This window comes from Balaenoptera physalus (assembly GCF_965194825.1).
Source record: "Balaenoptera physalus genome assembly, chromosome: 13".
Classification (NCBI taxonomy): domain Eukaryota; kingdom Metazoa; phylum Chordata; class Mammalia; order Artiodactyla; family Balaenopteridae; genus Balaenoptera; species Balaenoptera physalus.
The window spans coordinates 3,958,235-4,077,053 of record NC_138892.1 but is presented as its reverse complement, the minus strand read 5'-3'; the positions used below and the strand labels follow the sequence as shown (position 1 = coordinate 4,077,053).

General features: G+C 60.0%; 1 protein-coding gene and 1 long non-coding RNA gene across 10 annotated transcripts in view; one reads left to right on the top strand and one right to left on the bottom strand.

Annotated features, from left to right (window-relative positions):
• Positions 1-6,803: 6,803 nt before the first annotated feature.
• WNT7B (Wnt family member 7B) lies at positions 6,804-100,890 on the bottom strand. 9 transcript variants are annotated; one of them, XM_082422440.1, is made up of 5 exons: positions 100,305-100,890; positions 73,848-74,070; positions 57,181-57,452; positions 51,214-51,689; positions 6,846-7,418 (listed from the first exon to the last, which is right to left on the bottom strand). In XM_082422440.1, the coding sequence occupies exons 1-5, from the start codon at positions 100,398-100,400 to the stop codon at positions 6,869-6,871; spliced, it is 1,617 nt and encodes a 538-aa protein (XP_082278566.1). In that variant the 5' UTR covers positions 100,401-100,890; the 3' UTR covers positions 6,846-6,868. The 9 variants fall into 9 exon arrangements, with proteins under 9 accessions (XP_082278573.1, XP_082278566.1, XP_082278567.1 ...); XM_082422441.1 differs by having other exon boundaries at positions 6,854-7,418; positions 73,844-74,070; positions 100,305-100,888; XM_082422444.1 differs by lacking the exons at positions 6,846-7,418; positions 100,305-100,890 and adding exons at positions 23,111-23,188; positions 74,257-74,451.
• Positions 100,891-115,148: 14,258 nt separating this feature from the next.
• LOC309641858 overlaps positions 115,149-118,819 on the top strand; it is a 6,322-nt gene continuing 2,651 nt past the window's right edge. The window contains exon 1 of the long non-coding RNA XR_014252795.1: positions 115,149-116,008. This is a non-coding gene — a long non-coding RNA (uncharacterized lncRNA). The remainder of the gene's footprint in view (positions 116,009-118,819) is intronic.

Sequence of the window (118,819 nt, the reverse complement as noted above, 5' to 3'; positions counted from 1 at the left end):
TTGTTGGACTGCCTGCATCCCCACTGGGCTAGCAGGCCCGTCAGAGCGGGGCCAGTGTCTGATGTTCCTTGCATATCGAGCACCGTTAGGGGCTGAATCACACCACCACCCCCGTATTCATGTGTTGAAACCCTAACCTCTGCACCTCAGAATATGGCTGTATTTGGAGACAGGCCTTTAAAGAGGTGATTTCATTAAAATGTCAGGGTGGGCCCTAGTCCAGTCCAACTGGTGTCTCCATGTAAGAAGAGGAAATTTGGACACACGGACCCCAGGGCCCTGCATGCCCAGAGGGCCAATCACATACAGAGGCAGCAAGAGGGCGGGCGTCTGCAAGCCCAGGAGAGAGGCCTCAAAGGGAGCCAACCCTGCCGACACCTTGATTTCAGACTCTGGCCTCCAGACAGAGAGAAAGGGTTTCTGCGGTGTAAGTCACCAGTTCTGTCATCTTGTAGCGGCAGCCCTAGGAAATGAACACAAGTGCACAGGGCTCGGCATTTGCTGAAGGTTGAAGCAATAAGACGCTTTTACCCTTGTCCTCCACGAGCCCCCTTTGCAACGTCGGGAGACAGACGTGTAAACAAAGCAGCTACCGTGCCGGCCCCGAGGCGACCATAGGAACAGAGGGTGTTCAGAAGAGGCTTCCTGGAGGAGGCTTCTGGCGGCAGCTCGCGGTGGGTGCGGGCTGGAAAGGCGCTCTGAGCAGGGAACCCGGAAAGAACAGTGCCTCTGGGAACATCCTCACCGCCGCCGAAGGGTTGCCTGCTGGGGAGACCTCGAGCCTCCCTAAGGAGTTGGGGCCGCGGCCTGAGACGGTGTGGGGCCCTCTGGCCCCCGGCAGGAGACTCTCACTCTGGCAGCTGCAGATGTGTTGGATGAAGCAAAGCTGTGGGCACACGGGCCAGGCGAGAGGAAGCCTGGTGGAGCAGAAAGCCTCGAACCGAGGTCCTGTTCCCGAGTGTGAGCTTGGCAAGTTACCCGGCGTCTCTGAGCATCAGCGCCTCCCTCTTAGCCGTCAAGCCAGAATCAAGGTGAGGATTAATCTGACGGTTTGTGTACGGGGCCTCGCTCTTGCAAGATGCTCAGCCTCAGCGAATGGCAGCTCTTCTCCTGGGGCTCCCGCGGGGTGGGATGGCAGGAGCAGAGCAGAGAATCCTACTCCCGCCCACGGAGGGCAGGGGCAGGGCTGGGCTCCGGCTGGCTCCGGCGCCGCCCTGCCTTCTTCCCCTGGATCCGGGCTGGGCCTTCCTCCCGCTGTGCTCCAAAGTCCTGCTCAGTTTTTCAAGCCACCGTAACACCCTCCTTCTCCAGGAGGTTTCCAAAGACTTAGGTTCTCCTTAATCTGCACCTTCCCCCAATCGCTGGGCTTTGCAGCCACTGCCTAGTTCGTGTCCTGTATCAGGACCACTGACTCAGGAGAGGCGCTGGGGGAGGGAGGCGAGGCTGCCTCCCTGACACAGCAGGTCGCTGGAATCTCGGAAATGACTTGCACAGAGCTCTGCTCTGATGACCCCGACGCCTGGCCGGCTGTCCCTCCCTTCAACAAATAACGAGTGCCGTGTACTGTGCTGGGTGCTGGGACGGGGTGGCCAGTGGTCTCCGTGCCGCTGCCAATTCTCAGAGGGAGACAGACATCTATCAGATCATCACAGAAGTGCAGTTACGGCCGTGGTAAGTGCCCAGAGGGACACACGGGCCTGTTGAGTGCACAGCGGTGCCCCATCATACCCGTGCCCATCACACCATCGGCACCCCTGGAACTCCACAGCCACTTGGCAAAACCTTCATTCTCGCCCAGCGTCTGGCCCCACTCTCTCCCCTCACTTTCCACTTCACCGGGGCCCTTGAACAGGAACTCTCAACATTTTTCACCGCCAGACCGTCAAGCCTTCCTCCTCCGCACCCACCTGTTCCTCCATCCTTCCTGTCACGTGAAGGAGCCCTGCCTTCTTTCAAGGCAGGTCCCTCCACACATGCAGTGGTGACATCCGTTCCATTCCCATAGGGATCTCAGCATCAGGCGGCATCTCTCGTATCATCAGCCTCTCCCTCCTTCTTGCTTCCTTTCCAACAGGCTCAAGTTTCAACTGTCTTTTTAAAAAATTCCAGATACCCTTTCATTATTTAGCTCGGTTGTCTTCAAACTTTTTGTTCACATTTCACTAAAAGAACTTTGAAAAAGTCTACACCAACATTTCAAGTTGATATCTTTTTTTATCTTAAGTCTTTATAGTTATAAATATAATTTGCAACACATAGTAGAGATGATTTAAAGAGAACTACTACATCACCCCTTTAAATGATTTTAATAGAATTGAAATATAGAAAAATGTGGTTCCCAACATAATCCATCTTAAAAGTGAATGTGCTTTCTTTTAATGTTTGGAAATAATATTTTTACTTTTTCTTCTGGAGTCTGCATTTCCATCTTATTTTACTCACAGAATTTTATCCTATTGTAGTATTTTTATGCTTGAAATCATACAAAATGTGTATGATTTCACATACAGAATTAAATTCTGGCCATCACAGAACCAAATTAAAATCCATGACAAAAAGATACCTGGAAAATATCTGAATATTTGGAAATTAAAAAGCACACCACTAAATAACCTGTGGGTGAAAGAAGAAATTATAAAACAAACTTAAAACGTTCAAATGATAAGGAAAACACAATACAGTCATCCCTTGGTATCTGAGGGGGATTGGCTTCAGGACCCACCTCAGATACCAAAGTCTACGGATGCTCAAGTCCTACTGTCAGCCTCCATATCCGAGGTTCGTGTAGTACAGTAGGATTGGAAAAAAATCCGAGTATAAGCGAACCTGCACAGTTCAAACCTGTGTTGTTCAAGGGTCAACTGTATATGAAAAAATTCTAGAAATGCAGCTAAAACAGTGTTTAAGGGAAATTTGGAGCTTTAAAATACTTTGTTAGAAAAGAGGAGAGATTTAAAATTGATGATCTCAGTTTTCACTATAAAAACCCAGAAAGAGAAGAGCTAATGAAACAGAAAGTAAGTAGAAGGAAGGAAGCAATACTGATAAAAGCAGAAATCAATAAAATAAGAAATGGGCAAACAGAGAAAATCAGTGAAACCAAAAGCTGGTTCTTTAAAAAGATTAATAAAGTTGACAAATCTCCAGTGAGCATGCTCAAGGAAAAAAACACCCACAAATATCAGCAAGAAAGATGGGACATCACTACAGATCCTACAGACATTAAAAGGAAAATGAGGGAATATGAGGGAAACATGAACAACTTTATGCCAAAAAAAATTGAACACTTAAATTATTTCTGTTAAAGACATGACTTATTAAAATGGACACAAAAAGAAATAGAAAATCCAAATAGCCCTATGCCTGTTAAAGAAACTGAATTTGCGATTGATCTTTCCACAAAGAAAATCCCAAGCCTCTATCTTTGACCTTAACGCCTCTAAAGCATGCCGCACATGGCAGCTAGAGTGACCCTTCCAGAGCACAAATCTGCCCTGTCATTCCCCTACAGCAAAGTGTGGCTTACTCCGCAATATGACTTTCGAGGCAATTTGATCCAGGTGCTGCCGGCCTCTTCACACCCTCATCTCTGACCGCCATCCTTCCCCCCTCCGTGCACGCATACACCCACGCATGCACACACACTGTAGTGCGCCCGCGCCTGGTTTCTACCCCACTAGTTCTCTGCTGGCAGAACCCGGCCCCCCCACCAGGGGGCATCTGGGAATGTGTGGGAGCATGAGTTGTCACGACCACTAAGGGCTGTCACTTGACATTGAGTGGGCGGGGGTGTCAGACATCTAGCAATGCCTGGAACAGACCCCACAGTGAGAATCACACTGCTGAGAATGCCACAAGAACCCCACTGAGTCTTGCTGGACTGAATTTTCTCTCGGCTTCACTGCCGGGAATTAGACACACCGTTAGCTCTGCCTGAAGCCCCTTTACCTCATCTTTACCTGCCTAATCCTGACTCAGCCTTCGGGGCTCTGCTTCCAAATATATGCCCAACAAATTTACTGCGTTGAATTTGCCTCCCTCCACCTGCACCCCTTTTAATTAAATATAAGTCAGGTTCAAGTCCAGGAGCAAAGACTTTTAGTTTGGATATACTCTAAGCACTAAAAGCATAAGGGGGGGGTGAGGAAACTCTGTAACCACGGTTAGGCTCCCCTACTCTTGAAAGAGAGGCTTTTTCCAGATCTTCCTTTTCTTGGATTGTGAGTGGTTTCTCTGGGAGCTCTGGCCCACACCTGGGCTCTCCCGGAGTGCCCCAGTCTCCTCTCCGTCCCACTTCCCGCTTCCTGGTCCCCGTTAATCTCTGCTTTTTATTATCCTAGTTCATTTTTCTCCCAAGGTCGAGCTTCTGTCGAGCTGTCCCCCTCCCCGCTCCCAGTGGGGGGGCCCATCTACCTGCGGACCACCTGTCCCCACCCCACAGGGCAGATCCTCGGGAAGACAGGTGACAATCTGTAGGTTAAACAGGGGAAGGGCAGGAGCCACCTTCAGCACATTCCCTGTGTGTTGGCGGGGACGCACGGCAGAGCTGGCCCTGCTGCAGGTCTGCTATCACTTTTTTAAATGTTTTGCGTTGTAATTACAGGTTGTGGTCTTAATCAAACCTGAAAAAGTAAGGAAGAAGAGAAGTCCCCCCCACCCCGTGCTCTTCTCATTGATTCTTCGCTTCTTTATGTGTATGGCGAAGTCTAAAGACCTGTCAGTCAAGGCAAGAGGATTAGCCTCACCCATGTGAAGGGAAAATTGGGAAGGAAAAAAAAAAAAATCCTTGTCTGAACTTGAAAATAAAAATGCTGATGTGGTTTTTATTCCAGAAACATATCTTACTGATTAAGAGCATGCAGAGCTCCCGGCTTGTGGGTGGGCCAGCCGTCGTTGGCCTCCCCGCCCTCCAGGGCCAGGCCCGGCTCGCCACCCGCAGCGTAGCAGAGGCAGAAGGCGGCGCGGACGCTCCCAGCGCACATCTTTGCTGATGGGATGGCCGTGCGTGCATGCACGCGGGCACACACAGGGTGTTAAAACGGACCCGCTAAGACAAGGCAAGTTCCTTCACTCAGCTTGTTTAGCTTTACACCAGGGGGACGGAAAGGCAGCAGGTCACCCTGGAAGGAGCGTGGACTTGGAGTCACGTAGGGCTGGTCTAACCCAGGGCTGCCGCTCATTAGCTGAGTGACCCTGGGCAAGTGACAAACTCCTTATGCCCTAGTCTCACCATCTGTAAAACGGAGATCGTGGCACCTGCTTTGTTGAGGTTGATGAGATAACACAAGGGCCGCCATCAGCACCTGCCCACACAGAACAGATGCCCCACGAGGGGCCACCATCCCAGTGCCAAGGTGGTGGCACGGGGGACACCCCTCCCACCCTCAGCCACCTGAGGCCACTGCCTCCTCCAGGCAGCCTTTCTCTTCCAGGGTTCTCTGCTGTGGATTTGAGCTGCAGGAGAGGCCTTGGTCCCGGCGGCCTCAGTTTCCGTGACTATGAAATGGGGCCGACACCTCGGCACACTTCGACCACACAGGGCTTGCGGCTTGGCGTGACCGCAGAGGCTGCTGCCAGGAAGGCAGCCTTCGCCAAGGGCTGGCTTCCTCCCGGCCAGGCCCAGCTGGCATCCTCTCCAGTTTCATTGGGTTGGGTTACAGAGCGATGGCCGCGATTGATAATGCTGTAATTGGGGTGACTTGGGTATTTTTCCTAGGTACTGCTGACAACTCACGCTCGCTAAGTCAACATTCCGCTGTCATCAGACCCAGGAGACACTTCAGCAGCCTCACAGGGGTTCAGGTTTCACAACTTCGGTGTCTGAACGTGAGGTCCTTGAGTCACCCAGAGATTCCACACCTCGGGAGATGTTTACGTGGAGCCTTTGTTCCCAGAGTCCTACACAGATAGAGTTTTCTCTGAGGCGTTTAGCTGGCACTTAGAGGGTTTCCAGCTGCAATCTCTTCCCCGCAATTAATATCCTGTAAATAATAAATCTGCTCAGGACCCCCGCTCCTCCCCACCCCTCTCCTCTTCCCTGTGCTCTTGGTCCTTCCAGCTGCGCCCCCTCCCCCCTGCTCCTCCCCTTCCCTCGCTTCCTCTCTGTTTTCTTCTGCTTCTTTCTGGGGTCGCTGCCCATCTCCGCCCCGCTTTCTCCAGCTCTGGGCCTCGGTGCTGGACGCACTCACTTCTCGCCCCCACTGCCCCCCGCAGGGCGCAGGGCCCGACTGGTGTTGGACAGTGGAGGGAATGAGCCACGACCCAGAGGAGGGCCAGGTCCTGGGGGGAGCACGGAGACATGGCGCGGGATACCGGGCACCACAGGCATCCCAAGCGACCCGTGGCCCTGTCACCGCTCGCCAGGGGCTGAGCCCCAAGGAACACGTGGTTTGGCTCCAGAAGGTGTGCGAACCGCACTCTCCTGTGGAGTCCGCCCACCTGCAGCCTCCTACCCCGGTGCCATGTGGCAGGAGGAGCAGATCCAAGGACGAGAGTGCCCTGCGGGTGCCCAGAGTGGGGTTCTCGCCTCCGGTGACCACGTGCAGTCAGCCGGTCCCCACTCAGCGGTGGTCACCAAGTGCCCTGTGCAGACCGACCAGGTCCCTGCCCTCCCGGAGCTGATGTCCAGGGGGCGGAGCCCGGTACCAATAAGTTACAAGACGACAGATGGTGACGGGGCCGAGAAGGGAGTGAGAACTGGGACCCTGTTTGCAGCATCAGGGAGCATGCGCGCCCCTGCAGTACAGTGGAGGGATCAGAGCCCTGGCCCTGGCACCACATCCTCGCCGCTGTGAACCTCAGCCCCTTCCTTCCGAGCTGTGTGGCCTTGGACAAATTGGTCCACCTCTCGGGGCTTCCGTTTCCTTCTCTATAAAACAGAGCTGCTCATAGTAACGACTTCTTGGGGCTGCTCTGAAGCCTCAGTGAGATGACACGCACACAGCAGCTCAGGGCAGCGCTGGGCCCGTAATGCTTTCAATCCAGGGCTGTGGGCCAGGAAAGAAGAAAAACAGGAGCTTTCAGAGTAGAATCCAATCGAGGCAGGTGGAGGGATTCCAGAAAGAGCCGGCTTCCCAGCCAGGGGAGACCAAGTATGGCCGAGAGGTGATCCTGCACTGCCCTCTGGGGGTCGGCCCCGCAGGAGGGAGGCCGATGTGGCCACTGGGCCACAAGAGCCCGGCACCCGGACCCCCCCACACCCCTGCACTCCCCACGGGGTTGCTGCTGCCCCTCCCTCCTTCCCCGCAACCCCCAGCTCACCACACGCTCCTGCTACTTCCGCGGTAGTGCCTGGACACCTTCCCGCCAAGAGATGGTCCTGGCAGCCCTGGCGCAGCCTCCACCGCCCCTTGTCCGGGGATGATGCTGAGGACAAGAGCTGGCGCTCATCCGGTGCTCCTTGTTCACCAGGCATCATCCTGAGAACATGATCACACACCACGTTTAACCCTCAGCAGTCTCTCAGGTGGTGCCTTTATTATTCCCATTTTACAGATGAGGAAACTGAGGCTCAGAGAGCGACTCCAGGGTCCTGCTCAGCCTTTCCCTTCCACGGGCACAGCCTGGAGCTTGTCACTGACAACAAGCGCATCCTGTTCCAGGTGCCCCAAAGCCCACTGCCTCCCGTGGTCCTCCAGCTCACCCAGAACCCTCTGCGGCCTCACTTCCACACCCTTGTCCGTGCTCCTCATTTTCGTCACGCTCCCGCACACCCTCAACCCCTGCCCCTCTCCCACGGGGAATTCTTTTCTGGCATAATGCCAATCCTGGCTAAATCCGACCTCCTTCCTGCTCCATGGCTACAGCTTCCCCGGGGGAAGCACTTGCCCAGCAGCCGGGTAGCGCAGGTATGACCCTGTCCCCGACGCCTTAGCGTCTCTAGCCACGGGCCACACCCCTGCCGCCTGCGCTCCTTGTTCCAGACTCTGCCCCGTGCGCCACCCTGGGCTCAGCTCGGGGTCTTCTTTCCCAGCTCCAGAAACAGCAGCAACCGCAAGGCACCTGTCAAGGCCACCGAAAACCTTCACGCCCCTCAGACGGTGATGGGCGCTCAGACCTCCTTGGATGCGCCCGTGGCTCTGGCCGGTTCCCCAGCCCTTTCTCCTCCTCCCTCATCACTGCTTCTGGCCGCCTCCTTTGCTGGCTTGTTCTCATCTCCCAGCCCATAAAGCCAGGAGCTCTCCAGGGTATAGATGGTGGCATTTCTCTCTTATGCATCTACTCACTCCTTGGAAATCTATCCAGTTTCAAAGCTTTAAATACCAGTTATGCTCTGAGAACCTCCAAATATGTCCAGCCCAGACTGCCCCCTGAGCTCCAGACCCTGCACCCAGATCCCTACTTGGTGTCGCACGTCTCACCACCTCCTAGTCTAAGCCACCACGGAGCGCCGTTGTTCTTTGGGCTGGTTGGGATTGCCCGCTCGTGTCATTCTTCCACCGGCAGTCCCCTAACACTCTTGTCTCATTCAGGGCACAGCTGAGCGTTACCGGGGCCGACAGGGCTGCCCTGCACTGACTTCCGTTCCTCCAGCTCCCCTCCAGCCCCGTAGGCTCCCAGGTGCTCCTTCCACAAGCCCACTCTCTCCTGCCTCAGGGCCTTTGCACCTGACATCCCCTTTGCCTAGACACTCCTCCCTCCCTCAGCTGTCCGCCCAGCTCACTGCCTCACCTTCTCCTAGTCTTGCTACAATGTCACCTTCTCGGTGACACTGCAACTCGGCCTCTTCTCCACAGTAGCCCCCCTCCTCCCCTGCTTTATGCTTGTCTCCACTTACAGCCATCCAGCCAGCCCGGTGTTGGTTCCGTGGATTCTTGGATTCATGAGGGCAAGGATTTCTCCCTCTCTACTCACTGCTCCATACCCCGTGCCCAGAACAGCACTGGCACATGGCAGGTGCCCATGATATGTCCACCAAGTGAATAGCACAAGGAAGGCCCTTTGCCCCTTGCTCAGAACCAGGCATCCCAACAGGAAGGTGCCAGGGACAGGTTCTCTCCAGTCCCAGGGAAGCCCAGCCCCACCCCCCAACCCTTCAGCCTTCAAGTGGCTTCAAGTCAGGCTGGGTGGGCTAGAGTCCCCCTCGGTGTTCCATCCAGGGCCGGAGCAGGTGGCCTTGACCCCTGTGCCCTGGATGCTCAGTGGTCAGCATCACAGCCAGATTAGCTCGCAGCTCAACCCCGGCTGCCACATTCTCGTGACCGCTATAGGCCGGGGAGATTCAGCGGCCCCGGTGTCAGACCTGGACTCGGACCTCTGGGCGTCCCCGCTACCACACACACGTGCACGCACACTGTTTAGGGAGCCAGGTGTCCTCAGCTTTGCTAATAACTCCTCGTGGCCCTGGCATCAGACTGGAGCCTAGAGAGTCAGCGCTGGCCGGCCCTTCCTGTCAAGACAATCTTGCCTGGCATCTTACATCACAAGCAAGGACCCTGCCCAGAGAGAGGATGTGGCTTGCATCACCTTTTACTCCCGATTCCAAGGGCAGTGTTGCTCTACCGTGCCACGTTTAGACGTGGTGAGGGAGAGTGCCACTCAGCAGCCTCAGTAACTACCCGCCCACAGTGGGCATGGATAAAAGGGACCCCCGGTTACTGTGTGGACCAAACCAGACGACCAATGGGAAGTGCCCGAAGCACAGTGGCTTCTCAAGAACAGGAGTGGTGATGACTGTGGCTGTTGTTACCATAATTCTAGGCTCAGCTTGATGCACCTTGAACTACATTAAGCCCCTCAACCGGCTGTTGCACCTTGGACCTTTGTTGCTGGGTCATCAGTCTGTTTCTCCAACTTAGGAGAAAACTGCTCTCTGCTCACCAACCAGAACCAGAACTTGGGGTTCCCGGCTATCTCGGGGAACACCAGGCCTTTGCTGTCTGAGTGGATGAAGCCCCCAGTCATCCTTACCAGGAAGCTGTCTCTGGCTGGCTTGCCTCCGTCCAGGTAATGTGTCCTTCCCTGACCAGCCCAGGTGCGAAACAACCTGTGTCAAATCACATTTCACTCTCTTTCTGCTGAAACCTCTGTCTGTAAGTTGTTATCCCTTGGGAGGTGTGGGGAGGACTTGTCGTCAGGAGAGGGCTGGCGTTTTGTCCAGCTTTGCATGGGGTCACACACCCAGCAAGAAGGAGGCGGCCAATACTTGGTTTAAAAAGGAGGAGTGCTTCTGCTTCTGGCCAAGATGAAGTAATGGGCTATTTTTACCACCGCGTGAAACAACCAAAAGAACCCGAAAGAAAATATTAAATAGCAGTTTTCAAGGCACTGGACGTCGGGCAATGAAATGAAATGAAGTGATCCCTGAGAGACGGGAAACAAGGTGAGCTCTACAATATGCCCAGTTTTCTGCCTTGAGAGAGTTCCCAGGCCACAGTACAGGGAAGGGGAACCCAGGCAGATACCAGGAATCGGCCTGAGTTCCAAAAATGGAGCTGAGAGTCCAGGAGAACCAAGGTAGCTGGAGTTGACAGGGCTTAGTATCAGAGAAGAGAGAGCTGCACAGAGAGACAGCCCTAGAGACGTGCATAGGGTCCCCCTCAAGTATTCCCCAGAGGACTGATCCCTGCATGTGTGTGAGGAATTATCCTAACGGGTTAAAGGAAACGGTGCCCAGTGCTCTCCTAGGGCTGGGAACAATGCCTGTTCCCACCAGCTAGACTGGAAGAAAAGTCATGATTCTGGTGAGTGAGACATTTGGGGGAAGAGGGTAGAGGACTCAGAAAGGTAGTGGAGAATAATTACCCCTAGACTGAGTCCTTACCCAGACTTACCTAACATATGGTGAAAAGCAAGACCCAAAGAATCAAACTGAGTCCAAGTAACTTAGCTGCATCCCAGATCACAGTTCAAGAGTGTTCACTGAGAGACAGTACTATCTAGTGCCCCCGAAGGTAAATTTTTACAAATGTCAAGCGTTCAGCCAAAGATTATGAGGCATGCAAAGAAGCAGAGAGCATTATCCATAATGAGGAAATAACTAATCGATCAAACTTGACCCAGAATAGATACGGGTGTTAGAATTAGCGGAGAACGACCTCCTAACTGTATTCTTCTGCAAGTTCAAATAATAGAGTAGAGATATGGAGGATTAAAAAAAGACCCAAATCAAACTTCATCAAAAACTACAATGAATGAGATAAAAAAATACAGCGGATGGAATGAACAGAAAATTAGATATCGCAGAAAAGATGAATGAACTTGAAGACATAGCAGTAGAAACTATCCACAATGAAACACACAGAGGAAAAAGCATCCCCCAGTGAAACGAGCATCAGTGAGCTTGGGTCAACGTCAAGCAGCCTAATATATGAGTAATTACAGTCCCTGAAGGTGAGGAGGCAGGGAACAGAAAAAATATTTGAAGAAATAATGACCAAAAATTTTCCAAAATGATGAAAGCTATAAACCCACAGATCCAAGAGCTCAACAAACTCCAAGCACAATAAGCATGAAGAAAAACAAGACACATCATAACCAAATCGCTCAAAAACAGTGATAAGGATAAAAATCTTAAAAGCAGCCAGAGGGGGGAAAATATATTACACAGAGAGGAAGAAAATAAGAATGATAGCAGATTTCTTGTCAGAAACAATGCAAGTGAGAAGACAGTGAAGCAACCACCTTTAAACTACTAGAAGAAAACTATCAACCTATACCTATCTCTAAAACAAAAATACTTTTCAAAACAAAAGTGAAATAATGACACTATCAAACACACAGCTTCATAAGCAGGACACTTGCCCCACAAGAAGTGTTAACGTCCTTCAGGCAGAGGAGAAATAATACCAGCTGGAAACATGGGTCTAACAAAGGAATTAAGAACACTGGAAATGGTATCTACATAGGTAAGTATGTAACACTTTTTAAAAATTTGAATGTCTTTAGAAGATAATTGAAAAGCCTAAAACTATAAAACTTTAGAAGAAGACCTTTGTGATCTTGGGTTAGACAAAGATTTCTTAGATATGACACCAAAAGCGTGATTCATTGAGACAAATTGATAAATTTGACTTTATAAAAATTAAGCTTTTTTGATCTTTGAAAAACATTGTTATGAGAATAAAAAGACAAGCCAGCAACTGGGAGAAAATAATTTCAAAGCATATATCTGATGAAGGACTTGTATCCATAATATACAAAGAATTCTCAAAACCCATAATAAGAAAACAAACAACCCCATTTTTTAAGTGCACAAAATATTTGAACAGCATTTCTCCAAAGAAGATATATGAAGAGCAAATAAGCACATGGAAAGATGCTCAATATTATTATTCTTTAGGGAAATGCAAAGTAAAATCTCAATGTGGTACCCCACACATCTATTTGAATGGCTAAAATTAGGAAGACTGACAATAGCAAGTGTTGTTGAGAATGTGGAGAAACTAGAACTCTCACCCACTCCTGGTAGCAACGAATATAAAACGGTACAAGCACTTTGGGAAACAGTGTGGCAATTTCTTAAAAAGTTAAACATACACCTACCCTAGGATCCAGTCATTCCACTCTTGTGTTTACCCAAGGGAAATGAAAACACAGCTCCATACAGAGACTTGTATATGAATATTCACAGCAGCTTTATTTGTCACCCCAAACTGGACCCAACCTAAATGTCTATCAGCCCGTGAATGGGAAAACAAATGATGGTATAGACACTGAACAATAAAAAGAAACTCACTATCAACTTGCCATACAACATAGATGAATCTCAAAATCGTTGTACGGAGTGTACAAACCCAGACAAAAAGAGAACATACTGTATAATTCTATTCACCTAAAATCCCAGGAAATACAAGCTAATTTATAGTGGCAGAAAGCAGATCAGTGGTTGCTTGGGGACAGGGTGGGGGTGAGAGGAGCAGGAGGGAAGGGTTGATTACAAAGAGACACTTTTGGGGATAACAGATTTGTTCATTACCTTGATTTTGTGATGGTGGTTTCAAGGATGCACACATGTGTCAGACTTATCGAATTGCACACTTTAAACATGTGCAGTTAATTGTCCAACAATTATACCTCAGTAAAGCTGCTTTTAAGAAAAGAGCAAGAGGAATGTTCCAGAAGTGAGGCCCCTTCCTCCCGGTGGCCACAACTCGAAGGTACTTGATGATGGAGAGCTGACCCAGAATCTGAGTCACCGTCCCGGGGCTCATCAGAAACAGAGGTTCTGAACTTTCACTCGCCGCCTTCCCTTCTGCAAATTGGCTTCAGTCAGGAATTTCTCAGGCGGAATCCCCCGACCCCAGGAGGGTCTGCCTGTGGCTGGCAAGGCCAGCCCAGTCAGAACCCCAATCCCCACCCCACGCGCACACACGGAGCCCCTGGGCCCAGGGGGAGAAGCTAAACAGTGTCCCCAAAGGAGCAGCTCGGGAGCTGTGCTTCTGCCGATCTGTGCGCCAGCGGACCCCTTTCACACGTGTGCCCTGAGGCCCTTGAGGCTCTGCCCTCCACACTGGACCGGCCATCCTGAGGCTGTGTGTCCGTGGCCAAGGCGCTCACCCACCTGCCGGTGGAGAAAAATGGGACGTATGTGCAGGTGGGTATTTTCTATCAAAGCATCAGCATGCAAATGCACAGGCTCAACCACAGAAGAGGTAGCACGGGGGAAACGCATTGCTCAGTCTTACCACAGGCAAGCCCACACCCCTACTGACCCTCAGTCCCCCACCTATAAGATGGGGGTGAGCTTTGGACTCCAGGAAGTCCAGCCCCTGGGATGGAGGCCGCGAGTGTAGCCATTATTGCCCGATTCACAGCGTGACTTGGGTGTTCGCCGCCGCTCACCATGGTGATCGGATGCAGCTCTGGCCACTGGTTTGTCACTGGCCCTGCCTCTTCCTAGCCCACCTGTCAGATGCAAACAACAGCACTGGCCTCCAGGAGCCACTGTGAAGGGCGGGCGGGACCGTGCCTGTCAATCGCGCGTCACAGTGGCTGGCAAGACTTTTAAGCCACACCTGGCTGTTTGCCCTCTGCCAGGACCAGGCTTCAGGGGACCTCTTTCTGCCAGCTCCACTTCCCTCTCCAGGACTTGCAAGGGCCTGTGGCGCCCCCTGCTCTGGAGGGGGTCCCGGGGGAGGGAGGGAGGGAGGGAGGGAAGATTCAGGATGCCACCTTCTCCTTCCATTCAGAGACTGTTCCCATGGCAACCCTGGCCCGTGAAACCCCATGGGTGGTGCTTCTGCACGAAACGCTGAAGATGACACTTGGCCAGCCTTGCTGCTCCTCCTCTCACCCGTCTCTCGAAGGCATGCAGTGGTCCTGCCTCCCCTTGGAATATGTCGGACGCGTTTGAACAGAATCGCTTCCAACAGTGACGTCCTCAAAGCCAGCACTGATGCACAAAGACTCCCCGCCCACCCCCCTGCCCAAAGCTACCCACAGGGTCTTTTTGCAGAAAAGGCTCCAAACTCCCTTCAAGATCAGACGTGCTTCTGGGATCCCGCCTGCCCCAGCAGGACAGATTGCTTTGCCGAGTCGATCAGATTCTAATTAGCGCTAATTAGTGCTGCGGCAATCTGGGAGACAAGTCACCGGTAGCCAAGTCGCCCTCTGGTTCAGAACATCAAAGGGAATTGAACATAAGCCCGATGCTCTGCTGAAATGCGCGGGTGTTTTCTGCCCCTTCCGGCTGGGCGACCTTGGACCGGTGGCATCTGCAGAACGGACTGTGGGGAGGATGGGGGGAGGTGGGTCTCTCGGTGGCTGGGTCCTGGCCCCCTGCTCTTCCCGAGGGGACGCCACCTCAATGTGGGTGCAAGGCAGGGGCGTCCACCAGACAGGACGCAGAGGCAAACGCAGGGCAGACCAGTGGTGGCTTCCTGAGGACGCTCGCCACACAGCTGAGAAGACACGGCTGCCGTCAGGGCCGTTCACCGAGTCCCTTCCATGTGCCAGTTCTGTGCTGGGGCTGGGGGCCCACCGGTGGTACGAGAGAGGCACTGCCACCCTCGGGGAGCCCTCAGCCTGGGGGAGGTCAGGATGCCCGGGGTCTTGAGGCTAAACGGGCCCCTTCTGGAAGAAGAGACAGCAGGGGAGCTGTGGGTGGGGGTGCTGGGGAGATGGGCAGGTGTCTCCCCATGGGGAGGGGAAGGGAGACCGAGCAAAGGCCCAGAACAGCTAGCGTGCAGACCACCACCCGACCTCCAGGTCAGAGAGGGACTGCGCTGAGACGCCGCCTGCCCCCGTCTTCCCCAAGTGCTCTGGGTCCTGGGCCCAGGCCGCCCACTTCCCAGATGGGGTAACAAGCGTCTGCCGAGCTGCACTGAGCCTGGCGGGGAGTGCGGGTGGGCGGCGGGCAGGGAGGGGGGTGACCAGAGCCCAGACCCCGGGACTTCGGCTCCGTGGTCTCCCCACGACTTGAGGTCACGGATGGACTTGGCCTCCACCCAGGGGGCTCTTTTCTAAAAAACCTGATCGATTTCTCTTGGGTTTCACATTGATGTTCTGAAAGCAGTTGGCCCCGTAGGCAGAGTGAGTCTCCGGAGATACGTGGCATCTAGAGATAAGACAGGACACTTGGACGAACCCTCAGTCCTCTTCCAAAGAAGGCCGCATGCAGGCCAGGAGGGGGGCTTGGCCGTCAGGACGGCTCTGGGAAGGCTGGGCTGGACTCCTTGGGGTGGGGCTGCTCCTCGTGACGCAGGGGGACAGGTGAAGCCACCTCCCGACTCTGCGGAAACTGTTTAGGAGCGATGGCTTCCTGAGGCCCTGGGAACAGCCTGGAAGGGACCTGGTGACAGAGGCCATTGCGGGAAGCAGGCCCCATGGGTCCAGCCACCTGCCATGACTTCCTGTGCCCAGGCCCCAGGCCACCCCTGCCCGCTTTTGGCAGCTCTGGGCAGTGGCCAAGCCCCAGAGGAAGAGCAGAGGAGACAGCCGGGCAGCGGGGAGATGCTTTCTTCACTCGGAGCCTGGCGACACCCGTGACCCGCCCGGGTCTGGCACAGGGAGGCGGCAGAGTCAGCCTGGTTTGCTGGCCACCCCTCTTCTTGGGGGCGGTCTTGCTTTCACACCACGGTTTGTGGGGCAGGAACAGGGTCAGGGGCTGGAGTGAGCTCCATCTGTATTCGTCAGATTCCCTTACCGCCTGGCCTCCGTTGGGTGCGGGAGAGAACTTTCTGGCTGCACCCTATGCATTTGGGGAGGAAAATGCACAGGACCCATTGATCTCATTGATTTGCTGAGGATCTGGGAAGATGTTTGTCTCCTGCAGGGTTTTTTTAAAGCACTATTTGGCTGGACTTGGGTTTCTTCTTTCCTAATTGAATTCCATTTGTGCAGGAGAGAACAGAAAAAATACTGTTTGACTCTGCCCCGCCCCTCCCCCTGCGCAGTTCAGATGAAGCCGAGGAGGGCAATTGCCTGGAAGGGCCTCCTTTCAGGCCCGTGTGAATGAGCCAGAGCAGTTGTGACCCCGGTGCCCGCCCGGGACAGGACAGGTGGCCGGGGGGACAATACCCACAGGCCCCTGGGCATCCCTCAGGGGTGATGGCAGGCGCTGAGGATGGGGGCGTGGTGCTGGGGACCACCCCAGGGAGAGAACGCTGGAGGTGGCCCAGGGTCCTGGGGGGCGGGGCCCAGAGGAAGCTCCCCGCCCCCCTGCCCCCCGCCCCGGGCCCAGGCGACCCCCGCTGAATGCAGCCGGACGCCCGGGACCCTATTCAGAGCGTGGCAGCCACATATGTCCCAGTGGGTGGAAGCCTCTGCAGACACAAAGGCACTGGTGAGGGCTGGTGCTGCGTTTTGTTTGGGTTTGGGTTTCTCGTGCTGAAGCCAGTGAAGCGAGGGAGGCCTCTGCTTAAACTTGACCACCTGGCGGCTCCCAGACGCTGCTCTGTCCCCAGCTGGCGTTCCCAGCGCCGCACTCCCTGGGGACCCGGCGATGGCGACAGGCGAGGCGTGGGAACAACAGTGACGGTAACCGGGCCTCCTCCTCACAGCGGCTCTGCCGGGGCACCTCTGCTCCCTTCCCGTAGAGACCAGGAGACCGAGGCCCAGGGAGGCGGAGCCACTGGCCTGCGGGTTGGCACGGCCCCGAGGAGTCCGGGCCGGGACTTGAACCCAGGCCTCCCCGCTGCCCTGGCGTTGTGCCTGTCTCTTGCGTGTCCCTGTGCCCAGCCTCACGCTGGCACGTCCCTCGGGGTGGGGGGCCTGGACCGCCCAGCTGCCTCGGCTCAGGCGAGCCCCATCCTCCCAGGGCCTGTGCCGTGGACACCTCCCACCTCCGGGCCAGACCTCCCTGGTGTCTGTCACACCGTCTGGGGATATGTCCATGGCAGACGGTGTCCAGAAGTGCTCAAGATGGGCAAACAAACGCAGGTGGACTGTCGTCTCCACCCCAACTCACTGCCACAACGAGCCCAGGGTCAGACGTCTGCCAACGCCGCGCCGCTGGCCTCCGACTTCTCCCCGTGCCCGTGTCTCACCGCCCGCCGGGCAGGCTGCTCCCGCAGGCTGAACTGACACGAGGCAACGTCACGCAGTGGGAGCCGGCAGACGCCCCTCCAGACGCAGCCCACCCTCCTGATCCCGGGAGGGGCCCACCCTGCTCTGGCTGCTGAGGATGGGTGAGGGGCACCCACGGACCAGTCCCGGCGACCCCTAGTCCACACCCCTGCCATGGGGCAGCTCGCAGCCCAGCGGCTGACAGGCTGGCCAGTACGTACCTTGTGTTAAGCAAGTTGGCCCAAGTGGCCAGGGAGGCCCTGGGAGCCTGGACGATGGGTCAGGGGCCCCAGCTCTGGCCCAGGGGTTCAGGCACCATCCCCAGTGCCAACCCGGCTAGTGTTCTTTGGCGCTAGGCTGAGCACCTGCGATGTCCATTGAGCCCCATCCACCCCGCCCTGGGGGAGACAGCGCTACCATTATTAACAGAGAAGAACCCGGGAACAGAGAGGTTAACCAACTTTCCCAAAGTCCCACAGCTCTGAGGGAAAGAGCAGGCTCTGCCCAACACCTGCCAGGCTCCTTGCAGAAGATGGCTGGAGAGGGAAAGGACTCCCAGGGCACGAGGGCGGGGAGGGAGGCCCGGGAATGGAGGCTGGGCGGGAGGCGGCTGGTTCGTGTGGGTGTGGGTGCCCATGCCGGGGGCCCGGCCCTCGACTGGGCAGCCTGGCTCTGCAGCTGCAGCACGTCGGTCCCGTTCTATAGTCAGAGGGGAGGGAAGGGGTGGCACCTCCACGGGTCCCAGGCACTGGGCCTCATCCCCCTGGCTCCTCCCCAAAGCCTCCACCTCCCTCCTGCAGGCTTGACTTTTACAACTGCAGGGAGGCCCCCGGCATCAGCCACGCTGCCGTGCCTCCCTCGCTCCTGCCGGTGGTCTTCACGTGGCCAAGAGCATAATGTTGTTGAGAATAACCATCAGCACCACCGTGACTGGGCACGTGGGACACGCCAGGCCCTGTGCAGGAAGGTGCACGCCCGGGCTCGCTGCCGCCTGCCCGCTCCGCGCCGTCCACGCCCCCCAAATCTCCCGGTGTTGCCTCAAGTGAGCCCTGGGGTCGGTCTTTGCACACCTTTTCTCTACCTGCAGCAGCCTCACCCCTATTTTGCAGATGATAAACTGAGGCACAGAGAGGGTAAGAAACTTGCCCAGGGCCCCAGTGCTGGCAAGTGTCAGAGATCCAAACTCCCAACAGGCCTTGGGAGCCGCCGCTCTGTGCCAGGCGCAAGGATGGGGCGACGAGCCGGTGTCTCTTCTCAGCTACCAGGGACCGGCCCGAGTACTGCGTGCGTGCAGCCAGCCCGAGCCTCGCTCTGTCCTCGGGGTGCCCTGAAAACCCGCCTTCCCCTGGGGAGCAGCACCCTGAGCCCCTCTGCGACGGCCCAGGTATGTGGCACTGCTCAGACCGGCCCTTCCCTGGGCAGAGTGGCCTGCAGCCCGGGGACACTTCCTCACCAAGCCGTGGGCACCCGCCAGACCCTGGGCCCAGCTGCTCTGTAATTTCGGGTGTAGCTGGGCATGTGTGTGTTATCGGGTGATACTTAAATCCTAACCTTTTCAAAAGCAAGCCCAAGTAAGTATATACTTGGGAACCATAATTCCAAGCTTGGAGGCGTCGCTTGAGGCCGACGAGGAGTGTGGCGTCATGACCGCTAACCGGGTCCTTCAGTGTCCTCGGGTTTGACGACATCTGTGTCCGTCGGGAGGGAACTCCTGAGACCAGTACCTGCCCAGCCCGAGGTCCGGCCCACACCACTTTACAGCAGGGTCCAGCGGGACGCCCAAGACGCAGCTCCCACACCAGTGCCTGGTCACTGGGTCTCTGCGGCCAGACGCTGGACGCAAGTGAAGGGCAGCCTGCATCCTCAACGAGCCCGGAGAAGCGTGATGCCCAGCGGCCTCTGCCATCAGAGGCTCAAACGCGTGCGCCTCGGAGCCAGGGGCTGGGGAGTGGGGTGGCGGGCGTGGATGCCTTGGCCCCGGACTAACCCTAGAGAGAGCGCGGGGTCCTGACGGGGGACACGGTGCGAGGCCCTCGCAGCAGGAACGGCAGGGAGAGGCGTGGCTGTGCCACGTTCAGGAAGGGTGTGAGGAGACTGACACCGGGCTCCTGTCCACCGCGTTCTGTGGGCAATGGGGAGCCATGGGAGGTGTTGGAGGGGCAGAACGTGTTTCAGGAAAAGTGAAAACAACGCATAAACCTTAGCAGGTTACAAGGTCGTTCCTACCCTTATCTCATGGCGTGGAGGTCAAGGGCACGGCTCCTGAGCCAGACTGCCCCTCACCCGGAAGCCCCCGGGAAAACCACGGGACCACGACGGCCTCACACGTGTTCACTGTACGACGGGGTGACCTCGGTGAGATGCTCCTGATGCGGGGAGGATGGACGCCCGGGGCCAGGAGGACAGAGGCCCAGGCCACGTGCCCGGCATAGGGCCCTCCCGGGAGGCCACCAGGAGGCAGCTGTCACTGTCCCTGTCATTGACACCCTGGAGAGAATGGCCTGGCTCCAAGCAGGGCAGTGGGTGCTTAGCAATTTCTGGAAAAGTGATTTAGTGCCAAGAGGCCCTGCTTGGGAGTCTGGACCCAATCAATCCTCAGTCCTGACCCAGCTCCGGCTGTGGTGTCATGGAAGCTCCCCTCCCAACACTACTCCCCCCTCCCTGGAGCACCCTGCCTCAGTTTCCCTGGGCTCTGCAATCCCAGGCTTCCTTCAAGGTTGGGTCCAAGCACCCTCCCCCTCTGCCACCTTCCTGGACCCGTCGGGCGGCCTCTTCACCCCAGGATCCTGCGCTGGCCCGTCTGCTCGGTGGGTCCTGGAGCCCCAGGGAAGCCAGCAGCAGGCCCCACCGGGTCTTGCAGTCTGAGCGCTGCCGCGGGAAGTCAGCTTGGGGTGCACGTCTCCTAACGACTCCCCGTGGAGCCCCCTCCCGCGAGGAGGCTGAGCAGGGCCCTGGGACACAGCTGAGGGCAACGCCAGGCAGAGGGACGGGCACACCTGTCCACAGCCCTGCTCCCCAGGCCCCTCAGCCTCCTGGCTGCCCCTGGTCCCCATGCTCACCCTTCAGGCTGTCCCCTCTGTCCCCGACTGTCCCCGCTGCCACCACCACCTGCCTCGAGGTCTCCCTGCCTACCCACACCTGACGTGAACCTGGGGGGCAGGCGTGGGCGCCCTCCCCGTGCGCAGGGAGGCCTGGCCGGGGGTGGGGGAGGGGAGCCTGGGGGTTACCCCCACCCCCAGTCTGATCAGGACCTGCCCAGTTCTGCTGACTGTGATGAGGCCCCCTGACCCCTGGACTCCAGCTCCCAGAGGCCGGGGAACAAAGGCCAGGCCCAGCGATGACCAGCAGTGACCGAGCATTCCGGGCCGCTCACTTGCTCTCTCCAAACACATTAGCTTTTTGGAATTTACGCGCCCTCCGCCCTCATTATCCACAACGCAAATGCCATTCCCAGGCGGCTTTGGGCCGGCAGGATCAGCTGAGTGCCCACTGCGGTCCCAGCCCCCTGGGAGCCCGCGCGGCCATCTACAGAGTCCGGAGCGGGTCCAGCCACCTCCTCGTCCAGGGCGGCTCTGCCCTCCTGCCCCCAGCGTGTGTGGACCCACACATCTGCCCACGCCACACACAGAGACGGCCCCGGGACACCCTGTGTCGGGTCGGGGGCGTGCCACTAAACCCTTCACGTCGGGCGCCCAGGGTTGGAAGGGAGGGAGTGGGCACCGAGCCCGCCTTCTACGTGGGCCTCAGGTGATCTGTGCCCCTGCTCAGGTGCGTCCCCTGGCTACGCCTGACACACCTCCACCCTCCTTCCTGCTTCCTCCTTACACGTCACTCAATCCCACATGTGGACACGACGTGCATCCTGTCTCCCAGGCCTTTGCCCGTGCTGGTCCCTCTCCGGGCTTGCTCCTCCCTCTCTTCATCAGACCGGCCAGTGTGTGCACATTCTATACATTTAGCTCAAATGCTCCCTCCTCCATGAAGCCCCCCTTGACTGCACCCCAGTCCAGTGAGGCAGGTGCTGGCGCCCCGTCAGACTTCAAGAGCAAGCACCAGGTTCTAATCATCTTGGGATCCTTAGCCCTTGACCCTGGACCCAAAGCCTGGTCTGTTGTAGGACTTTGGGAAAGGTCTGCTGAGTCCGATGGGATATCCAGAGACTGTAAGGAGGCCATGATGCATGCCGAGGTCTCCTCCCTGCCTCCTCATAGAAGGTCTCACTGATACCCTTGGCCAAGTCCCTGAAGGTCCTGGACTGTTCAGAGGGCAAGTGACCACTTACTGAGCACCTGCTTCAGACCGAGGGCTACTCTAGGGGGTTTGGAGAAATGACCTCTTTTCCTGCCGTTCACAACAGGCCTGTGGAGTGAGAATCATCGCTGTCACGTTCCAGCTGGGAAAGTGGAGGCTCAGACGGGAGGCTCAGTTGCCAGACGAGGCAGAAACTCTGCAGAAGCAGAGACCTGAACCCCGGGCTGTCTGATGTGGGCTGCCAGGGTCCCGGTGGGGCCCCCTTCTCCTGGTGCCAGGACCTGCGGGCAGAGCCACACACACACGCACACACACGCACGCAAGCACACACACACACACACAGCCACTCCCGACCCTCTGAGTGCCCGCTGGGCTCTGCTGCTGCCCTCCCCGTGGCCTGCAGACCTCGGTCAGGCCTTTAGTCACATCCTGGCGGAAGACCGTGGCCGGAGCCTGGTGGCCGGAGCCTGGTGGCCAGGGCCGGGGGGCAGAGCCTGGTGGCCAGGGCCGGGGGGCCGGAGCCTGGTGGCCAGAGCCGGGGGGCCGGAGCCGGGTGGCCGGAGCCTGGTGGCCGGAGCCGGGTGGCCAGGGCCGGGTGGCCAGGGCCGGGGGGCGGCCTCCCCGGGCACCACCTGACGGGGGATGGATCAGCCGCCTTGCTTCCTCACCAGAAATGCGCCCTCCCAGCTGGGGGGAAGCCAGGCCCGTAGGCAGCAGGCCGGGCCCCTGCGGCTGTTTTTCCTCCTGCTGCAGACGTCACACGCTCTTGGCCGAGGGCAGAGCTGATGGGACCCAGATGGGAGTTGGGACGGGCCTCAGAGGGCAGTGCGGGCCGGGGTGAGGCTGGGGGCTCCACCTCCTGGCTTAGGGGCCCTGCTCTGCCTGAGAGAGGGTGACGGTGACCCCGGCCAGGCCCGCGTGTCTTCCCGGCGGGCCGTGCGCTGGTGTCTGGGGTGCCCCCGAGGGCTCAGTGTTGGGGTGAGCCGGACTCACCTGCGGGGACCGTGCAAGCACTCCCGTGGGAGCGCACGAGGGTCTTGAGGCCGGCTGGGGGTTGGGTTAGTCAAGGCGGCCACCAGGCATGGTGAGGAGAGGCCCCTGGAGGTCCTCAGGCTGGCCCTGGTGCTCACGGCCCCCCGAGCCTCGGTTTCCATAGCTGTGGACGAGCTAGCGCCCTCCGGGCCGTCCTGAGGATTAAACGATGTAACCGTGGTGTGCGGAGATGCTGTTCCAGGCCTGGCAGGTCAGGCCCGTGTTTCCAGGGCTTGCTCTTCTGGTGTCCGGACGCCCCCTAGAGCAGGACATCCCCCTGCTGGCCCCCGGCCCCACTGTCCCCCCTGTTCACCCAGGGGACCCTGGCTACCCGCCGCCACCGCCATCCCTCACCTCGACTCCATGCGGTCCTGAATGGTCCGCAGCGGCCTCCCACTGCCCGCCTGGTTAGGGCTGGGCCTCCCCGCTCCCGCGCCCTAGCAAGGCAGCCTCGAGGGAGCTGTCAAATGCAGGATGGGCCTGTCACCCATGCTCTCCTTGCTGCAACCTCAGTGCTTCGGGGCTCCCCCACCCCGCCCGGGGCCCACGCGACCCCACCTTCCAGAGCCCCCTCCTCCCTCTGTCCCTGTTGCTCCTCCTTCCCCAGCCTGAGGGGGAAGCACCGTCCCTGCCCCGCTGCGTCCTGCCGTCCGCCGGGGCCTTGGGCACAGACGCGGGGCCTGGCTGCTCGCTGTGGGCCCAGGGCGCGGCCTTGGATCCTCAGACAGACCCCGGGGAGCCGAGGCCAGAGGGTCCCGAGCGGGGCCTGGCTCTGCCCGTGCTTCCCGCTGGGGTCTCCTCTTCTTTGGGGCACCCCGTCTCCCCTGCCCTTCCCTGCGGCTCAGGCCTCCCTCTAAGCCCCGCAAGCCTGGCGTTCAGCCTGTGGTCACTCCTCGGCCACCCGTACCTGGAGCAGAGCTGGGTCCCAGAGAGCAGAATGGTGAGGACAAGGGGGCCACCAGCCCAGCTCCACATGCCTAGCCCCGAAAGGCGGCAGCCCTGGAGACTGCCACTGTCTCCCACCCTGCCCCACCGCCCGAACGCTCTTTCTAAGAAGTCAGTTAGGGCCCATTGCTGGCTGGGCTCCTCCGAGGGGCTGCTGGCTGTGGAGCTGGGGGGGCCTTGCCCAGCCAGGTGTGGTGAGACCAGCCCTAGTCTGTCCAGGATGCACGGCCAGGCCCTGGGCCCAGACTGGGTGGGCGCTGATGGCAGTGGTGACCTGTGGGGCGGGGGGTCTCCTGGTGTCCCTGTCAGGCCTCCTCTGGGGTGGGCCTCCCATCCCCGGGATGGAGAGGGCCGCTGGCAGGTCGGCTCCTGCCGTGATCTTCTCACCCTGACCACTCTCGGCGGGGCCCGCTGGTGGGAAGCTCTGGCGGGCGTCCCTCGCCCCTCCCGCCAGCCCCACCGTGACTAAAGCCTGACCCCCGCCCCCGCCCCATCGGGGCTTTGTCCACCAGGCCTTTCTTTCTCTGCCGGACCATGGAAAAGGCCGCATCAGCGCCCGCCTTTGTCTGGCCCCGCGTGCCCCGCTGTTCTCAGGCTGGACAAAGCCAGCCCGTTCACAGCCGCCCGGGCGGATAGAGGGATTCAGTGTTTGGATAATTCAACCACAAAAAGCATGTGGCCCTTTCGCCTCCATCAGCTGGACTCGGCACCGCGTCCCCTCTGGCCTTTCAGGACTCTCCGGAGAGAAAATTCCCACAGGCCCCAGAGGCAGGCGCGAGCCCTGGAAAAACAGCAGCTTTGGCCTCCGACACCCCCGTCCAAATCCCAGCGCTGGCCCTGAGGCCTGGGGCGCGTGACCGCCGCTCCCAGCTCAGATTCCCCACCTGGCAAAACGGGGTGAGGACCTCCCACCCCAGACAGGGGTCGGCAGGGCAGTGGCGGGTGTTGTCCCTGCGGCCGCGGTGGGGCTCTGGGCCAGCCGGCCCTCCCGCTCGCTCGGCCTAAGCTCTGCAAAAATCAGGGCTGAGTCTCGGGGGCCCAGTCGTGCCTCCCCGGCCCTTAGGGCTCTCTGTGCCCAGCAGACAGTGTGAGAGTGTGGGCCATGGGCACACGGGAGCAGAGGAGAGGCGCCGGGACCCGTGCAGTGGTCAGGCTGCCAGAGAGGAAACGGGAGAGGGCTCCAGCCCCCGAGGGTTACATCCTGCACGGCCTCCCTCGCGGTCCCATCAGACCCAAGTCCGCCCGTCAGCCCAAGACCTCGTTTGTTTCTCCAGTGAGGCTGACATCCCTGAACTCCTCCACCCCCTGCTCTGAGCCCAGCCCTCCTTCTTTCCAAGGCTCAGATCAAAACCTCGGACCTCCCTGCCACCTCTTCTCTCACCCTGCAGTCCATCCGTCAGCACATCCTATCGGCTCTACCTTCCAGAGGTATCCAGAAGCAACCGTTCTCACCCTCACACCCCATCAGCCGGTCCCAGCCACTGCCCTTCCTCTCCCGGGGGCTGCAGCCGACCCCGCTCCTCGCTTCCTCTCTGGCTTCCTCTCAGGCCCCTCAGCCCCCAGCCTCTGCCAGCAGGCGATGGTCACAGCCTTCACACGATCCCCTTGCACTAGAATGGCCACCCGTCCCTCCAGCCTCATCTACCTGCGGGCCCCCGAGCACAGCTCCTCAGAGTGTCCCTGCCTCCGTGGTTCCTTCCCGTGGCTGCGATGGAGTGGTGGGTCCAGGCGGCACCTGCTCGGTGGTCTGCCTTGCTCACGGCTGTGTCTCCCGCCCCAGCAGACCGGCACCCACCACGTAGCTGACGGGTGTGGGCAGTGGGTGCCTGTTCCAGTGGGGGAGCTTGGGACCCCCGAGGGCCTCCAGGCCTGCTCCGGGCCCAGGGTCCTCCCTTGCTCTCTTGACCACAGTTTCCCCATCTGTGAAATGGGCACAGACCTCTCCACCTCCTCAGCCACACCCTGGACCCTGGGCACCTGGGAGCCTTGTTACTGTACCCATGTGGCCATCTCGATGTGTCTGGATGGAGAGACTGAGGCCCAGAGGAGGGAAGGGCTGACCCGGGGCCCCAAGACCTGGACACAGTGACCCTCAGTCACTCAAAGCAGCCTCCCGAGAGAGCCCCGGCTGGCCCTCTGGGTGCTACTCTGCACGCAGTGACCCTCTGGGGAGCCTTCTGCCTATCGGCACAGCTGCCTGTGCCAGGAGCAGCCTCTCTAAGCAACATGGGGGCGGGTTCTCCCACCCCCTCCAGGGCCTCCCCGTCCAGGCCTGGCCCTGGGCAGCTGCGACTTGGGGGCTGCAGGGAACAGGATTGGGGCTCCGTGGGGTCTGAAGTGGTGTGAGCAGCCCCCGGGCTCAGCAGACCGTTCCGGGACCCTGTCCCTTCCAAGGCCCCAGGGAAGCAGCTCCCGACGGCATGAAGGGTCAGTGGCCTCATTGTACAAGTGGGGAAACTGAGGCAGGGGGAAGGGAACAGCTGGAGGCCCAACAGGGAGGCAGTGACCCTCCACGGGCGAGAAGCCCAGAAGCTACCCCGTGGGCCCGGCTCTCTCTGCTGGGCCAGGCCTCCGGCTCTTCCAGGCGCTCTCGCTGCAACAGTGATGAACGTGGGTATTGCCCAGTGAGTCCCAAAGTGTGGTGCGTGGAACCCCGAGGGGCATGAGAGCTGGACCACAAACGGGCTCCGCGGTCATGGAGGCGCAGGAAGCACCTCCCAGAGCCCGGAGCCGCGGGTGGAGCCACGACGGCAGCAGGCCAGGCTGTGGGAGAAGTGGCTTAGGAGGTGGGACATCCCCAGGGAGCCACTGCTTCCTGGCAGAGCCCTGCTGGCCCCCTTCCTCACGAGCAGCGATCCCGGCCGTGTCCTTGCCGTCACCCCAGGAGACAGGTGCGGCCAGACCCCAGGCTCTCTCTGGCTCTGAGCCTCAGTTTCCCCAGCGCTCTCTAAGCCCCAGCCCTGTGCTCCGGACTGGGGGTGACTCTGAGTCAGTGAAAGAAGCCCAGGGGTCTTCACGAGGCCCACCTCTCAGCCTCTGGTGCCCCAGAGCCGACCAGCCTGGGCAGGGCACGGGGCCCTGGGCAGCAGCAGCTTGTGCTTCCAGGACAGGGAAGGGGTCGCTGGCGGGAGTCCTGGGGTAGGGGCTGCAGCGCCCTGACTCGGGACGCCTGGGGGGCTGACACTCCCATTCACCAGACGTGGCACACGGATCACCCGGTCCAACGGCAGACGTTTCCACCCCATTTATGCAAACAAGGCAACGCTTTCAGAGGTCAGTTCTGACGAGGTGACTGGGGTGACATGATTGTGAACCTGCTTGTAAACTCAGCTAGAAGTTCAGCGTGAAGACAAAATGATTTGGTTTTGCAAAACGATTTGTTCAGCGATACAGATTCTGGTGCTGAAAGCAATGTTCCTACCACATTCACAAACCAACGGGGTCGAGATGTGCTTGGCTGTGATGCACACAGAATTCGTAATTGCAAGCAGCAAATCAGGAGCTGTGGTGATCAGCCTTTATATGTGTTTTCACATGTGCCCTGGCCAGGGCTGCACAGCCGAGGTTCTTCGAGGACACAGCAGCATTGCATAGAAAGTGCCCCAGCCCTCAGGGCACACGCCGCCCGCTGCCCCCTCTCACCCTTCAGCCCCAGAGCCGCTGGAGCCTTGCTTCATGAATCAGCCCAAGAGACCTACGATGCTCACAAATGTTTGGGAAGTGAGCTTTCTAAATTTCACTTGCAATTCACCAGAAATTCTTGGTCAAGTGTTTCAACAAATAGAGCACCAAAAGCTTCAGCGTTCAAAGCCTTTACAGAATTGCAAAGATTCAAAATGCAGCTTGCAAACAGAAGACATTAAAATTCATCCCCAAGGGAGGAGTCGATCCCACTTGCCGGTGAGAAAGCAAAAGGTGACGAGGCTTCCTTCTGTAATTGTACAGTTGCCCGTTGGCACAGCTTGACATGTGAGAAGCATCTGGGGTTGGGGTTCCTATTGTTAATTGGGTACATTTTTTTAAATTTAATTTAATTTATTTATTTTTTATACGGCAGGTTCTCATTGGTTATCTACTTTATACATATTAGTGTATATGTGTCAATCCCAATCTCCCTAATTGGGTACATTTATAGTCTGGATTGAAATGGGCTGGCCCACAGTTTTACAGCATCTAAATTTGAAGAATCATTAAAAAGAATGAATCATAAGTAGTAGACAACTTATGTGACATGATTTTTCTCTTACGGTTTGTCTTTAGCTCTTGGATATTTGCACCCTGAATGGAAGCCAAAAGGCAGTGTCTGTGAGAACATTTGGGCCGAAATGTTTACACATTTCAACGCAAAATATTAGAATGTAGAACTTCCTTTGTTTATAGAATTTTTTCTGAGCTTACCAGGTCCCCCAGACCCGCAGACAGAGAATCTTCTCAACTAAAACATTGTGACCTGCAGAGAAGCATTGAGCAAAGGTACCAATACATTCACATCATAAGCAGCTTAGAAGATTATTGGCAAATTGATGGAAATAAACCTTAAAAATAATAAGACCGTATTTTTAAAAATGCACTGTGGAGAGAAATTCCAGGAACAAATAGATGGGGCTCAAAGATGTGAGTGTGACCAAGAATCGACATTCTACATGTGTTATTTTTCTAATGTTCATAATATTTGGGAGAGGCTTATTTTTTTAATGGGCCTTAATGTGCACTGATACAACTTATTTAAATTATTTCAGAAGTAATTGTTTAAAAAAATTTTTTATAATTTTATATATATATAAATATATAACTGTTTTATAGAACCATCATTATCATAAAAGGATTTTGTTGGTTCAAACAACTGATAATTGAAATGATTTTTAGTGTCCCCCTTCCTTTCAAAATGTGTCCTTGTTTGGACGATAAAATTATTTGTTCCCCAACGTTGGCCTGCCCAGGGGCCCAGCCCCACTTCCCACTCTGCCATTAGCTGGCCCCTCTGCCCCTCCCTGGGCCTGGACAGTCCCTCGTCCTGCTCGCTCCACGGGATGCTGGTGACCTCTGTCCCTCCCCTGGGGTCTCTGTCCCACTCCTGGGGTCTCTGTCCCTCCCCTGGGCTCTCTGTCCCTCCCCCAGGGTCTCTGACCCACTCCTGGGCTCTCTGTCCCTCCCGCTGGGTCTCTGTCCCACCCCTGGGCTCTCTGTCCCTCCCTGGGGTCTCTGTCTCTGTCCCTCCCCTGGGATCTCTATCCCTCCCCCGGGGTCTCTGTCCCACCCCCTGGGGTAGTGCCTGGGCCTGAGGGGCTTGGAGGCTTCATCTAGGGCTGGACTGTCAGGGTCTGCACCTGGCGTCTCCCCAGAACAGGCACCTGGGGTCTCGAAGCCCCCGGTCATGGAGCCCAATAACCTCCCGTCGGGAGCTCCTGTGACGTGATGACCACTGGGCACCATGTTCCCAGTGTTTGCTGCCGGCCCTGATCCCGCTGCTTTCCACGTGTGGACTGTTCAGTCCCACAGCCCAGCGCAGCCGTGGCTTACTCTCCTCTTGCAAAGCACAGAGGGGTCACGGTCACAGCAGGGGCTCCAGACTCACTTTCTTGACCACTACGCTACCCTGCCTGTTTCCATAGAGATGTGAGTGGCCAGTGTTAGGCCCACCTGACTGTCCTTCGTCAGTAGCTCCCTTTTGTCTCCTCTTGACTTAAACCTCTGCTCCATTATCACCTCCTCCAGGAAGCCCTCCTGACCTTCAGGAAGGGCTCCCTGGGCCCCTGGGTGTCCCTCATCAGGGCCCTGCCAGAGAGGAAGCAGGGAGGGCTTCCTGGAGGAGGAGAGGAGCTGCCGCTTTGTCTCAGAAGGTGAGCGGGAGTCAGCCTGGCAGAGAAGGGAGGCGAGGACCCAGGTGGAGTCTGAGGTCAGAGAGGGCTGCTAGAGGGTGGGGGTGGGAGGGCCAAGGTCGGGAGACTGGAGGAAGGGCGGGAAGTGAGGCCGGGTCTCTGGCAGAGGGAAACCCATGTCTGAGCAGACCACCGAGGGGCTGTGCCTGGCCGCCTGGCCTCAGAGGCACGGAAGGTGGAGCTTCTGGTAGAAAATGAAGGAACGGCTGCTGGTCGGTAAAGCCACACCTGTGACTGGTTTGGGAAGTTTCCAATGTCCTCCTGGGGAGCCTGGGTGGGCTCACTGGACGTAACAAATGATTCTGCCAGGCCTGCTGCACGCCGTCCCGCCCTGAGTGGGGAGGGGCTCCGCCTGCAGGTCTGTAAGATGAGGAGCTGTCCACAGTCACGGGGAGCCCGGTGGCCCCACCTAGGAGCACGTCTAGTGCTGGAGGCAGCCACCTACCGCGTAGCCGGCACCCAGCAGGGGCCTCGTGCCCTCGGCTTCGTGAAGCCTCGTTCCAGCCTCGATGGGCTGTCTCTTAGTCAAGGGAACGGGTGTCCTGAGAGGCGCTTGTACATTTCAGAGATCGAGAGGGGCCCACCAGGGTGATCTCCCTCCCACCGCTATTCCCTCCAAGCCCAGGAACCTTCCATGGCTCCCCACTGACCAGAGTCTCAACTCCCAGGCCTCGAGTTCCAGGGGTGTCAGGATGCACCCCTTCCTCCTTCTCCAATCTTATTTCTTTCACAAAGCACCAGGCTTTCTGGATGTTTCAATGTGCTCAACACCAGCCGTTCACCAGGTCAACGGCCCGGCCTGGGAGAAAGCTGGGGCCGGGAGACAGGAAGAACCGTGTCAGGGACCCCCGTTACCTCCTGCGCCCTGTGGGCCTGGCAAGTTACATCCCTCGTCCCTCAGGAGACAGGGAGACACCTGTGAATTAGGACAAAGGTGCCCGGAAAGCTCTCCTCCCGGCCCATCTCCACCACCTCAATGGGCTGCCTGGCCCATGCTCACGCTCCAGCTGACCTTAACATTCACAGGTCTGCCTGGCGCTTTACAGTTTGCAAAGGGCTTTCTGCCCATTGACTGACCTGGCCTCACTCCCTCTCTGGGCAGGGCTGGAGCCCAATTTGCAGGTGAGAAAACAGAGGCTCAGAGAAGGAGTGACCTGCCCAAGGTCCCCCAGGGACTCGGCTCCCCTCCCCACCCCACCCCACCCCCCGAGACTGCAGTAGCATTGATGGGGACTTCTCTCTAGAGTGACCACAGGAAGCCAGCAGTGGGAGATGTCTACCTCGGCTGCCACGAGGCCTGGTCTGGCTGATAAAATGGTTAATGTTCAAACCACATCAAGGAATTCCCCCCTCCCCACTCCCCCCGTGTACACACACTCACCACAAGCCTGAGAAACAAAACCAGACTCACCAACATTGGGGAGATGAAGAGGGGGTCCCCCTCCCCCCCGACCTGCCACCCAGGGGCCCACAGGGGCCTGGAAGTCACTGCCAGGGACCAGGGGTGAGCAGAGCAGACACCCTAAACAGCGGGCCAGCTGCAGGCAGAGCCCTTCCTACCGTGGCATCTCTTAAAAATAATATTGGCCGATTTCCTTAATTAAAAAGAGTATTACACAAGACTTACCAGAAAGCTACAGTAATGCACAGTACACAAGGCTGAAAAGCTACAATAATCAAGATAGCATGGTATCAGTGAAAGAACAGACAAATGGATCAGTGGAACAGAGCAGAGAGCCCAGAAATAGACCCCCATAAATATAGTCAGCTGACCTTCGATAAAGGAGCACAGGCAACGCAATGGAACAAAGAAAAGTCTTTTCAACAAATCGTGTTGGAACAACTGGACAGCCACATGCAAAAAGAGAATCCAGACACAGACCTTACATCCTTCACAAAAAGCAACTCAAAATCATAGGCCTCAATGTAGAGTGTAAAACTATAAGACTCCTAGAAAATAACACAGGAGAAAACCTAGATGATCTTGATAATGGCGATGACATTTTAGACATTGCACCAAAGGTGTGATCCATGAAGGAAATAATCCATTAGCCGGACTTCATTAAAATTAAACGCTTCTGCTCCGTGAGAAACAATGTCAAGAGAAGGAGAAGACGAGCCACAGCCTGGGGGAAAATATTTGCAAAACACATCTGATAAAGGACTGGTATCCTGGGCTTCCCTGGTGGCGCAGTGGTTGAGAATCTGCCTGCCAATGCAGGGGACACGGGTTCGAGCCCTGGTCTGGGAAGATCCCACATGCCGCGGAGCAGCTGGGCCCATGAGCCACAATTACTGAGCCTGCGCGTCTGGAGCCTGTGCTCCCCAACAGGAGAGGCCGCGATAGTGAGAGGCCCACGCACCGTGATGAAGAGTGGCCCCCGCTTGCCGCAGCTAGAGGAAGCCCTCGCACAGAAACGGAGACCCAACACAGCCATAAATAAATAAATAAATAAATAAATAAAATTTAAAAAAAAAAAAAAAAAAGGACTGTATCCTAAATATACAAAGAACTCTTAAAACTCAATGATAAGAAAGCAAACAGCTCAATTTTAAAAATGGACAAAACTTCTGAAAAGATACCCCCACAAAGATGATAAATAAGCATATGAAAAGATGCTATTGTCATATATAATCAGGGAAATGCAAATTAAAATAACAATGAGATACCAATACACACCTATTAGAAGGGCCAAAATCCAGATGACCGACAACACCAAGTGCTGACGAGGATGTGGAGCAACCGGAACTCTTGTTTACTGCAGGCGGGAATGCAGAATGGTGCAGCCACTTTGGAGGACAGTTTGGCAGTTTCTTACAAAACTAAACATACTTTTACCATATGTTCCAGCATCCACTCTCCTTGGTATTTACCCAAAGAAGTAGAAAACGTGTCTACATAAAAACCTGCACCTGGATGTCTCCAGCAGCTTTACTCATAACTGCCCAAACGTGGAGGCAACCAAGATGTCCTTCAGCATGTGAATGGATAAACAAACTGTGGTCCATCCAGACAATGGAATATTATTCAGTTGCTAAAAAGAAATGAGCTATCAAGCCATGAAAATATATGCAAGAACCTTAAATGCATGTCACGGAGTTAAAGAAGCCAATCTGAAAAGGCTACAAAATGTACGATTCCAACTCTATGACACTCTGGAAGAGGCAACACTATGGAGACAGGAAGACCAGTGGTTGCCAAGGATTGGGGGCAGGGAGAGGAGAGATGAATAGGTGGGGCACAGAGGGTTTTTAGGGCAGTGAAAACACTCTGTATGATACTGTAATGGTGGACACATATATGTGTCAAACATACATGACAAACATGTATATGTTTGTCAAAACCTATAGAATGTATAACACTGAGTGAACCCTAAAGTAAACTATGGACTTTATGAATAATAATGTATCAATACTGGCTCATCAATGATAATAAAGGCACCACACTCATGGGAGATGTTAATGATAGGGGAAACTGTAGGGGGCGTGGGGAGTGGGGTATATGGGAACTCTGTACTTTTTCCTCAGTTTTTTTGTAAACCAAAACTGCTCTAAGAAAAATGTCTATTTTTTAAAAAAGGTGGGGGGGGGGCATTACATGAGTTACAACCACACACAACAGTGTGGGTGAAGCTCGTAAACACCATTTTTGTTTGTTGATGCATTCTTTTGTTTCCAGCTTCACTGAGATGCCACTTACCCTAAAAAGTGTACTATTTAAGATACACAGTGTGAAGTTTTGATAACGTACACTTCGTGTTGTGTTTCCCCTGATCCAGCTAACTCACATATCCCGCCCCTCCCATAGCCATTTTCCTTCGCAAACACAGAGTCGAACACAGAATCCAGACAGCCCAGGGGACAGGCCGTGTGACCATCCCTGTGAGGGATAAAGCGGGAGGGAAGCACAAAAGGCGGCCCCGGTGGTACCACAGGCAGGAGGGGCTCCGGGGCCTCTGGGAACTGGCCACGTTCTGTTTCTGATCTGGTGCCGCTTACGTGCAGGGTTTGGTTTGTGAAAATTCGTCGAGCTGTACACTTCTGTGTCCACTTTCCTGTGGGTTATACTTCATTAAAAAGTTCCAGAAAAAATAGTGTTTGCGGCAGAAAACTGGAAATCCCAGAAAAGCAGAAGGAAGCCGGTCGCTCTTGTCCATTCTCTGCCCCCCGGGAGGGGTCCTCGACTCGGGAGGCTCGGGCAGGGGGCATCCAGGACGCAGACCGCACGGCCCCCTAACCCTGCACCTCGGGCCCTGGGCCCGGCAGGGGTCTACGTCCCCCCTGGGGCCCCTGTGTCCCCTGGGGCCCAAGCTCCGGGCCTGCCGGGAGAAGGGTCAGCCGCCCTTGGGAGGACCTCCCAGGATGGGTGAATCACTGCCTCTTGGAAGGATGTTCCCTTTGTTCGGGAAACACCCACTCGATGCCACTGAGGCTGGGCCCGGGGACGGGGGACTCGGTCCCCACCTCCCAGGGGCTCCCCAGGTTGGTGGCTCCAGCGGTCAATATCTGGGCGTCAAGGGGCAGGGTGGGCCGGGGCCGCTCTGGGATAGGCACCTGAGCCCTCCCCAGGCACCCCACCGCAGCGGCTCTGCGCAGACCCTGGAGTGCCCCTCGTCCTCGAAAGGCGGTGGCCGGGCCGGGGCCTGGGCCAGGGCTGGGGCTGGGCGGGTGACATCATGAATCGAGTGTTGCCAGTTCCTTCCCGACCTCGGAAACCCCAGCATCCCTCTCCAGGAACTGGCCTGTGGAATTGGCTTTGGCCGGCCGCCCCGGCAGTGCGGCGGGGAGGCCCCAGCCCCACAAGCCCCGGGCGGCCTGTCCCTGGGGCCCCCTTCCTCGCGGGGGCTCCTGGGGAGCCTGCGCCAGTGTGAGAACAGGCAGGGCCAGCTCCCGCCGCCCCCGCCACCCCCCTTCACTGCAAGGAAAATAAACAGCTGTCTGCCTTTCTGCACAACTGGAAACCCCGCCGTGGCCCGCGGCCTCAGACCGAGCTGTGGGGCTGAGTCACCGTCCATCCCGGGCGCGGGCAACGGGCAGGGGCCCCGGGGCGGCCCCGAGGAGCCCTGCCGTGACCTCAGGCCAGGCCTGCCCCTCTCTGCACCCCACACTCGCCCCCGAACCCGGAGGACGGGGACACGCCCCTCCCGCTGCAGCCCTGGCTCTTCCAAGGCTCAGCTCGTGACCCTCGGCCCCGGCCTCCCCCCCATGCCCCCCGCCACCTCGGTGGCCTCGCCGCCTGAACCAGAGGCAGGCCCAGCGCTTTGGCTCCGTCCGTGGTTGTGGACGGTGACAACGGTGCCTGCGGCTCTGCGATCCAACCAGAGGCCACAGCCAGCGAAAGGCCTCACCATAGCAGCACAGGAAAATGGTCATTTCAGGACGATTTTTAACGAAGGTGGAAATGGAATGGGCCCCCCGGTGGGCCCTGGCCAGTCCTCAAGGTGCCACGGTCAGGTCCTCAGGCTCCGACTCCCCCTCCCTCCCGCCTCTTCTATTTCCCTCCCTCCCTCCTTTTTTCCCTCCCAGCCTCTCCCCTTCCTTCCTTCTCGTCCACTGATAACTTCCCAGTTTCTCCAAGCCAGCTCCTTCCTTATTCCAGCCTGAGTCAGCCTTTGCCAGGCACCTGGCCATCCTTAAGTGCCTACTGTGTGCCGGGCCTGCGCTGGCCCTGAGTCCTTGGGGAGAACTCCAGCCCTGCCTGGGGACAGATCAGGACAGGGCCCGGGTGGAGAGCAGGCTTTAGAGCCCGCGAGGCTACCTGCCGTGAGGGCCACACGGTGGCTCCCCGCCGAGAGGCTGGTCTCGGGAGACGCTGGGCCAGCCCTGCCGCTGCAGGAGGAGCTAACCCGGGGTCGGGGGTCCGGGGGGCGGGGGGGGGCGGTGTAGGCTTCCCAGGCAGAGGGGTGGGCCCTGGGCAAAGGTTCAGAGCTGGAACGTGGCCGCAGGAAAGCGTGCCTTTGGGGCAGTGTGGGGACGCTTGCCCAGGGGGCAGGAGCTCCAGGGAGACCAGCCAGGGCTGCTCTGAAGGCTCACGAAGGCTCTGGGGGGTGATGAGGGAGGGGCCGCAGGCTGAGCAGAGGGCCTGGTGGGGCAGGGAGAATCAGAGGGCAACTGGAGTCCCCGCTGGGTTCCCACGCTGGACAGCGGGGCAGGTGTGGCCTCGGGGTCAGCAAGCAGCGGGAGGCTAGGGAAAGCCGGGTGTCTGGCCAGGGCGGGCGGCAGGAGCATCAACCAATTAACCTGCGATCGCCCGGGGAGATGCTAAGAGGATTTGCCTTTTGTCTGGCTAATTATTCTGCGTCTCCGCTTTTCCTTTCCTGGGGAGCTCAGGCCCTTCCCAGAGCTTTAATTAAAAGGAAGCCGCTTTCTCAATTACCCCAAGGGTGGGGCAACCGGCGAAAGCCCCAGGGGTGGCCCTCCTGGGTCCAAGCAGAGGCTCCGGGGCGTCTTCCCAGGGCGTGGGATCATCACAGGCGAGGACGCTGAGGCCCACCGGCGCTGGCTCTCGGGCCCCTCCAAGCTACAAGGCATCCCCGGTAGAAGGCGGGAGCCCCGGCAGCTCACAGGAGTGGGCTCGTGGCTGTGATGCGGCTGTGACTGTCTCACAGAGGGGACCCAGGGACGTCCCCCAGCCCGGAACAACAGGGCCGCTTCCTGGGCTGCACCAGCCCTGACGGGTGAGGGGCAGGAGTCGGGCCCAGCCCGTGAGCCGCCCCACACCCCCTCCCCAGCCCTGCTGAGAATGTTCACGGCTGGGGGGAAGAGCACGAGGCCGCGGAGACCAGACCGCTTCCCGTCCCGCTGATGCCACCCCAACCGCAGCCACCAGCAGGCACTGTCGGAGGCCTCGCTCCCCCTCCGCCAGGCCGCTCACCCAGCCTGCCCCGCGGAGCACTGCGTACGGGAGTCTCTCTCCCCTCGACTCTACTCCGGGCCCACTGCGGCGTGAGCCCTTGGGTGCCGACAGGAGGACGGCATAGCCCCTCACAGCCACTGGGATGAGTCGGCAGTGGCTCGGCCCCCGGAGCCCCTGCTCCTGCCCTTGTCGAGGTGTGGGCAGGGCCACCTCCCTGGGAGATTCTGGGGGAGAATTCTTCCAGCTCCTGGTGCCTGCCGGCATCCTTGGCTTGTGGCCGCGTCACGCCAGCCTTCAAGGCCAGCATCTTCCCGCCTCTCTCTGCCCCGTCTTCACGTGGCTGCTCCCCTGTGTGTGTCGGAGCCCCTCTGCTCCCTCTCAGGATGCCTTTGGCTGCGTTTATGGCCCACGGATAACCCAGGATAATCTCCCATCTCAAGATCCTGACTTTAATCACATGTACCATGTAAGGAAACATGTACAAGCACGGCATTAGGACCTGGATGTCTCTGAGGGCCCTCTTCAGCCCTCTACAGACAGCCTGGGCTGGCGGACTCCCCAGACCCCGCCCACCAGCACCTGGGGCTTCCCGGAGGAGGTGACTTGTGAACCGCTCTTAAAGGATGCGCAGGAGTTTACCCAGCAGAGAGGATTGGAGGGTCTCCTTGGGAAAGGAAAAGCAAGCCGGCGGGGCCGGGGGAGCAGTGGCACCGGGGAAGGGGGGGCCTGAGGTACTGGGGGTTTGAGAACAGGCCACTCCGGCCATGTTCATGTCCTGTGGGACCCCGGGGAACCACTGGGGCGTTCAAAGACCTAGCAGCCATCGAGGCGCTGAGGACGGGGGCCCGGGCCAACCCCTCTCTGGCCCCCAGCGCGGTACTACTTGGGCGTGGCGTGGGGCTCCTCTGCCCCGCTCGGGGGGCTGCTCTGTGGGGAGTGCTTCTGTTCACATGTTCATTCATTCATTCCTTCCCCCACTGATGCCTCACGTTCGCCTTCATTCATTCACTCGTCCTTCTGTTCACCCATCCCATAGTGCATTCTTCCACTCGCTACCTTTGGGAGGTCTGGGGCAGGTGCTGGCTATGCACCCACGGAGGAGAGACCTTCCTGACAAAGCTGACAACCAGTAATGGCAGACGCACCGAGAACCCAGGGCCAGGGGCCTGAGAGCGTCCATCGGATCTGACCCCAGGCGTCACCAGGCCATGCCAGGGGGTGACCGTGCTTTTGGGGTGGCAGCAGAGTCTGTGGTCCAGGCTCGGCATTCAAGCCCTGCACACTCTGGACCCATCCCTTGCTGGCCTCCCAGAGCTCTGCTTGCACCCTGTGGGCACCAACATGCCCACCTGGGCTTTCCTGCCCTCGCCCTGGGCTCCGGAAGTCCCTCCCCCATCTCCGCCAGCCAGATCTGGAAAGTTGAACTTGGCCTTAGGAAGCTGGGGGTGGTCCTCTGAGTCCCACAGCCCTGCTTCCCACCAGGCGCTTCCCTCTGGGCCCTGGGTCCTTGTCTGGTCTCTTTGCTGGGCAGCTGCATCCGGCAGGACCAAGCCTTTCTCACTTCCAACCAGGAGGCCTAGGGTCGTGGTGGTATGGGCAGGTGGGCAGCACCGTCGCAGCCTCTCCTGAGATCAGTCAGCACTGAGGGCCCCGCCTGCCCACGGGGCACAGGGGGCCCGGCTCTGTCCGGACCTCCCCTCTCCATGGGGCGACAGCCAGCAGTGGACAGCAACAGCCGGACCTCCCGGGAAATGGCAGGTGGGTCTCCCACCGTAACCCTAGGTAAGCCAGCCCGCACCAGGTAACAAGGCGTCCTTGTACCGCCTGCTCTGACCCACGACCTCCGTGGCTAATTAGCATGCCTAAAAGCTCTCAAAGCATTTCTGGAACTTGTCTTTCATGTGACAGTTTCACTCAGGGACATTCGAGCACAGAACCTCGACTTTGGCTTTCTGCCGGGACTTTGCCTCTGGGTCCCCGGCTGAGTCGGGGGTGATGGGACCGGTGCTGGGCTGCTCTGTCCCAGGCCACCCCCAGTTTGCAGAAGCTGAGAATCCAGTTTCAGGGAGCCTTTGTCTGGGGGGAGCCCCTGAGTTGGCAGACGGGGGCCGGGGGGCCAGCGCGGCCCCTCTGGCCCGGGGCCTCTCCAAGCCTTGCGCACCTTCCGTGAAACTGCGGGGCTGGACTTCCTTTGTGGTTGTCAAACATTTTTAGTAGCAGAGACCTTTTGTTAAATGAAGCCTTCGGTGGAACCCCAACTTGTAAAAGCGGTCGCGGCCGAGCTGTTCTGCAGGGGCGGGGGGCGCAGGGCCCAGAGCCTTGCCCCGAGCAGAGCCTGGACCCCTGCTCCGAGCCCAGGGCCACAGGGAGCACGCCCCAGTGCCCCCTGCCCCTCGCTGCCCCCATCGGGAAACAAGGCCTGAGCGGGAAAGGACTGCTGGTTCTGTGGCCGCCCCCGAGGTCGGCCACGCCGGTGATTCAGGCCCCCAGCCCTTCTCCCTGCACACACACTGGCTGTGAGGGGGAAGAGGGTTTGGGATTTAAACCCCCGAGAATGCTCCTTGGAGCTCTGTCCGGCTGTGTGCACGGGGATGGCAGGGCCTCCTCGCAACCTTCTGTTTGATTTGGTTCAAGAGTCATCACTGAGCCCTACGGTGTGCTTGGCTCCAGGACACGACGGAAAGATGTCCGCCCTCTCGTTCTTCTCCGGAAAGACCTCTTGGGCTCTGAGAATGGGCTTAGGGCCCCAGCATGGTTCCTCCAGCTGGGAGTGTCCCTGGATCTGGCACTTAGCCCTCTGTTCACAGGGCAGCCTCGGCATAGAGTGGACGCGCTCACTGGGCAAAAGCTCCCCCTGAGCTCCTAATCCTGTAGGAACCTTGAACCCAGCCAGGACCTCGGGCCCCGGCTGGGAGTTACTCTGTTCCCGGGGCTGCTACACGGGTCTGCTTGGCATCGCTAAGCAGTTTGGTTTTGTTTTTATGTATTGTTGTTTTCTGGTATTTACGGCATTTTCTCATTGAACCAATGTCTGGAAAATCTCCACCTATCGATTGGGTCAACAAAACATTGCTGTATTCCTGCTATGCCCTGGGCCCTGTCACTGGGCCTCGCTGGCGACAAGCCAGCAATGGTTGTACATGCCAGTGGAACCAACCGGAAGTCTGGGGGACAAGCTCGGTGAGAGCCAGCTCCGGGGACGGGACAGACAGTGACGTGGCCTCTGCAGTATGGAGCCTGGGAGGGTCTCTCGGAGCTGGTGACCACCAAGCTGAGGCCCAAAGCAGGAGGACAGCCGCACGGAGGTCTTCTGGGGACTGTTCCAGACAGAAGACACCTCATCTGTCCCACCGGCAGATCAGGGGGCAGGAGGGATACCAGGGGTCGTGGGCAGAGCCTGGCCAGGTTGAGGGGAACCAGACAGTCCTGGGCAGGAGGGGCTGGGCGGGGACAGAGCAGAGTCAGGAGACTATTAAGAGCCACTGTTTATTGGATGTTCACTCCTCACCAACACGGTCCTGCTGGCCCTCGCGAGGGAGAGCCCTCGGAGGCGTGGACCGTGGTGACCCCGACCAGCCTGGGGCACGTGCTTCTCCGCTGGCACACAGCCCGCAAGTGTGAGGCGAGGCCAACCCGGGCCCACTCCACCCCAGAGTGGCCCTGACAACCCAGCCAGCAATCAGGCCCAGTGGGCTGGGACGCAGCCAGGAGCTCTGCGTTTCTCCCGCAAACCCAAATTCGGGCAGTAACAGCTGTCCTCTGCCTTGTGGACCCCCACCACCAACTTTGCCCTCTTCTTAGAAGGAGCTGCCTCTGGCGGGCGGGGTCTGGGGAGTCCGCCAGCCCAGGCTGTCTGTAGAGGGCTGAAGAGGGCCCTCAGAGACATCCAGGTCCTAATGCCGTGCTTGTACATGTTTCCTTACATGGTACATGTGATTAAAGTCAGGATCTTGAGATGGGAGATTATCCTGGGTTATCCGTGGGCCATAAACGCAGCCAAAGGGGTCCTGAGAGGGAGCAGAGGGGCTCCGACACACACAGAGGAGCAGCCACGTGAAGATGGGGCAGAGAGAGGCGGGAAGATGCTGGCCTTGAAGGCTGGCGTGACGCGGCCACAAGCCAAGGATGCCGGCAGGCACCAGGAGCTGGAAGAATTCTCCCCCAGAATCTCCCAGGGAGGTGGCCCTGCCCACACCTCGACTTCGGACTTCTGGCCTCAGAAGTAAAGCCACCCAGCTGTGGAGGTTGGTTCGAGCAGCCGGAGGAGAGAGCGCCCGGCCTCCTCCTCGGCACCTCGGGAAGGGGATCCTGGCTGCGTCCTCACTCACTGCAGCGAAAGCCTTCCTGCGTCTCCCCTGGGGTGGGAGCACCTTGGGGTGTCTTCCTCACGCCCGGGACGCAGCGCAGGAGCCAACAGGAGCATCCAGAGTGGCACCCCCAAATAGGGCACGTCTGCCACTCCCCACGGCTGATGGAGGCGGGTCCGAGGGCGACTGGGCATCCGGAGCAGGGGGAGACTTCACGGGAGGCCGGGGTTTCCGTGGCTGCTGAGGGGAGAGGGGCCCGGTGCCTTGGGACAGCGCTGGCAGGTGGGGACCTGGGAGGCTCCGGAGCACAGGGCGGGGGCCGCAGGAGGGCGCGCTGGCTGGGGCGTGCGGGGACAGGCCAGCCTTCCCCTGAGCCAGCGTGGCTCAGCCAAGCGTGCGCTGCAGGCCCCAAACCCGCCACCCAAGCCCTTTTAAGAATAAGAACAAATATTTGTGTTGCATGTTGTGTGTGTTGGGGTTTAGTTTTCTTCTCCAGGCTAAAAATAGGCGCATCTCGTGTCCCTGCGGGGATTCCTGCCCCGCCCGCCGGTTGGGCCTGGCCTGGCGCTCCCAGTCTCGTGCCAAGTTGTGACTTAACTGCCGGTGACGGGAGCACGAAGGTATCAGAAAACGATTATGGGGTCAAGGTGCCCATTACAGCCCTGCAGGAGGCATGTCAGCGCCGGGCCGGCCAGGCCAGGGGCCGCATTGGGGTGGGGGGCAGCCAGGAGGGGCTTGGACACCGTCCCGGCCCCGCCTTCACCCAGTGGTAACAACAATACGCCCCCCGACTAACAGGGAAAGAGCCGGGGCAGGGGTGGCACACACGGGGTGTCCTGGCAGAAGCCACGTCCCAGCTGAAGGGTGACCAGGAGACACCAGGGGAGGGGAGTACCAGCCAGAGGGGGCAGGGGCCCCAAAGAAGGGCTGAAGGAGGGGCTGCAGACCATGCACGGGGGCTGCCGCCAGGTGGTGTGTTCACACCGCAGGCCGCGGTGGCCGGCTGCGCTGCGCTCCGGGGTAGAGCTGGGGCATGAACCTGGAGGTCCTCAGGCAGGGGGGTGGGCAGGCTGTGGGGAGGGATCCCCAGGGCGGGGGGACGTGCTGGGTGCCACCTGCAGGACCCTGCAGGGGCTCAAGGAGGTCGATGGCCACCCTGGCCTGGGACACAGCGATTCGGAACCACAGACGGCCTTGTGGCCCTGAGAACCCCGTGAGCGGACGGGAGGGGTCCCTGAGCCCCTGAGTCCCAGCCTCAGTCAGGGGCCAGCAAAGGGCGAGAAGCCCCCCAGCAAGGAACCAGAGAGGGGGAAGGGCACCAGCTGAGGGAGACCCCGAGGACAAGGGAGAGGTCGGGGCCCGGGGCTCCCAGGCCCTGAGGCTGCGGTAGACCACGGTCATGAGGGAAATTTGTAAACGGTAAAGAGCCGAGGGCGCACCGGGGCAGGGCTCTTGGTATCCTCCCAGAGCCTGTGGGGCCCGCCCCATTCAGGGCTGGCCGGGGCTGGCAAGGCCTCTCTGCACAGGCAGAGGTCCCCAGGGAGACAGCCCTGCTTTCCCCAGGGCAGGGTGGGAGGGGCCGTCTACTCCACAGCCCCCCACCCCACCCACGAGCCTGCCCAGGGAGGAGGGGGCACTGAGCAGGGCGGGCGGCAGAGGGGCTTGCCAGCGTCCTTGCTTGGCTGCTGGCCTGGGGGGCACGTCTGCCCTCTGTCCCTCGGTGGGACCGGATGGTGAGAGCGGGAGGAGGAGGAGGGAAAGGCTGATGACTTCTTCTGAGTGCCTGGCTAGACCCTCCTCACAGCCCCTGGACAGGCACTCTCGTCCTGTCTTACAGAGGGGAAACTGAGGCACGGCTGGCCAAGGTCACAAAGACAGACAGGAAAGGATCAGACCCAGAGCCCCTGCTGTCAGCCTGCTCCCCGGCCCAGCCAGCCGCCCCCTCCATCCACAGGCCACCGGGGTGAAGAGGGGCCAGGCCCTCTGAGCAGGAGGCAGGCCTGCATGTCGGTTCCTCCCCAGCCCTGCGTGCCCCGGGGCGAGCCCCTGCTCCCTGCACCTGAGGGGCAGCTGGGTGCTCAGTTCCCCCAGCCCACCAACCGTTCTCTCTCCTCCCGGCCTCTGGCCTGGCTGGTCCCTCTGCCTGGAACATCTTCTACGTCTTCCCTCCTCGTCTCCATCAAGTGGTAGCTCATCCGTCTCATGTGGCCAGCTCTGACCACCCACCCATCTTACATAACCTGCCTTGGCTTTTCCTAAGCCCTGATTACCTTCTTCTACAAAGAACCCTTTATGGTTTATGATGTTTATTACATGTTTAATAGATGCTCGTTGTCTTATGCCCCCTGCAGACTGTCAGCTCCCCATGGGCAGGACTTTTGCTGCATCGCCAGTGCCTGACACACAAGAGAGGCACAATAATATTTGTCAAGCAAATGAATAAGGGTGAAACGAAGTGCTTCTCGCCTCCAGAGGAAACTCCAGGTGAGGCACAGGAGAAGAGGACCTGGGCAAGGCAGCCTTCCCAGAGCCCGACACCATCCATCTGCACCCCACCCGGGCCCTGGCCCAGACCTGTGACCTCTTCCAGCCACAGAACCGAGACTCCTGGAACCCTAGACAGAAAGCACAGACTCTCAGCATCTGAGAATCAATGAAATCAGAATACCGTGGAGGCTGCACACCTCCCTCTCCATCATGTGGAGATCAAACCATGCTTGAATTCCTGCAGTGATAGGGAACTCCTTGCTTCCAGTAGCTCAGGCAGTCAGAAAGTCCTCCTAATGTGGCCTGAGGCCTGCCCCCCACCAGACCTCCTAGGGTTGCCCCAAAGTCTCCTCAGTGAGCGGTGCTGGCAGGCCCTTTCCACTAGAGTGGGGCTGCTGAGATCAGGGAGGGCCCCCCCTGGCTGTGTGCACACCCCCAGCTCCTGGAGACAGCCCTGGTGAATCAGCTCTGTTGCCAACAGCTGCCCTCCCTCTCCTAGAGTGTTTGCCGTTGAGATTTAATCGATCCTCCTTCCCTGGGAACCCAGGAGGGGAAGCCAGCGTTAGTCACCCCTTCTGTGTCAGGACCCATCAACAAGCCATCCCCACTTCCTCAGCAGGCAGGGTGCCCCCTCCCCACACTGGCTGACAAGGAGAAGCTCAAAGTGCTGGCATCAGCCTTGGTAGCTCAAAGCGGGAGGCAAGGGGAGCTCGAGCAGCTGGGCCCATCCTGGCTCTGATGAGCAGCCAGCCAAAGAGGGCAACGGACAGCCCGGCCTCCAGGCCCAGCCAAGGTGGGGAGGCGGGCAGAGTGGCTTCAGGAAGGACCCCAGTGCCCAGCCCTTCTCCCCACACCCCTCCCAGCCCGACGACTCTTGTTTGAGAGACTTCTTTATGGAATGGGGGCGCTGTAGATTGCAGCCTGGGTGTCAGGGAAGCCAGCTGGTTTTGCCCAGAAGGCACGGGACAACGTTGGCCCTGGGGCAAGGAGGAGCGGGGAGTGAGAGTTCCTGACAAATGCTGGAAACCATGAGACTCAAGGGCAAGGGTCCCTTCTGTCCTTCCAGAAACTTCCGGAACCTTATCAGTGGAGAGGCAGCTCTCCAAGCTCCACTCTCCCCACTACCCAGCCCCCGTACACTCCATGCTCTGGGTCCCCCCCTAGACCCTCACTCACCTCCGTTGCTGACCCTGAAGCATCTCTTTTCCTCCTGCCTCCCTCCCGACCCCCCCTTTCCTTCCTTTCCTTTGAGGCCTCAGCCTAGAGGCCGCTCCTCTGGGAAGCTTTACCGACAACTCCACTGTCCCGCCGCCCCCCCACCCCCGCCCCAGGTCGGTTCCCTGCTCCTCTGCACTCCCAGCCCCTCCTCCCTCCGCTGCAGCCTCGGGGACGGATGGCGGGCTGGGGGCCGGGGGGCACTGAAGGCACCTGTTGTTCATCCTTCTGTCCCCCATCCTGGCCTGGGGCTTTTAAGGGAGGACCTCATTTCAGACTCATTTCTGGGACCCCACCATGCCCAGCCAAGCTCCGGGCCCCGAGGAGATGAGCGGTGATGGATGAGGGGACAAAGGAATGTGGGGAGGGGTGGATGCACCAGCAGCCCGTCCTGCTTGGTAGAAAAAGAGGGGCTCGGGAACCAGAAGTGAGGCTTTGAGCCAGAAACCAGGGGAGGGACTTGGGCAAAGCCCCCCAGCCCACTCTGGGGCTGGGGGGACGCAGTACCCGGCGGAGCAGCAGAGTGGCCCCAGCTGCGGCCCAGCTCCGGCAGCTCAGGCGGGCAGCTTCCCGAGCTGCAGACCCCTGGAGAGGCCTCCACGGGAGTCCCGCCCAGCGTTACCAGCGAGACCCCACACTAGGCTAGTCTGGAAGGAGTGGAGTCCTAGAGGCCACCCTTGGGCCTCAGGGTGGGTGGGCTGGCCACCCACGGGGGACGAGCAAGGCCACCTGTGTCCAGCACCTGGAGGGCGTCTCAGCCTGGCTGCCCGGCCGGCCACTGGCCTCTGCCTGCAGGTGGAGTAAGAGGACTCCTGATCCTGGGCCTACGCGGCCTGCATCTGGCTGCTTCCTTGCGAGGCTGCGGGGGCAGCCGTTCTACAGCATCCCAGGTGGCTGCAGGCTTCCAGCTGTGCTCAGAGAGGAATGTAGCCCACAGGAGGACAGGCCAGCCTGGGGGTGCTGGCCAGGCAGCTCTGGTCCGGGCGCTGCTCACCCCTGGCGCCCTAGGAGCAGTGCCCGCCCAGGGGAGGCTGCAGGTGGGCCCTGAACCCCCTTCACCAGTGCATTTGGTGGACCACCTGCCCACCTCCCAGACCTCTGCTGGGCACTGCTGTGGGTGCCAGGCCTGCGACTCCCTGGGTGCTCTGAGACCTACAAGTTCTGATTCCCAAGAGTCCTGGGGTGCCCAGGTCACGCAGCTGAGTCCCCAGGTCCTCCAAGACCAAGGACCTGATGAGCAGGCGGGGGCATCAGAGAAGGAAGGTGGGCGCAAGCTCCGACCAAGAGGAAGGAAGGGCAGGGACGGCAGCAGGTGAGGTCCAAGGTCATGTTCAGCTGAACCTCCTGGCTCCCGGGGGCCCTGCCCCAGCGCCATGCCTCCTGGGGGACGTGCTCTGCTCAGGGGACCTCACAACTTCCCGTTTGCCTGAGTGTCAGGAGCTTCAGTCCCCACTCACCTCTCGTCCCCCTCCTGGGCCCCTCGGGCCCCCTAGACCACAGCTCTGCCGCCCCAGGCCCACCCAACCCAGGTCACCTGCCCCTTTTCCCTTCACCAGGCCCACAACCGGCCCTCCTGACCCCTCCCCACCTCCCGGCTCTAGGAGTTATGAAGTTCACCCACGTATCTAACCCAGATCCTGCTTGCTGCTTTTTAGCCCTGTCTTCCCTGTTCTGTGCTCGGTGAAGAGTGAGTTGCTGTCATCTCCTCCCTGAGACCTGCCTCAGCCATTCTCTTCCCACTCATCTCTGTGAGGCCTTGGACAAAGCCCCGGGGCCTCAGTTTCCCCTCGTGGGAGTTGGCATATGAATTGGGTGGAAGTAAGATGCCAGAAGACACCTGAGTTCAAACCCCGGTTCTGCCTCTCACCAGCTGGATGACCTTGGACAGAATACTGTATTCTCTGTGCCTCAGTTTTCCTATCTATAAAATAGAGTTAGCACTGACCTATCTGGGAAAGGGGTGTTGTGAAGGTTATGGGTAACCGTGGACCAGACCCAGCGGCTGGCGTGGTGGAGGGCGCTATTCAGTATTCCACAGGCCTGCTCACTTCCAAGGGCCCTCAGCCTGCTGGGGGCGGGGGGTTGTCCCAGCAATGAGACCTCTGCCCATGAGGGCAAGAGCCGAGATGGAGGGTGAGGGAGGACAGAAGCCCCAGCGAGCTTGTTGGGGAAGGGGGGGCATTATAGGGAAGAGGGGTGTGGGCAAGGGATGGTAGAAGAAAGAGCATCCCTTGCAGAAGGTACAGCTGGAGCAAAGGCTGGGCAGGGGCAGGGGGCAGCTCTGGGGAGGGGAAGCTTGCTGGCAGGGCCGGGGGCTTTGTGTGGGGGGCCTCGGGCTGTAGGAGATGAGACAGAGGGTCAGGAAGGACTTCAAAGGCCACAGCAAGGAGAGAGCCTCTGTGCACCATGGCCACAGGGCCCCCTGTGAGCTCTGGCCACTAGACAGCAGCTGAGTGGACAGACTGTAGGGGAAATAGCGTGAGAGACCTCAATGAAAAAGCTCGGCCTGAGAGCAAAGTGTGGGCAGGAGTGTCCTCCAGACAGAGAAAGAGGAAACCCCAGCCTGGCTGGACAGAGCTGGCTCCTCTGTGTCCATTCTACAGAGGGGGAAATTGAGGCTCAGAGGTGTGGAAGAGCCAGTCCAAAGCGCTTTCCGTCTCTCGGGCTGCATCAGTCCGCAGTTGCACCCCCAGAATGGGCTGCCTGCTTAAGGCAGGAGTGGAGCGAAGACCTGGAGCCCCTGGAGGTCAAGGCCAGGCTTGAAACACCCCTCCCCCCGGGGCCAGACCAGGGCCTGGCCTCCAGCAAGCCTGAATGAGTGAATGAACATGTGAATGAATGAATGAATGGGTGATGGAGACGTGCGCCCAAAACTTCAGGCTCCCCCTGCTAGTGTCCCCAAATCCTACTCAGGGAAGCCCACATGACCGCTCCTGCCTCGGTGATTCCGTGCTCTCTCGGGCACAGAGGGAAGGCAAGCCTGGGGAAGGTGCATCCCAGGCAAATTCAGAGGCAGGATGGCACCCGGCACGCCCGGGGCCAGCAGAGAGAGACGGGCCAGAGCCACGGGGGCACAGGTGTCACTCTGGGGGCAATGAGCCACTGTGCTGGGGGTGCAGGGCCGCCTGGGGAAATGCTTCTGAAATAGTAGCCTCAGAGGTGGAGCCTGGGGCTGAGGGTCAGGGGGGCCCCCAGGCTGGGCCAGGCAGTGTGGGCTCGAAGCCTCGGGCAGGGCCCCTTGGAGGATGTGCTGGGCGGCCCTGGGAGGCCGGGGCTGGGGTTGAACTGTAGCCAAGAAATAAGTACAGTCTGGGCACCAGGGCCGTGGCATTCTCGGAGCTCTTTCCTCATTCCTGGCCCTGTGGGAGTAGCCGGACCCTGGCGTTCCGCTGCAGCCGCCACCGCGGATTTGCTTACCGTCTTGTGGGGAGCAGGGGCCCCCTGCCAACCACCCCCCAACCCCCCGGCCCAGGCCTGGCTCAGGCCCCACAAAGCCTGTTGACCCCCGAGTCCTGGCCCCGGCCACCTCCGGCTGCCACATGGGGAAACTGAGGTCTTCTCGGGGGGGGGGGGGGCGCACCACAGGCTGCCGTGCCCCGGGTTGGGGGGCGGGAGGGACAGGACTTGGACTCCAGACCCAGGGCGCTCTCCTGTCTCCCCCTGGAGGGGCGCGTCCTCCTCCAAAAGCCCACCTGGTGGCCCCTCCGCAGGGATCTGGGTCTGGGGCCAGGCTCTGTGGGTACCCAGGCAGACGGGGGCTGTTTGATCAGCGGTTCTGCCTGATGCCAGGCTGCTGGGACAGCGGGCAGTGGCCAAACCGGCCCCACCGCATGCCTTCCGGCCCTCAGCAGGAATGCCATTCATCCTCCCTGCTCACACGGTTAGTTACCGCGGGCGGAGGCCGGGCCCCTGGGGAGAAGCAGCAAGGCCTGGTGGCCAGCCAGGGGCCGCTGAGCTCCCAGGGACCTTGGACTGCCTTCCCACACCTGGAGAGGGCCAGGAGCACCCCAGGGGGACACTGGAGTCAAAACCCACCAGATACCACTGGACAGACCTGCGGGGACCCTGGGGACAGACCCCTCCTGGGGTCGGAAGGGGAAGGAGGCACCGAGGGAGTCAGATGGGCCCAGGGCCTCCTGGCTGCGGGTCACCCACCCCCAGGCCCCCGCTTCTCCTGAGAGCAGCACACAGCCCCCCAGCCCGAGTCGGCTCGGCACCGGGCCCCGGCCCTCCTGTCCCTGCGGCCTGACCCAGGCTGTCTAGGGAGGCCTGAGTCTGTGTCCAGCTCTCACCAGTGGCCCTTGCCAGATGCGGACAGGCTAAAGGTTCCTGGAGGGTTCGGCACGACAAGCCCCTCCCCTCGCACGGCGCCAGCCCAGCCCACACAGAGGGTCGAGGGAGTCAGAAGCGGGGGCCGCATGCGGGCTGACGGGGAGCGGGGCTCGTCCTCGGTGGGCAGCTCAGGCGTCTCCCCACCCCCGGAGCAAGAGCTGCAGAGACTCCGCACACTCACTTCTCTGATTCCAGCTTTATTGGAGCCGAGCGCTCCCCTCGCGGGGAGGCCAGACACAGCCCATCAGAACCCCCGCGGCTCTCCTGAAGTGAGGGCACTGCGGAGACACGCAGGACCTCGGCCACCACCGTCCCTTCCTGGGCCACGCTGACACCCCACCCCCACCCAAGGGAAGGGCTGCTGCTGACAGACTGCTAGGGGACGGCGGGGTCTCGGTGGCAGCAGCTCGTAGCCGAGGGACAGTGCTCATGACTTGGTGGCATCAGGGGCCCCAAGGGTCCAAGGGTCTGTTTCAAGCAGAAGGAGGAGCCTGGCTCGGGGACAGCGCGGCCATCCCCCCTGCCCCCCAGTACCCAGTGTAGGTCACAATAATTTAAAAGACACTATAGACATTTCGACGCTATATAACAATATAAGTTAACCAGGTTCCTTGGCAGAAGATGCTAGGCCTGTGGACTCGGGGGTGTCCTGGGACCTGGGATGGGGGGGAAGGGGACTGGGGGGCATTCACAGTGGCCTGGAAGCTCCCAGGACAGCCGCTGTTGGTGGAGCATCCTGGCATCATCGGGGCAGGCAGGGTGGACGCCAGGGCCAGGGCCCAGGGTCACTCACCCCAGGCTAATGTCCGGCCCACTTGGCTGGTCAGTAGCCTGAAGACACATTTCCACGGGTTTCTGCGAGAAAACACCCTAAATTCAGAGCAGGGACAAGTGCATGGGCAGTGGTGCGCCAGAAGCAGGTGCACACCAGCCTTTCTGGGCCCGGACAAGTTGTGCCTCAGTCTCCCCAAGGTGGGTGGGAATATTGCCAGAGGACACGTCCAGTGCCAAGTCCCCAGCCCCCAATCTCTCCCTACCCCACACACAGTTTAAAACCAAGCAGGACCCCTTTCCATGCCCGTCTCCCAGGTTTCGGGGTGATTCGGACCTCAAGGGAGGGTCTGCGTGGTACGGGGACCACGGGGGAGTGTCTGGAGGGCAGGCATCTGCTGGCACAGCAGGTGGGAACCCAGCGGAGCAACGCCCTATCCGAGTTTTCTCAGCATCGGGGCCAGGGCGAAAGGACCAGGACCGGGCAAGAAGACCACAGGAGAAACTCTCAAAGGCACCTCGAGGCGGGGCGTGGACCCCAGTGAGGCTGGCAGCGGGGGGAAGAGCGCGGCCAGATTTTTCAAGGCCTGGGGGCTGCCCCTCACCCTGGGCATCCCCAGAACGCGTCCTTCAGGGTCAGGAAGCCTGAGCCAAGGCGGGAGCCTCCACTCACGGCCTTAGGGTCTCTGGCTAGTGCTTGAGCCATTCTGGGCCTCAGTGTCCCCATCTGTCAAATAAGGCAAACACCCCTGAACTATCCCCCTTCCCACCAGCTTGCCCCGGCACAGTGCTGTCCTGGGGGTCCGGCTGGTTCCAGGGTGGGAGGGGGCTCTGTAAACTAGGGGGTGTCAGGCTGGCAGGGGACCGGAAGGGCAACAGCATTAGGGAGGGGATGCAGCACCCCTGGAACCTGACGTGGGTGACATCTCGATGTGCTAGAGCTGATTTTCAAAAGAAGGAAAGAAAGGGCCAGAGGTCCCTGTCCGTGGCTCTGCTCAGAGGCCATCTTGGCCATGTCAGCCACCAAGCCCCTGCCCAGCTCACATGGGGACCACATGCACCGCCACCTCCCCAGGGACAGGGCCATACACGGGGATGCTCCCGGGGGTACCCAGGGGCCAGAAGAGGAAGCAGAGGGCAGCAAGGGGATGAGCTAACACAGAGTATGGAGTTAGGACCGGCTATGCCTTAGTGCTAAAATCCTCTTCTGATACTAAGAAAACATAAATAATTTTTGTCAGCATTTGCCCAAACCGCCCTGGAGCCCAGTGACTGAGGCGGCCTGGGACAGTCTTCCCGTGTCCATACCACCAGGCAGGGGAGGACACTCAGAGTCTTGTCGCTTTGCTTTCCGGGGTATGTGGGTGTCCTTGGGGTTCACTCTCCCGGAGAAAAGAAAAGAAATTCACTGGGCCCCTCGGGGACACTCATGCCATTGGCCTCACCCTCTGGGCCAGGTGATGGGCACTGTTCTGCCACGGGAGGGGACAGGAATGGCAGGAGGGAGCCCCTGGGGGGCAAGGAGAGGGTGACCGGCCCTGGGGGAGCTCTGCCGCACCCGCCCGCCCGCGGAGCTCCCACCTTCTCCACCCACCTCTGCCCGCGGGCCCTGCCGGGAGCACAAGTGCAAAACGCCGCGGGCGGGGCCGCGGGGCGGGGGGGCGGGGCCGAGGGGCGGGGAGGAGCCGCTCACTTGCAGGTGAAGACCTCGGTGCGCTCGCTGCACGTGTTGCACTTGACGAAGCAGCACCAGTGGAACTTGCAGTTGCACTGCCAGACCTTGGTGTACTGGTGGGTGTTGTAGCCGCGGCCGCAGCACATGGTGTCGCAGCCATCCGCGCCGGGCGAGGTGCGGTTGCACAGGCGGCCCTGGGTGCCCACGCTGCCCGTGGCCGCGTCCTCCTCGCAGTAGTTGGGCGACTTCTCGATGTACACCAGGTCCGTCTCCATGGGCTTCTGGTAGCTGCGCAGCTGCTTGATGCGCAGGAAGGTGGGCTGCCGCAGGCGGCTGGCCCGCACCACCTCCACCTGCACCGCCACGTTGTACTTCTCCTTGAGCAGGTGGCCCACCTCGCGGAACTTGGGCAGCGTGGTCCAGCACGTCTTGGTGGTGCACGAGCCTGACACGCCGTGGCACTTGCACTCCAGCTTCATGCGCTCCTCCAGGACCTGCGGGCCACGAGGCAGGCTCAGTGTGGGTGGAGGGCCGGGGCCTCCCCACTCCCTCCCACCCTGGCCTCCTCCAGACCTGGACCCGGCTCCCCACCTCCTGCTGTGTGACCACACGGTCAGTGTTTCCTCCTCCCAGAGCCTCAGTCTCCTCATCCATTAAATGGGGCTACTGACCATAGGTCCCTACCGCATAGGGCCTTGTGAGGGTCCAGTGAGAATATTCAGAACTCGGCAGAGCATGGCGTACATTTATCAAATGTGTTTCACTAAATTCTTACGGGAGCTGCAGGTCAATGCACTGATGAGGAAACTGAGGCTCAGGGGGCCGTGGGACTCCCTGCCAGTCACAGAGCGGCAGGTGGAGAAGTTGGTGCATGCACCCATCCAGGCTGGAGGAGGCACCTCTCGTTGGTACCAGGTCCAGCAACAGCAGGTGCTTAATAAGTGTGGATCCCCCACCCCTGTCTCTTCCACTACGCACCCTCGTGCCTGGTGTAGGCCGTGGCATGCAGTCGGCGCTTAATAAGTGGCCGTTCAGTGAAAGCCTGGCACGCACACGGAGCTCTGTACACCTTTGCTGAAGGACAGAGTGGGGGCGGGCGGGAGGTGAGTGCATGGATCAGTGAGACCCGGGCGTGCTGTCTGCTGGGAAGCCGCCCTCCGACCAGTGTTGTTCTTTCTCTCCCGCTCCCCGAGGGCCCGTGATGGGTGCAGCCGTGTTTTCCTTGGGCCTCCCTCCTTGGCCCTGGAAAGCCAATTCCCAGAGCCAGCCCTGACCCCAGGCACTCATTTACCCGGATCGAAAAGGCCCTGCCAGCCAGGCCTGATTAAAGATGGGGAATCATTAGCTGCCGCCCCACGACTGCACAAGGGCCATTTGTCAGCTGTCCGGGCTCCCGCTGGCCTCATTGTGACAGCCCAGCCCTACAGGGTCTTGGCCACCCTCTGCCCCCTGGTCCAGAACCCCAGCCCTGACCCTCAGTGAATGAATGAATGAATGAACAAATGAAAGAAAGAGAGAAACATCCACGGTGTCGGCTACTGCCCACTCACTTTCCCTGCCCTGACCACATGGGGCCCTGGACCAAGGCGAGGAACCCCGGGGCTCACGGTCCAGGTGGGAAACAGGAGGAAACTGACACACAAAGCAGCAAAGTGCAGGGGCTGTGAGAGGGGGAGGCTGCCTAGGGTGGGGGGCTTCCTGGAGTAGGTGGTGCCTGTACTAGGTGTTGATGGAGGAGTAGGAGCTCATGAGACAAAGAGGAGGGGTGAGCCAGGAGGGGTACAGCGCAAGCAAGGAAGGGAAGATTCGGCCCAAGTGAACATGACGTGAGGCTGGTGGCCTGGAGTTTGGGGGGGTGAGGCTCTCTGCTCCTGTGTGGATGGTGTTCTGGGGTGGAGCCAGGAGAAGCTGGGGAAGAGGGAGGAGGAAGGAGAGGGAAGGGTGATGCTCCAGCATGGGAGGGCCGAGGCGGGGCGGGCCCCAGTACCCAGAGGAGGGGAAGGGGCCAGGTTTGCGGAATATTCAGAACTGGAATTGCAGGGCTTGGTGACTGTGCCGTGGGGTGTTTGGGTGGAAGGCACTGGCCAGAAGTTGGGTCTGGGGGTCTGGGTGTCTGGGTGAAGGGTGGGACCTCCACCCCGGAAAAGTATATCTGGACCTCTTCTCTGCGTCCTGCCCCTCCCCCGTCTCCCCTTCATCCCATTCAGACCTCTCCTTTCCCTCCTTCAACCCCGCCCCATGTTCATCTTTGCTTGGACCATCCCCTTCCCCCAAAAGCCCCTCCCTCCATTAATCTACCCTTCAAGGCTGGGAAGCTTCCCCTGCCCTGGCCACACTGCCTGCCGTGATGCCCCCGGGCCAGGAGCTGACCAGATTCATAGCCCTCTCAGAGCCCCCAGCCTGGGGAGCAGCTCACCCCACCCCAGGCTGCTGACCCAGGAGGTGCCTCCTCAGACAGGTGGCGACGGCCAGAGACCTGGCAGGGGTGTCCAGGCTAGCATTTGTGCAGGCCAGGTGGTCCAGGCTTAACTGCCATCGGTATGCCCACTTCGGCTGCTGAACAACTGCCCCACACCTCGCTCTGCCACCTGCCCCGAGCCCCTTCCCTCCACCCCTTCCCTCCACGTTCAGATCCTGTGTGGCCAGATCCTGTGTGACAGTCAGCAGATGAAGCCGATTGGGCAGCTGTTTGCAGAGCAAGGGGCTGAAGCCTCGCTTGGCTGGGTCCCCTGGGCCTGAGCCTCTCCTGGGACGTGATCACAGGATTCAAGAATGTGCTGTTTCAGTCTCCAGTGCCCTCACGATAAGAGCGACAGTGACGGTGGCGCCAGTCCCGCTGCCCCAGGAGACCACCTGGGAGGGTGCAGAGTGACCCACCCTGCCTAGAGGAGCTGGCGGCAGAGCAGGGCCCCTCCCCTGGGCCTCACCCCTGCCCCACCACCCTAGGTAGTGGAGGGGGTGGATGGGGGAGCTCCAGAAAAGGGCTGACCGGGATTCTTTACAGAATAAGGGATGGCCCACACTCTGGGGACAGTGCTTAGTTACTGTCAAGTTCGGGGGAGTCACAGGGTTGATGGACCGTAGTCCTGAGGGAGCCCTGAGTTGAGCAGGTCTCCACGCTCAGCTTGTCCAGCCCTGGCCCACCAGGGAGGCGGTGGGCCATGTGCCGGTCTGGGGTGGGCTAAAAGAGTGTCCCCCCCAAATTCATGTCCACTCAGAACCTCAGAAGGTGACCTTATTTGGAGATAGGAACTTTGCAGATGTAAGTAAGACTCGAGATGAGATCGTCCTGGTTCAGGGTGGGCCCTAAGTCCAAGGACACGTGTCCTTATAAGAGACAGAAGAGGAGGGAACACAGACACAGAGGAGGGGCCCTGTGAAGACAGAGGCAGAGACTGGATGATGCGGCCACAAGCCAAGGAGCACCTGGGGCCACCAGGAGCTGGAAGAGGCAGGAAGGGTCTTTCCCTGGAGCCTTGGTGGGAGCTCGGCCCTGCCGACACCTTGATTTAGGCCCTCTGGCTCTATGAGAGAACCAATTTCTCTTGCTCTAAGCCACGCAGTTTGGGGGACTTCGCTGTGGCATCATCAGCTTCCTCTCCACGTGACTTGCTGAACTCCGTGGCCCTGAGGGGGCGGGGGGGTGGGCCTGGCCTCTCTATAATGGGGCCAGGGTGCCCCAGCACTGGGATGACCAGTGAAGGTCTGGACTCAGTTCTCTAGGAAGCCTCAAAAGCCACACCCACCCCCCCTACCACCATGATCAGCCCCCGGGGACACTGTGTGGCCACCACCGTTGGCCTCTTCCAAGGGCTCAGACCACACACACGCTGCGTAGCCCCACAGGGTCGAGGCTGTTGGAGAGGCAGTGGGGGAGGGGCACAAGGTGCATTACACCCACTGTGCGGATGGGAAGACTGACTCAGCAGAAGGACCAGGCCAGCCAGGGCCTCACAGACAGCTGGGGATAGCGCTGGCAGGAGAATCCCGGCTGCTGACCACTTTAGAGGCCTTTCCTGGGGCTGCCCTGTCCCTGACGGGCCCTCGCACTGCCCATCTGCTCTCCCCGCCCCTGACAATCTCCTTCTCCTCAGTTCATGGCTTCCCGGTTCATGGCTTCACCCCAGTCCAAAACCCCCACCATGCTGACCCTCTTCCATCCTCATCCCCCTGAGCAGGACCGGGCCCCTTCACCAGCCTCCTTGTTGTCATGCCTCCTGTCTCCCTGGGGCCCCAATCCTGCCAGCCTCCATTTCCCTTATGTCTTTTCATCACCTGTCAATTGGCAGGACCCCCTCCCACCCACCCCCTGCTGCCACCGAGTCCCCATATGTAAAATGGAGACAGTGAGACCGTCCTCCCAGGGGTGTGGGAAAGCCCCTGCTCAAGACCTAAGCCACCGCAGAGGCTCAAAGGCTGGTTCAGTTGAGAGTTCAGACACACCTCCTCCTCCAGGGAGCCCTCCTGGTGCCTCCATGTAAGTGAATCGCTCCTTCCTCTGCCCTCCCAGACCCAGATCACTGTTTGCCTGTGCCTAGAGAATGGGGCCTACGTGCTGTCTGTGAGCTCCTTGGAAACAAAGGCTGTCACTCATTTCTTCATTCATGTGTTCATCTGACAATAATTTAATAACCACCTGCTGCATGGCAACCTCTGCATCTACAGGATGAAGTCAAACCCTGGGCCTGGCGTTCAAGGCCCATTGTGGGCCGGTCCCTGCTTACTTCTCAGGCCCTGTGTCACCACCCCTCGTGCTCCCACCAGCCGGAACCATCTGCAGTACCCCCTCCCCCACCCCTCCCCCACTCCCACCCCTCACAAGTGCCAGCTCCTTCTGCCTCTGCTCTTCTCGGCTCCGGTACGTCCTTCAAGGCCTCACGTGGACACCACTGCCTCCCGGAAGCTACTGCTACCCCTCCCTCAGGTCCCTGGGCTCTCACTGTTTCTGGGTGCGGCCCCTGCTCCCCTCATGTGGACCCATTTGGAGCTGTGGGAGCTCCCACGGCCAAGGCTATGTCTCACTCCTCCCTGCACCCAGCATAACACCTGGCACACAGAAGGGGCAGCGAGAGTGAATGAGCTCAGCTCTGGGCCCTGGGGCAGAGGGCATTTTCAACTCTTTGCCTGGAAAGGCAAGTCGTCCCTAGCCTGCAGAGCCCCTCAGGCCCTGGCGCCCTGGGTGCAGCCCCCCGGGCTGCAGAGCCAGACCCAGAGGCGTTCCGCTTGGCTGGCTACCCTATCTCGGGCCATCTTGCCGCCATGGCGGCCGCTCCTCCCAGCCCAGTATCTGGGGCCCTCATCTCCCAGGGGCGGGGCTGGACTCGCCCTGACTTCTTCCCCAGTGCGTCCCGGCTTGAATGTCCTCGGTTATCACCCACCACTCTGCGTCCCGCACCACGCATGAAGCTGGCTGCCCAAGAGCCCCCAGCTCAGTTTCTGCCCTTCCGTTCCTGCTTCCTGGGAACACCCCTTCCTCCAGTCTCTCACAGCAATTTGAGCCAAAGGCCGCCTCCTCCGGGAAGCCTTTCCTCGTATATTGGCATGACCCCTCTAAGAGCAGGGCAGGGACATGGACTGTGGCCCAGGGGCCTCCCCTCACCCTTGGGTCCCAGGCCAGGCCCGGCTCTCGCCTTGTGTGCAAACAGGGTCCCTGTCTCACCCCTACCGCCCTCCAGCTGGGGGCCGCGGGCATCACTTCACTCCCAGCCTCAGTTTTCAAACCTCTGTAATGGGAACAGTAAGGCCCACCTCTTCGGGCCGCTGGGACGGACAGAAGTGACGGCCTGTGCTCAGCACTACCCACCCCGCACTTTCAGGGTTCAGTTCACCAACTCCCCCCGCTAGGAGAGGAGCGCAAAGCTCCGAGAGGTCCACACCGTCCCTGGGTAACGCGGCCGTCACGCCTGACCCAGGCCTGCCCGCCCCGCACCGCCCCGCCCACTGCTCGCCCCGCCCCGCCCAGTGCCCGCCCAGTGCCCGCCCTACCTTCCTGCCCGCCTCATTGTTGTGCAGGTTCATGAGGCGCCTCGCGTTTTTCTTGATCTCGCGGGCGTCCACGAAGCGCCGGGAGAAGTCGATGCCGTAGCGCACGTCGGCGGAGCAGCCGCCCCACTTCCAGCCCTCGGCCTGGTTGTAGTAGCCCTGCTTCTCGCGGTCGCACCCGCAGTTGCTCAGGTTGCCCTGGCTGCAGGCGGCGGTGACGGCGTGAGCCACGCCGGCTGCGGTGATGGCGTATGTGAAGGCGGCCTCACGGCTCCCTGCGGGGAGGGGACGGGTGCGGACGGTGAAGCCGCGCAGGTCCCGGCCCGGTGGGCTCAGGGGACCCAGTGCTGGGCCCTGGTCCTGTTGCCGGCCGGCTGTGTGACCCTGGGCTCAGCCCTTAGCCTCTCTGAGCTTCTCACTCAGCAAAGTGGGGCTGCTAGAACCCCTCGATGCATGCCACGGCCCTGCCACCAGCATGTAAGACACTTCTCTTCCTGTCCCGAAAGCCTGGGCTGGAGGGGCCCAGTTTCCTCCTGGGAGACAGCAGTGGGGGGTCGCCTGGGAGGGGATGTTTGGGGTCTGTGCCTCTGTCAGCCTCCCAGCGCTGCTCGTCATGAATCAGCCACTTGTGCTGATCCTTTTTGGGGGCACCCACCGTGCCAACCAGGAGCCAGACAGACTTGCCCCAGCTCAGAGCGGCACCAGGGCCCTTTGCTGCCGTCTGTCTGTCTCTCTCTCTAACCACCCACTGTCACCCCATCACCAGGCCCTGGCCTCCTGAATCTCCCTTCTCCTCCAACACCCCTGCCTGCTTCAGGGGCCTCTGAACTGCCACACTCGGGTGCCGGTCCTCCCGACCTCCCTCACCCGCCAGCCACCCTCCAGGCAGGCACAAAGTGCAGCTCTGCACCGCCCCCCCACACTTTCCCTCCCTCTCCTCTGCCTGAGCTGAGAAGGGAAGGCCTGCCGTCCAAGCCTGAAGTCCATGTCCAGCTGGACCCCCAGCCCCCTCTCCCCATCCGCCACCCAGAACAACTCAAATCCGGTGCTGCGCACATGCTCCTGGAGGGTTCGTGGTCTTTTCGGTGTAATTTCCTCCCCCTTCATGCCCAAATTTTAACAACTTTCCAAGGCCAGTTCCAATGCCTCCTCCAGGCAGCCTTCCCAGACCACCAGCCAGAAGGGAGCCCGGGCTGCCCTATCTCCCTCAGTGGCAGGTCTGACGCTCTCATTGCTCTCGACACTGTCCTCCTGGTTAGCCCTACCACTGGGACTTGCCAGCTCCACACGGGTCAAAGGCCCCTCAGATGAGCGGATCCAGCTCTCATTCTTTATTTTCCACAGCCCCCAGCCTGTGCATCCTGCCGTCCTGGCCCCAGTCTCTTGAGCCCTTCTCACCTTGCCCACGAGCACAGAGGCTCCCTGCGGGCCACGGCCGGCTCTGTGTGGTCCCCAGCACCTGCCACTATGGGTACAGAGCTCAGTGATGTCACCTGGACCAAAGCCGAGCTCTGCTGAGCGGGAATCGCAGTGCCCTCAGCAATAGCGAGGTGTGGCCGCTGGAAACCCACCACCCCAACCTTGCACAAGCCCTGTGTTTGTGCCCCGCGAGCAGCAGCGTGCCCCTCTGTGTGCTTGGTGCCGTCCCTATTGTTGGGGGCTGGCGTCATCCCCCCAGACTGAGAGAGGGTGGAGGGTCAAGTTAGGCCCATTCCACAAACATCCATTGAGCACCAGCTGCATGCCCAGCCCTGTGCTGGGCGCTGACTATGTGCTCTGGGGTCCACCTCCTCACCCACCAACCAGCTGAGGGGGGCTCACCTAGATGGGGTCCCTGTTCCCCTGGGGGGCTTACCCTCAGGGAGGTCCCTGTCTCCAGGGTGGAGGGGCCCACCCTGGGTGGGGGGTCCCTGTCCCCGGGTGGTCTTCATCCTCAGTGAGTTCCTCTACCCTGGGGGTCTCACCCTCGGTGGGGTCCCTGTTCCCTGGGGGCCTCATTTATCTGGGGTCCCTGTTCCTGGGGTTTCTCCCATTCAGGATGAGAAGCAGGGTGAGATCTTCTGGTCGCAGGGGCCCAGGGCAGAGGAGGCTTTGGTTGGCCTCTGCTGTCTCGGAGGGGGCCATAGCTTCCTGGAAACTTCCATCCTCTGAGAAGAGCTGACGGGAAGGTGGTGTCGGGCATCCCTTCCTCCCCAGAAAGATCAGGGTCTGCAAAGGGCACAGGGCGGCACTGCCCTCCCAGGGCCTTGCTGGACATCCACCCCCTCCTCCTGGGTGGGCCCTTCCTGCCCACACTTCCCACCTCCCGCGCGGGGACCGCTCTGCTGCCACCGCTCTGTAAGAAGCCTCTCTCAGCACAGTGAGTGGCTCTTGGAGGATCACCGAGGAGCCCTGGTCCCTGCACCGTCCAGGCCACCAGCCGGGAGCACCAGATAGACACAGGGACAGGGAGAGGATGGTGCGAAGTGGGTTACTGAACTCCTCGCTGTTGGTTTGGTGTCACCCAAGCCCAGCAGGGCCTGCGACAAGCTTGCGCACGGGCGGGGGAGCAGCGGTGAACTCGTGGGGGGATTCCAGGAGAGAAGGGGACCACAGTGCTCTGCGAGGAGGGGCACAGGGAACCATGGAACCTCCAAGAATGCCCTGACCTGCCTCTCTAAGGGGGGGTGGGGGGTGGAGTCAGGGAAGGCTTCCTGCAGGAGGTGACATCTTAAATCTTACCAAGAAGTATGAGTTAACTCCCCATGAGTGCGTGAGAGTGTGTGTACGTGATGTGTGTGACTGAGTACACGGTGTCTGAGTATGTGAGCGTGTGAGTGTATAGTTGTGTGGCGCGTAGGTAGTAGGTGCGCACTCCTGGTGCACACAGAGCAGGAGCAGAGGTGCAGAGGTGTGAAACGGCTTTCTGTTGCTGGCGCAAGTCTGAGATCAAGAGCAATAAGAAAAGAGGTGGCCGAGGTCCCAGGGAGCCAGCTTGTGGGTGGCCAGAGATGTCCCATGAAGCAGAGGGCACTTTCTGTGCAGGTGCTGCGGCAAGAGGCTGTAGGATTTGGATCTTGGAGCTCACTCTGGCTACACGAGGGGTGGGGTCCTGGAACTGTTTAGAAAGTGGATTAGCAGAGCTGCGCTTCTCTCCTCCTCATGCCATTACTCACCTGCTGTCACAGCACCAGCACCCCTCTAACCCTTAACACGTGTTCTCATCGAACTGTCCCGACAGTCGTGCAAGGCAGGTTTCATCCTTATTCCCATCTCACAGGAGAGGACACTGAGGCACACAGAAGTTATGAGACCAGGTGTTAGGGGCTGAAGCAGGACTCGAACCCAGGCAGTGGAATCAAAGCCCAGCGAGGCAGACGGAGGGACTCGGGGCCTGGGGCGCAGGTCACCGGAGGCCATCCTGCCCCCAGCTTGGCCCCTGTGCAGCTCAGTGACCTTGGGCAGGAGGAGGCAGGAGAAGAGGTGTGCACAGCCCCCTTGCGGAGGAGATGCTGCACTTGGACAATCTGTGGACCCCAGGCGTGCAGTGGCGGCGGGGCGCTCGCGGCAGGGGAACGCTGGCTGGGAGCTCTGGGGAGGTAGAGCTAGCCTCAGAGTGGGCGTGTCACAAGCTAGGCGCCCAGCAAGGGGTTAGAAATCTCCACCAGTTGTGTAATCAAACCAAGAGGCCAGGCCAACGGCGTTAAAGGTGCCACAACCAAGCCCTGCCTAAGCGAGCACGGTGTGGCGTGCCCTCGGAGGCCCTGGACCCGCCGCTGCCCGTGACCCTCTTCTTCCCCAAACGCTTTCCCTCCCTGTCAGCAGCCAGATGGGGGACTCCCACGTCCTCCATCCTAACGCCCCCAAGCAGGCCAGCAGGCGCCCAGGCCAGGCCGGTGTGTTTAGAGGGCATTTCACAGAACCCTCCCTCCCAGCCTTTCTGCTCCCGCCTGGTTTCTGCCCGAGCTCAGCTCAGACCCGGTTACTCATCAGTTACTCACCGGGCTGCCGCTCCCACTAATTCCTTTTTTATTTGCTTTTAATGAGCCAAACCCTCTCATCTCACCATGGAGACAAGGGGGAGGCAAGCAGTGAGAGAGCTGTAGTCTAGGGAGAACCGAGGAGGATGAGGTGGGGTCCCGGATGGAGGGGTTCCCACGCGCCCGCACGCTGCACATGCACCTTATTTAATGCTCACGACAGCCCCGTGGCCCCATGTCACAGACCTGGATGCTTCGTTACTTGCCCCAGGTCACGGAGTGCCTGACATGGAGGGAGGAGACAGGCCCCTCCCCAAATCACCACTGGGGCCGGCTTGGAATCCCTGGCGTGTCGCCTGCGTGTCCTCCAGCGTGAGAAGGAGCCAGTGCATAGATTTAGAAAGAAGCCCCTTGAACCCGTGCGCCTTGGCCAGCAAACATCGATGGCTCCCCAAGCCTCAGAGATGCCCTCAAGCCCTGGAAGCCTGACCCCAGCCGTCCCACCCACCACTCCATCAAGCCCCACTTGGCCAAGTCCAACAGCTGGTCCACACCACTGTTCTGGAATCGGAGCAGCCTGGTTCCCTGCTGCCTGCCCTGGTGGACGCCGGCCCCCTCTTTGCTGGGAACCCTGCCTGTGTGCCCATGTGTCTGCAGCTCACCCAGGCTCTGGACGCAGCTGGGAGGCCCCCTGCTCCCGGAAGCCCCACTGGGGTGAGGGCCCTCCTCTGGGCTCCTGCCAGGTGCCCGCGGGCTGCAGGGGTGGTGGTGGTAGGATCCATGTCTGATTCTCCCAGGTACGCCCACCCTGCAGCATTATTCCCTGAGTCTTCATGTGAGCAGGGCTGGGGCTGGACGCACTACATTCATCACCTTCTTTTATCTCCACGACCACCCACGGAATAGATCCTCTTGATGCGACCTGTCTCGCAGGTGGGAACACTGAGCCTCAAAGGCGGGAAGTGATTTGCTCCAGGCAGTAGCAGTAATGGCCATCTGAGCACAGCGGCTGCTCCAGATCTGTCTGGTGATGAGGGTGGGGAGTTGGGTGAAGGCACCCAGCGTGGATGGTCTGTTTGGGGCCAGCAGCTGTCCTGGGGGTACACTTCGGACTTGGGAGGCCCGGGGGCCCCTCTTGGGATCCAGAGCCGTCCCAGCGTGGTTCTGTACCCTCAGACACCAGAGCCAGCAGCGGGGTCCTGCAGTCTGCGTGTGGCACCTGACAGGTCAAGGTGGGCTCCATTAGCCATGCGGGGCCCCCGGCCCGAGGTTTCGGGAAAGCAGAGAGGGAGGTACGGGGAGACTCAGGGAGAAGCAGGCAAGAAAGCCTTGGACTTGCATTCTCACACCTGCTGTGCGGCCCCAGGCAAGTCACAAACCCTCTCTGAGCCTGTGTCCCCATTTGCCCTACGGCCCCAGGAGCAGCTCTAAGAGCAAACAGGACAAATGGGCATCACCCTCAGCATCCCCAAGTACTGAGCGGGCCAGGGAAGACCAGGTACAGTGCAGGGCTCCAGGACAGGCCCAGGCACCTCTCCGTGCGGTCCAGAGCCTCCTCCCCGTCAGCCTGCCCAGCTGCCCCCTCCACGCCTATTCTGGATGAATCCAGAACAGCCGAGCCCTCAGGGACCACTGCCCCATGGGTAAACTGAGGCTCTGGCCACTCAGGGGCCATCCAGCTCTGCTCTCTCTTTGCTCTTGGTTATTCAAACTTAACCGCCCCCCACTGCCCTGCTCCGTGCCTGCCAGACCTGACTCCCAGGGAAAGGGGGTCTTCCTGGGTCAGCAGGGCCTAGCCCACCCGGCCGTCCCCTCACCCTGACCCCGATGAGGATGCTGGGGACCAGGCAGATCTTTGTGAGCAGTTGCTGGAGGGGACAGATGTGGCTCCTGGGTCATGCGGGGGCCTGGGCAGAACAGAGGTCCCCTCACGCTCCCAGGGCAGAGCTGGGGGCTGTGCCCGCCCTCCCCAGGCCCCAGGCACACACACCCCCTCCTCAGTGTCCACTCAAAGCCACTGCCACTTCCTAGCATCCCGAGGGGCCTGGCACACTGTCTTTAGAAAGCCACAAAAAGCCCTGATTGAGCTCATAATGACCTGATTAACTGCAGGCCTGGGGAGGCAAGGTGAGAAAGGCACTTGGAGCCCTCTGAGAAGGGGAGCTGGGGATCCGGAACCTAGGGGCTGGGAGGGCCTCGGGGACCATCCAGTGCTACGCTACAAGGAGTCTGAGGCCCAGAGAGGGGCAGCACGCTGCCCAAGGTCACACAGTGGCTCAGGAAGTGGGGGAGCCCAGACCTGACATTCCGGAATGACTGAGGTGAGGTCAAAGCCCCAGAGAAGGGGCTCAGAGTCTGAGACCTCGAGTTCAAGTCCAGACCCTAAAATTGGCCAGTTGGGTGACCTTGGACCAATCAAGGGGCCTTTCTATGTCTCTATGTCCCCACTTTGCAAAATAAGGATAACTGCTCTGATACGGCCAAGTCGCCGTGTCAGAGGACCCACGCGTGGTCCCGGGAGGGCAGGCCTGGCCCCAGCACACAGAGGGTCGCTGGCCTGAGCTTCATGCCCACACGTGTGGGACACACCACACATGGGCTCTCCGTGGGTGTACACAGGTTTAGGCATCCATGCGTGTGTACCTCTGCACGTGTCCCCATGCCCGTGTCCCTGGGCATATGCCTGGACTTACGTTTGCACAAATGCAGTTCCTATAAGTGTGAGCAAGTGTGTGCTCCTGTGCTCGTGGCCAACACAGCTCAGGTCTGTCAAACCCTGCCTCTCTGCCAACCTGTACTTGCCCCTCTTTGAAAAAACACAGCATTTTCTACAATTCAGTGATAAAAAGGCAAACAACCCAGTTTAAAATGGGCAAAGGATCCGAATAGACATTTCTCCAAAGAAGGTATAAAAATGTCCGTTAAGCACAAAAAAAGATGCTCAACGTCATTAGCCATCAAGGAAATGCAGATCAAAGCCACGATGAGACAGCACTTCACACCCACTAGGATGGCTAAAATAAAAAGAGAGACACTAACAAGTGCTGACGAGGACGTGGAGAAATCAGAACCTTCATGCACTGCTGGCGGGAATGGAAAATGGTGCAGCCACTATGGAAACCGTTTGGAGGTTCCTCAAAATGTTAAATACAGAGTTACTATTAACATTTAACCCCGCAATTCCTCTCCTAGCTATGTACCCAAGAGAAATGAACACACGTGTCCACACGACAACTTGTATGTGAATACTCATAGCAGCATGATTCACAATAGCCAAAAGGAGGAAACAACCCAAATGTCCAGCAGCGGATGAATGGACAAAGAAATTGTGGTCTCTCCACACAATGAAACACTATTCAGCCATATAAAGGAACGAAGTACTGACACAGGCTACGACATGGATGAACCTTGAAAACATGATGTTCAGTGAAAGGTGCCAGACACAAAAGCCACGTGGTGTATGATTCCATTGATATGAAATGTCCAGAATAGGTAAATCCACAGAGATAGAAAGCAGATGAGTGTTGCCAAGGGCGAGGGGGATTGGAGGATGATCGCTAAGGGTTTCTTTTTGGAGTGATGAAAATGTTCTAAAATTGACTATGGTGATGGTTGCACAACCTATGACTACACTAAAAACCAGTGAATAGTACACTTTAAATGCCTGAATTGTACTGTATATGAGTTATATCTCAATAAAGCTGTTATAAAAACATACAGCATCTGATGGTTTTAGGGGATTGCATACAACCTGTCCTACTCGATTTAAACCCTCACAGGGGCCCCACCTCACAGTGAGGATGCTTGGCTCAAAGGAGGCAGATGACTGGCCCAAGGTCTCATGGCAGGCTGACCACAGAGCTGGGATCTGACCCAGGACCCCAGAGTCCATGCTCAGACCACTCCCCCCGCACCCACCAGAACAGGGAAACCACACAGTCTGTCTCCCCCCTCACTGACCAGGTCTGAGACCCAGGCTTGCATGTGTCACGCCTGGGCACCCTACTCCATCTCTCACCCTTCCCTCCCTCACTCCTCTGCTACCATCCCAGCACCAAGCATGGCCTGCCCTCCTGGCCAACCCCAGGGCCCCAGGGATGAGGCCCTCAGCCCCTATCCATCCCCAAGCCTACGGCCAAGCATACAGCAGGACAAGACTAACACATCACAGCCCAGGGGACTAGTGGACTTGGGAGGGGGTTCACAGGGAGTGCAGGCAGAGGTCCTCGGTCAGAACCACGGAGGGGACAGCAGGATGGGTGGCTGTAGGGAGGGACTTGGGTGGAGGATGACCAGTGCGGGCCCCTCTCAAGAAGGATGCCGAACCGCAACAAAGAGTAGCCCTGCTCGCTGCAACTAGAGAAAGCCCGCGTGCAGCAACGAAGACCCAACACAACCAAATTAATTAATTAATTAATTAATTAATTAATTAATTAATTAGAAAAAAATTTAAAAAAAAAAAGAAGAATTCCAAAGGTGAGTCCTAAATGACAAGAGGAATGAGCCATGCAAAGGCGCAGGGAACAGTGTTCAGGCAGAGGGAACAGCAATGCTAAGGCCACAGGGAGGGAATGAGCCACGTGTGTGTGGTTTGATGCAGGAGAGACAGCCACTCCATGGTGACTTTGGGAGCCCGTGGGGATGATATTAGATTTTATTCTATGAAGATGGAAAGCCCCTGGAGGGTGCTGCTGTGACCGACATTGGACATGGGACAGGGTGGGCGTCCCAAGTCCTTGGCCTGGCCAGTGGGACACTGCCAGCTGGTGAGCTCCCCCGCTCCTCTGAGACCCCCACCACCACCCCATTCAGACCTCAGGCTCCCAGGAACTTAGAAGGGGTGGGAGAATACCTCCCCCTGCCCACAGTTTACAGGTGGAGAGATGGAGGCCAGGGAGGCCAGGAGACACCCTAGGCCACACCAGCAGCTCCTGGGGTCCCCCAGCAGGGCAGTGCAGCACCCGTGTCCCAGCCTTGGCTCAGTCATGGGGCCTGGGCATGCACCCCCTGCCCGAGCTGCATCCCAGCACACACGGGGCGAGGTGGAGAGGCCGGGGGAGGGGGGAGGCAGGGGAGCCCAGAGATGCCTCGAGGCCCACCAGGCCCCAAATCCCCATTTGTGCACTTGAAGGGTCAGAAGCCCAGAGGCCCCGCCCCACCAGGCCCCCTGCCATCCTGACCTAGGATCCTGGCGGGGTGGGGGGCCTGGCCTGGACCAGCACCGGGGTGCGACCCGTGCTCTGCTGAGTGCCTGCTGGAGAGGCTGCTTTGCACCCCCGTGCCTGTTTCTGTACCTGCTAAAGGGAGGTGATAACATCACCCACCTCGCGGGGTCCAGCGCCGCGTGGGTGAGGCAGTGCACAGGGCACGGGAGCTGCTTTTATCACCCATCTCAGAGCGGCCTGGACCCTGGGCCTGGGATGGGCGAAGGCCTGCGCTGGCGCTGTGTGCGTGCACGTGCGTGTGCCCGTGTGTTGCCCTCTCCGTGTCCCTCTTGCTGTAGGTCTCTGTCTGTCCTTCCCTCTCAGCTTCTGCCTCTCTCTCTACGTCCCTCTGTCCCTCTCTGTCCCCCTGGCTCTCTCCGGCCCCGTCCCAGCCGCCGCCCCGGCTCGTCCCCGGCTGAGTCAGTGTCTCCACGCTAAGCTCTTCCCTGCCGTTGTCATAAACAGAGCACTGGAAACAGTCGTGCCAGGTCCGAACACGCCGGCACACCCGCGCCCGCGGCCTTTGTTCTGACCCAGCGGGGCCCTCACACCCGCAGCGGCCCTCCAGGGGGGTCGTGCTCCGGCTGGGCCCGGGGGGCCTGGCCCAGGGCCACGCGGCGAGGGGCAGCCAGGGCCCAGGGGTCTGCGTCCCCAGCTGGGCTGGCCTTCCAGGAGCTTCCACCCCTGCCCCGTGGCTCTGGGGAGGCTGGCAAGGCCTCTTCTGCGGCCGCTCTCCTTAGGGAGGTCAGCCCCGGGCAGCCTGCCCTCAGACCACTCCCTCCTTCGTCGGGCCCGCGGCAAAATCAGCCACTGCCTGTGAGGGGGGACGCGATGGAACCAGAGCCCCTTCCCCGCCCCCCCGCAGCTGCCCCCTGTCCCCACCAGCCGGTTCCCGGACCCCCGCCGGGGCACAGGGCTGAACCGTGGGTTCAGATCTCTAGTTCTCACCGGCGTGTGACCTTGGCCAAGACAGGCTTCTGTGGGCCTCAGTCTCCCCATCTATGCTGTGCGGACAGGGGAACCAGGAGCGAGTGGTGTTTGTGCAAGGGCCCAGCCTCAGCGCCCTTGGAAGGAATGGTGGTCCCACAGTGGCGGCAGGAGTGGTCCCAGGTGGAGGCGGACCGAAGTCTGGGCCAGGCCTTGCCCTTGGAGGCCGGGGGTGGAGGCCCGCCCACCTGGGATCTGTGTCCTGCTCGGTGGACCAGAGCCCGGCGTCCTGGACCCCTTGTCCGTGGAGCCTTGGGCAGATGTGCGTGCCAAGGAAGCAGAGGGTCTTCCTGCCCCTATTCTGAGGAGAGACGCCCCCCAAGTCCTGCTAGCGTTGGGGCCCCAGCCTCAGCCCTGGTGTGGGTGGGTAGACGGGGGCCCGGAGAATGGGAGGCCGTGCCCAGGGTCACACGGTGGGACCGCGGCAGCGTCCTCCCCCTCCCAGACCCCATCCCCCCCCCACAGTCTGTCCTGTCTGTCCGGGCCCTGCCAGTGAAGGTGGAAAATTCCCATCCTGGATGAGTTCCAGGCGGACCTAGAGGAGCCATGTGGAGGGATCAACCAGCGCCCAGCCTAAGCCCCCAGCTGCTCACCACTGGCAGGTCCAGAGCCTGGTCGCCCCGGAACCACTGCTCCCGGGAGCAAGCTGGCCTTCCGGTGCAGGGGGCCAGAGCCAGGGCCACCTGGAGCGACCAAGGCTCGTCACATCCTGAACCAGGAGTGGGCTTGGGGAGCCCTGCCTCCAGGAAAGTCTTTCTGATCCTGACATTCGAGGCCCCAGTTCTCCCTAGTGTCCTGGCTGCTTGGACCCCGAGCCTCGAGCCTCGACAATGTCTGTTCTGCTGCCTCAGGCTGGGCCCCCGGGACGGGGGTGGGGGTGGGGAGTGACCAGGACAGACAGGACGAAGCTGTGTGTCCCTCAGAGCTGGGGCCTGTGGGCCGAGAGGGCGTGCCCAGTGCGAGGCCGGGGCCCAGGCAGGCTTCCCAGTCCAGCCCCGTCGGCTCCGCCAGGGCGTCCTGGGTGCAAGGTTCTGAGAGCAGGGCTGGGTGGCCTTCACTCCACTGCCAGGGCCCTGCCCCTAGCCTGGCAGACAGCAGGCACTCGGAGCTTGCAGGCTGAGCAGTTACAGGGGCTGCCAAAGGGAGCCACCCTCACGCCCCTGCGCTGCCCCAGGAAGCAGCTGGTCAGTGACCCCCTGCTCTCAGCCGAGCTGGAGGACGGCGTCCTGGGAGAAGACGGTCAGACGTGGGTTCAAATGTCCGCTCTGCCCCTGACCAGGGTGACTCCGGGCAACTCCTGACCCCTCTGAGAGCAGTGCCACCAACAGAAGTCTCACACGAGCCACGCAGGTCATTTTAACTTTTCTAGTTGCCACATAAAGAAAAGTAAAGATAATTAGGTGAACTTAAATTTGGTAACATATTTTATTTAGCCAATATATCCAAATATTACCATTCCTACATCTTAATTTTAAAAGATCATTATAGAGCTATTTTACTTGCTTTTTTTCTCTCCAAGTCTTTGAAATCTGTCATGTATCTTACACTCAACGGCACGTCGCAGTTTGCACGCACCAGATTTCAAGTGCTCTCCTGCCCGCGGTGGCCTGTGCCCCCAGAGTGGACAGTGCAGCCTTCGTCCCTCCTGGGGACTCATGTGGGACCTCCCTGAGCCTGGTCTGCAAGCCCCGGGCAGGGGGCTGGGCAGGGGGCCGGGCATGCAGTAGGTGCACAGGGCCTGGGAGCTGCCCTTTCTCCCCCAAGGCCCCGGCCAGTGGCCGACCTGGAAGCCCCCAGACCCTCGCCTTTCAGACACTCGGAGGTAGGTCACTCTGCTCCCTCAGATTGTCCAGAAACTGATGGCCTTTGCTGAGCCCCTACTGCAGGCAGCCAGGAGGCTGAGGGCTTGCTCCCAACGCAAATCTCACCCACAGAACAAACGGGCGCCACGTGAGGCAGGATTAGGGGTGGCCCCTATGCCTGGTCATGTCCGAGCGGCACGTGATGGGCGGGACTCAGTGTTCCATGGCAGCTCGGGGTGGGTGGGGGCCCGAGTGCACGCAGCTGCAGCCCCCATGCCCTGTGCCAGTGGGTCCCAAGGGGCTGGGCTCAGGCAGAGATGGGGCAGTGGGAGGCAGGAGCCCCTCTCTGCTCAGACCCACCTGTGCCTTCCTGGCCTTCAAAGCGCTCACACCTCAGCCCACAGCCCTCCAGCCGTGACCCCTCCTGCCGCCTCCGGTCTCCCCACCTTCCCGTTTGCTCCAGACGCTCCCACAGTTCCTGGAAAATACCATCCACTTTCTGGCCTCTGGGCTTTGGCACATGCTGTTCCCTCCACCTGCAGCCCCCTTCCCTGCTCTCACCTTCAGGCTGGTCTGGGTCACTCTGATCCTCCCTCGGGTCTCAACGGACACATCACCCCACCAAGGAAGCCCTCGACAACAGTCCTCATTCCGTTATGGCGCCTGTTAGAAATGCCCTGCCTTGCTCGGGATCCCTGGGGGCCCTGAGTTTCTAACGGGTGTCCCTGGAATACGAGGTTCACCCCTGACTCTCACGTTTTCCCCGTCCTCCTCCCGCACCCCATGGAAGAAGACAGCTGAGTTGGGGACACATTCACGCACCCCACCCCCACAAGCTCATTTCCAAGTAACGGAAGAGACGGGTAGGAGCGGTCAGGGTGGCCCAGCCTCGCTCTGTAGGGGAGGAAATAGGCTTGGGTGGGCTCGGGTGGCCAGAGGGTGGAGGCCGCCAGGCATGAGGGGAGACCACGTTGGTGGAGGGAGGATTAGGGTGGGCCTCAACTCCCCAGAGGAAGCACAGCAACTGGCACCCAGAGGGCCCCAGGGCAAAGCCGGCACAGGGTCATCATAAGAAAGATCTATCTCATGTGGAGTAGTAATCTCCCCATCCCTGGAAGCATACAAGCAACAGCACCAGGTGCTGGGAGAGGAGTTGGAACTTTGCACAGGCGTTGATTTGCGCCTTTAAAGGGTTTGCCTTCAGCTCTCAAGATCTAGGCACGGCCCAAGGTCATAGGCAGGGCCTGAAGGGGGCCTGTCCCACCCACCCAGGCCATCCCCCCTCTCAGGGCCAATCATTAATTGGCACCGCTCGAGTGGCTGCCTGCCAGCCCATGGCCCGGCTCCGATCCCGTGCCCGGGGCACCTGCATGCCTCTTACATGGGCTGGCCTCGCTGCTCAGCCCGACTTCCTGCTTGTGACTCCCAGGAGTTGAGCCCTGGGAGAAGCAAGGGGCCTGCTCAGACCACCATCACGGCACGCAGAGGCACTCCTGCTGCCTGCGGGACTCAGCCCAGCTCAGCCTGCAGCCAGGGCCCTCCTGGCTGAGAGCTGGGCCTTCCTCGGAGGGCAGCGAGGAGCCAGGGAGGGCTTCAGGCTGGTCGGGAGACAGCCTGGGTGTTAGGAAGCCCACCCACCGGGGGCAGAGAGCAGAGAGAGCCTTAGGCAGGTGCTGAGCTGGTCCGGGGCTGACAGACCCGGGGGAATGAAGCACCAGGGTGTGACTTCAGCCCTGCTGTGGATGAGGAAGAGCCAGGAGGGGTGAAAAAAGGCGTTGCCCGGCCAGGCCAGCGGGGGAATCAGATGTGAATAAGCAGGCAGAGGGGAAGGGCCTCCCAGGGTGAGAAGCTGCAGGAGCAAAGTCCCACAGGAGGGAAGGGGCCCAGCAGGCTCGGGGAAGAGAAGGAAGTCAGCGATGGCTAAAGCTCTAGTTTCGAGAAGGGATGGAGGGAGGCAGGGGCTACTCAGATGCCAAGCTAGGAAGCTAACTTTATCCTGGGCACTAGGGAGCTACTGTAGGTTTTGGAGGAAGGGAGTGACATGGCATGGACGGGGCTGGGAAGGAGGCAGAGGGAGGAACTGACAGCTGCCAGAGGAGGGCCAGAGAGGCAGGCCCGCAGTGGCCATGGGGCAGAGCGGGGGGATGGACAGAGGAGACAACTCTAGGTTTCTGCTGGACGACTGGGTGGTGAGGCCAGCAGGGGAGGCTGAGGATGGAGATTTCAGCAGCAAGATGCTGAGTGTGTTGACCAGAGGCTCCCGTGGGTCAGCCGCGCCGAGTGGTCCACAGGGCGCGGCCATGATGGTCTTGACGCCGGGGGAGAGCTGATTGGGGCGGGGCTGGGAAGGAGCAACGAGAGGCTAGAGGAAGCCCAGGTGAGCTGGGGCCCAGCCAAGGAAGAGGGTCAGTCGGCCACACCAAGGTCACTAATGGCCAGGACAGGGGTGACTGGAGTGAGAAAATGAGGGACGGGGACAGTGGGTGTGGACATATCTGCGCAAAACTCTGCCTCTGAAATGCTCATGAAAGTGAGAGGGGGTGTCCTAGGTGGGCTCCCTAGAAGCAGAGCCTGAGATGCCTGATCCCAAGGGGAGCTCAGGGTGTGAAGAATGTCACAGAGCAGCCCCACCTGCACAAGGGGACTTTATACCCTCTGCATCAGCCCATCCTTGGCTGTAGGCACCCCTCCTCTCTGTGGGCAGAGAGCTAGACTCCAAGAAGGAACAGCTGTGAGCTGTAAGCCGAGATCCTTACAGCACCAGGGGCTGCTCTCAGGGAAAGTGATGTGGGTCCCCTATGCGGGGGCCGGTCGCTGGCAGGGGGGCCAATGTCACTCCTCTGGGCTTTGGAGGGTGCATAGGAGCCCGGCATTTACTGTTGGTACTATTGGTGAACTCCCTGCCTGGGGCCTGACCCTGACGAGAGGATCAGAGAGGCCAGGTCTCCCTCACCGCCTATGTCTTGAGGTCCTAAATGAAGGGCAAGCTCCCCCCTGTCCTCAGGCCACAGGACCAGGTCCACTGCCCATCCCCCTTTGCACAGGGAGGCAGGGAGGGCTACCAGAAAGGGGGGTCTGAAACCAGCTCCCCCGTGTGGCCACCGGCCACCGCACCACTCCCCTGGCCTCAGTGTCCTCAGCTGTGCAGTGGGGATGGTCACAGCTGCCTCGGAGCCCAGGGTCCTGGGGGGGGGGCAGAGGGGAAGGGGACAGGGAGTGCCAGGCAGGCAGGTGGGCACCTGGCATGAAGCGGGCACCGGTGCCCATGCCCTCCCAACTGTGGGGGATGGGGCAGGCAGTCCCACCCTCTCTGCTGGCACCTGGAGGGAGGAAGCTGCACTTGGGTGGTGGGGCCCTCGGGAGGGGGAGGTGCCACCCTCTTGGCTGTGCCAGGTGGCACCCACAGGCTGCTCACCGCAAAGGAGCCCCTGGGGGCTTTCCCCTGTGCCTACCCCAGCCCCATGCAGGCGTTCCAAGCCCTGCAGAGCTCAGCTCTGGCCTCAGTCCCGCCAGCTGTGACTCCGCTCGAAAGGCCCAGGCTCCTTGGCCCTCTGGGAACGGAAGGACCTGCTGTAATCACACGTTTGGAGGCTCACCTGTGCCCGCAGGTTGGGGTCTGGGATAACAGGGCAGCCCTGCATGCCCGGCACTGTGTCCCCGTATCACTCTCTGCCCTCTGACCCTCACAATGGCCTTGGGGGGGGGCAGATCGTCTCACCATCCCCACTCTCACTCGTTCAACAGCTGTTTATTAAGTACCTACTGCACACAGGCACTGGGAGAGGCGCTGGGGACCCAGATAAGGGCCCGCTCGCTCAGAGCTCAGGTTACAAACGAGGAAACTGAGGCCCCAAAGCCCCGAGGGCCAGGCCCAAGGTCACATAGCAGCTCCAAATCAGGTCAGGCTCCACAAGTCCCACTTCTCCCTTTCACTCCTCAGTCTCCTTCCCTGTAAAATGGGCACACGGGAGCCTCCCCCGGGGGCATGCGGCCCAGGGACTGTGCAAAGCGCAGCGGGGCTCGGCCCGCAGAAATCTGGATGTGCCACTGCCCATGGACTCGGAGGCCGTCCCAACTCCCCCTGCACACCCCCCAGCCCTGCCCTCCCTCCAGCCGGACTCCTCCCCGCCCCCACCTGTCACACTGCTGCGCCCTGCTGTTCCCTCTGCCCAGGGTCCCTTCCGCTCTCGGAACCCCAGCCACAATCACCGAGCACTTCCTGTGGGCCGGGCACCTTTCGCACCAAGCCCCCCAGCCACCCGCTGCAGGAACCACTACTGTTATCCCATCTCCAGACACAGACGCAGAGACGTGGAGAGGCAAAGCCTCGTGCCTAGGGCCACCCAGCTGCCGCGCATCAGCACGGCGTGCCTCTAACCGCGGCACCACCAGCCTGCCCGCTCACGTCCACGCGGGACGGTGTCCCCCAGCCTGACAGCCCAGAGCAAGGGCCCTCGTCCATTCACACGGGCTGGCTCCTGTCGACACCTCCCTCGTTCCAGACGCGGCCGTGTCCCAGACGGCCAGGCCAGGTCCGGGTCTCCGGCAGGCCAGACCCAGAGAAGTGCTGTTACAGCAAAGAAATCAGCCAGTGGGTGTAGAAAAGCGAGCGTGGGCCGCCTGGCCTGGCCTTCAGTGGGTGGGCCGGTGGCCTGGCCCCCAGGCACCCAAAGCCCCGAAGGCGGGGTCCCCGCAAGCCCGGAGGCGCCCTTACCTACTCGGAGCTCTTGCCCGAAGACAGTCTTCTCGCCGAGGGCGGAGCAGTTCCAGCGTCCGAAGCGGAACTGGTACTGGCACTCGTTGATGCCCATCTGCGCCCCCTCCCCAATCACGATGATGGCATCGGGCCGGCTCTGGCAGATGGCACGCTGCCGCGGGGCCAAGCCAGGGATCTTGTTGCAGATGATGTTGGCTCCCAGGGCCACGACGGACGACAGCGCTCTGCAGGGGGGAGAGGATGCCCAGGAGGTGAGACACCTTGGCAGGCTCCCGCCACCCCGCGCCTGCCACTCTCCCCACTCAGTCCCTCGGCCAGCAGACGTGTTCCAGGAGCCCACCTCCTGCCAAGCTCTGCCCGCCAGGGAACAAAGCACAGAGCCCTGCCCTCAAGGACCATGTTCCACTGACCTGCACACAGGATTCCAGCTTGAAAAGGCACACACACCCGTGCCCCCTCAGCTTGAATTTGCAGGAACGGGATTGCAAGAACCACGGGATCACAAGTTCCATGAATCAACAGTCCCGTGGAATGCGAGAACCACGCCTCTCTGTGCCTCGGAATCAGACACACAGGCCCTTCGTGGATTTGACAGTCACCAACTTGGGACTGTCCACAGCTGCCCCCAGGCAGCAGACCCCAAATCCCAGACAACTGAGTCTTTCCCATCACTTGTAGACCCCCGGCTTCCTCCACCCCAGGGTGCCTGGACCAGGCAGGCTGCTAAGTAGGCCGGGCAGGCCGGGAGCCAAGCCCACCGGGTCCTGACTGCAGCCACAGCCCGTGTGTGACCTTGGGGAGACATTCTGCCTCTCTGAGACTCAGTCTTCACACCCATGACATGGGGTATAAAACACCTTTCTCCCCCTCTCCGAGGGGAGAAAGGCTGCACACGTGGGGATGACTGTTGTTATTGTTTCTGGAAGACTGGGTGCACTCAGAGGAGGAAACAGGAGCTGATGTGAATTGAGCACCTACTGTGTGCTGGACTCGGCAGGGTGCTTTATTGCAACATTGTGTCCTCAGAGCGGTCCCCTGAGGGTGCCTTGTAATTAATCTCCCAGCACCCTGCAGGAACTGGGGGCACTTGCTGGGCTCTTTCTCTCTTCGCCTGGGTGTCATCAGTGTGATTGTTTATTTGTTTAAGGAGGTGAAATTCACATTGCAGAATGTTAACCATTTTAAAGTCCTGTGGCATTGAGTACATTCCCAATGTTGGTCAACCACGACCTCTATCAAGTTCCAAGGCACTGTCACCACCCCAGAAGGCAACCCCCTACCCCTTAGCAGTCACTCCCCTAGCCCCTGGCAGCCACTAATCTGCTTTCCGTGCCTGTGGATTTGCTGGTTCTGGACATTTCATACGGATGGAATCGTACAACATGTGACCTTTTGTGCCTGGCTTCTTTCACTTAGTATAACCTCCTCAAAGTTCATCCTCATTGTATCATGAACTTCCTTCTTTTTTATGGCCAAATAATATTCCATTGTAGGGCGAGATCGCATTCTGTTTATCCCTTCATCACTGATGGACATTTGGGTTGTTTCCACCTTTTGGCTGTTGTGAATGACGCTGCTCTGAACATGTGCACGCAAGTTTTCTTTGAGTCCCTATTTTCCATTCTTCGGGGCATGTACCTAGGAGTGGAATTGCTGGGTGACGAGGTAGTTGGTTTTGCTTTCTGAGGAACCGGCAGGCTGTTTCCCACAGAAGCTCCATCAGCTGTTTGGTTTTAAGCACCCAGGGAAGGGACAGCAAGCTCAAAGGAGGCGGGCTGGGTTCCGCAGACCCACAGCAACAGCTGGGTTTCAAGACAGAGTCTGGCTTCCAAACAACAGACCAGGGGGCAAAAGGTGGGAGTGGGGAGGCCACGAGGGGCTCCCCAAAGCCACTGCGCAGGCCCTGGCCTCCTGGCACGGTGAGTTCCCTCCTTCTGCCCACAGCCCGCCAGCCCCTTTCTTGAGAGAAGCGAGTCAGTGTTTTTCCAGGGCAGCCAAGCACCCACAGCCAGATGGGAAAGTCCCCGTGTGGCCTGAGCCCACAGCACGTGCTGCGACAGGGACGCCCCGGCGACACTCAATCCCCGTGGCCCGCCAGCCCCACCCACTAATCTGGCCAAGACCCCCCTGGGTCTCCCACGGGCACAATGGGCAGAAACGCCCGAGGCTGGCGTGGAGGAAGAGCTTCTGGGCAGGCGGGGCTGGGAGCGGGCTGGAATCTGGGGAATTCAGCCCCAAGTAATTGTAGATGCTCAGAAAACCGACCCGGGGAAATGAGATGATGGGAACCCTGCCGGGTACCAGCCTCCAAGCCTCGGGTCGGAGCTTGGATGCTACAGGCACATTCCCCATCCCCAGATTCTTCCAGCAGGCTCTGGGCTGCCAAGGCCCTGCTGCCCAGGGTAAGAAGCCTTGCTCCTGGGGGCAGAAGTTCAGACAGATGGGGTCTAACTGGATGCCCCTGGGGGCAGAAACAGATGATTGCAGCCCTGGTCTCCCCCCTCCAGGCAGGCCACCCCTAGCACCCACCTCCCCCCACCCCACCCTGATGGTGTCCCTGAGAGCCCACCTACAGCTCCCTGGGTTCCTTTGATCAGAATCGGAGCCCTCCTAGGATCTGGCCTCTGACGACCCTGCCACCCCTGCTTGCGCTCCTCCCTCTGCCTGGCATGCTGGTCTCCCTCCCTTTCTTCTGTCTCGCAAACTCTCCTGCCCTTCCAGGCCCAAGGGCAAGCCCCACCGGGCTCAAACCCCTCTTCCCCGGGCCCCAAGGACACGCATTGTGGACACTTGTCCCTCGAGTACCAACCTCACCCCTGGTCTCATGGTCGTTGTTTCCACCCCTGGCTCCCCCACCAGCCCGCAAACACGTCGAGGGCAGTGCCAGGTCTGAGCTGGCCCTAGGGTCTCTGGGACTGCCCCGTGTAGCCGACCGTGAGTGTCGAGTGGATGAATGAACGAACGAATGAATGAATACTCAGGGATTATGTCAAAAAGAGCTCCTGCAAGTCAACAAGAAGACAACCACATTTTAAAAATGGGTGAAGGACTTAAACCTTTCTCCAAGGAGGGACAAATGGCCAACGAGTACGGGAAAAGATTCTAAACATCAATCATCATTAGGGTAATGCAAATCAGAACCACAGAGAGGAAATACCTCACACCCACCAAGATGGCTATGATCAAAACAACAGAAAATAGCACACATTGGCGAGGATGCGGGGAAACTGGGACGCTTATGCATCGCTGGTGAGAATGTAAAATGGTGCAGCCGCTGTAGACAGCAGTTGGGAAGTTCCTCAAAAAGGAAGGACCATAGAACCCAGCAATTCCACTCCTAGGTGTATGTTCAAAAGAATGAAGGCAGGCGTTCAAACAAAAACCTGTACACAAATGTTCATAGCAGCACTAGTCACAATAGCCAAAAGGAGGAAATAACCCAAATGTCCATCAACGGATGAATGGATAAACAGAATGTGGTCCACCCAGACAATGGAATATTATTTGGCCATAAAAAGGAATGAAGTACAGACACATGCTACATGGATGAACCTCAAATACATTATACTCGGTGAAAGAAGCCAGACACAAAAGGCCACATATTGTACGATTCCTTTTCTATGAAATGTCCAGCAAAGGTAAATCCACAGAGACAGAAGCAGGGTAGGCCAGGGGCTGGGGGAGGGGCAATGAGAAGTCACTGTTTCCTAGGTGTGGAATTTCCACCTGGGGTGATGGAAAAGTTACGGAACTAGATAGCGGTGATGGTTACACAACACTGAGGATGTATGAAATGCCACTGAATTGTATACTTTAACACGGTGAAAGTGAAGTGGCAAACTTTATGTTAAATGAACTTTAAACACAATTTTTAAAAATGCTCTCTGGGCTTCCCTGGTGGCTCAGAGGTTAAGAATCTGCCTGCCAATGCAGGGGACACGGGTTCGATCCCTGGTCTGGGAAGATCCCACATGCCGCAGAGCAACTAAGCCCGTGAACCACAACTACTGAGCCTGTGCGTCTGGAGCCTGTGCTCCGCAACAAGAGAAGCCACCGCAATGAGACGCCCGCGCACCGCAATGAAGAGTAGCCCCTGCTTGCCGCAACTAGAGGAAGCCCGAGCGAAGCAACAAAGACCCAACGCAGCCAAAAATAAAATTAATTAATTAATTAATTTTTAAAAAATGCTCTCTGTACACAGGACTTCCACACCCCCGGCCATAGGTGGGATCTGTGGAAGGGGACCAGAGGGGCCTTGCCCGGCTGGTACCCTGTATGCTCCTCCCAGGCGACTGGTGCTGATGCAGTAGGGGGATGGGAGCCCCCAGCCATCCTCCAGATGTCAGTGTGTGGATTAGAGGTAAAACAAAAGCTTCAAAGAAGAGAGTCGCACTGTACACCAGGAGCAAAAATATTCAGATATGGTTGATAATTCAGAAATGATTTCAACATTGTCTCCCTTAGAATGTGGAGATTTTTTCCCCCTAAAGATATTAAGGGCTTCCCTGGCGGTGCAGTGGTTAAGAATACGCCTGCCAATGCAGGGGACACAGGTTCGAGCCCTGGTCCGGGAAGATCCCACATGCCGCGGAGCAACTGGGCCCGTGAGCCACAACTACTGAGCCTGCGCGTCTGGAGCCTGTGCTCCGCAACAAGAGAGGCCGCGACAGTGAGAGGCCCGCGCACCGCGATGAAGAGTGGCCCCCACTTGCCGCAAGTAGAGAAAGCCCTTGCACAGAAACAAAGACCCAACACAGCCAAAAATAAATAAATAAATAAATAAATAAATAAAGATATTAAATATTCCCATTCTGAGCACCTGCCTTGGACAACACAGCCCTCCGCTGTGTCTCAATCCTCTCTTTGCAAGATGAGCCTTGCCATCCCCATGTTACAGGAGTGCGGACTGGAGCTCAGAGAGGCTAAGGGACCTGCCCAAGGCCACACAGCCAGGTCTCTGCTTCCAGAACTCAGGTGGAGACAGCACCGTGGCTCAGAGCACAGCACAGAGTCGGAGCGTAATATAGAAGACGGCCTGGAGTGGGAAACTACACCCACTCTTCATTCTCAAAACACACTTTACATCCTCCCCGCGCTTAAAATCCTCCAGGTCACTCGTTAATTCGTGCAGGTTTCTGGACAGCTGCCGGTGCTAGTGGTTGAGCTCTGGCAACCGGTCCAGTGCCCCGTCCATCCCCTCTCCCACAGTATGACCACTGGTCTCCCTGAACAGGCCTGGCCTGCCTCGCCCCAGGACCTGGCCTCACTACACCTGAAGACCTGCCTGCACTGTTCTTTCCACCCGGAGGGGACGGTGCTGCAGATGTGAGTGGCGCGTTAGGAAACCGTCAGAGTGGGAAAGGGGTAAAAATACACGATCGCTACAGAACTGATGCCCTGCAGGAGACAGGAAGGCGGACGCAGGCAGCATTCTGCGGTAGCTGCAGTTTGGGGTGAGGACATGCTATGGGCACTCTCAGCAAGATGCCCCACCGGGTGGGCCCGGCTCTCACCCTCTGGGAGGCTGCCCGCCCTCAGCTGCCCGCCCAGGTGCCCCAGGAGAGGCTGGCAGGGCGGCTCTGCATGGCCCTGAGCACAGAGAAGCCGGGCGGGGCGCTCGTGTTTCAGTTGCTGACTTTTTCCATGGAAAATTCTGCTCTGGGCTCATCCCCCTGCGCTATTCAGGGAGGGGCCTCGGGACGCAGGCAAGATGCCAGGGGGAGTGGGCAAAGCTGAAAGTCTAGAACTTTCCTCACTCCTGGCCTGGGCCAGTCCCATGAAGGGAGCTCGGAGGAAGAGGGTTTCAGGCCCTGCAGACAAGAAGCCCCCACCTCGTCCCCGTCCCCGGGGGCTGTGGGCAGGGCTCTCTGATCTCAGACCAGAGGGTGCTGGGTCGGAGCCCGGCATTGTGCAAGGAGGGGGCTGCCACTGAACAATCAGAAGATCTTTCTCCTGCCAGAGCGGTCCAAGTGGATGGGGCTGCCCCTAGGACGAGGGGGTTCCAGTGGGGCTGAGGGGCAGGTGACCACTGCCAGGTGACAGATGGGCAGAGAAGTGGCCAAGGGCCGGGGGGAGGGGAGCTTTGCTGTATCATTAGCTGGGTACCAGGCTGCCCACCTGGCAGCTCTGTGGGGAGGGGTTAGGAACATGAGCGCTGGTGCGGGCCAGCTTGTTTGGAACCCTGGCTCTGCCTTTTCCTAGCTCTGAGACCTCAGGCAAGTTTCTTAACCTCTCTGTGCCTCAGTTTCCACATCTGTAAAGTGGGAGTAATAATAGCCACTATACATCACAGAGCTGCCAGGAGGGGTACTTGAGTCAAAGTACATGGCACTTCGTAGCTGGCCTGTGGTGAGAGGTCATCGACGTTGGCCATTATTAACTAACCCTCACAGCCTCCCAGTAACGGGAGCCCCATTACTGACCCTCATTCATTGAGCCCCCAGGATCCAGCCCCCTCGTGGGGGGCTGTTTCTATCAGGGGGACCGATGCTTAAACCGGCAACTCCGAAGCCAGTGGGTGCTCACATCAGCCACTGCATCCACCACCAAGGGGTTCATTCCTGGACCAGCTCTTCCCTCTGACCCAGCAATTTCACACTAGCGTCTATACACCCAAGAAAAGTGAGCACTTACATCTGCCAAAGGACATGAACGCGGGTCTCCAGCTCAAACTGGGAACAGCAACCCAGGTGTCCATCACCAGGAGAATGACAGATAAACTGCAGTACATTCACCCAGCCAGATGCAAACCGCTTACACGGATGACTCCCGCAGACACCACGTGGAGTGAAAGACGGGAGAACCTCGATGCTACCACGTATAAGAAGCTCCAGGCCAAGCGGAACTCAGAAGTCAGAAGAGAGTTACCCTGAGGTGGGAGGCGCTGATGGGGGGAGGGGCCACGGGGGAGCCTGCTCTGCTGGGGGCCCGAATGCTCTCTGTCTCGAGCTGGGCAAGGGTTACACAGGTGCCCGTGTAGGTGAAAAGGCATCAAAATGCCCACTAGAGATTTCTGCACTTTATGTACGTTATACCTCGACAAAAAAGTAAACTGTTGCAATACAAACGTTTACAGGGCTGGCAGAGCAAGGCAAGAATACAAACTCCAAGTTTTCTTACAAAAATTAAAATAAAGAAAGCACAATTAAGAAATAAAATGCGAACATTAAAAATCATTCCTGGATGCTTTGCGTGCCCGGCCTTGAGGGGTGCAAACCCCTCCTGCAGCACTTGCTCCTGGGGGCTGCTGTGGGCTGGGCCCCCGCCCCCTGCAGGCAGAGCTGGGTTAGGCCAGAGCACAACCCAAACCCAGGCTCAGAGGCCCGGGGATCAAAGGGCATCCCCAGCCTGGCTCTGCTGAGGGCCGCCCCCTGCCTGCCTGCCGCCCTCTGCCTCCGCCTGGACTCCGTCCACAGATGCTGCCAGCCTGGTCCCACTGGGCCCTGATCCTCTGGGAACCCTGAATAGAGAGGCAGGCTGCCTCAGCAGCTCCCGGGGCAATAAGAAGCGTGGGCGCGGGAGACCCTGAGGACCGTGAGAGTGGAGGGAGCCCGTCGTGAGCGGGACAGTGCCCTCCTGCCCTTAGCCTGTGCCCGGCCAGCGCTCGGGGCCGGGGGGCAGAGCTGCCCACCTGCTAGCGGTCCTCTGCCCAGAGGAGCTGGGCCCACCAGTGGGCCCAGACCCTGATGGGCAGCCTCCTCCCAGCGCTGCCCAGCTAAGACCCCTGTCTAGGCCAAGCCCCAGTCCTGCCATGGCCCAGCCTTAGGGCTCTTCCTTGGGAAACAACAGCAGGGACCCTGAGGACCCAAGAGGGGTCAAGTGGGGGGGCCAGTGTCTCACCGAGGCTCAGGATTAGAGCCATCTTGCCCTTCCCTGTCTCTGTGTAGGACACCCCTGCTCCGTTCAGGAGCTAACGCCCTCCAAACCTGCCCCAGCAGCTAGGAGTCTAACCTAAACCCTTCATGCTGTTGGACTCAAGGTGGCGTGAGCACCTACTGTGTGCTGGACTCTGGGCTCAGGGGTCCCCTCAGTGGCGGGGCAAACGTTGTGATAATAATTATAATTATTATTGTTATTCCTCAGAATAAGGACTGAAAGGTCCAGAAGGTCCAGCCACCTGCCGAGTAGCTCAGGGAGGGAGGGAGGGAGGAAGCCGGGACCAGGGCCCATACATCCTGGCCCCAGATGGGTCAGGGTCGCATCACCCCGCCCCTGACCCTCAAAGACAGTTGGAGGGGTCACCTGTCCACCTGGAGAACCATCCTCCCCCATCGGTCCCTGGGGGCACGAGGCTGCACTGGGGCCCAGCTACACTGGGGGGACCTCCAGGGGGGCCGCTGAAGGAGGCCCCCAAACCTGTGCCAGGCCCTCCCCACGCAGGCCGCGTGCTGCTCCAGGGTGGTGGCCCATCTCATTCCGCACTGTGCAGTCTGCCTGGCCTGCGCCAGGCCCAGCTGAGCCTCAGTGGTCACCGTGGAGCTGCCGAATGGGCGGCGGACGGACGCATCAGCCAGCGGGGCTCGTGAGGACAGCTGGCACACAGCTGCTGGGCCCCCCAGGGAGAAGGAGCCCGCTCGCGCGGAGGGCAGGACGCTGCGGCTGGCACGTTCTCAGCAGGGCGGGGGACCCAGGTGCACCCCATTTTCTCTTTGTCTGTTACAGGTCGATAAAGAGCAGATTTTATTCCCACTTTACATACTGTTGAGAAAATGTCAGCCTCCGGATGAGGGCCAGCACTTCGAGTCCCAGGATGTGGGCAGGGTGCCGGGATTATGGGGGTGAAGCCACCCCAAAGTGCCCTCGATAGGGCACTGATCCACTGGCATCGGCCTGTCTTCCTACTTAAAGAGCCAGAGAGAAGTGGCGTCGTTGCCAGCCTGGGTCCACGTGACAGAACAGCCTCTCAGGCCCAGAGGAAGCCTCGCGCCATCTGATCTGTCCACGGGGCCTTAAAACGATGGCCACGGATGCGGCCGCAGGAGCCAGGCGCCTCCACCTCAGCGCCTTGTTTCTCCTACAGATTCCCCGACAAGACCCCACAAACAACAGCCCAGGATAGAGGTGCCCCCGCAGAGGGCAAACGGCCTACCACGGCATGGACCCCCAGCTCCCTCCCGCTCAGCGCCCTCTCACTGGACACAACACCAGCTCTAATGCCGCCCACCCATCCCCAGGGCTCTGGGTTGGAGCAGCCCCGGCCCCTAAACCAACCACAGAATCCTGGGCACGTCCCCGAGGCTAGGACTGGGGCAGCACTCCATGGGGGAGACTAGGATCTAAGTATTTTCCGGAACCCAGACCTCATGACTGAGCCCACTGGGCCGCAACACCCCAGACCCCTCCTAGAGCCCCGGGAGCCAGGAGGGGGTCGCTGGGGGACATCCTGCTTTCCTCCTGGGGAGGAAGCTTGTACCACCTTTGGGAAGGTGAGCAGTGATGAGAGAGGGCTTCCCGCCGGCAGCCCACGGCTCCCTCTGCCCTCTGGGGCGGCCCACCCCACCCCCAGTCTGCCCCTCCGCCCTGCCCCAGTACCAGCAGGACATGGCTTCAGGGCTTGAGCCAGGCCTCCCGGCCCGGCCCTGGGCTGCTCCTCATTGGCCCTGGGTGCTGTCAGTCATGAGGCTGGCCCCGGGCACATCCCTACCACTCACTCTTACCCTCCAACACTCGGCTTTCTGCCTCTGCACCTTTACCCTCCAGGTCCTCTTCCCAGACCTGCTGATCTCACCACCTCAGAGACCCTCCTCCGAGAGGCCTTCCCACCCACCGGCCCCCACAGGGAGCCAGGACTCTGTGCTTGACCCCCTCAGGCTTCTCCTGATGCCATTTGGGGCAGGGTCTGGCCACCACCACCAGCTGGGGGATCCCCAACATTGCCCAGCACCCAGCCAGGCTCTGAGCTGGCCTTGGACGTAAGCACCTCCACTCCCATGGAGGTGGGGACAGGCGGGCTGAGATGGCCAGATCCCCAGCCTCTCTCCAGGCCCCCATCCCTGGCCTGGCCCCGGCCGCCCCGCTGCCCAGAGCTCCTCCAGCCCACGCTCCTGGCCCGGGGCGCTTTGTAATTCTTCCTCCCCAGGCATCCTCCGGCAAAATATTTGAAGAATGTTCTAATTATCTGCGATCAGCCAGGGAGGCGAGCCGGGGTCCACTTGTCCAGGAAGTAACTCGGCAAATACCTGGGAGGGCGGCACCTGGCCCCCACGCCCACCCAAGGCTGCGTCCCTGCCAGCCTCTCCCTCAGGTGGGCAGGAGTTGGCCCGGAACTTTACAGCCACAGATGGCCTGGAAGAGGCTCTTCACCGGCTCTGGAGCCCAGCAGGGCACCATGGGCAGAGTCGGGGGCAGGGGCACATGCTGGCCTCAGTGCTCCTGCTTGTCAAATGGGGACAAGAATGTCTTCCAAGTCTGGGGTCACACTGCAGACCCCCTGGGCCACCATCACAGTCCCAGAGCCAGCACCGCAGGGTCCCCACAGCCTTCCCCTGTCAGCTGGATCAGGATAGAATGGAACAGAAGGCTGGAGGCTGGTGCAGCCAGTGCAAGGGCCCGGTGGCATGCAGGCCACCTGCCCCTGCTCCGATCTGCCTTGAATCTGCTCATCTCCTTCCCCAGCCGGGGCTCTAGGCCAGCTTGGGGGAAGCATGGGCTTGGGGACATCCCCAGACCTCAGGAAGGCCACTCCGAGGCTGTTCTGAGACTCAGTTTTCTCATCTGAAAATCGGACACGATCAATCCTCTGTTGGCAAATGGCTTCTCCCTCTACTGGGTCAGGAAGTACCTGAACCCCCTGGGGCGTGGCCGGAGGCGGTGCAGGGGAGTGGAGCGTGTGCAGAGGGCAGGCCTGATCGCAGCCTGCCCGACCATCTGACCTGTCGGCTAACCTGCCCAGTCACAGGGCCTGCACTTACGGGGGCGACAAGACAAAAAACCACCCTTGTGGAAAAAAAAAAAATAATCTAACAAAACAAAAAGACCACCCTTCCTGAGCAGTGTCCCACACCCTGTCCTACTTCAGCCCCATGGGGTCTCTTAAGGTGGGCCTTGCCAGCCCCCTTTACAGATGAGGAAACTAAGGCTTCAGGAGGACACCCAGCAGGGAGCTCCGTGGTGCTGGGCAGGGAGGAGGGTGTCCCAAGCAGCCTGGAGAGAGGCCTGGAGGCAGGAAGGGGCCCAGCTGGGCCCCCCACCTGCCCTGGCCTCAGTTTCCCATCTGCGGAGTGAGGGGCTGAAGTGACAATCTAGGTACCTGCAGCTGTATCCTAAAGAAGGTTCTCTGGGTTGGGGTCCTGTGTTCGAATTCCGCTCAGCCACTGACTCTCACTGGCCTCTGGGAGCCTCAGTTTACCCATCTGTCCAATGCTCGTGGGCAGGGCCTCCTGCGGGCTGGCTCCCTGCACCCGGGTCTGCCCGCTGCAATCTTTCCAGGCCACTGCTCCGCTCAGCTCGCTGCCCGCAGTGTTCCCAGGGAAGAGAGCAGAGCGTCCGCCTGCTCCCTCGCGCCCCCGGCGGGCGGCTGCCAGCCCGCCCTCCCCACATAGCTGGCATTCCTGGCCTGGCATCCTGGGACCCCACCCTGGTGAGAAACCAGGCAGCCTGAGGGAAAGCAGGTGGCGGGCAGGGGGTCTTGGGCAGGGCTGCGGCCACCACCATCCACCCCCACATCTGCCAAATCTGTGAAGTCGGAACCTCACCTAGTCATTGTGACCCTAAAATTTCAGGACGTTGACCTCTGACCTCAGAAACTTCCAGACCTCTGCTGGGCATTTAGGCCCATCAGGACACTCCTGAGTTCCGACCACACTGGACCAGCAATTCCCCCTCCAGGGCCACCCTGTCCCCCTCCAGCAGCCAGGCAAAATTCAAGGCTCAGCTTGGTACCCCCTCCTCCAAGAAGCCCACCCAGGTCTCTCCTCTGTTCTCCCTTCCTCCTGCCCAGCATGGTCACATCTAGGCCCGGCTCCTGAGGAGGCCTTTAGGGGCTGAGATTCAGCAATATCCGCTTGGCCAGGCCACGGCCACACTTCCTGCATCCTCTGCTGTGGCCTAGACCTTCCCTAGGCCTTACCCCTGACCTTTTGCCTTGCTTCAGGTACACGTGGGGATACTAACACCCAGAGGTGCCAGAGCACCTGAGGTCCCACAGCGAACTGAGGCCCCAGCAGGGATGAGACCCCTGGCCTGGACCTTGGCCTCAGCCCCGATGCCCCAGATCTGTCGGACGCGGGGGCGCCTGCAGGCCTGGATGACCAGGATGCCAGTCTGAAATCTCAGGACAGACGGATGGCCGGACAGGCGGGCGGAACAGGTGGGAGGAAGCTGGCAGGCCCCACTGGCCCATGGCCAGGCTGGGAGTCTCGGCGCCTAGTGGCTTGGCCAGCACTTCGGCCTTCCCGACCACCCTGGACACGGGCTGAGCGGCGGGTCTGGGGGCCAAGCCCCTGTGGCCGGTGGGCAGCGAGCCATGCCCTCTGTGCAGACTGCAGGGCTGAGCCCGTGCCCTGGCACTAAGCCTCGGGCAGGCATCCTGGAGGGTCCCTCTTCCAGGAACAGAGGAGGGTGGGACCCTGCCTGGGCCACTCAGCACCTCCGAGCGGAGTGTGAGCCTGAGTGAGCCCAGCCCCCTCCAGGCTCTCCCCCATTCCACAGCCCTGCCCTCCGCTCTCACCAAAGCTGGGGACCCCCTCTGGGCCAGAAGCCCCTGCACAGTGCCCTCACCACCCACTGCTCTGGGCCGCCCCCGCCAAGAACTCCCGGGCCACCAGGGCCTCCCCAGCCACGTGCCTCAGCTTGGATGCCTTTGGGGATGGGCGCTCACCCTTCCAGGAGAAGCCTCCTCCACCCCCACCCCCCCTTCAGCCTGGCTGTGATGACCTGAACCACCGGTGAGCGCTTCCCGGGGCTAGAGCACCTCCCCGAGCTCGGGGGGGCCCCAGGGCTTGACCCAGGTGGCCCGTGTCCTGAGCACCACCCTTGCCTTCCACTGCCAGCCCCCGGTTAAAGGAGAGGGCAGTACCTTGTCCCCAGCCACCCAGCCACCTGGCAGGGATTTGGTGTCGGAGCCAAGAGCAGGACGGGGCTCTGCAGCCTTTCTTCCCACCTCTGGCTCTGCCCCAGGCCCTGGCTGTCTCCTCAGCATCCTTCCACTGCCCTGCCATCCTCCTGCCTCCCCCGCTTCCTCCCCCTTCCCCCTCCCCTCCCCTCCCCCCCCCACCGCCGCAGGAGTCCTGACCGCAGAAGGAAGGTCAGGGGTCGGCTCTGGGTTACACTCAGACTTGACTGCAAACCCTTGCTCTCCGCTCCTCTCTGGGACAGGATGGGAGACAAGCATGTGGCCCGGGGGGTCAGCCAGAGCCTCCCCTCCGATGCCCACTCCTCAGGGCAGAAGCCAGACATCGAGGACTTCCCTAGGCCATGGAGTCATCGCCGCTCAGACCCTGCCTCACTCCTGGAGCTGCACAAGAGGAAATAAAGGAGAAGGGCCCGGGGGGCGGGGGGAATGTTCCGCTCCTTACACAGCTCCAGGAGCTGCGGCCTGGAGTGAAGCCCTGCCTGACCACACAGCCCCGATGTGGCATTTCCAGGCCAGTGTCTCCGGGGTCCCCCGTGCCCTGGGTGATGAACCCAGAGTCCCTGTGTGCTCCGAACTACTGGGGACAGGGTGAGTGACCAGAGCCCAAGGCTGCTGATTCCCTGTCCGGTGCGCCACGGCACCAGCCTCACGGCCAGCCCTGGGCTCCTGCCCCGTCACCCCGTGCACACTCCTTGAGCACCCCGACGGCCCGGCGCCTGGCATCCCAGCCTATTTCATGGACCTGAGGCTCAGGAGGGTCACCCTGGGAACCTGGGCATGCTGGACACCATGCACCACCGCCAGGGCAGTGCCACCATGAGGGGTGACGCCGCCGCCAGGGCACTGCCAGGGGCTTGGTCCATTGGGGCCACCAAGCCAGCACTTTAGCCTGCTGCAGGGCCCAACCCAGGCAGATGGGCACAGAGGACAGGAAAGGCCCGGGGGGACGGGGGCACAGAGGACACAGGAAAGGCCCAGGGGGACGGGGGCACAGAGGACACAGGAAAGGCCCGGGGGGACGGGCACAGAGGACACAGGAAAGGCCCGGGGGGACGGGGGCACAGAGGACACAGGAAAGGCCCGGGGGGACGGGCACAGAGGACACAGGAAAGGCCCGGGGGGACGGGGGCAGCAAGGTGATGGATCTGGCTGTCGCCGGAGGGGGCGTGTCAGCAGCACCCGGAAATTCCCGGCACTCCCAGCCAGTCACCCTGGAAAGATGGGAGTCCTCCAGGCACCCAGAGCACCCCGTGTCCACCTGCGCCAGCACACCTGGGACCTGGAGGCCTCTGCCACCACTGGGCAGTGGGCCCTGACCAGGGCAGTGGGCCTCGCTGAGCCCCAGACACACAAGCAGCCATCTGACCATCCAACATGTGTTTACTGGGAACCAACCGAGAGCCGAGTGCTGTGCTGGGCGCTGGGGGAGGGGGCAGTGGTCAATCCCACAACCGCAGGCCTGGCCTCCGCAAGCCTGGGTGCGACAGGGCTCACCGCCCACACTCGGCCTCCCATCAGCCCTGCAGATCCCGCCGGGGAAATCCGCCCCCGCCCCTCGGCACCCCCTGCGCCCGAGGCCGGCGGGACCAGCCTCCTCCCCTCTCCCCTGTCGTCCACCCTGAGCCCAGGTGCTTTCCTTAGCTCTGGATGAAGCTACTCATCTCTGTCCTGCAGCTCCCCAGGCCTGGGGCAGCTGCCCTGCCCGCACTCCGACCTCACCTCCCACTGCCCACCTTACTCTAACCAGCCGCCACCCGCTCCCCATCCCGGTCATCCCGCCGCCGCTGCCAGCATCGCCATCCTCCTTCTCTCCGGCACATTCTTGAGGACCCAGTTCAGAGGTCACCTTCTGTGAGAGGGTTTCCCTGGTCTACCCTCACTGCAGATGAACTAGTGTTCCTGCTGTGGGTACCACAGGGCTTTGCATAATCATGCGGAAGGAAGGGGGCTTCCCAACTACACCTGCACACGTGGCCAGTCTCGTTCCCCTGGCACAGGGGCTGCAGTGGGTGCTGCTGGTGTGGAGAGCAAGCTCGGACTGCTGGGGAGGACGGGCGGGAGGGCAGGAGGGGAGAGGAGGGCCCCTGAGCATCTAGGCCTATCACCCGGATGGAGAAACTGAGGTCCAGAAAAGGGGAGGGTTGCCCACAAGGTTGCCTCAAGTCCATGGCACAAGGCACCATACACATGCTGAGCCGGCAGAGGTCACAAGCTGGCCAGCTGGGGCCACCTCCTCTCTGCTCAAGCCGGTCTCAGAGGGAAAAGGTCAGGGCCCATGGCCGGGAGGGACCCAGGGCGGGAATCTGAGGGCTTCTCGGCTCCCCCGCACCTACCAGGAAAGCGTCCCTCTGGCCCCAAATCCAAATGGAGGCAGCCCCTGAGCTTGAGAAAGTCCTCCCTCGGAGCCTCATGACTCCTGGTCAACGGACAGTTCTAACCAGCTGGGTTAGTTGGTTTCTCCACCCATGTGAGGTTACAGGCAGCGAATTAGAAGGCAGTGGAGTTTGCTGAAGGCAGGAAACCTGCATCAGCAGAATGCCATGAGAGGCAGTACAGACCTAAGGGTCAGGCAGATCCAGGTTCGAATCTGGGCTCAGCCCTGTTGAGCATGACCTAGAGGGTTATTCGGTGCTCTGACCTTCATGCTCCTCCCAAGTGGGAGGCCCTTGCTTAGCTCCCCTTTTCCGGCAGCCTGGGAGGGAGCAGATTCAAAGCAGACCCCAGATGTCTGCACACATTCACCCCACGAGAGAAAGCCTTTCCAGGGGGACCTGGTCCCGCAGAAGTGGAATGCAAAGCCCTGTGTCCCCAGTCAGGGGCCCAGGGAACAGGTAGTACGTTCTGGAGGAATTCCTATTCGAAAGGGTTTTGCAATTTGGGACAGTGAGGGCCTAAGTCTCAGCTCTGGATCCCTCGACACCCTGGCCCTTGGCACCCTGGCAGCACTGCCACATGCTACGGGGAGGGTGAACCCAGCCACCACCAACCCTTCCAAAGTCTCCTGCCAGGGGCCTGCTCCTTCATAGCTCCAGCTGGACATGGCACCAGGGCTTTCTAGCACAAGGAATACCTCTGGCCTGGGAGGCACGTGGAGAAAGGTCGGGAGCAGGGATGGCCATGGGGGGTGGTTCCAGAAAGGGATGGAGGCCCACAGGTGTCACTGGGATGGGACTGCCAGGGGCTGCTGACTTGGGCTCTTCCAGACCACAGCTGATGCCAGGGAGCTGCTTGCTGGGCAGGGTGGAGTACCCACCCTGAGGCCCGCTCCAGGCAGCAGGCAGGCTTTAGGGTCTGCGGCAACAGTGTCTACCTGGGGGCTGCAGAATTTTAGTGTCTTCTTACTCACAGCCTCAGATCGAGCCCTTCTGGCATCCCCAGTGCCTCAGAGGCCACCTGCTCCGGCCCGAAAGTGGGAGAGGCATCAGTGGGCAGAGGTCCAAGCCCTGCTCTGTGTTCCGCTGCCGAGGCTGTGGGATGACCTGCCCAGGGCCCCAGCATCCCCGTCCATGGAGCAGGCCGACCACACCGCATGGCTGCCTCACACAGAGGACCAGGAGTTCTGGCTTCCTTCCAGGCAAGGCCTTTCCCCATCATCCTGAGCCCTCACTCCCGCGTCTGCTTGTATGCCTCCAGGGCTGGAGAGCTCACTGTCTCCCTGCCAATAGAGGGGCTGGCCCAGAGGATACGGATGCCCTGGGTGGGAGGCAGGACAGGGAGGGGGCCTGGGCAAGCGGAGCAGCTCTGTGATGGAGACCAGGAAGATGGAGAAAGGGAAGAGGAGCGCACCTGTGCCCACCCCCACCCCGCCGGCTGGCCCGAGGGGAGGCCCCTGCCCTGAGCCAGGGAAGGAGGACAAATGGTGGTTTTGTCCTTGGCCAGCCGGCGGCCCGCACCACACAATGACCCTTTCATCAGGCTGAGGGAGCCCTGGGCCGGGGTTTCATCTGACAAGGGAGGGCGCCGGCCTCCTGTCCCCTTGCTGGGGGAGTTGGGGCGGGGGGGAGGTGAGCTGTATCTGAGCTGGACCCAGGACCATGCAACATGGAGGCCTCAGGGAGCCAGCTGAAGCCCCTCCATCTGCCCCAGGAGGAGCGAGGCCCCAGGACGTTAGGGGGCTGGCCACAGGCCACATGGAGGGGCCTGTTCTGGGTACCCCAAATCCTGAGCTGAGAGAGGGTCTGCATCCCCACAGCCAAGACCTCCACCCCACCTCACCCCCTCGCCTGCCACCACCTGCAGGGTCCTTCCAGGGCAGTCGGACCATGGCGTTGGACCAGGTCCCCAGCCCAGTTCTGGGCTCCCCGCAGGCTGAGCAGCCCTGGCCCCCTGCTCCCCAAGGCTGGCATGAGGCTCCGGGGGACATGAGTGTGTGGGGAGGGCAGAGGCAAGGAGTGCAACTTGCCACACCTGTGTCCATGGTGTCCCCAGAGAAGCCCAATGAAACAATGTGCGGTCAGGGCGTCAAAAATCAGAAATCACTCCCCTTCGTGGTGACCTCCCCGCTCCAGGGCACCTCCAACAGCTGCCTGTACCACCCCCGAGGCCCCAGAGATCCCGGGACTCCTCTCGCTATTGGACCAGAGCCGGGAGGGCTGTTACCCAGAGGTGACTTCAGGAAAGGGCCTCTCTCCTGGACCCCGACATTCTTGTCTGCCCACCTCAATAAGATGCTGAGAGGCTCCCTGGAGAGAAAACCTGGGTGAATGTGTTTGCCGGTGAGTATCGTTCCTTCTTCTAAGAGTCTCTGTTGTGCTCCTGTTTAGTCTGGGCAACTCCCATCCATCCTTCAAAATCCTGTCTAGGTGTCACCTCCTCCAGGAAGCCCTCCGAGATCCCCTAGAGAGTTCATCACTCTCTACTGAACAAGCACAGACACAGGGCCTCCCTCTGTCACGGGTGGCCAGCCTCCCTGCTCCTAATAGCTGAGAACAACCCCATCTTCTGAGCACTTACTGTATACCAGGCACCCAGCAGAGCTCGTCTCAGCATTTGCTTGTTGAAGTCTCACACCCCCTCTAGGTTACTGTTCCCATGGCCCCCACTGTACGGAGGACACAGCTGAGGTTACGGGATGCACCCAGGCAGTAAGAGGAGGAACTGTGATGTGAACCTGGTGTCTGCGTCACCATCAGGCCCCTTGGCTTCACAAGGACCAAAGGGAAATCTGGTTAGAAAATGGGCCCTTCTCCTGCGGGCCACAATACATAGCTGCAGGGCCTAACGCAGCCCTGGGAGGAAACATGTGGGGACCCACCTTCCCCTCCCGACCCTCCCGACCCACATACAGAAGGTCGAAGGAGTCATGTCCAAAATGCACCACTTCCCCCTTTAACTAGTGGCTGACGAGCCTCACTCACACGTCAATGATGTCTCGAAGTTCTCTGTGATCGAAGCAGTTCTATTCGTGTATCTTGAGCTGGGGGTCCCTTGGGGGTTGAGATTTTGTCAGGTTCCCCAGCTCGGCTCACCCGTGTGCACAGCCCTCCACAGAGCCACACGTGCCTTTGAATCCCAGTGGCGTATGGGCCTGACCTGAGCCTGTGCTGGAAGGATCTTCATTTCCAAGTGACCGACGACAAGCGTACTGAGGCCCAGAGAGGCCCATGGACCTGCTCGAGGCCACACAGCAGAGTTCCTCCCGTACCGGGACACGCACAGTCTCCTAGGCTAGGAGCTGCTCCTCCCCAGGGCAACCTGTCCCCGCCTGAGCCGGTGGCCCCATTCTGCCCCCACGTAGGCTGCGATACCATGGGACTGGGCCTGATTCAGCAGCCCCCTTCCAGGGTCATGTCCACAGGGCTTCTGGAACTGCGGTTGGCACCACCAATAAAGCCACAGCGGCAGAGCCGGGAAGAGGCCCAGCCTTGGCAGGGCAGTGGTGAGCGCCCTCACCCCCACGGCCAGGTGGTCGGTGAGTAACTGCCCCGTCACCATGACTCACCCTGCTCCCCAGAGTGGCGGTCACCATGAGAAACTCGTACCGGAAGATCTGGGGGGATCACTGCAGCCAGCCCCACATCTGGGAGAGGGAGGCCGAAACCGGAAGGGACCTGCCCAGGACAGTAGGTCAGCCCTGTCCTGGCACGAGGCCTTAGCCTGGCCCCCAGACCCGCCGACCCGGCACCGCAGGCCCTCCCCTCGGCCTGCAGTCCCCCACCTGCCCTCCCTTAGGCCCTTGCTGACCCCCACCGGCCCTGAGAGCGCCGGCTCTGACAACAGTGGAGAGCGGCGCTGGCCAGAGCTGCCTCGGATGGCCAGCCAGGCCAAGCTCAGAGTCCGGCAGGGGCTCGGGGCTCTTCCAGGCCAGCACACCCGTCCGACCAGATCAGTGGCAGCGGCCCAGGCATGCATCTGGGATTCGCTGTGCACGGACCACAGCCCGGGATGCGGAGCCGGGAGAGCAGCCCAGATGAAAGGGGCAGGATCAATTGTCCGCCAGTGTTTGTGATCCCAGCAATGGATGCCTTCTGGAAAGTTCTCTGGAGCAGAAAGAAGCCTCTGCCCAGGGCCCCCTCCTGCCCCTGGCATCCTCAGATCCCCAGGGCCAACCTTTGGGAGTATTCCGAGAAGGCTACTGAGATGGGCTTTACCAATGACCCCCAACAGTGATCGAAGCACTTTGCACTGCTGCCTCACCTGCATTCAGGCCTCGGCTCATAGACGGCCCACAGGGTCTTCTCTCCACACTCACATTCATTTGCATCACTGAGGACCTGCTTCCACCCATGGCATCTGACACCCCTAACCCTAACCCTAGTCAGCCCTATGCCCACCAACAGTGGCGGGAGCCCCAGAGATGCCGGAGCCTCCCTTGCTCCCTCTCGGGAACACTGGCGTTAGTTTCTGCTCAGGAAAGGCTGGCATCAGCACTTTCTTCCCCCTGGGGCTGAAGGTCAGGCTGGACTGACAGTGGGGCAGGGGTTGCTGAAGGCAGGGCAGGGGGCAGAGTCTGCCTTACTGCCCTCCCCCCCACACACACCCACTCCAGACCCCAGCACTGGTCCAGGAACGTTCGGGAAAGCTGTTGCCTTAGGAGAATTTCTGCCAACAAAGCTGGCGGTGCACACTCGAGGAGCGAGCCTCTGTGGGCACAGATGGCAGTCACGGCAGGCCTGGATTTGGGGTGCCAACCCCCAAAGGAAAACCTAGGGTCTGTGGAGGTGTACTGGCCACCACCTGCCCCAGAGCCCCTCAGCTGCGGCCCTGGCATCCCACTCTCACCAGCTCCTGAGCCCTGAGCCCACCTCCTCATCCCAGATTCTTACTCCAAACCACCCGGGGAAGACTCCTGGTTTCCCACCCCTGGACACCTCCCCGTTAACGCCAGACCTCAGCCAGCTGGCTCCAAAAGTGATTTCTTAAGCAGAGTAGCTACCGATTCCCTAGTAAGGCTTAAGATTGACATGCTGGGGATTCTGGGGAGGGGGAGGCTTCTGGATCTCCACCTCCGACCTCTGAGAACCAGAGGCTTGAGATTTCAAGACCTCCTGAGTCGATCCAGATCCCAGGAGGGTCGCCACAGCAGGACTCTCTGGCCTGGCACTTTCCTAGCCTGAGTCCCCAATGATCAGGCGTTCCCCACCCGGCTCCGAGCCCTGCCCTGGGCGGCCTGCCCCCCCTCACCCCAACTCCAGGCGATGCCTCCGCAGCCGGGGCTGCCCGCCGGGCCTGGAGCGCTCTCTGCGCCCGGACCTTGTAATTATGTCCCACAGCCCGGGAAACCGCGGGCCTCGCAGCATCTGGCTGCGGTTGCGAACTTTTGTTTCAAGATGCGCGACTATTTATAGAAGGAAAACTGGTAGGATAGTAATTTCCTAGGAGCTGGAGGAGAAATTGGCTGCGTCTCTATTAAAAGGGGGCGGGGGCGCGGCGATTTATTAGGACTGCGGCCGCGCGGGGGGAGGGGGTGGCGCAGGGAGCGGGAAGGCAGCGGCTGCCCCCTCTGGCCGCGTTAGGCGACCCCGGACGTGGCCCGCGTGTAAAGGAGGGGGAGGGGGAGGGGAGGAGAGAAGGGGGGGAGAACTGGCTCTGAGGTTTAATCAGTAGCATCCAGCTTAAATTCCCCCAAACGGCGGTTCCATAAATCAAACGTCTTTTTAAATCGGAGGCCAGAGCATATGCGTCCCATTAGGAATCCGGCGAAGCCACCGCTGCGCCGACGCGCCCCTCGGCTCCCTGGGCCCGGACGGGCCCTGCCGGGAGCTTCCCGGAGCCCGGCGGGCGCTGCCCGGCCCGACGCACCCGCGCCCCATGCTCCTCGCGCTGCCTTGGCCGGCCGCACGCGCTCCCTGCGCGCCCCCCTCGCCCCAGACGAGGAGTCGGCCGCGGCGAGGGTCGGGCCGCTCGGCGCGGCGGGAAGCCGCGCGAAACCACGGCGACCTCGGAGGACAGCTTGGGTGCTGTCTGGTGGGACGCGGCGTGCACGTGTGTGCCAGTGTGTACGCGGGGGAGCGGATGTGTGCGTTCGGCTCTCTCGAGTGTGGCACGGCCGTGCGGGCCGCGTGTATTTATATAGGGAGGGGGATCCCGTTGGTCCAGGATTCGGCTGGGAGGCGCAGGGTATCTCCGCGCTACCCGCGCGCCCTCCGGCCCTCGCGCTCCGTGCGCGCAGCCAGGGCTACGGGCGCCGTCAGGCCTCTAGCGGGCCACCCTTTCCCTGACCTCAAAGCCAGAACTTCTCACTGCCTCAGCCGACCCCCAACTGCTCAACTTTGGCGGCTTAGGCCGGCTAGAAGACCCATAGTGCCCCCGCTCCCGCGCGCGCCGGGCACCCGGCGCCCCGCCCAGGGACCTCACTGCCGCGTTCCCTGCTCGCCCAGTTCCAGTGCTGGAGCCCAGGGAGGGGGCCCCCACCCGCCCACCCCGCGTGTGACCCGCGGCACTCACAGGTAGCTGCCGCTGGACAGGATGAGAAAGATCTGCGGGCAATAGACGGAGAGGAGCGCGCTGCGCGGCGACAGCAGGAGCATGGTGGGCCGGCGCTCCTGGCGGGGCTGCGCAGGCCCCGCGGGCAGAGCGCGTGGGCCAGCTGAGGCCGGGGTCTCCGCGGCCCTCCCAAGGTAGGGCGGCGGAACGCGGCGCTAGGGAACCGAGCGCGCGGGCCCCGGCGCAGTGGTCGCCCGTGCCCCGCCTCCAGGGCCGCGCATCTCGCTGGGGCTGGGGCTGCGGCGGGCGCTGGGGCTGGAGTGCCGGGAGGCGAGCGGGCAGTGGGCAGCGAGTGCGCCTCGGCCGCCGTCTGGCCCTCCGTCCGTCGATCGGTCGGAACCAGCTCTGTCGCTCGCTCTGGCTCACGTCTTCAAGTCTCCTGAGGCGCGCGGCTGCCATTGGACGGGCCACCCCTACATCCGCCTCCTCCGCGGGCGGGTTTTTTAAAGGGGAGGCTGACCGAAGCATGCGGCGGGAGCCGCCTCCAGGGCTTGCCCAAACCGCCTTGGCTCGGACAGTCCCCCCAACCACCAACTTCAGCCAGCCACACCGCTCTGGCCCGCTCTGGAGGGTGCACCTGGGGGGAGGCACCGCGGGATAACCGCGCGGGGGCGTGCGCTTCTCCTGGGTGTTGTGCTGGGCAATGTCTGCTCCGGTGTGCGTGCACGTGCCTGCATGTGCCTGCGCGTGACTGCGGGAGCGTGGGCGCGTCTGTGAGCGCGCAGGTGTGTGCGCCCAAATGTACTGTGTTCGCTGCGCCTCTGCCTGCGTGCGCCCCTGGGTTTGGTGAGACTGGCTGTGGGTCGCATGCACTCACTGCCATGGCCAACCAGGCCCAGCGTGGTAGGGCTCAGCTGTGCACCAGCGTGCTGGCGTCTCTGCAGGGTCCTGCCTCTGAGTCTCTTTGGAGAGGCTCTGCACTTGTTGGAGACCCCCCCAACAAGTGCATAGAGGCCCCCAACTCTGGCTTCCCCCACCTCACTTCTTTTACTCTCCTCTGAGGGGCTGGCTGGGATAGGTGTGGGGCGGAGCACACCCACAAAAACACACTTTTCTGAACAATCCTCCGTCCAGTGATTTTTTTAAAGGCCAAAGCACAAGGTTTTGAGTCCCACCTCCTATTGTCTGCCAAGCCAGGCTACATATGAATGTCTCTCTAGATGCAGTGTGGATCCCTTAAGCAGGAGCTAAGGCACAAAGAGGGAAAGTGACAAGACAGGAGAGGTCTGTGCAATATGGCCAGTGGCCCCAGAGGGAGTGGATTTCCTGGCCTCTAGACCTGGCACAGAGACTTGTCCCCAGCATCCAGGAGGAGGGGGCCGCCTCCCCTACCTTCATCCCTCTGGGCCCTTCTGCCTCTCCTGAACCCCCAAGAGCAGGAGGCAGTCATAGAGCAAGGCTCATCCTGGGGCTTCAGGACCCCAGTTCCAGTGGGCAGAGGGTACCCAGACTCCAGATGGTTCCTCCCGGCCCCGGCTCGGCCTCCTCCAGGGCTGCAGCTTGGAGGCTGCTCAGTTCCAAAGAGAGGAACTGTGCCTCCTCAAAGCCATGTGTTGTGAAACTGCCCCAATCCGAGGTGCATCTGCTTTTGAAGCCCCGATCCGCAAGAGGGTTTCAGGGGCTGAGTTCTCCGTTCCTGCAGGCCCAGGGGCTCCCCCAGAGGCTGCACATCTGCACTGGCACCCGGGCTGAGGGGCATGTGTGTATGGTGGCTGCACGTGCAGAGGTGGGGGTGAGGCAAGCTGCTCCTGAACGTTCATAATCATGGGGGTATGGGCGGGGGGAGGGGGCTGCGATCACGGAATAGTCCCCCAATACATACAATCTCAAGATATTTCCTTGGAACTTTTATGATCCTAAAATCCCAACTCCTGGGATTCGTCATGGCCCTGGAATACACTATCTGGAGGAGTCCCCAGGTGCCTGCAGCTGCTGTGATATCGTTACCAATAAGAAAAGGTCGACTTTATTGGGACGCCCTCCACCCCCAGATCAAAGGCCCTCAGGACTAACTTTCCCAGCACCCAGTGAAGGAGGCGCTACTGTTACCCCGTTTTTCAGACGAGGGAAGGTGGGCTGGGAAGTTAAAGAGCTCACCCAAAGCCACCCAGTGAGGGGTGAGGGGGAGGATGGATCCCTAAGCCTCGTCCTTATGCACTGGGCTTCCAAGTCATTTAACCCCTTAGGTCACATCTGGCCCAGCTGCCCCTCCTCCCCACCTTGTGTAGCCAAGATGGCTTGCAAAGAAAGCAGGCCCCTTCACTCCAGTACAGGCACCACCAACGTGGTGGTGACAGGGGCTGAGTCCCCTCTCCTACCCTCCCTTTGGCAGGTCCCAGGGTGACTCTCGGGCTTTCCTGTATGTGGTTCCACAGGGGTGTTTGGAGACCACATCTTCTCTCCCCATAGGACTGGGAGAATATATGTTTTAGGGGGCACGCCGGGGGGAGGAGTCCCCCCCCCCCAGGGCTCCTTGGTGGGGCAGAGGACAGAGAGGCTCAGCGAGCTCTGGTTCGCTGTCTCATGCGCTCCCAGAGAGGCTGGCACAGGTGCCTGGGCACACGGGCTGGGTCTCACTCACTGGGTTCTCTCTACTCAGACACTGGCCGCCATCCTGTTCAGAACGGCCAGAGCTGCGGTCCCATTTACAGAGGGGAACGAGGAGGCTCAGGAAGGAATGGCGAGGGGGAACCTGCCCGAGGTCACATCAACCTCGAGCCCTGGCCCCAGTCCTGGGCACCGCCTTCAGCTCCTTCCACAGTCGCGGGCTGGGGAGGTGGGGATGGATTCATAGAGTTCTTCCTGCAGCCGGGGGAAGGGGTGCTTCCCGATGACTCCTGTTGAGGAGCTGGTGTTAGGAAGAGCAGTCAGAGGTGGACGTCCCAGCTCTGCCACCTACTCTTGCAGACAGTGACTTGGCCTTCCTTGTTCCATCGCTTCCTAGTCCTTAAAACGGGAGGAGTAAAAGCACTCGCCTCCAGGGTTGCCAGGAGGCGATAAGGCCTCAGTGCTGAGAACCAGGCAGCAGAAGGCAAGCCTCATTAGGGGTTGCCTGTTACATTGGGGGGCACAGGGGGAGTAACTGCAGGGGCTCCTGGAGGGTCCGGAAAACAGTGCCTCCCTCCCCACCCCCACCCCCCAGCAGGCTCAACACACTGCACCCTTACCTCCCATAAACACACACCCAGGGACACAGCCTACAACAGACCCACAATAAACAGCGCCACCAGCAGCCGCAGACACGCCCGCCCAGGCCTGCAGAGCTGAGGCTAGGACGGGGAGCTTCCAGCCGAGCCTGTGCGGCCGCTGGCCTCAGTCCCCGCCGGCCCTGGGCCTCAGTTTCTCCATCTGTAAAATGGCGGAGGAGGCGCTGGATGGAGAGGCAATGGATGAAATTACTCTCAGGTCTGCTTCTACCTCTCCGCCTGGGGGGCCGCGGCTCGGCTGGCGGCACCGGTGCCGGCCCTCCCTCGGGGCTGTTCACCGGCTTTGCCCGCGGCCGGGACCGGGCCTGCCTTCCCCCCCGTTGGCGGCGCACAGTAGGTGCGCAGGGCGCGTCGGGGCGCGGAGCCGTGGGCCCCCCCGGGCTTGGTGGACCGCCCCCCCCTCACGGTCACACTGCCCGCCCACCCCCGCTTCGAGCGAGGCCGAGACAGATTCTGTCTAAAGGAGATCGCAGCTCAACAGGTAAGGACTCGGCTGGGTTCAGGAATGTGGAAATACGACTCGGAGCAGCTACTGCAGCAAGCAGCGAGCGCGGCCCGCCGGGAGCCCGCCCGCCCGCCCGCCGGGCCGCGCGAGGGGGAGCGCGGCGAGAGGGGGCCCGGCCGAGGGCCCCGGGCGGGCGGGGGCGCGGGGCCCGGACCGAGCCCGAGGCGGCCGGGCCGCCCGCTCGGCCCCTCCCGAGCCAGCCGGACGAGTTGTCAAGGTAATTTCAACACGTCCGGGTGATGGATAGAGACGAAGGGCCGTGGCGGGTGCCCAGGCCGGCGCGCTCGCTGCCGGGGTGCGCGCCCCCCGCCCGCCCGGGGCCCTCGGCCGACCGAAGCCCCCCGCCCCCCGCCCCGGCGCGCCCTCCAGGCGGCGAGCGCTCGGCCCGGGCTCGGCGCCCAGCGCAGCCCGGGGGAGGGAAGGCGCGTCCCACCCCCGGGGCCTGGAGCCCAAACAGGTGAAAGTACGCGCCGGGCACGCTCGCCGCTACCAGCGAGCTGGCCGCCCGCGCGTCCTCCTCTCCCTCCTCCAACCCTGTGCTGGGCGCCCCTCGGGCATACCCGCCGCTCAAAGGGCTCGGCTGCGTCTCTGCAGGGCCGGGGCGAGCGTCCAAGGCGCAGGCCAGCCCCGGATCCCCGAGGGCTGCCCGTGCCCCCCTCCGGTCCCCACGTCCCCTGGGGGACACCCTGGAAGCGGCTCCTTCTGGCTGCTCCGATCCAGGGCACCGGCCCCGACCACGGGGCTACTCACCCGAGCTTCACGTAGAGAACGCCAAAGCAGAGAAACACGTAGAAAATCCACTTGCGAAAGTTTCTGTGCATGATCCAGGGAGGGGGGCTGCGCCATAGACAGCGGCGGGCGGAGGGGACGCGCGGGCCGGGCGAGGGACGGGCAGGAGTCGGGGGCTTCGGAGGACAGCTCTCAGCCGGCACTGCGGCTCCGGCGGCCGGCGACGCGCGGGCACTCGGAGCGCGCTGCCACCATGGTGAGCCCGGGCCGCCGCCGCCGCGTGCGCCTGGGGGAGTGACCTGGGCCGGGGGCCGCAACTTCGGAGCCGGACTGTGTGACCGCGGGGCCCCACGAGGGCCGGCGGGGCCGAGGCCCGAGCGCGGCGGGCGGGCGCTGCCTCCACTGGGCGCAGGCGCCTGGGGCCGTGCGCGCCTCGCCGAGGGCTGCGGCGGCCAATGTGTCCGCACTTGTCGGCCTCCGCAGGTGACTCGCGGCCCCGGCAAGCGAAATGCGAGCGTGCGAGCGCGCCCCAGGTAGGAGGATCCGCCTCCCGCCCGCCCTCCTTGCTCGCCGCGCGCTCTCTCGCCCTCGCTCGCGGGCTCTCCCCTCCCTTTTCTCCTCCCTCCCCCGTGACACACAAACGCATCTATCCCCCGGAACCCCCTCCCCAGGCCGACTCTCTTCCGATCGCCCGGCCGGGACTGGGAGGGAGGAAGGGGGTTGGGTGCGCGGGGAGGGGGGGCGCGCGGGGGAGGGTGCGGCACCGAACAGACACCTGCGGAGGGGCCGGTCGCTCCTCTGCACCCGCAAGGGTGGGGGGCCGAGGAGAATGGCCGATTCAGGCTGTGGTAGCCACTCGGCTTCCAGTTTCTAGTGGGGGAGGGAGAGACCACCCACCCACGCCCATCGCCGTCCTGGGCACGCTTACCCTACCCCCAGCAATTATCCACACAGGGTCCACCAGGGCCACACCCTTAGCCCAGGCACCTCTGCCAACGCCGCAGGCCTCGATCAGACCCTCCTCCAGCGCCCAGGGTCCCCCCACACCTGTCACCACCGCTGCCAGTGGCGCTTACTCAAAGTAGGGACAGGGAAGGGACAGACAGATGCAGGGCGGTGGCTCGGACGACCTCCTACAGAAGCTGTTTGGCTCAGCACCATGATGGAGAGGGATAGGAGGAGGTTAAGGGGGCTTCCCTGGCTGTGTGGCAGGCTCCCACCCCAAGGACTCCCTGACGGCTCTCCCCACTGCCCCCGGTCCCCTCAGTCTGCACCACCTCCTCTGCAGTGCCAGGCTCAGTATTCACGTTCGGTGCCCAGAGCGCGAGGTCAGAACCACCGCGGTGCCTCGCATACGGGAGTGGTCTGACTGGGTTCAGTCCTGGGCAGTGGGCACCCGGGCGGGCAGACCCTGCTGCTGGCCAAAGCCCTGTCTGTTCCGAGGGGGCAGGACGGTGACCCTCTGCCTAAGCGCTGCCCTGGCCAGGCTCCTGTTCCGCTCCGAGTGTCTACAGACCTGGACGCCTCTTGGGAGAGTGGATGGAACTGGGAAGCACTTAGTCCCTGAGGACCAGCCGAGACCCGAGACTTGCTGGGGAAAGAGTGCCAGAGGTGGGGGAGGGGTGTTGCTTCCAGCCACCCTTGGTCCCACCTAGCCAAGCCCCAGCGGGGACTTTGCCTCAGAGTCTGCCTCCCTCCCGCGCCCCGCCGTCCCTCTCGACCCCCTGCTCCTGATCCCCTCTTAATCCTTCCAAATCCCCTGAACCTTTGCCACGACCCGGGCGCGGGCCGTTCCTCGGCCCCTGGATCCGAGGTGTGGCGGGGGCAGCCGTGCAGAGCGGGGCAGATAGGGAGCGTTCACAGATGAAAGGCACGGTGGAGATAAGCACAGGCAGGGAAATTGAGGCACAGAAAGAAGTGAAACGACAAGAGCAGCCTCACCCCCAAGTGTCCCCTGCGTCCCAGCGCCCCAGATGTCACCCCATTTCACGGGACGGGAAGCTGAGCCCGGGAAACGGGAGGCGGCTGGCTGGAGCCGGGCGGGCTGGGGAGCACGAGCCGATGCTGCCACCCGGCGGCGACACGGAGGACGCTCGGACGCGAGGCTGAGGGCGCGCCAAGACCCGGGCGGGAGCGGGGTGTCTCGGGCTGCTGGGGCCACGCCGGGTCCCGGGACTGCGAGGTGGACGGGGTGCCCCACCTGGCACAGGTTCCGGGGGCCACCTCCCCCGCCAGCGCCACCAGCCTCAGTCTCCGCCTCCGATAATGAGGCGAATCCTCGGGAGCTGAGGAGTGTGGCGGGACTTAAGTAATGACCCCCGCAGCGGCTGCTTGCTCCCGTCCCGGGGCCTCGGCGACCGCCCCAGACCTCACGCCTCGCGGCCCACCACCCCCAATCCGCTCCCGGGTTCGAGGTCGGGCAGGCTCCCGAACCAGCCGGCCCGGCGTAGTGGGTCCAGGAGAGGAGAGGGTTACGGCTAGCGGGTGGGACGCCTAGGTTAGTCCACTCACTCAGAGTGCTGCTCCGTGCCTCAGTTTCCCCGGGAGAACAGCATGTAGAGCCGCACCTCCCGGGACACTGGGGACAGCGGCGCAGCGTCGTGCTGCCCCCTGCCGGCCGCGGGAGAAAAGTCGGCGGAGCAGGTACCGCTGGGCCAGGTTTGAGGACCGCCCGCGTGACCTCCAGCGAGTCGCTCCCCGCCGGGGTCCGTCTCCAAGGGGGTCCCTGAATGGCTCCAAGATTGGGGGAAATCTGGGGTGGAAGAGCTCTATGAATCCCCTCCCCGTGTGTCTGCGCGCGCGCATGTGCAGTGGCGCACACACACACACACACACACACACACACACACACACACACACACACACGCAGGCAGTAGGCCTGAGGTTCCTACCCAGCCTGGGTGCCCAGGGCTGATTCCAGGGCTCTGAGGTCCACTGACACAGTTACCCCTACACCCAGCCCCGCCCCTCCTCCCAAATGGAATTGCAGCTCCCCGTCATCCTGAACAGGGTGGTGGCCCGTGTCTGGCTCCAAGGGTCCCACATCTGTTTGGGTGGGGGAACCACTGGGTGGAAGTAGAGGGCGTGTCTCTGCTGGGAATGGGGTTCTGGTACTCAGTGAATATGGCGACCTGCCAATGCCCAGGGGCAGATGTCTCCAGAGTCAGGATGCCCTGGGGACCCTGGATGAGTCTTAGGCCACCGTTAGGCTCAGTGGCGTTCAGTGGCCTCAGCCACTCTTCCCTGGGTGACCTCAGGCAGAGCTCTCAAGCTCTGCAACCTGGGTGTCCTCATCGCTACATGGGGACAGCAGGAGCACGTACACCCCGTGGGGTTCTGACGCTTGAATGAGTTAACCCACGTGGAGGTGCTCGGACGGTGCCCGGCACATGGCAGGCACTCAGTCAGTGCAGGTTCAGCCTGGCATCTTCTGGCCCCTACCTGCCCCTCAACCTCATCACACACACGCACCCTTATCCTCCTCTCCCTTGTCTTTCCTTCCGTTACTTAACACATCAAGCTAGTTCTGCCCCAGGGGCTTTGCACGTGCTGCCCCTTCTGGCACAGTGCTCTTCCTCTGGTTCTATGTGGCCTCAGCATAACTGTCCTACATCAGAGGGGCGCTCACATTCCTCCCCCCCCCCCAGCATACTCACTAGTGTTCTCCATCATAACACTTCTGTTCCCTTTGTGACACTGGGGACAAAATGTCATTATTTGTTTCTCGGGTACCACCAGCCTATAAGCTCCATGGGGACCATCTCTACATCTGCTTTGGTTCCTGCTCTGTTCCCAAGATAAGAGAGAACCTGGCATATCGTAAGGGCTCAATAAGCAATTATGGCATGAAAGATTTTCCAGGAGGCAGCTACAATCGTGACTGCAGTGCTGTAAGCTGTGGAGAGCATGGACCTGACATCAACTCCTTTGAACCTTGAGCTTGGGCTCAAACACCATCTCCCACATCGACCACACCCCATTCTCGTGCACTTTCTCCTGCCTCATTCTTGCAACTTTTGTTGGCTTCACTGTTGTTTCCTGAACCCCAGCAAGTCCTACTGAGGAGACCCTGAACGTGTGTTGGGCCCTGTCTAGATAAGCAGCAAGTGCTCATCCACTGGGCTTCGCACAGCCTAGTGAAATGGTGCTACTAGACTCATTGCACAGATGAGGACGCTGAGGTAGAGAAAGAAGTGCTTGGCCAAAGTCACACAGTTGGTCAAGCTGGGATGCGAACCCAGGCCCATCAGGCTCAGAGCGCAGCATGTCTCAGCATCTAGGGAGGCAGAGCCTGGGCCTCATGGAGTGGAGTGTACAGGGTTAACCGTTCACTTCCTGCTGTGGGAGCCCCAGTCCAATGGGGGGACACTGAATGTGGCAAGAAGACAGGAGGCCATGAGGAAGGAAGGTGCTGATGGAAGGTGCTGATGGGGAAAACCCCAGGGGAGGTGAGGTAGGTGAGGAGGGCCTGAAAGGGGAGGGAGGTGCGGGGGACAGAATCCCTCATGGCCCCCCTACACGTCCTGCCCTAATCCCGGAGTCTGTGAATATGATGAGATATAGTGCCCATGATGATGTTGCCTTACATGGCAAAAGATGTGATACGTTTACTAATCAGTTGACTTTAAGTTCATCAAAAAGAGGATTATCCCAGTGGGCTGAGTTAATCACATGAGCCCCTTAAAAACAGAGAATTTTCTCTGGCTTGTAGCAAAAGGGGCAGTCAGAGAGATTCGAAGCACAAGAAGGATTTGACGTGCCATTGCTAGCTTTCCTCGTGACGAGGAATTCAGGTTGCCTCTCAGGGCTGAGAGTTCTTAGAATTGGAGAAAGAATAGGGACCGATGCCCCATCTACTGCAGGAAGGCCCCTTGGGCTGGATGAGGTGCAGAGGAAAGGGGCTGTGACCTTTAAGGTTGGGCTCAGAATGGAAGAGGGAAGGGGGAAGGACTAGAGGTTGGCATTGGGAAGACATTTGGGCCAGTCCTTGGAGAGTTACATGGACATGATCTGTCACATAGAAGTTCATCCAGTGCCCGAGGATAACCACCATTCAGGAGAAGGCCACCAGCTTACCCAGGCGGAGGAGCTACCGTTAGGTTGACCAACTGTCCTGGCTTGCCCAGGACAGAGGGGGTCCCCGGGAGGAGAGATTTTCAGTTCTAAAACCAGATAGTAGTCCCAGGCAAACTGGGCCAAGTTGGTGACCCTAGCTTGAGCGGCTCTTTTTCTCATTGCTGTGGAGTAAGAACCTTCCATCAGAAGCTGCCAGGACATAATCCATGAATTTTCTAGTGGAAGGATGTCTGCCTAGGGCCCTGGACTTTTCATTCCCTATCCAACTTTCCCTGTGCAAACACCTTCTCCTCAGAATACTCAGAAGCCCCACAGGTCAGAGGGTGGGGGCAGTGATGGACGGTGAGTATGGAAAGAAAAGTCCCCATATCAGTCCCCATATCAGTACTTGGGTGGGAGCAGACAGCTGGGAAAATAGCCTCCATTGTATTACATGCCACAATTTGCAGAAGGCAGTCAAAGCCATACTCAGAGGCAAATGCATTGCTTTCATCACTAAAAGGAAAGATGAAAATAAGTGAACCAAGTTTTGAGATTAAGAATTTTTATAAGTAATGTATTAGTTCAGGATTCAGCAAACTTTTTCTGAAAGGGGCCAGATAGTAAATATTTTAGGCTTTGCCAGACCACATGCAGTCTCTATAACATAGTCTTCTTTGATTTATTAATTTTTTTACAACTCTTTAAAAATGTAACATCCATTCTTAGCTTGGGGATTTGGCCCCCAGCCATAGCTTGCTGACCTCTGTATTAGTCAGGACTTTTTCCATGGCAAATGACAGAAGCCAAGCTGTAAGCAATAAAAAAGGGAAACTATTGATTCACATAACTGAAGAGCCTAAGGGCAGGCAGTGTGACTTCAGGCACAGCTGGAGCCAGGGCTCAAATAAAATTACCAGTGGTTTTTGTCTCTCTTTCTGTCCATTTTGCTTACCTAGAAATTAGCCTCATTCCCAGGCAGGTCGTCTCCACGCAGTGACCCCTCACTGCTCCAGGGTTCTGCCATGCAGGTTGACAACCACAGAAAAAGAGAGCTTCTCTCTCCCAGGTTCCAACAAAATTCCAAGATTGACTGTCATTGCCTTTGACTGGCCTGGCTTGGGTCACATGACTATCCTTTAGCCGGCCACTGTGTCTGGGGAGGGAAGAACTGACCTAGGATTTTGGAGCCCCGGTTGGGGTCATTGCCATCCCGATTGCATAGACAGAAAAGAGCAGCAGTGACTCCATGAGAAAAATGGAAGAAGGGAGTAAATGCTGGGCGGGAAAAATAACCAGTGTCCACTGCACACTAAAGCTCTGTGTTTAACAAACACTTATATAGCACAGCCTCTGTCATTAACTCATTTACTTTTTTTTTTTTTTTGTAAATTTATTTATTTATTTGTGGGGTTTTTTTGGCTGCATTGGGTCTTTGTTGCTGCGCGCGGGCGAGCGGGAGCTACTCTTCGTAGCGGTGCACGGGCTTCTCATTGCGGTGGCTTCTCTTGTTGCAGAGGACGGGCTCTAGGCGCACAGGCTTCAGTAGTTGTGGCATGTGGGCTCAGTAGTTGTGGCTTGCAGGCTCTAGAGCTCAGGCTCAGTAGTTGTAGCGCACGGGCTTAGTTGCTCTGCGGCATGTGGGATCTTCCCGGACCAGGGCTCGAACCCCTGTCCCCTGCATTGGCAGGCAGATTCTTAACCACTGCACCACCAGGGAAGCCCTCATTTACTCTTCATTGCAGCCCTGTGAGGGAGGTTTTATTATCACCCCCATTTACAGATGAGGAAACTGAGGCATAGAGAGGCCCTGCTCAGGGACTTGAGGGTGATCCAATATTGGAAGATTACTATAGCATGTTCCAGCTGTAAGTCAAAGAAGAAAGGCCACAGACTCATCTCCAAGGATGCCAAAGAGGCAGTGAGAAAAGTTGAAGACTCCTTCCTGGTTTGAAACAACAAGCATATAACAAACAGAAACTCTTAGAAAACTTGGACCAGAGGCTGCTTCCTTAGCATGACAGGCTTCACCATCTCTCCGTTGCTCTCTCTCCAAGGCCAGCTTTTTAAGCCCTTCATATTCTGGCCTCTTGACTTGTGCCCCTAAAGCCATTCAGCCTGGAGTCCAGGAAAGAGTCTATGGTCCACAGTTTGATCCTACCTCTGTGCCTTTTCCATGCTGTTCCATGCTGTTCCCCACCTGGAATTCCTTTCCCTCTCCTTTCCACGACTATTTACAGCCTGAATCCGACCATTGACCTCCTGAGCCCTTAGGCTGGGTCAGGCCATAAAGGGCACCGAAAGCCAGACCAAGACCTTGGACATTGTCCCAGGCAAGGGCCAAACACTATGCACTCAGGTGCCTGAGTAAGCTGGGGTTTCTCAACGGTGGCACCATGGACATTCGAGGCTGGCGGGGGGTTGCTGTGCTGGGCACTGTAGAATGTTTAGCAGCGTCCCTGGCCTCCACCCACTAGAAGCTTATAGCACTCCTACCCCGTTGTGACAACCCAAAGTGTTTCCAGACATTCTAATGAGAACCAGGGGTCTAAGCTACAAAGTATGGACTTTTTGGTATGGACAATGCAGGTTCTGTTCATCCTGTTGCTCGGATGAACAGCTCTGTCCATCCCCAGGACATGGCTGAGTCAGCCAGGCTCAAATGGGCATGGGCACATTTGAGCTCCCGCTTGGCAGAAAAGTCCAAATAAGCAGTTTCCTTTTAAGCCAGTGACACAGCATCTGCATTCCCTCTGCCCACATTCCACTGATGCTGGCCTGTCTCTGGCCACACTCAGCTACAAGGGGCAGGGAACCCTGGTCGGGGGCTGGGCTGCTGTCCGGGGCCAGCTTCCAATTTATAGGACAGGTGGGCACACAGACCCAGACCAGGGGAGAAGGGAACGATGGGTTTTGGAGGACAAATGGCAGTCCCTCACACCCCTTTACATTCTGGTCCCCACCGCGGTCCTCTCCATACCCATTGCCTGACATGCTCCCATGCTACTCATCAGATTACTATGGACCCTTCTAGGCCTTTGGTCTAGAGGGTGCAGCCCGAGCCCCTTAGCTTAGTGCAGGAGACCTGACCTGACCAGTCATCCACTGATCCTATGTGAGCCACACAAAGCACCAGGAGTCCTTCAGCCTGATCAGTCCTCTGGTTTTCATGTTGTTCTCTCTTCTTCAAGAGCTCTTCCCCACTGTACCAGTTCTGATTAGGTTTGACTGCCTATTACAGCAAAACTCAAAACTGCAGTGCTTATACAAGATAAATGTGTGTTTTTTCTTTCCCGTAAAAGAAGTCCAGATGTAGGCAAACTAGGGCTGGTATAAAGGCCATACATGTCATCATGGACTCAGGGTCCTGCCAGCTCATTGCTCTGCCTTCCTTCACCTCAGACTCCAAGATGGCTGCTTGAGCTCTGCCATCACATCTGCCTTCCAGGTTGCTGGATGGGAAAAGAGCCAAAGAAGGGCATGCCTCTTCCCATTCCTGGACACTCCCTCTTACTTCTCATTGGCCAGAACTTGGTCACATGGTCATACCTAGCTGCAAGGGAGGTGGGAAATGTAATCTTTCAGCTGAGCAGCACTAGGCCCAGGTAAAATTGGAGCTCGGTTACTAAGGCAGATGGGGAGATGGATATTGGAGCACACCATCACCGACTTCTCCCCACCCCATGATCTACTCAGATGTCCCCTTCCTGGATCCACCCAACCTGTGGGCAACCGATTGTCCAGACATTCTTCTCTTGGGGCTCAGCTGGACCCCAGGCTGCAGCCAGACCCAGAAGGTCTGTGCTGAAGGAATAAAGGAGCAGGTGGACACCCCCACCTCCCCACCCCCAGTCACCCCTGTTCATGAGAAGAGGGGTGAGTCAGACCCACCCCGGGCTGATCTGGACAAAGCCGCTGACACAGGGCCGGGAGGGGCAGGCGAGGCCTCATTGTCTAAACACTTTCATGTCTCCTGGTCGTCACTCTGCCACTGCATTTAACGTCATGCATTTTTCATGCCTCTTAAGCCAAGTGTATTCTTTAGAAAACAGGGCTGAGTCACTCACTTTCCCAGCCTCTCAGAGAATGACTGGCCAATCATTTGGGAGAGGGGGAAGCTCATTTCTGAACCAGAGACCCATCCTTAAGAAGCTGGATTAACTGTCTGCAATGTAATTGCATCTGTAGCCATAATCCTATTTGCCAGGTTGATCTCCTAAAAGCAATGAGGTGTCTGTTCTTTGTCTCGGGCACCAAGAGCCAGGGCACCAGGGCCGACCACTGACCGCAGTGATGCCTGGGAACCTGCATTCTTACCCCGCACCCCATGTGACTCATGAACAACAAAGACTTTGACTCATGGCCAAAGTATTTGGATGGAGCCCCTTGCTTTAAGGGTGGGAAGCCTGAGACTCAGGGAGGGAAAGGACCGCCAGGGTCACCCAGTGGCCAAGCAAGGATTGGAGCCCGAGTGCGCTGCCCCAGTACCCGGTACTCTGAGCTCTTATGGTAAGGGGTGCCCAGGGCTTCTTGCGCTGCCCCCGCTCCCGTAGCTGCAGCCGGCAGAGCCAGCATCCAGCCCTGGGGCTGGGGTCCCTGGCCTGGCCACGTGGACTTCCTTGCCTGCGCCCATCCCGCTATGCAGGGCCCTGGGGAGCTGGGCACACAGATCCAGACTCCACGGAGGCCCCTCACCTCGGCCTGAGATGCACACAGGCCGCCAGAGGCAGCACCCAGGGCGTCAGGGCAGTCTCCAGTCCTGGCCCAGGAAACGCCTTGGGATCTGGAAAGCTCCGGCCTTCATTTTGCTCAGCTGTGAAATGAGCGGTTGTCACCAATGCTGAGACCTTGGCCAGCATTGATGCCCTGCGACCCCTTATCACTGGTGGTGTCCCCATAATGGTGAATGAATGAATGACTGAGTAAATGAACAAATGAAAGAGGTGATGGGCCCGCCCTGGGCTGCCAAGCCCTGCTTCTCTCCTCACCACCTGTCACGTTGCCCCCGCAGCCGGGTCACCCCCCAACCCGGTCGCCCCACCACCACCCCGGCGCAGTGGGGGTGGGTGGGTGCTTGGAGGGGCCCCTCACAGCTGGCTCCTAGGTTCATGGTGAGCAAGCAGAAAGTGGGGGGTAGGGGACAGATGGAGGCTGCGGACGCCAGGCTCTGTGACCCTGAGCCTCAGTTTCCCCATCCATGAAACGCTCGCTGCCTCCCTGGTTGTCATCCTGCGTGGCGCCTGGCACACGCTAAGAGCCCCCGTAAATAAGAGGCTTCTTGCCTGTGAACGGCACTGATTGCAAACACTAGGACATCTCCCGGGTGCTTGTAATATGGAAACTGCTCTGCTCCGTGACCCCTCCTCTTTCGAGGAACTGTGCCCGAGAGAGGGAGCAGGTGGGCACATGGAGATGGATGGCACACCCGCCCACATCCTCCTCCTCCAGGTGGGCAGCTGGGACCCCTGCGGAGGGACAGGGCAGATCCAGGCCAGGGCCCAGGACAGAGCCCGGCCTCTGGGAAAGTGGGTCCTGCTGCCATACCACCACCCCGAACACGGGGGACGGCAGCTCCTGCATCCCACTGCATTTCCCTTCCCACGACTTTCAAGCCTCTTGAGCCACCTTAGCGCTCCGGGTGCCTCTGCCCTCCCTGCCTGGTGGGTGGTGGACGTTAAACGGATGCCAAAGCACCTGGGCTTGGGGACCACGCTCAGTCTCCCTCCTCCTCCCCTCTGCACATCTCCACACCTTCTCTGTGTGTGTGTTTTGTTTTGTTTTTTAATGTTTTTGGCCGCGCCACAGGGCATGCGGGATCTTAGTTCCCTGACCAATTATCAAACCCGTGCCCCCCGCAGTGGAAGCGCAGAGTCTTAACCACTAGACCACCAGGGAAGTCCTCTCCTCACCTTCTCTGGTGCTGGTCCTTCCGCTTGGAAGACTGTTTCTTGGACTGTCTGCCTGGCTCATCCTTCAGGGCTCAGCAATGGCTGCCCTCCTCCGGGAAGCCTTCCCTGAACATCCCGATCTGGGGCTGGCTTCCTTGGGGCTCCCATGGCTCTCTAGGCTCCTGTCTGTTTGTGTAGCATCTCCCCTGGAGGGCAGAGCTACCTGATTTCTTCCTGGGGGGCTGGGGCTTTTAGGACATTCTCCCCAGAAACTGGAGAAAACATGGGAAAGATTTTAGGGAGTGGGAATCGGCGTGATGCAAATGAACATGCCTCAAACACACACATCTAACTGATTTCCTGGCCAGTTCAAGTGTCTGAATGTGGTCTTCTCTCACAGCCGGGCCAGGAGGAACTAGAGCCTGACCCAGGAGAGAAAAGTACTGAAAGCTCGCAGCGGACGCTGGGTGGGCTTGTAGTTGAATTATACTGGATCTTCGGTCCTGCCCATGAGGACAGCTGGGGCCCTGCGGCCGCTGGGTTATTAAAGCAAATAAATTCCTGCAATGCTGTGGTTGATGGGGTCCACCTGGCAGACGCATCTTTCTCTGGCCAGGGAAAGGGGCTTTTCGGGTCGAGCTTTTGAGAGCCCAGACTTTTATGAGGCCCTGAAGCTCCCATCATTCCCCCCACCCCCCGTTGCCTGTGCCCCAGGCACACGTGGAGGAGGCCAGGGATGGGGGCACGAGCTGAGGGGCCTGCTGTTCCATCCCAGCAGGGAGACCATGGGTGAGTTTCCAGCCTCTCTGGGCACAGCGTCCTCACTCATTTGGGCCAGAGGCTCATTCACAGGCACTGGTGACAGCAGCAGGAGAAGGGGGACCACCAACTGTGTTGGACGGGCAGGCCACGCTGTCCAGAGCTCGGGGGTCCAGAAAGAAATCAGGTGGCTCTGCCCTCCATCTTAGTTCCCCAACCAGGGATCGAGCCCGTGCCCCCTGCAGTGGAAGGGCGGAGTCCTTGCCGAGCCTTGAGAGATGAGCAGGCAGACAGTCCAAGAAACAATCTTCTGGGGCAAGGGACCAGCCTGAGTGAAGGCACAGAGACGAGCAAGAACGAGCCTGCTCGGTGGAGCGTGGGGGGCCAAAGGCCTTGGCTCCACTCCAGTGCTGGGCGAGTGGCTTCCTTTCAGAAGCTTCAGGGTTCTGATCTGTAAAATGGGGTGACAATGCCTGCCTGCCCCCAGCAGACCCTGCAGGCACCTCCCTGAGGTTCCCAGGAGCACAGTCCTGCAACCCACCCTCGGCAAACCCACTTGCACTGAGCCCCCAGCCCCAGCTCCCACCACCCCCTCCAGCCACACAGATGGTCCTCAGGGACCCCTCATGCTCTATTTTAAACACACTGCCTAGATCTCCTGCCCTCAGACCTTCACCAGAAGACTCCTGAAACTCCTCGTCAGTCCATGAAGGGGCTGGCACCTCCTCCAGGAAGCCCTCCTGGTTGTCCCAGGTAGCCTTTAGATGCTCCCTCCCCTTGGCCCCCCACAGCCCCTTTGCTCTCCCATCTCAACCTGGATCCCGCTGTGCTGTCTGTCTCTGTTTCTCCAGGAGAAGCCTCTGGGCAGATCTGGGATGATGATTTGTCTGTACTCTGCACTTGTCAAGTCCAGAGTGGTGCCTGGGCCGTGACTACTGTGGGCTGCCCAGTGGCGACCGCTGCGAAGCCTTCTTTGGCAAGCGGAGGTGGAGGTGGTGATGGTGATGGTGATGGTGACGATGGTGGAGGTGATGGTGGTATTTTAGAGACTAAAAAGAGGGGAAGTGTCTTCTCCACCCACTGGGTCCAGTTTTGAACTTGGATTTGCCCTTACGTGTTACAGTCCCTGGACAAGACCTGCCCACTTCAGCCTCAGTTTTCCATGGTGGGGAATTAGGTGTCTCAGTTACTCAGATACAGGCTGGGGGTCCCACAGTTCAACTCAGTTCTGACACTATCTATCCAGAGATGGTGTCAGACCCCCCGGGTTAAGGGCTCAGTCCTACAAGACTGCTTCCCACCCTTCAGAGGCCAGTTGTAAGTTCAGGTTGTCACCTGTGCTTCTGACCTGCTGGTTATAAATTGGAGGTTCTGACGACCCCCTCCTCAGGTTGGATTTACTTGCTAGTGCGGCTCCCAGGACTCAGAGAAACATTTCATTTACTAGATTACTGGTTTATTATAAAAGGATAAAACTCAAGAACATCCAGGTGGAAGAGATGCACAGCGCGAGGTATGGGAAGAGGCACAGATTTCCACGCCCTCCCCAGCCTCGCCACCCACCCAGCACCTCCGTGGCTTCGTCAGCCCAGAAGCTCTCAGAACCCCGTCCTTTCTGAGTTTTTATGGAGGCTTTATTACTTTGGCACGATTGATTAAGTTATTGGCCATTGGCGATCGGGCCAACCTCCAGCCTCTCTCCCTTCGCCAGAGGTCGGGGATGGGGGGATGGGACTAAAAGTTCCAAGCCTTTAATCATTTGGTTGGTTCTTCTGGTGACCAGCCCCCATTCTTTGGTGCTTACCAGGAGTCACCTCATTAACATAACAAAAGACACCTTTCTCACTCTCTGCATGCAGGAAATTCCAAAAGTTTTAAGAGCTCCGTGCCAGAAATGGGGACTCGACAAAGACCAAACATATATTTCTTCTAGTAAATCCCAATATCTCCCTTCCCGGATCCACCGCTCAGCTCTGGGCTGCCGGGGCCTCTTTGCCGTCCTCCATGGGTAGAGTCAGGATCAGGGCTGGGTGACTGCCGCTGGGCCAGGCAGGGGGGTGGGAGGCCTGGCACCCCCTATGCACGGAGGGCTGCCCGAGCCTGCAACCCCAGCGTGCCCGGCCTGGAAGGGTGGCCCCGGCCTGGGGGCAGAGGCGGGTGGGAGGAAGTGGGTCCCTGGGGTGAGAGCCCTGGTGACACCTGCCTTCCCGGCCTCAGGGACAGTTCACAACACTCACTCCTGAGAAGTCCGAGGTCGCTGTCCCCTCCCCCGTCCCGCCCAATGTGCTTCCCGCCCTCGTCCCCCAGGACTCACGTGGACAGGTCTTTGTCCCCAGACAGCCCCTGGCCTCCCGCCCTTGACCTTGGGGGTCCGCCCAATTCTGGCTTCCTCCAGAGTCCCCGACAACCCCACCGTGTTCCCACCAGAGGGCGCTTTGCGGCCGGGAAAAGATGGGCCCATGGAACTGGCAGTGCTTAAAGAAGGGCGCTGGGGGGACAGGCACCGCAGAGCTGTGACCCCTGCAGGCCCCTCCCTGGTGGTGCTGCCTGGGGGGCTGCGAGGAGGACATTTGAGGGTCTGGAAAGGGCTCAGGCACAACCACCCCCCAGGCGGGGAGACTGAGGCCAAGATGGCCACGAGAAGTGGTGGGAAAAGCATTGGAATGTAGGGTCCCCGTGAGGCTAAGGGGCTCCGTAAGGCCCCAGAATTGCCCTCCTGGGGGGCCGAGGGCCCTGAATGGGACACAGCAGAGGCCAGCGGGGCCGAGGGTCTGGGTAAGCGTGGGAAGGATGGATTGCATTCTGTGCGGCCATTCATTGCTGGTGGACACCGGCGTGTTCCCACGGTCTGGCCGCCGTGACCGGTGCTGCGTGCGGGCGTCCGAGGGAGGCCCAGCTCTCAGGTCCCTGGGACACACCCAGGACTGGGATTATCGGGTCGTATACGATGTTTCATTTTTGAGGAACCACCAAACTGTTGTGCACAGCGATGGCGCCAGCTGCCTTCCCCCGGCGTGTTCCAGTTTCCCCTCCTTGTTATTTCCCTTCTGTTTTATTGTTGTTATTATTTTTAGCCCCCTAGTGATGTGAAGGGGTATCTCGTTCATTGTGCTTCATGCATTTTTATGGCTGTATAATAGCCTGTGCTCTTCCCTCAGGAGCTCAGGGTCAGGAGGGAGACACCCTAAAGCCAATCCACACCCCCGGCATCAAGGGCGGCCACAGAGGCAGCGGGTTGGGGAGAAATCCGTACTTCCAGGAAGCGTCCAGAGGGACAAGGCGCGCTGACCAGCACGGCAAGTGTGGAGTCTAGTGTGCTCCAGGCGGTGGTGGACCACACACACGCAGACATGCACACGCACGCACACAGACACGCACTCACGGAGACACACACACACAGACTGACACGCGGACACACCCACACGCGCAGACACACACACTCGCACACACGGAGACACACACAGACACACACCCAGACACACACACACTCACACAGACACTCACAGAGACACACACGCACAGACTGACACGCGGACACACCCACACACGCAGACACGCACACACACGGAGACACACACACACAGACACAGACACACGCAGACAGACGTACAGACACACACCCAGACACACACGCACCCACACTCACACAGACACGCATTCACAGAGACAGACACACAGACACACACGACACACACCATCACCCTCTGAGGATTGTGCTCTCATCACAGCTCACTCACTCAGCCGTATGTCAACCAACAAGGATCCTTTTGAGGCCTACTACGTACCAGGTTTTGTGCTAAAAGTTTTGGGGGGTACAGAAATAAGCAAAAATTTAACTCCTTCCCCTTGAAAAAAAAAATGGAGCCAAGTCTGGCAGGAGATATAAGACCCAGCTGGAGCTGCACAAACCTCCCTTCTCAGTGCTGGGAAGGGCTCGGACACCAGAGGGCAACACCAGAGAGCGCGGCAGGCAGATCCCGGAGGACTTCCTGAGGCAGCGTTGCTGGCCGAGTGGGCTGAGGGGTGAGGAGCCCGGCCGGCCGGGTATGGGGCATGTAAGGCCCTGGGGTGACTCTCAGCCTAAAGGAGGCTGTGTGGCTGGGGGCCTGGGTGAGGGCTGAGGGCGGTGGTGGGTACAGCAGCCAGCGGGCAGGGCCCGAGGCCTGGGAGGGAGCTGGTCCTCGGCCAGGGGGCGGGGAGGGTAGGAAGGTCTCCCCAGTGAGCAGGGCTCAGGGAAGGGCAGTTCCGCTCTTGAGACTTTTGCTCTCAGCTCCTTGCATCCGGTTCAGGGGGCTGGCCTCCTGGTCCACAGGCCTGGAGGCGGGGCCGTGTCCTGTCTCCTAGAGTGAGCCCTGGGGTCGCAGAGGGAGGGGATCATAGAGGGAGGGGATCGTCAGCGGCTTCAACCCCGACCAGTCACTGGAGTACCCAGCCGCCAGCTGCCAGGACCCTCACCCCAGCCTTGGGGCGGGATAGAGAGCAGCAGATGAGCACACTGGGTGTGGTGTGTGCACTAAAGGAAGTGCACAGGGGCTGGGGGACAGCGAGAGCTGCGCCTGCAGGGAGGGGATGCCTGGAGGGGTGGGAGGGGAGGACCCACACAGTCCCACAGCGGGACCAAGACAGCACGGGTCTGAGCCTGTGTGGGTGGGGTGGCCGTAGAGGGACGGCTGGCACAGGAACACCCCGACAGGAGGGAGAGGGGTGTAGCCCACGGGAGGCCACGGCAGCTGAGACCAAGGGGAGGTGGCCTTGAAGGGACCTGTAGGCGAGCACACAGCCAGCATAAAGGCCCTGCGGTAGGAAGCAGCTCAGCACAGCCCAAGGGCAAGGCTGCAAGAGAGGCGCAAATGTGAGGCTGAGATTTTCTAAAGTCCCCCCAGGTCACCCCCGAGGCAGGGTCCCAGGGCCCCTCGTCATTTTCAGGCTGAAAGGAATCAGTCGGATTCAACTGGAGGCACCTCCTCTGGGAATGCGGCGCCCTGAATCACAGCGCCTGGTGGAGGGTTCACTCCAGGACACGCTGTCTTCTGAGTTCCGGCTTCCTGTGTGGCAGGGACAGGGTGGGGGGGTCTGGCCCGGGGCCACCCCTCCCCAGGCCAGCGCATTGTCCGCCCTGTGGCCGGAAGCGGCTCCTGCCCAGGGCAGGCGGGGGCTTGGGGACTGTGAACCCGGCTCCGCGTCTGCGCAGAGGCCGCCCTGGCCCCCATCACCCTCTGCTCACTGGCCTGGATAGCGGGGCTGGGGGAGGGCAACCCACCCCGGCTCCCACCCAGGGCCGCCTCCGACTAAAGTGAGGAGGCTGGGCGTGGCTGGCGGGCGGGGGGCCCTGCCTCCAGCACGGCCTCCCAGGCCGGGGCCCCCTCCCTGTCCCTGCATCCCCCCAACTCTCCCCGCGACCATCTAGTCACCCAGCTGGGGGGTGACCACCCCATTATTGGCCGGTACTGCAGATGGTCACCTCTCAGCCAAGGCAAAGGGGAGAAAGCCAGAGGGGAGAAAAGCCAAGACCTAATTTACAAGTGAAACGACTCCAGGGATGGCCCCCGCCTCCTCCCCAAAGGAAAATACTCCTGTTCTTCGGTTCCCACCAAGGCCCTGTAGCCTCAGACGCTTCGGTTTCTGGCCCCAAGGGAACTGGACCTTAGACTCCAGGCGCAGGGATTGGTGGGTGGGCCGGTGCAGAAGTCAAACCTGGGAAGCCATAGTGTCCCCTGGACCCCATGGCACCCACCCTGGGCTGGGGTTTCAGGGGCCGAGACACCCCGCCTCGCCGAGCATCCTTGAGGAAAAATGGCTACGTCCAGCGGGCAAAACGGAATCCACTTGTTCATAGCTGAACTTGTATCTAGTGCTCCGGCTCTAGCAGACCTGTGATCTTGGTCAACAGGGTAAACTGAGTCCACTCAGAGTTCTCTTTCTCCAGCAGCATCTCTCTCCTTCAACGTCACCGTCAGCAGCGCCCAGCCTCGGACACCCTCTGTCCAGGCAGGCAGCCTCCGGGGTCCTCCTTCCAGCCGGGTCCCCCGGGGCCACCCATGCCTCGATCACTGCACATCCCTCTTGGGGCATCTGGAAGAGTGGACCTGCTCTCGTGGCCCCTCCAGGACCGCCCCACCTCACCTTCACCAGAGCCGGGAGCAGCACATGGCCCCACCCACTGCGATCCCAGGGCAGCGGGCACAGGCCAGCCTCTCCAAACCCTCAGAGCCCAGCCCGGCCCTGTCCTCAGGGTCTGCAGCCCCTTCAGGCCCAACCCCCCTGGAGGCCCGCCGCGGTGCCAGGTCAGGGTCACTGGCTCATCATCTCCCCAGAGCCATTGTTTGGGCTGTGAACTCTTGTTGGCTGGGGCTCTGGCTTCTAGAAGCTCCTTTTGTTGTTTTTCTTTCAAAAATGTGGTCTCAGCCATGCTTTTCAAAGTCTATTTTAATGTCAAAAGCTGGACAGAATCCGTTATCCTTCCCTGAGAGATCTCCCTTCTCTCTGCCGCTGCCTGGCAGGGTGTGGGGGGTTGGAGTGCCAAAGCTGGGGAGAAACACCCGCCCACCAGGCAAGGAGGGCCAGGCTCATTTGTCAGAGAAGTCTTCAGGTCCGATTGAATGATCAGGTCAGAACTGTGCTCCGAGTGAGCGTCTGAGAGCCTGGCACACTCTCCTCCCATAACCTTCCATGGCTCCCCATTGCCCTCCAAGCCTCCCACCTGCTCCCTCCATCCCCAGGCACACAGGAGCCCTGCCTCTGCTGACGCAGGCCCCAGAGCCCCATCAACACAAATTCACAGGGCCAGCTTCAAACGACCTTCTCAGCTCCTTGGCTTCAGAAGGGCCGTGGACC

What these genes read in the sequence shown, in the direction of transcription:
- WNT7B (XM_082422440.1), bottom strand. Translation starts at nt 100,400, where the DNA reads ATGGCGCAGCCCCCCTCCCTGGATCATGCACAGAAACTTTCGCAAGTG. An exon ending in TCTTCGGGCAAGAGCTCCGA is followed by an intron (nt 57,453 to 73,847) that starts GTAGGTAAGGGC and finishes CCCTCCCCGCAG; the next exon opens with GGAGCCGTGAGGCCGCCTTC. An exon ending in ACCGAGGTCTTCACCTGCAA is followed by an intron (nt 7,419 to 51,213) that starts GTGAGCGGCTCC and finishes TCATGTTCTCAG; the next exon opens with GATGATGCCTGGTGAACAAG.